This window comes from Cervus elaphus, chromosome 9 (genome assembly GCF_910594005.1).
Source record: "Cervus elaphus chromosome 9, mCerEla1.1, whole genome shotgun sequence".
Taxonomy (NCBI): Eukaryota; Metazoa; Chordata; class Mammalia; order Artiodactyla; family Cervidae; genus Cervus; species Cervus elaphus.
Genome location: NC_057823.1, coordinates 39,608,554 through 39,747,947, shown reverse-complemented (window position 1 = coordinate 39,747,947; position 139,394 = coordinate 39,608,554). Strand labels below are relative to the sequence as shown.

The 139,394-nt window shown below is 52.6% G+C and overlaps 6 protein-coding genes across 12 annotated transcripts; 3 read left to right on the top strand and 3 right to left on the bottom strand.

Annotated features, from left to right (window-relative positions):
• Positions 1–5,004: 5,004 nt before the first annotated feature.
• TSPAN17 (tetraspanin 17) lies at positions 5,005–15,507 on the bottom strand. 2 transcript variants are annotated; one of them, XM_043912342.1, is made up of 9 exons: positions 15,228–15,502; positions 11,964–12,014; positions 11,727–11,873; positions 10,556–10,726; positions 8,365–8,490; positions 7,750–7,797; positions 7,153–7,269; positions 7,003–7,064; positions 5,005–6,555 (listed from the first exon to the last, which is right to left on the bottom strand). In XM_043912342.1, the coding sequence occupies exons 1-9, from the start codon at positions 15,312–15,314 to the stop codon at positions 6,519–6,521; spliced, it is 846 nt and encodes a 281-aa protein (XP_043768277.1). In that variant the 5' UTR covers positions 15,315–15,502; the 3' UTR covers positions 5,005–6,518. The 2 variants fall into 2 exon arrangements, with proteins under 2 accessions (XP_043768277.1, XP_043768278.1); XM_043912343.1 differs by lacking the exon at positions 11,727–11,873 and having other exon boundaries at positions 15,228–15,507.
• A 1,498-nt stretch (positions 15,508–17,005) lies between these two features.
• On the bottom strand, positions 17,006–20,216 carry EIF4E1B (eukaryotic translation initiation factor 4E family member 1B). Its single transcript, XM_043914027.1, has 7 exons — positions 20,157–20,216; positions 19,943–20,079; positions 19,527–19,622; positions 18,850–18,913; positions 18,071–18,184; positions 17,786–17,925; positions 17,006–17,430 (listed from the first exon to the last, which is right to left on the bottom strand). Exons 1-7 carry the CDS (start codon positions 20,205–20,207, stop codon positions 17,316–17,318), a joined length of 717 nt encoding a protein of 238 aa, XP_043769962.1. The 5' UTR covers positions 20,208–20,216; the 3' UTR covers positions 17,006–17,315.
• Positions 20,217–31,828: 11,612 nt separating this feature from the next.
• Positions 31,829–40,911, top strand: SNCB (synuclein beta). The gene is made up of 6 exons (XM_043912341.1): positions 31,829–32,127; positions 32,761–32,890; positions 35,669–35,710; positions 35,925–36,043; positions 39,844–39,933; positions 40,264–40,911. The coding sequence occupies exons 2-6, from the start codon at positions 32,770–32,772 to the stop codon at positions 40,294–40,296; spliced, it is 405 nt and encodes a 134-aa protein (XP_043768276.1). The 5' UTR covers positions 31,829–32,127; positions 32,761–32,769; the 3' UTR covers positions 40,297–40,911.
• A 10,692-nt stretch (positions 40,912–51,603) lies between these two features.
• Positions 51,604–63,148, top strand: GPRIN1 (G protein regulated inducer of neurite outgrowth 1). Its single transcript, XM_043912340.1, has 2 exons — positions 51,604–52,167; positions 59,293–63,148. The coding sequence occupies exon 2, from the start codon at positions 59,459–59,461 to the stop codon at positions 62,225–62,227; it is 2,769 nt and encodes a 922-aa protein (XP_043768275.1). The 5' UTR covers positions 51,604–52,167; positions 59,293–59,458; the 3' UTR covers positions 62,228–63,148.
• Positions 63,149–63,177: 29 nt separating this feature from the next.
• On the bottom strand, positions 63,178–113,504 carry CDHR2 (cadherin related family member 2). The gene is made up of 32 exons (XM_043912339.1): positions 113,404–113,504; positions 100,807–100,873; positions 100,463–100,534; positions 88,906–89,045; positions 88,744–88,797; positions 87,350–87,439; positions 84,766–84,855; positions 84,240–84,365; positions 84,017–84,163; positions 83,871–83,946; positions 83,653–83,771; positions 83,292–83,525; positions 82,276–82,431; positions 82,032–82,193; positions 81,688–81,749; positions 81,180–81,423; positions 78,811–79,050; positions 77,034–77,103; positions 76,299–76,904; positions 75,087–75,158; positions 74,614–74,663; positions 72,987–73,138; positions 72,729–72,837; positions 72,550–72,638; positions 72,018–72,086; positions 71,839–71,916; positions 71,684–71,744; positions 71,472–71,596; positions 67,061–67,174; positions 66,900–66,980; positions 66,660–66,717; positions 63,178–63,432 (listed from the first exon to the last, which is right to left on the bottom strand). The coding sequence occupies exons 2-32, from the start codon at positions 100,856–100,858 to the stop codon at positions 63,316–63,318; spliced, it is 3,915 nt and encodes a 1,304-aa protein (XP_043768274.1). The 5' UTR covers positions 100,859–100,873; positions 113,404–113,504; the 3' UTR covers positions 63,178–63,315.
• Positions 113,505–121,278: 7,774 nt separating this feature from the next.
• On the top strand, positions 121,279–137,913 carry RNF44 (ring finger protein 44). Of its 6 annotated transcripts, none has more exons than XM_043912335.1 (11): positions 121,279–121,511; positions 132,286–132,437; positions 132,645–132,834; positions 133,267–133,434; positions 133,851–134,027; positions 134,135–134,290; positions 134,373–134,497; positions 134,785–134,872; positions 134,961–135,082; positions 135,236–135,335; positions 135,535–137,913. In XM_043912335.1, the coding sequence occupies exons 2-11, from the start codon at positions 132,331–132,333 to the stop codon at positions 135,595–135,597; spliced, it is 1,296 nt and encodes a 431-aa protein (XP_043768270.1). In that variant the 5' UTR covers positions 121,279–121,511; positions 132,286–132,330; the 3' UTR covers positions 135,598–137,913. The 6 variants fall into 6 exon arrangements, with proteins under 6 accessions (XP_043768270.1, XP_043768272.1, XP_043768271.1 ...); XM_043912337.1 differs by lacking the exon at positions 121,279–121,511 and adding an exon at positions 124,729–127,041; XM_043912336.1 differs by lacking the exon at positions 121,279–121,511 and adding an exon at positions 127,094–127,840.
• Positions 137,914–139,394: the final 1,481 nt, after the last annotated feature.

Here is a 139,394-nt window from a genome sequence, read left to right as displayed (position 1 = left end):
TGCCCTCCCTGTGTCTGTCCTACCGCCCAGGGGCCAGCTCACATGACCCTGGCAATGCTCCTTGACCACCTTTACCCTCACCGCTGACTGCAAAACCACTCCAGCCTCTTGGTTCCCAGCCCCTCTGGACCTCGCTCTGGGTAATTCTGACTCTACCAGAATCCGGGCTTCCCAGATGGCATTAGTGGGAAAGAACCCGCCAATGCAGGAGACATAAGAGAAGCAGGTTTGATCCCTGGGTGGGGAAGATCCCCTGGAGAAGGACATGGCAATCCCCCCTCCAGTGTCCTTGCCTGGAGAATCCCACGGACAGAGGAGCCTGGAAGGCTGCAGTCCATGGAGTCTCGAATAGTCGGACACGACTGAAACGGTTGAGTACACAGCATACCAGATTGTACTGATCTGTGTGAAAAGACACTCAACCTCTGTCACAAGAGTAACTCGAAGGAAAACCATGAGAGGAGATGGTTTTCTTCTATCAGATTGGTGAAGGTAGAAAAGGCGGATAAAGGCAGCGTGGGCTCTGGCTACTGCAGCGGGAGGGGCAGGTCCCACCTTAGTAACTGAGGGAGTGTGACCTCTTCAGAGGGTAATTGGACAAGAGCTATGTAAATTCCAAATGTACCTGCCCTTTGACCTAGTCTTTCACTTCCAAGCATTCATCCTCTGACACACAAGTGCCCAAAGATAAAAGTGCTCACTGCCCGGAAATGTCCTTCGTGTCTATCAGGAGGGGTTGTGAGAGTCACTCAGGCCACACCACACAATGGGCACCCCTGGTTTCCTGCCTGTGGAGGGAGATAAGCGGAGTGTCCATCTCCAATATTCAGGGGAGTCAATCAGTTAATATAAATAAAGTGCTTAGAGGAGCGTCCAGCACAGAGTAAGTATAAGTTCTTGCTATTATTATGGGTTTGCTGTTGTTGAAAAGATTGGGTGGATCTGTACATACTGCTATGTAATTATCTCCCAGAAATGCTGGTCAGTGAAAAATGCAGACAGAGGCTGCTGGCGGTGCAGGACACAGCTTAAGTTCTGCTTTGTTTCTAGAGGAAATCTGCTTTTGAATGCATAGACCATCTCCGGAGGAGTGGTCCTGGCTGACAGCGCTGCTCTCTGGGGAGGGGCAGGAGAGCAGGAGACAGGGACAAGAGGGAGATTTGCACAGAGCCTTCCACACAGTTTGCAGTTTCTAACCACATGCCTGCACCACCTATTCAAACAAATAAACCACCCATAAAGAATCACCCGGTGATTCACCTGTCTGTGTCTCTCACCAGACCATGAGCCCCCTGAGGGCAGAAACCGTGTTGGAGCCGCTGCAGAATTCCTGGCCTGGCCAACGTTGGCTGACGGGTGAGCCTGGCCAATGCTGGCTGGTGGGTGAGCTGGCTGCAGTTCCACATAGCCCATCTGCTGGGAACCACTCCCCCACCACCACCACAAGGCCTGATTCCCAGGAGACACCAACAGATTGGTGATGGGGCATGCTGGGGAGGATCCGGCCTCAGCAGGAGGCAGGGCTGAAGAGCTAATTCCCAGATCATTTTGGAAGCAGGATCCAAGTGGCCAGGTGTGTGGTCAGGCCTCCAGGAGCCTAAAGTAGCAGCCTCCATCAAGGACTGGGCTCTCTCTTGGGCCACAGAGCAGGCCCCTTTGTTTGCAGGAAGCTGATACTCCCATCTGTCTAGGTGGCTGCACAGGGGACCAGGAAGGCATTACCGTGGCAACAGTCTTCACAGCACCAAGGGGCTAGCTGTGTGGCTTTCACACCTCTGATGGGCCGAGTTCCAGGCCCCAGATCTGTGGTAATGCAGCCTGCCCGGTCAGTGCCTGGGCCAAGGGGCAGAAATGAGGCCCCTGGGCACAGGAAGGGACCTGCTGGGGCCACTTCTGTAATCAGACCTGCTTTAGGGCCACCCTCTGCTGCTGCCCTCATCCTCCTGTTTAGTGAATGGCAGCTACTCCAGCTGGAAACTCAGGAGAGACGGCCTGGCCGCCAGAGCCTCGAGGTGCAAAGCACCCCAGAGCAGGAAGAGCTTGACTGTCCACTATCCACTATCCGTGGACAGTCAAGGAAAGGGAGGGAGAGGTAAAACATGACTTATTCCTGCAGGGGACGTCCCTGCAGTTGAGAAAGGTAGCAGCTTTACATGCACAAAATGTGACTCTGTGTTCAAAACACATAACGGCGGGCGTGGGGGTGAGGGTAGTCCAGCAAGATGGGGACAGTATCCTGCCACTTACACACACTCACAACCATGCTGAACATTTTCTACAAATACATAACATGAGGACGAAATTTTTAAAATGCAAGTGATCCAGAAAGAGATCTAGAGTTCACAGCTTCAGTGTCACTGGAAGAGGAGGGGGGAACAAATGGGGCACTAAGACCTTAGTGTTATTCACATTTTAAGTTAATTGCTCAGTCACTCAGTCGTGTCCGACTCTTTGCGACCCCATGGACTGCAGCACGCCAGGCTTCCCTGTGCTTCACCATCTCCCGGAGTTTGCTCAAACTCATGTCCGTTGAGTCAGTGATGCCATCCAGCCATCTCATTCTCTGTTGTCCCCTTCTCCTCCTGCCTTCAATCTTTCCCAGCATCAGGGTCTTCTCTAATGAGTTTTAAGCAGAATGGGTTCCTAATTTACCTGTCCTATCAAAATGATTTAAAAGTAATATAAAAAGTCATTGCTCCAACTTCCTGTCTCATTGAGGCTCCCTCTGACCATCCCATTTATTGCCGAGTCCTGACCCCCCCACACTCTCAGAGCCCCTTGCTCACTCATATTTCCAACAACACTCACATCCTCTCCTGGGTGAGGGACTCACCACCAGGCTCATGCTCCGTGGTCTTCTCTCTTCCCAGGTAGGGTCTCCCTTCCTGGGCAGTCTCTCTTTGGGGTGGGGACACACCAGCCTGTGTACGTGGCCAATCCAGTCCACTGCCTGTTTTTACATAGCTCCAGAGCTATATATAAAAGAATGGTTTTATGTTTTTTAATTGTTGAAAATCAAAAGAGGCATAGTATTTTCTGACATATGAAAATTATATGAAATTCAAATTTCAGTGTCCAGAAAATGTTATTTGAACATGGCCATGCTCATTTGTTTGTCTTGGCAACAGCTGCTTTCTGCTCTAAAGGCAGAGTTGAGTGGTTGTACGACCTGAAAACCTAAAATATTTACCATTTGGCCCTTTGCAGACAAACACTGTTGATCCCAAGGTGCACCAACCACAGCGTCTGGCACACAGTAGGTGCTCAGTAAATCTGGCTGAATGAATAATGGAGGTGTATGTATTGGAGCATGTCACTTCGACGTCCTGGAGAAAGTGACCCTCTTCCCAGACGTGCCTAGCGGACATCACTGCCTGTGGAGACCGGAAGGTGGGCTAAGGTCTCCCTGAGCGACCACTGCACTGCGAGAGGCATCTGTGGAGAAGGAGGTGTCGCTGGCCCTAAGTCCTCGGAGAAGGAAGGACAGAGGGTGGCAAAGTCCGGATTTGGCACCTACAGGGTGGGCTGCCGGGTGTCTGGAATAGGGCTTGGCTTTGCTTAGCCACGCGGACCTCCCTCCAGTGACCCGCGGCAGACACGGCTGCCTGCGTGGGTTGCACTTTGGCGCCCTCTGGTGGCAGCCGGGGGTGTATCCGTCCAAAGCAAGCGCCGGCCGCCCTCTGGAAGGCCTGTTCCCTGACTGTTCCCATCTGACCCCTTGTCCAGATTCAAGGTCTCATTGTTCCGGGCTCGATTTGTCCGTTCCAGTACTCCCCCTTCCTCCACAGACGAGATAGCCTGATGTCACAGGACGTCCTCCTGCTGAGTTGCTGGGTGAGCTGCTGGCAGCCTCTCCTCTGGTTAAACCAGGCAGGCCAAGGGCTCCTGAGGGACTCCCAGGTTGCCCAACCCTGTCACCACATGTGTCCTGATAGACGGTGAGAGGGTGACCTGGGTCATGTCCCAGGGACCCATCTAGAGTGATGGAAAGTGGGGTGCTTATAAAGCTTCCTTGTGTTTTCTGCACACCAAGAGATGTCCCATCTGGGTAAGGGCTCCTTAGTACAAGGAAGAGAACTGTTCCAAGTTCTACTTTGGGGACAGGAAATTTGAGTCTCGCCAGCCTGAAATGCCACGTGGAGTGATCCTCACATGCTCATTACCACATACATGTTACACCACTAGCAACTGTTCCATCTGTCCGTGCCAAGAGACCATGGGCTCCAGGAGGGCAAGGGCAAGATGCTCCAGTGACCCCAGCCTCCAGCCTGAGTGGATGGATGTCCTGTAGCAGAACTGAGCTTTGGGGAACTCTGGGTCCCCAGCCAAGGTCACGCCCACTCCTTCTAGTCATTCCTATGCATCTCACTGGTCCTATTTCCAAATATATCCTGGTTCTACCACTTCCCCCTGACCTTCACCCACACTCACCTCTCCAGCACACCAAGCTCCCTTATGCCAAACCCACCAGCTTCAGGGCCCCTAGGGCAACTGTTCCCCTGGAGCTTCCCAGAGAGATGGGACCCCTTCCACCACCTCATCAGAAGGTCCCTTCTCCCAGGCACTCTAGCTACTCCTGTCTGACCATCACTCTTATTTTCTTCACAGCTTGCATTACTAACAAAAATGCATACTTATTTGTGTCTCCCCCACAAGAATGGAGCCCAAGGGCTAGGACTTCGCCCTTCTTTCTCCTCTGCATCCCCAGCACCTGCATGGAAGCTCAACTCAAGCTTGGGGAATGATACCTTTCTGCCCCTACGAGTGCAGGTATCACTCGTGTGCATCAGAAAGGCAGGACAGGTCTGGTGCAGACCTCCAGTGAGAGGGCTCAGAGCTGGGTGCCTCCTCCAGCTGTGTGCTGGGCAACTCCCCCCACCCAGCCCGAGTTCCTTCATCAGGAAAAGAAATCTCCACCTCACAAGGGGCGCTGTTGAGGTTTAAAGGGAAAATGAAAACTGAAAGCTTTTGAAATTAAAAAAAAGAAAAGCAAGACACGCACAATACTGTGAGTTGCATTTATTGCGGTACACTGGCACCTGTCAGGGACCCTGGACACTGTCCAGCTGGCATCTGGGAGCCATGATGCTGGGTGCATACCCGACACCCTGCCCTCCCAGCAGCAGCTCTCAGCATCCCTGGATGGCAGAGCAGCCAGGACTCCAGCGGATGACTGTCCCAGAGGGAGCTGCAGTGTCACAGGGGCCAAAGCTGTACACCTTTCGTTGGGCTTGCAGCATTTAAATTTTTTTCATTAGTTAACAACTTAAAAATAGGTCTATTTCACATAAAATCCTGAATTCCTGGCTTCTCTGGATTTCTGACATTAGACCTGCATTCCCACTTTATAGCAATTAGCCACAACTCAATGACAGTCACCAAGTTCAGGTGGGGATCTATGCTGTCAGTCCCCACCATACTCTGTTGTATCTCAAGGTACATCATCAACTCAATGGCCCAAATATTTCTCTGGTCACAAAGCAAAGTGTCTCTGTGTGGTCTTCAGGGACAGTACGAAAGTCAGTTGCACTACAAAGGCCTCACAAGTCAAAGGCCTACTTCATTCATTTATATGACCTACGTGACCTTAAGAGCATCTGAGTTGGAGATCTATGAACTACCCCAAATCCCTTTGATCCACAAAGAGCACCCCCTGGATGGATGGGTGCAGCACTTACTCTTCACACACCCCTTCGTGCAGCTAAGAGGCAGAGCTGAGAGCAACAGTCAGACTTCCCAAGTCTGAACTCTTCTCAAAGATCTCAAGTTCCATGAATCGGAAGCACTGGTAAGCAGGGTGGACACACCAGCCACTTGCCTGTACCAGAGGTTGCAGGGGAAGTCGCCAGACCCAAGCAAAGCTGTGCTGGAGCGCCCTCTGGTGGTCATGAGGCAGCTCTGCAGGCCACCATTTGATTCCAAGTGAGACCCAGCATCAACCACCATGGGCCCCAAAGCAGGCTCCCCACCAACCCTATGGGTGCCAAGTTTTTGACTTCCAATTATTTCCTTCCCCAAACCTTCCTGATCTCCATTCCACACCTCAGCCATTCTCCTGGGCACCCATCTCAGTCTCCAGGGGGGTTGGACCCCACCCAAGTTCTGTGGCCTCCATTTTTCACATCCCTGTGCCTGGCTCCAGGCTTGGCCCATGGCAGCCTCGAGGTGTTTTCAGGGGAAAACCCTACAGCAGAGGGGAGGTCAACCCCAGACTACAGGGTGAGCAGCACCGGCCAGGAGGGTCTCTCAGAGAACAGGAAGCACGCGGGGGATGATGATGTCCCAAGAGCTGCGGGGGCCGGATGGCCAATCTTCACGAGAGGCTTGGGATCTGGACTTTTACATGAAGTACACCACGTTTTAAAGGTTGGCTCAAATGTATATACTACCCAGACCAAGAAAATGCACTGGCGGAGTGGGTCTGGGCCAGGGCCCAAAGTGGAGAGCTCTGCCGAGGCCCTGCAGCTGACAGAACCTTCAGGACGCTGGGCGGAAGCCACTGGTTTTCAAGGATTTGTTTATTTGAGTAGTTTGTAGCCGTCATCATATTTGATCCTGAGAGGCAAGCAAGGGAGAGAAGATTCTTGGACCCATTTCAGAGTCTGAGACACTGAGGCTGAAGTGGGCTTCTGGAAGGGTCACTAGTGAAGAGAACTCTGAGATATGTGAGGCTGAGTCGCAGGCAACAGCAGTCCCCAAGCCCACCCCACCTGGCCTGCCCCCTCCTAGCTGAGCCCTTCCTAGTTCCCTGGAGAGCCAACCACCCAACAGCAGCCCAGACGGTGGCTCCTTGCGCACCCACCCTCCGTACACACAGCTCCAGGACAGGCAGCCGGGCAGAGCCATGCGGCTCTCCCTGCGTGCACAGTGCAGTGGCCCGCGAGCCCCATGTGGGGTTCAGCTCCAAGCAGAAACACCTCCTGCAGCCTTGCCCATTATGGGCAGAGTGGAGGGTCCCTGGGTTGGCCAGGCGAGTGGCCATGGCCAGCGTGGCAGCCTCACCAGTTGGCCTTCACTGCTTTGATGTCACTGACGAGGTTCTGGGCCAGGCAGATGCCAAAGATCTGGAAGACAGAGGGCAGGTGAGGGAGGGGCCGACAGGAGGGCAGACTGCCCGGGACAGAGTGAGGTTGTGCAGGGCCACGGTGGTACCTGGAGAAGGGCGATGCCCACGAAGACCCCTGCCACAACAATCAGGTTGTCCTGTAGCCACTTTTCAAACTGGCCCACGCAGCCTTTGGTGTGAATGAAGCCCTGCTGCTCCAGCTCCTGGGGACAAACGGGCACCAGGCTCGGCTCGGCCCACCCACTGCCACCAGGGGCCCCACCTCAGTCCAATGTGCCAAGCTCAGCCTGGCCCAGGGCCTTATACCTTAGCGCCTGCCACCTGGAGCCCCACCGAAGGGCCTTCTCCTCCTTGGGGGTCTCAGCACAGACAGCTTCTCCTCTGAGGCCTTCCCTGACTGCCCTGCCCCAACCACATTACCTCCCTCTTTTTCGTTTCTTCCTAGTACTTAGGTGAAATTGTCACACTGCTGTTCATATTTCCTTATCCCTGACTTCCTGTTTTCCTCCTCTACAGGAGCCCACTGCCTTGTTCCACAGTATCAAGACCTCTGTGCCTCCTGGGACTCGGCACTCCCCGCCCCCCCGCCCCCGGAATCCTTAAGGCCTTTTGGCACATATGAGGGCCCCCCTTCTTATCCTAGTTTCCCCAGTTGCCCCCAGCCCTGTCCCCACCCCTCTCACCAGTTTGAGCCGGACGTCGTAGCCACACTGAGTGTTGAGGACATCTTCCTGAGGAGAAACACGCCAGGGAGCGACTCGGTAGGTGCACGCATGAGGCCTCAGGGGAAGCGGATGGAACTGTGGATTCCGCCGCGGCCGCCGCTCCTTAAGGGAAGCTGGCTAGGACCCGAGTGCCTCTCCCCATCGCCAAGGCGCATGGCCGCAACGCCAGCTTGAACGGCTTCCTTTTTAGGAGCCCTGCCTGCCCGTGTGTTGTAAGAATGGGAAGAAACCTGGCCCTCAGTGTCCCTGTGCCCTGGGACTGGAGGGATGTCACTGCAAGAAGCTTCTGCTCTTAAAGAAAACCATGAAAGTTTCAGAACTTTTCACCACTGCCACCCCAGCATGGTGGGCCAAGAGAAGCAGCCCCCATCCAGCAGACCTCAACGCCACCCACTGACACAAACTCCCCAGCCCAGCAGGGCTACTACTACACATAAGAGGGCTTCCCCGACATCGGTGGCCCCCAGAGCAGGGCTGAGGCGAGGTGGGTGGTGGGCTCGTTCCAGACTGCGCCTGCGCGCTGAGGCCCCGCCCCTCCACACGGGGCCCCGCCCCTCGCCAAGGCGCACTCACCGCTGGGTCCCTGACGCAGCAGGAGAAGGGCACTCCGCAGCGCTCCCGACTGGGGTTCAAGTCAGTGCAGTTGAAGTAGATATTGAGGTTCCAGTCGTTGGGCCCTCGGGCTCCGCAGCAAGACCACTAGGGGGTGAGAAGGGAGCCCGGGTGAGCCAGGCCCGCCCCAGGAGCCCCATCCTGTTTGGGGACGGGCCCAGGCTGGCTGGCAGTGGCCTGGAAACAGCCAGTCAGGTGGGAACCTCCCCACTGACAGGTCAAGCCTGGGCCCAGGGCCATCAGAGCAGCTCGAGGCTCCTGACCAGGTTGATGGGGGCTGGGGGTAGTGGGAAGGGGCTCCTGAGCTTGTCCCCCTAGCCCAAGAGAGGCTGAGAAAAGGGAGTGGGCGAGGACGGTGGCCCAAGGACTGTGGCTTCCTCTAGGCCACCTTGAGGGTTGGGAGTTTCAATAAACCCTGCAGAGAGGCTGAAGGCCCCTATCTGTGCCTGGTCTTCCTACACTTGTCCCACAATTTTTACAAAAGACCTTATCTTTTCCTCTCTCCAGGGACAGGAGAGCAATCCTGCCACCCTCATGACCATCCCCCATCCCACTTCATAGATGCTGCTGTGGGCACCTGTATCCCCATGACCCCTATCCAAGACAATGGGCTGCTTCCTTAGGTGGGGCTGCAATGAAGCAAACAGCTCACAATCTAGTGGGGAGACAGGCAGCCTTAACTCACTGACACAGCACAGGCTGCCAAACAGCTGGCCCTCGAGGGACCAGCTCAGTGGCAGACACAGGTACGCCCTGTGGACTGAATAGGGAGGCAGAGCCATGCAGCTCTGCCTGCCTCCTCTCTGCTCAGCACCCCTGCTCCCGCTGGAGAACACTGGCTCCTCTCATCACATCCCTGCTCCTTCTCCTCCCCCAAGGCCAGCCCCTAGAGGCCTTCTCCTTCGCCATACTTCCCCATTTCAGCCTCTACCACAATTTATAATGCTACACACACATTTGTTTCTTTTGCTTGTTTATCATCTGTCTCTTCCCCCAAATCACCATCTGCACAAAGACAGGTCCTAGCTCTTTTTTCAGGGAAGGCAATGGCAACCCACTCCAGTACTCTTGCCTGGAAAATCCCATGGACGGAGGAGCCTGGTAGGCTATAGTCCATGGGGTCGCGAAGAGTCGGACACAACTGAGTGACTTCACTTTCACTTTTCACTTTCATGCATTGGAGAAGGAAATGGCAACCCACTCCAGTGCTCTTGCCCGGAGAATCCCAGGGATGGCGGAGCCTGGTAGGCTGCCGTCTGTGGGGTCACACAGAGTCGGACACGACTGAAGCGACTTAGCAGCAGTAGCAGCTCTTTTTCACCCCTGAATCCCCAGCACCTAGCTCAGGACCCAGCACATAGTTGGTCCATCACAATTCTGCATTAAATGAACAAATAAATCACATCCTAACCACCTGGCTCTTCATTTACTTCTGCCCTGGGTTGAGAGCTCCTCAAAACAGGCACCAGCTCTGGTTCACCTCTGGATCCCAGAGCAGTTCTTGGGGGAGATGGCATCAAAAGAGCATGGCTGTTTAAGTGGGTGCGACTATGAGTGTGTGTGACTAAGTGTGTGAGTGGGTGAGAACATGCAGGCGGAAGGTGTCTCAGAGTTCTTGAACTGTTCACTGACTGCTTCTTCTCAGGGGTTGGGTTTGCAAGCTTAAGGGCAGAGCTTCTGGGAGGTGGGGTGGGTCTCAAACCTGACTAAGAGGCCAAACAAATAATATAAATGAGAGAAGAGGGCCAACAGGTATACTAAAATAGAGTGGCAGGGATGGTGGCAGAGAGCCTCTCCACCAGCAAAGGGGCAGTGGCAATGTAGCCCTGGCCAATACTGTGGGCCCAGCTTAGTAGAAGAAGAAATCGATATTTTCATGCCACAATTCCTCCTTTAAGTGTGTCCTAAGCCTGTCCTAGGAGCTGCCAGTTTGCAGCCTCTGGCCTCTGCTCCGTGTCCATGCAGGGTTAGGCACATGGAGATCACCAAGGGCTGGCTTCCTTTCAGACAGGGGGACACCTGGCTCTCTTCCTTGGGGCTTGCCTGGTCTGGTAGGCAAGGGAACGGTCCCAGCACACAGGGAACTTGCTCCTTCATTCATCTGCCTGGCAGGTGCCTCCTGTATGTAGCTGGAGCTGGATGCCGGACTTACGTATTCCTGAGCAAAGTCAATGAGGTTCTGGAGGTCAATGTCGTCCCGATAGGCCTTGACATTGTTGTTGATGAAGAGGTTGAGCTGGTCTCGAATCCAGTCCTTGAAGACGAAGGCCAGGATCCCTGTTGCCAGCTCCAGGAAGAAGATGAGGCCAAGGATCACGGAGAACTGGCGGGGGGGGCAGACCGACAGTGGGGGTCAGAGATACAAGGCCTGGGGTTGCCACTGAGTGGGGTTTCAACCTCCCTCATCCTGACTCAAGGCAGCCCAGAGTCTCCACCTTCTACCATATTAGTATTGATTTATGATGGAAAGATAGTGCTGTTCTTACCTACTCTATTGTCTTTGAGAAGCCACCCACCACACACAACTCCAGTTTCTTTGGTTCCGGAGGAGCCACTTCCATATAGAGGACTAGGCATGCATCAAGAGCCCACCAATCAAAGCACTACCTCTCCTGGGGCCACAGGGATTGGTCCAGAGGTGGCCAATCAGGATTAAGGAGATGCAATTAAAGAACTTTGGCAGAAAGTTCTGGGAAAGGAGAGACTCACTCAGCCTCCAGCAGAGTTCCTGGGAAGGCGGCTTGAAGCCAGTACCCCACCGCCCCCTCACCCCACCCGATTCCTGGACATCTGGGTCTGGAGCCAACCCAGAGGCACAGAGCTGAGAAACAGAGAGGCTAGGCCAAGTGACACTGTGGTGGCCCCTGGATCCAGTGGCACTGGCAGCTAACGCATCCCTGGGGTTTCTTAATGGCTGTTTTCGCTTAGGGCCCAGGCCGCTAGGTTTCAGTCACTTAAAACAGCTGCTGCTGCTGCTTAGTCGCTTCAGTCGTGTTCGACTCTGTGACCCTTAGGGACTGTAGCCTTCCAGGCTCCTCTGTCCATGGGATTCTCCAGGCAAGAATACTGGAGTGGGTTGCCATGCCCTCCTCCAGGGGATCTTCCCTACCCAGGGATTGAACCCGGGGCTTCTTTATCGCTGAACCACCAGGGAAGCCCCACTTACAACAGAGGCTCCTATAAATGTATTAATAATACAAATCTGGTGACCACTGTTAAAATTACACAATAATAAAACTACCATTATTAAGCATGAACTATATGTAAGAAGTGGGTGGGAGGAGGTTGGGGTCCCCAGTGAATCTAGGTGGGAGGGCACTCACAAACTTGAGCAGGAAGGTGTTCTCCCGGAGGGCCCCAATGCAGCCGGCAAAGCCCAGCACGGACATGACGCCTCCAACCACCACAAACAGCCACACCGGGTCAAGGCCTCCCAGATCTGTCAGTGCTGAGATGTTGGAGAGAACGCCCTGTGCAGGGGGAGCAGAGGCAGGTGGGGGGGACTGGCCCTCCCACCATCTCAGCCCATAGCTGCCCTGCACCATATCCCACTGCCTTACCTTCTCACTCCAGGCCCAGAGACCGATGGCCAGGAACAGGGCCCCCAGCACCTGCCAGAACAGCAGCAAAGAGCTGAGGGCTGCGGCACCAGCATTCTTTCCCATCCCCAGCAGAGCCCCCTCCCCACTGGTGCTCAGGCTCTTCAGGAAGCCACGGGGAAGGGCTGTAAATGGGATCCAGGGTCTTTTCCATCTTTCTAAGACTGCATCTCAGTGTTTCTTCCCACAGGGCACAGCTTGGAACACTGAACCCTCCCCAGCCCTAAGAAGGGATCCCTTCTTGGAACTTCAGAATTGGAGCAGAGGAGGGCCAAACAGTCCCACCAAGCAGCAGTGACTGGTTCTTGAGCCTTTTCCCTCACCTCAGGCCTATGGTAGAGTTCCCGGCTCCTGGCATCCTCTCCCATATCCTCCCAAGTCTGGTCCTCCTGCTTCCCTGCAATTCGGTGACTGCCACCCTACTCCCATCCCACCCTTCCAACCTCCATCTGCCAGAGTACATCTTGGCAGCTCACAGCCAAAGACCCCTGAATGACCAGGAATCCCAGTGAAGAGCTAGATCAGCAGAGGGGCCCTGGGCTAGGCCTTCTAAACACCACCCACCATCCCACCTCATCTCTGTGCTAGGACGAGCCCTGGATATTCAGGGCAGCTGCCTGAACCCGAGCAGGACATCTAGTCTCAGAGGGTGAGTGCCCCTCCTGCCCAGGCCTGAGGCCATGACCCTCCCTCTTCAGACATCCATCTCCCACCTGCTTTCTCTACAGGCTCCCGCCCTGCCTCAGCGCAGAGCCTCAGTCAACCCCACCCCAGGCCAGCCACCTTTAGCACCCACCCCTTTCTGACCCCAGGCCCCTCTCACTGCTGCCCTCTTTTTGTAGAAATATTTTTCTTTCCCTCCCCCACCCTAGATCTGGGATGTGAAACCAAACCTTACTTCTCCTGCCTCATCCCATCTGACCCGCCCATGGCCTTTAGACAGGTGAATGATTACTACTTTCTCTTTTTCGAACCTCCCCATGGTTAATGCAATGCCATTCCTCCTCCCGCCCCTTCTCAGCCTCCCTCCTACGAGGCTCTGCTTCACTGGTGCCATGCACAAGGCCACCCCCTCCTCCACCAGGTTCCAACCTCAACCTCCCACCTACCCTTCTTCTTCTCAAACTCATCTTTCACCTCATCATGACACTGGCAATCTCCCAATCTCCACCCAAACCTCTCGCTGGCTCTAGAGCCTTTAGTCCATCTGCCTGCTGCAAAAGCCTCCGCGTCCCAGGCTCCATTTCATGCACTGAAAACACATCAGTGAAAAGGGCACATGAGCTCTCAGCCTTCATGGAGTTTACACTCCAGTGGGGGAAACCCACAGTGAGCAAACAAGGTAGTTTCAGATACCGACAGAGCCTTTAAAGAAAATCAAAAAAGGGTGATGTGATGGGAAGTGATGGGGGGGGGAGCATGTTTCAGTTAGGGAGCATGGTGACATTTTAGCTGAGGCCTGAATGATGAAAAGGGGCATTGAAGAGAAAAGAATTCCAGGCAGTATTGAATTCCAAGTGGAAGTACTGAATTCCAGGCAGAAGAACTGAATTTCAGGCGGAAGTACTGACAAAGGCCCAGAGGTAAGATCATGGATGGTGGTGCAAGGGCCAAACTGAAGACATCAAGTCAGACACCACAGGGTACTCTGGGCCAGTCCTGTCAATTCAGCCTGATAACTTCCCCTGAAACCTTCCTCAGCTTGTCCACCTGCCATCACCCCTCCTCTGCCCTAGCCCGCCTCCCTGGTCTCCTTGCCCATGGCAGTCAGGCAGATCTGCCTCTATACAGAAGCTAAAACAAATCCATCCCCACTGCCCTCAACGTGAAACTCAAACTCTGCCCCAGCCCTGGGGCCTTTCACACTTGGGAGTCCCATCCTGGGGAAGCCTGGAACAAGCCTGGGTCTCTCATGCCTCTCCCGCCCTGACATTTGGCAGGCCCCTCTGCTCAGCGCTCTGCCTCACCTCCACCTACTGCCCACTGAGCTGTCCCCTTGGCCTTGCACTTACTGGCTGTGTGACTCTGGGTTAAGTGACTTAACCTCTCTGTGCCTGTTCCTTCACCTATAAAATGCAGATTATAATTAAAGTAACTGTGAGAATACAGTAGGTTATAATCCATGTCATCTGCCTAACAGCCCTGAGAAGCAGGCTTCATCATCCCCCACTCCCTGTCAGGGAAGCTGAGGCCCAGAGAGAAGTGACTTGCCCACTGTCTCACAGCTAGGCCTGAGACAACCAGAGCCCCAGACTTTCCCACCAGACCAGCTCTCGCACATGGCCCACACTCTCGAGGCTGTGGCACTGCCGGGGCCAAAGGACACCCACACTGCCGGAGCAGCTTGTGGGCAGAGGGCAGTGCCACTGATTCCTGCTAAACAAAACTGAGTGGGCCTGACATTCTGACCCAAGGCGGCAGGAGTAGAGACTGAAGAGTCAGCAAGTAGCCTTGGAGAGATGGGATGGGGGAGGGAGAAGGGAAAGATGACTTGGCAGCCCCAGGGGTACGGATTCCGCCCTGGGAGGGGCACCAGCAGTTCCCTTCTCCAGATAGGGACAGCCTGGCCCTGACACCTCGATTTGCTCAGCTGTGGAATGTTGAATTCTGTTCCCCAAGGCCAGCTCTCCCGGCCTTTCATTAGGGAATATCCCCCTGTCCTCGGCCGAGAACTAGGGCGACTAGCCCTCCTTGCCTGCAAGCCTCTTAATTTGGGGATGGGAGTTTGACCTATTCCCGCCCCTCCCCCCGCCTCTTTGTAGGAGCTTAAGGCGAAGCGGTAGGCCCAGGTACTGGAGCGGTAAAAGGGTTGGAGAGGGAATCCAGCCCTTCGCGGAGGCTTTCCTCCCTACCGGCAAAACCAGAGGTGGGGCTCCGCAGACCCCTTACACCTCAGGGTAAGCGAGGGAGAGGGGGCGACCCGCACCAAGCAGGGCCGCGGGGTCTTCACCCAAACACCTCCCATTTCTCCGCTGAGCCCTGAAAAGACCCCGGAAGACTACCCCTCCCCATCCTACTACCGCAGTGGCTGGGACCCGCCCCCTGCAATCCAGACCTCTAATTCCCTCAGGTGCTCCAGAGGGTGGGCGTGGAGGTGGGAAGGGGAGGAAGAAGTTGGGGGACGGTCCCAAGGCCTTGTGGCAAAGACTGTCTCCCCCTAGTAGGGGACTGAGCCTCCTCCTTCCGCCACCCCAGCACAGGGCCCAGAACCCACCCCGCGCTCACCCAGAAGACGATGTTGAAGCCAAACAGGAAGTATTTCCCGCAGCAGCCGACCTCGGGTTCCTGGAAGTGCTGGTGTTTGCCGGGCATGGTGAGTGGCCGCACGCCGGCCCGGCAACCGGGCCCGGAGGCTGGGCCCAGCCCTCCGCGGGCAGCCCTGGGCTAGAGCCGCCCGGGGCCTAGCCCGGCGGCTGCGGCTTCATGGCCGCGGCCACACAGAGAGCCCGTCGGGCCCCGCCCGCCCCGCAGGGACCGCCCCCGGCGCCCGAACAGCCCCGGCTCGGTCCACTCAGAGCCCCTCCTCTATGCCTGATTCCGCCCCGCCCTAGGCTCCGCCCCTAGCTCCCCTCAGTCCCCTTTGGAGCCCCGCCTCTGGGTCTGGCTCCGCCCCCCCCCCCCGTTCCCCTCCGGGCCCCTCCCCCACACAGGCACACCACCCCAAGTCCAGGCCCCTCCCCACAGCCCGACTTAGCCTTAGCCCCCTCGGAGCCCCGCCTCTAGGCCTGACTCCGCCCCTTACGCTGGCTGCTGCAGCGTCCTTCAAGCCCACTTCAGATTATTGCTGAAAGCTCCGCAGGTCGCAGGCACGAAAGACCCCCAGTTCCCCCGACACCACAAGGATCAGTACCAGCGCCACCCCAATCCCCGGCCTTGCGGTCAGTGCCCATCCCTGAAGAGTAGTAACGACCGCGTTGGTGAGCGAACAGAAAAGAGTTATATGGATGGTGTTTTTTAGCACACGTGCAGGACGTTTTATTACAGGGGAGTCGAATCAGAAGTGCTTCTCACTCGGAAATTCAGTTCTGTCTCTACTGGTTCAAACTCAGACGTGATGACACCTGGGTCTTTTGAGGGCTGCGCCTAGTGCTCCCTGCCCCTTCAGTTTTTCCGGGGGGCATATATCGCAGCCCCCAGTTCAAACCCCTTTGGTGGCTGAAGCACTGCCCTGCACCGTCTAACCCCTCTTCCCCATACCAGCGTCTACCTTGATCAGGCTCCTTGCTACCTAAGGGGTCTCACATGAACCCTCTCAAGGCAGGACTGGAGCAGACCAAAGTGTAGGGGGCGAATTTTAGAGTCCTCTTTAAAAATAATTCCAATTTTGGGCTTCCCTGCTGGCTCAGTGATAAAGAGTCCTCCTGCCAATGCAGGAGACCCAGGTTCGAGCCCTGATCTGGGAAGATCCTGCATACCACGGAGCAACTAAGTTCGTGCACCACAGCTATTGAGCCTGTGCTCTAGAGCCCCAGAGCTGCAACCACTGAGGCTGGCGCGCCCTGGAGCCAATACTCCACAAGGAAGCCACCACAGTGAGAAGCCTGTGCCCCGCAACCAGAGAGTAGCCCCCACTCTCTACAACTAGAGAAAAACCCACGCAGCAACAAGGATCCAGCACAGCCAAAATAAATAAATACTTTAAAAAATTTTCAAAAATCCCAGTTTTATTTAAAGTATTTATTTATAAGAGGAACAGAAAGGGACTTAAGCTTCACCTTCCGGTTAATCCACCTTTGGCAGAGCCACAGTAAGGCCTGATCACCTCTCCTGGGCCAGGCCCTCATCAACCCCACCCCCTACTCTAGGGACCCACACACAGCTGACCGAGAGAAGGTGTGGGATAAAGCATAGGCTCCAAGGCTAACAAATCTGATGAGAGGCAACCCATAAAAGTTTTTAAAGCAGAGTGATCACTCAGAGCCCCCACTCCTGTCCCTGAGCTCCAGCTCTGTCAGTGGCCTTGAACCCCCCTCCCCCAAATAGAAGAGACTGGCCTTCAGAACACCTAACTTCTTTCCCCAAGGTGGGGGGCATGGAGTTAGTCCTGAATCCTAGGATTCTCTCCTGTTCTCTTCCTGCTTGCCGTCCCACCTCCTCTACCAATGACTCACCTCACCACACTACCCAACCCAGCCCCCCAGGGATAAAAAGCCCAGGGTTTTCTCCACCTTTCCACTGCCCTGGGCCCTCAAGTTGGCTACTCACCCCGAGGCCTGAGCCCCAGGATAGGGGAGAAACATGGCATCTGCCCTCAGCCCAGCCCAGCCCTCTTGAGAAATAAATACACACAGCAATGGGAGGCTCAGGGTCCTCTCACACCACAAATTTGTTCTTGGCTAAGGAGTTGCTCTTGGTGGCTGTGTCTGCATGGGCCTGGTACCCAATGATGGTCTTTGTGGAGAGGCCCAGGCGCTCTTTGTAGACACGCCTGGGAGGTAAGTGGGAGAGGAAAGCAGACAGGCAGTTAGCAGCAGGTCCTGCAGTTAACCTGGGACCATGGGTCCTATGCCCAGAGCCCCTACCCTGGTTCCAGCCACAGTAACTCCTGTTGTGTGCGTCTTACCCCTGTGGAAACCCGAAATGTGACTAATGCAAAAGAAAAGAGGTCTGCAAGAAACAGTTGGAAATCTAGACTCCACCCCCTTTGCACAAGTTGCGGAAGAAAGAAGGGAGAGACAGCATGGAGTATTCTGGAGGTCTCCCTTGCAGGCCAAGCCATTCCCCGTCCACCTTCTCCACTAGAGGAGGCCCAGCCCCCACTCTGTGCCAGAGATACCCCTCACCCAATGTGCAGCACGCCCTCCTGGTTCTCTGCCTCCCGTGTCCACACAGCAATCTTGTCCCCCTTGGCGCGGATGTTGATGACGGCCCCACACACTTCCCGGCTGTGCTCCCCAAAGCTCTCCCCAATGAGACACAGCAGCTGGACCCGAAAAGGAGGAGGATGAGGCCTCCTGGTGGGCACAGAGGCTGCCCCCGCCATCCTTGAGGCCACTGCCACCACACCAGCCCAGCCTCTTCCCTTGGGAACCCTGCCCACCCAGCCTCCCGCCCAACACCCCACTCACTGTCTCCAGCCACAGGTGGTCCAGCTCAGGGTGACGCTGCTGCCTGGTGAGGCTGACCAGCCAGCGGCCACCCCGCTTATTCCTGCTGTCTTCCCACATGGGCTTAATGCCATCCTGGGAGGCAGGTATGCGAATCAGCCACCTCCCTTTGTTCGAAGGGAAGTGAGTGCCTGGCCATCTCCCCAGGTCCTGCTCCAGCCCCTCCACAGACTAGATCTTCTGTCTTCACCCTTCAGTACAAGCAGGGCCAGCCCTGCAGACCCTCCTGTGAGCTCCCATGGGCCCTAAGCCTCAATATAGGTCACCTCACGTAGCCCTGCATAGATGTGTGTCTCCTTTGCTGAGCCAAGATCATTGAGACGAGAGTTCAGAGGGGGGTGATTAAAGGAAGCATCTGAGGCAACCCCAGTGTGGCCAGGGACAGACAGCCCAGGCTCGCTGGGCACAAGTCACTTAGGGAAATCTGCAAACATGGACGTCAGGGCCCCACTGCCCAGCCCCTCCAAGGACAAGCCTGGACATTGACGAGTGTCCTCAGGCACTCCTGATGCATTCCCAAGTTAAAGAGCCAGGCCAGAAACCTAGACCCCTTCATTGCTCCCCCTTGCCCCCCTTCCCTGTTCTTCAAGATGGGGCTCAGTTCTGACACTCTGCCCCAGCTTTACTTGGCTCCAAGGAAGGCTGTCCTTAGTACCCTACTGTCAAACCTCCTGTGAGGGAGGAAGCTTGGAAGAAATCAGCCCCACTGTGTCCCGGGGAGTGGGGGAAGCCGAGCTTACCTTGAACAGGGCGTAGTCACAACCGGAAGAGAGCTTACTGGCCAGCTGGATATTATTATATATCCTGGAGAGAGACCCCCCCACCCCAGGCTGAAAGTCCAAGCTTTTTAGGGCCTTGTTTCAACTGGGCTCAGATCCCTCAACTTCTTACCCCCCTGCTTTCCACCCACCTTCCAGCCTCCAAGCCTTAGCTCATACTGATGCCCCCTGCCAAAAAATTCCATCCACATCTACCCAGACCCTCAAATTCCCACCTTCTCACCCACCCCTAGGGTTTGTGAAGCACCTTGCAGACCCCCTCACAGGATCACCACAGACACTGAAACAGCTTGAAACTCACTCAGTAGCTGAGACAAGCTCAGAGGGGGAAGGAACTCGCCCAGGGTCACAAGGCACAGAGCAGCAGAGTCACGGTCCACTCCTCGCTTCTCCCACTTCCCAGGCTTTCTCCCTGAGTCCCAGCAAGGCTTGGGGGCAGGGGCTGTGACCCAGCCCAAACTCCCCGTCACTTCCCTGCAGAGCCCACCAAGCCCCAGCCCCCAGGAGATGCTGCAAGACCGCAGGAAGGGCTGGGAAGACAGCCGTAGGCAGCAGCTCCCTGGAGGCGTGGGGTCTGGGAAAGATCCCCAGCTAAGGCCCCCTGACCTCAGCCCCCTCCATGAGGGACAGACACTCACGCCCAGAAGTCCTCCACGGTGTTGAACTTGGTGACCCGATGCAGGTTGTTCTGCCAGGCTCGGCTGCGGTCGTTCTTGAAGAACCACAGAGCCCACCTGGGGGGTGGGGGAGGGGCAGGAGGAAGCAGGGTGCACCCACCTGCCCTCCCCACCCCACCCCACCTCCACAGCAGTAGGTTGGCCCGGAAGTCCTGCTCCTTCCTGAGCCAATAGGGAGGTAGGGTTTGTAGCACCGACCCCACAATAAGGTGATGGGGAGAGTGATCCTGAGAGGCTGGGGGACCAGTGAGGGTCTTTAACCCGGAATCTCAGCTGGATTGAGGCTGAAAGGGCCAGCAGGGCCCAAGTCTTAGGGAAGCTCTGGCCTTGCCCAGATGAGGAAGTGAGGTCAAAGCCAAGGGTAGGGCCTGCCCTACCTGCTGAGCAGCGGGTGGAAGTCCAGCCTGCCCTCCTCCGGGGTCTTCCTCAGAACCTCCTCTCCCATGCACGACCCCGCGGCTGCCGCCTCCTCCTCTTTCTCCTCCTTTTGGATTCCATCCTCAGCCTCTTCAGCCTGACCAAGGAGAGGAGTCAAGCTGGGCGGTGAGCCCCGGCCCTCACTGCCCAAGGGGGCAAGGTGAGTGGACTTACAGGGCGGGCGGCAGCCATTCTGCAGCCTGGGCTCCACGGGCACCCAACCATCCGAGAGGGCCTCCAGCCTCCCGGCCTTAAACCCACCATCGCCCCGCCCCACTCACCCAGGGCAGGCGACTGGGAGGAGCCAGCGTGGGGTGGGGGGTGGGGTTTTCCGAGGAGGCGGGGCCTATACTACTAGTTCCATCAGCAAGCATTTAGTGAGCACCTTCTGCATGCAGCCTGGGGTCTGGGAACACAGCTGTGACCAGGCAGACCTAGCCTCGGTTCACATGACACTGGCCATTTGGGGGCAAAGACAGGATGGCCGGGGTCAGTATTAGGGGTCTGCCCCTAGTGAAACCACATCCCACCAAGGGTAGACCCTGAATTTAAAGCGGATTGACCCAAACATGGCAGAAAGTGGAGGGGAGCAGGGCGGGGCCAGGTCAGAGACAATACACGCGTGGTGGTGTCTCCCTTTAGGCTCTGCTGTCATTTACCCCCTCAATTTTTGCCACCAATGTCATTTGACACAGGCATGTATCTAGTCTCTGGAAGCCTCTGTGGGTTTTCTTTTCTATGTGATTATTTAGAAACAAGAAGCTTGTGTATTAGAAATCCACATTTTGAAATTTTAGGTTTGGCAAGACTGGGGCCTCCTTCTCCCAATCTGTTGCAGTCAACACTGCCTTTTGGAAGAGCAAATGAGGATCCGCATGGCCCCTGTGTCCCACTGTACTCATGCTTCTTCCCTCCTGTCCACCTGAGCATTCTCCACCTGCCCAGGGCGCACCTGTCCACAGCCGGAGTCACGTCCTCCCTGCCCCCACCTCAGCCAAGTACCTGAACCTCATTGAGTCTTAGCCTTCCTCTCTGTAAAATTGGAATATTAATGAAACACAGCTCAGAAGCTTGCTGTATTAAGTGATATAAAACAAGTCCACAGAACAAGGCCTGCTCAGTGGTCAACAGCGGTCAGCTGAGGGCCTCCCCAGGGTGGAGGAGGGACTGGGGAAGTGAGGGAGGGAAAGCTGGATATCCTTTCCCCGCCTTCTGATCAACAGCCTTTTCTGCAGGGGTTGAAACCTCCCCAAGTTTCTTAAGGTTTCTCACACTCCCCTTGGCCCAGCTCTGTAAGAGACTAGTGTCTTCCCCTCTGCCACACACAGGAGAGCCATGGGTGACAGTTAATATCTGTTCAACCCGCATCTCTAAGCTCCAGGTGGTGCTGCCAGGCCTGTGGGGGGCTGGGTGCTGGGAGGCAGTGAGGAGCAGAAGATGAGTGGCCCCTGTGCTCTGGTCTATCAGGGGAGCAGACACCAGGTCATCTCACAAAGACCTGTGTCACAGCAAACGCAAGCCTCTGAAGGAAACGGATTCACAGGTGGGAGAAGACCAAGTCCATGACCTGAACTGGGGGCTCTAGAGCAGCCCTTCTCAAGAGCATGGATCAGAATCACCTGCAAGGCTTGCTAAATACTGACCGCTGCACTCTGCCTCTGAGGTGGCGCTAGTGGTAAAAAGCCCGCCTGCCAACGCAGGATATGTAAGAGATGTGAGTTCGATCCCTGGGTCAGGAAGATCTCCTGGAGGAGGGCATGGCAACTCACCCCAGCATTCTTACATGGAGAATCCCATGGACAGAGGAGCCTAATGGGCTACAGTCCATGGGGTCACAAAGAGTCAGACAGGACTGAAGTGACTTAGCACAAACAAATGAATACCTAGCTTGGGCTTGAGAACTGGCATTTCTAACAATGAGATGAGCTGATCAGGAACCTCATTTTGAGAACTACCAACTCAGAGGCAGTTCGCAGAAGAGGTGATGTTTGAGCGAGAGTTAATGAGCCAGGTGGAGAAGGGTATCTCTGGAAGTGGAAGCGGCATGTGCAGAGGCTCTAGGGCAAAGGGAACATGAGGTACTGGAGGGAGAGAATAAAGACCACTGCAGCTGACGCCTAAAGGGGAAAGGATGGTGAGTCTTGATGTTAGGAGAGAGGAGAGCCATTGGGTGCTTCAGGGGTTGGGGAGGTAATCAGATGGACTTTCTAGCAAGTTCTCTGGCTGCTGTGTAGGAAACAGACCCTGCTCGATTAAGAGTGAATGGAAGGAGATCTATCTGGATGCAAACATGGTTGTCCAGGTGATAAATGGGGCAGCTGGGAAGATGAGAGAATATGATGGATTTCAGAGATATTTAGAAGGAAGACTCAGTGGTGTTTGGTGGTGGATAGGCTCAGGAGGGCCTTCCCTGGTGGCTCAGATGGTAAAGAATCTGCCTGCAGTGCAGGAGATCCAGGTTTGACCCCTGGGTAGGGAAGATCCCCTGAAGGAGGGCATGGCAACCCACTCATTTTCTTGTCTGGAGAACTCCATGGATAGAGGAGCCTGGCAGGCTACAGTCCATGTGTCACAAAGAGTCAGACATGACTGAGCAACTAACACACACAAACACACAGGCTCTGGAGGTGGGCATGGAGTCCCGGCTTCCTGTTGTTGTATAATAGACCACCCCAAACCCAGTGACTTAAAACTACAATAATCACTTATTTTGCTCACAGATCTGCAATTTGGGTAGCACTTGATAGGGATGGCCCATCTCTACTCCAAAGCCCTGTCAATTGGAGTGGCTCACAGGCTGGGACTGGAGCTGTCTGCTCACTTACAGCGGGGCAGTCTTTGCCGGCTCTCAGATGGAACCTCAGCTGGGGTGTCAACTGGGTTAGCTCTTTGTGGCCTCTCCATGTGACCCCTTGGCTTCCTCATGGCACAATGGCTGGGTTCCCAGGATGAGTGTCCCAAGAGATGAGAGGCAGAAGCTGCCTGTTTCTTAAGGCACCAGCCTGAAACCTGGCGCAGCTTCACCACCGCTGTATTCTATCAGAGTCCCAGGGTCCATGTCCCAGGCACTGTTTTAGGCACTGAGGAACACGGATGTGAACAAAGTTTCTCTTTGCCCTGGAAGTTCCCAGGACTGAGCCCTTGGACCTCAGCTCTGCTCTGTCAACACTTGCCATTTCATGATCCCATTCAGTCATGAGCATTGGATGTCACATGTGCAGAACACCTGTGGCCTGGCATGAAATCCTGAAGAGTGCATCCAACTGCCTGCTCACAGCTCCACTTGGATATCTTACTTGCACCTGCCTCACACATATTGCATTCAAAGCTGAATTCCTGGCTTTCCCCTGTCCCCCGACCTGCCTCTCCCATAATCTTCCCCATCCTTCCACCTGCTCAGCCCAAAATCCTGGACTGGTCCTGACTCTTCTCTCTCTAACCCATCAGTACATTCCATATTCAGCTCTACCTACAAAATATCCAGGATCCAGCCACTTCTCTCCATCTCCATTGCCACACCCTAGCCCAAACGGACTGTCATCTTCCATGTACTATGGCAATGGTATGCATACTGGCTCCAGCTTCCACCGTGGCCCAAGAACAATCTACCGTCTACACAGTTCAGTTCAGTCACTCAGTTGTGTCCGACTCTGTGACATCATGGACTACAGCATGCCAGGCCTCCCTTTCCATCACCCGAGTTTACTCAAACTCATGTCCATTGAGTCAGTGATGCCATCCAGCCGTCTCATCCTCTGTCATCCCCTTCTCCTCCTGCCTTCAATCTTTCCCAGCATCAGGTTCTTTTCCAATGAGTCAGTTCTTTGCATCAGGTGGCCAAAGTATTGGAGTTTCAGTTTCAGCATCAGTCCTTCCAATGAATATTCAAGACTGATTTCCTTTAGGATTGACTGGTTGGATCTCTTTGCTGTCCAAGGGACTCTCAAGAGTCTTCTCCAACATTACAGTTCAAAAGGATCAATTCTTCAGCACTCAGCTTTATTTATAGTCCAACTGTCACATCCATACATGACTACTGGAAAAACCATAGCTTTGACTAGACGGACCTTTGTCAGCAATGTCTCTGCTTTTTAATATGCTGTCTAGGTTGGTCATAGCTTTTCTTCCAAGGAGCGAGCATCTTTTAATTTCATGGCTGCAGTCACCATCTGCAGTGATTTTGGAGCCCCCAAAATAAAGTCTCTCACTGTTTCATTGTTTTCCCATCTATTTGCCATGAAGTGATGGGACCAGATGCCATGATCTTGGTTTTCTGAATGTTGAATTTTGTCAGCTTCTTCACTCTCCTCTTTTACTTTCATCAAGAAGCTCTTTAGTTCTTCTTTGCTTTCTGCCATAAGGGTGGTGTCATCTGCATATCTGGGGTTATTGATATTTCTCCCAGCTTCCCTGAGAGTTCAGTTGGTAAAGAATCCACCTGCAATGCAGGAGACCCCAGTTCGAGTCCTGGGTTGGTAAGATCCGCTGGAGAAGGGATAGGTTACCCACTCCAGTATTCTGGCCTGGAGATGTCCATGGGGTTGCAAAGAGTCGTACATGACTGAGCGACTGTCTACACAGCGAACCTTAAAAAGGAAAGTGAGATCACATCACTCCTGTGCTCACAGTCCAAGGATCTGTAAGGCCTCACCAGCTCTCAGCACCTCCTCCTCATGACTCTCCACCCCTACAGCCACACTGGCTGCCTTGCAGGTCTTCAAACATGCCAGACCCACACCTGCCCTAGGACTTTACACTGGCTGCTTTCTCAGTTCCTACCTCAAGCCAGTCCTTCCCTGCCCACTGCATTTAACTGGTCAAGTGCTCAGCCCCCACTGCAGCACTCCCATGCTCTTTCTCTTCTTTGCTTTCTCTCCAAGCACTTCCACCTCCTGACACACCGTATATTTTACTTATTTATTTTACTCATCATCTGCCTTCTGGTGCTAGAACATAAGGTCCCCAGGGCCTCTTTTACTCACGACTCTGTTCTGCAGTTCCTAGGACAGGGCCTGGCTCATGACAAGTACTCAGAAGTCAGAGCAACAAGGGAGAACTAACATTAGACTGATTTTGACAAAAGTAACACAGTCTAAGGGATCTTATTTAGTCACTTAGTTCATTTGCTAATTATCTGCCTTCTCCTTCTTGAACGGTAAGCTCTAGAAGAGCAAGAACTTCATGCATCTTGTTTTCTGCTGAGTCTCCAGTACCTAGAACAGTACCTCACACACAGTAGACACTCAGGAAAGACCGGAAAGACTAGATGCCAGGGACCAGTTACTTTCCCTCTCTGGTTATTGGTTCTTTCATTTGTAAAGTGGGACTGTAAATGCCTGCTTTAAAGGACTGACTTCAGGACTTAGTGATATAATAGATATAGTGCCTGGCACACAGGTGTTCAATCAGTATTACCCACCTCCCCCGTCTGATCTTAGGCCCACACCCTGCCTTCCTGCCTTCCTCCTCATCCTGAGGCCTGGACAGCAGGAATGTTGGTATATGTCCAGTCACAGGGTAAGGCCCCACATGCAGAGTTATAAAGACACATCTGGATTTTTATAGAACCCAAGCAGAAACTAGGATCCTGGGACTCTCTTCAGAGAACCCCTGCTGCTCCAGTTGGGATTTTTCTCCCATCCCCTTCCCCACACTCTCCCAGGCTTCCCTCTCATCAGAAGCTTCTTAGTACATTCTTAAGAAGGGAAGAGAAAAGAGGAATAGAGGGGCCTATTTTCCAGGAGAGAGAACAAAAACAAAGAAAGGGTCCTGAGAACTCACAGGTTTAGGGTCTGGCCAGAAAGAGACTCAGGGGTCTGAACTCTGCCATCCTATGCCCTAAAGGAGGGCCAACGACGTGACGTGGGGGTAAAGAGTCCAGTGTGCTGGAAAGTGGTGACCCGGTAACCATGCCACCTTCTTCTGGAGACAGCTCCTATGCAGATAGAGAAGGAAAGATGTAGCAAATGTTAACAACTGGCGAACCTAGGTGAGGATATCTGGGTATTCATTGTGCTAATATTGTGACTTTTCTAAAGGTTTTGTTCATTGTATTATATTTGGGTTCCCTAGTGGCTCAGATGGTAAAGCATCTGCCTGCAGTGCAGGAGACCTGGGTTTGATCCCTGGTTCGGGAAGATCCCCTGGAGAAGGAAATGGCAACCCATTCCAGTATTCTTGCCTGGGAAACCCCATGGACAGAGGAGCCTGGCAGGCTACAGTCCATGGGGTCACAAAGAGTTGGACATGACTGAGCAACTTCACATTATGTTTGGAACTTTTCTCTAGGCTTGAGGTTTTTAAAAATTAAAAAAATTGGAGGTAAAAACCCTTTGCGGGGCAGAGGGGCTAGTGGCTCACTCAATAACTATTCTTCCCTTCTCATACCTTGATTCAAGGAAGTCATAAGCCCAGAGAGATCACCAAACTTTTCTAACGTCCCTGCAGTTAGGTGTAGCCAATGAGAGGTAGGCAGGAATTGTTGGCTTCCAGGAAAATTCCTTAAGAAAAAGACAGAAAGCTGGCAGTGTTCTTTTTACACTACTTCCCTTCCTTCTGCTTTCTGCATGGACATGATGGATGGAGCTGCAGCAGCCATCTTAGGCCATGAAGTGGCCTTGAAAGTGGAATCCAGGTACTAAGAATAATTGAATAGGAAGTTAGGATTCTGGGTCTCTGATGCTTGTGAAGTCATCACACCAACTATGGACTGCCTACTACATGACTTCTTTAAGTGAAAGAATAAATAGCTGCTTTGCTAAGCTTCTGATGAGCAGCCAAATGAACTTCCTACCTGATTCATAATTTAACACATTTTCTATTCCCTCTACACTCTGGACTTTTCCACCTGCTGGATCCCCTGCTGGGAAAGTTCACCACCCTATTGTAAGGTCCTTCTCATTTTTCAAAACCCAGCTTGAATGTCACTTTCTCCTGGAGGTTTTCCCTGGATGCTTCCTCTCTCCTGGACTCACGAAGCCTCCTGTGGTTGTTTAGTCACTTAGTCGCGTCTGACTCTTTGTGACCCCATGGACTGCAGCACACCAGGCTTCCCTGTCCTTTACTATCTCCTGGAGTTTGCTCAAACACATGTCCACTGAGTCGGTGATACCATCCAACCATCTCATGCTCAGCCATCCCCTTCTCCTCCTGCCTTCAGTCTTTCCCAGAATCAGGGTCTTTTCCAATGAGTCTTTTCCTGGTGCTGCTGTTAAACTCCTCCGCAACCCACTTGCTGCCCATCTGAGGATTCTTTATTACTTGTTGTTTTGGCTTCTCTTTAACATCTGTCCTCTTGTCCTCTAATCCCCTTGGTTTCCCTGCCACCGCACTCTCCAGCTTCTCCTCCTCTCTGTGCTGCTTCTTCTCAGCCTTTCCCTGGGCTCCTCTGCCCCTGGCCACTCAGGAAGTTTGCAGTGACTCAGCATTCTGTTCCGACCCTCCATTCTTTTCAGTCTCTGTTCCTCTGGGCAGTTGCATCCTCCCCATGACTCCAGCCACCACCTCTATGCAAAAAACTCCAAATCCAATGGTGTCCTGGGCTGGCTTGGATCAGCTTGTAAGAACAAAGTTTTAGGAATTTTGTGAGCCAGACATTAAAGTCATTATTAAAAATTAAATAAACTTATGGTTATATAAATATGTTTAAAACAAAGATAATAAGCACTTAAAACATAACTTCCTAATTGTTTTACTATTATCTATGCTTTTCAGGTTATTTTGTATCTATTTTACCTGAATGGTGGAAATGCTGTATAAGGGTGTGCTACCACATGTCTCTTCCCAACTCTCTGCTCAGAGACATCACAGTAACAGCTTGAAACAAACCACAGGGTAGAATTTACACCACAGGTATGGACAAACTCTACAAGGTGCTTCTCTGCTTGGAAAGCCATGTATGAAAGACTTCCCAGTATACCATGGCCCAAATGAATATCTGAAGCCAGCATGGAAGAGCTTCCTAAGTTCCAGGCTCAGATAACGCTTGGCTGCACACCTTGTCCAGCTCGTCTATCAGGCATAGCACATTCGGTGTGCCCTAAACAAGCTCACCCTCCAAAGCTGCCCCAGCCCCTCAATACCTATTTCCTTTTTTGCAGCAGCATCACTCACCCCATTGTCCAAGCCAGAAACCTGGGGATCTTCCTGGATTCATTCCACTTCCTCTTCCCAACATCCAATAAGTTACATCCAAAATGATGCTCAGGTCCCCCCTCCAGTCCTGTTCCAGACTCACTGAGGCTTCCCTCCTCTAGGCTTTATCATTCTTCCTGTGGATTCTGCCTCAGGTCCCTCATTGCTCTTGCTGCTTCCAGCAGTGTCCCCCTCCAACCCACCTCCATTTGGCCCCCATAAAATGCAGATCTCATTTAGGTTTCTCTTGGGCTTAAAATCCTTCAGTGACTTCCCAATTCTTACAATAGGAAGACGACACCCTTCGTATGGTCTTCTTTCTCTCTTCTTCCTCTCTCCTTCCTACTGCTTGGTCCTTCCTCATCTGACATTCAGGGAATCTTAGTCAAGAGTCACAAACATCACTTCTTGGCTTATTAACCAGATACGGAGTTTATTAACCAGTGGGCAGCTCAGAAACTTTCCTGGAAGACCAGAGTCCCCTTGGAGACCAAGCAGCCTGGAATGATGCCCAAATCACATCATCAAGCAGTCCCAGGAAGACTCCCCAGATGCTACAGCTGAGCACAGACAGTACAGCTTGCCCTGTTGGTGCTAGGTGCTCCCAGAAGCAGTGTCACAGCTGCCCCTGGTCCCTGGCAAGAACTGCCAACACCGCTTGTCTTTAACTAAGCAGACTCCCCTCCTTTGCTGCTGCTTCCTGGCACTAGGTTCAGGTTCCAGGTCTGGAGCCGGGATGTCTGGGGCTGAGGTCACGTGTCCTGGAAGCAAGGAAAGCTGGGAAAGCATTGTCAGCTCCTAGATGGGGAGGAGGCTCTACCTCATAAGGTGGGGAATCCCACAGACATAGGAGGGAGGCAGTTTCAATGCTGAGAGGCCAGCAATAACAACAGCTGTCCCCCATGCTAGCTTTTAAAATTACACAAGTAAAACACTCTTCAAGGTAAAATAGTCAAACAGCGCAAGAATGAAGGTGATGAAATGTACAAGCTTCTTTCCTTGAGTTCTCTCAGTCCCATTTGCCAGGGGCAACTATTGTAAACAGTGTTTTGGAAGTTCTTAGGGGTGTGTTCTTTGTATATCCAGATGTCTGTATTTATATTTAAGATGTCTGTATATAACTGTGTAACTGCAAATGCTTTCTTTGTGTCAAAATTGACCAGCTCCATAAGAAAAGGGAACCCTCCTATACTGTTAATGGGACTGTAAATTGATTAAGCCAATATAGAAAACAATATGGAGGACTCACAAAAAAGTAAAAATAGAGTTGCCATATGATCCTACAAACCCACTCCTAGGCATATATTGAGAGAAAACTATAATTCAAAATGATACATCCACCCTAATGTTCATAGCAGCATTATTTACAATAGCCAAGGCATGGAAACAATCTAAATGTCCAGTAACAGATGAATGGACAAAGATGTTGTGGTACATATATACAATGGAATATTACTCAGCCATAAAAAAACAAAGAAATAATGTTGTTTGCAGAGATATAGATGGACCAGGAGATTATCATACTAAGTGAAGTAAGTCAAAAAGAGATAGACAAATACTATATGATATCACTTAAAATATAACACAAATGAACTTATCTGTGAAAGTGAAAGTCACTCAGTCATGTCCGACTCTTTGCGACCCCATGGACTGTAGTCCATGGAATTCTCCAGGCCAGAATACCGGAGTGGGTAGCCTTTCCCTTCTCCAGGGATCTTCCCAACCCAGGGATCAAACCCATATCTCTTATATCTCCTGCATTGGCAGGTGGATTCTTTACCAGCTGAGCCACAAGGGAAGCCCAAGAATACTGGAGTGGGTAGCCTATCCCTTCTCCAGCGGATCTTCCCAACCCAGGAATCACACCAGGGTCTCCTGCATTTCAGGTGGATTCTTTACCAACTGAGCTATTAAAGAAGTCAATAAATAAAGTCACAGTCACAGAGAACAGATTTGTGGTTTCCAAGGGGGCAGGGAGTGAGGGAGGGATGGATTGGGAGTTTGGGATTAGCAGATGCAAACTATTATATATATTAAATGGATAAACAATAATGTCCTACTGTATAGAACAGGGAATTATATTCAATATCCTGTGATAAACCATAATGGAAAAGAATATAAAAAGAATATATATATATATGTATAACTGATCACTTTGCTCTGCAGTAGAAATTAACATATTGTAAATCAACTATATTTCAATAAAATAATTTTTAAAAAAATTAGCTCCACACGTTACAGTTTGGTACCTTGGCTTCTCTCGAGACCTCACACCATGTCTTATACTCCTATATCAATGCACATGGGTCTAACCCATCCTTTCTAATGACAACATTGCACTGGGTGGATGAACCATAATTAACTAGCCAGTCCTCTACAGATAGACATTTAGATTATTTTCAGTTTTTTGCTACAAAACTATGCTGCAGTGAAAATCTTTGCACACATGTCTTTGTGTGCTCATGAGAGTAGAGATCCAAAGGATGAATTCCTGGAAGAGGAACTAACTGTTGGCTCTAAAGGAGCATGCATTTATGCCTTTGGTAAACATTGCCAAATTGTCTTCCAAAAAGCATGTGCCAGTTTGCAGCTCTACCAGCAATCTGTGAACAATTTTTTCCAGGCCCTGCATAGTCTGGCTCCTGGCTGCCCTCTCACCTCATCATCTGACACTTACACACCTTACATTTTCAACTGCAGTGCCTTTGTGGATGCTATGTCCACAACCCAAAATGTCCTTCCTCCCTTGTCTGCCAGATGAAATTCCACAAGGCCCAGCTCAGATGTCACCTCCTCTGTACAGCCTTACCTGACTCTGTTGAGCTGTCAGAGACCCCTTCCTCTGGTATCCCACAGCTTCCTGGGCATAATTCTGTCATACACCAACTGAGGACCTATGTGTGACTGGCACTGTAGGGCCATTTTGACAATCCAGACCATAACCACAGAAAAAAGGATCAGGTGCACCTACTTCTCCTTCCCTGTTGTTTCTTCTGCTACATTGTGTTTTATCTGTTCCCAAGCACAGTCCTGCCTCCGGGCCTTTGCACATACAGTTCCCTCTCTGTGGATCTTGCCCTCAAGCATCTTGGCCTTGGTGCTTCTCTGGAATCTCTGTTCCCATTCACCTCCTCACAGAGGCCTTCCCTGACCGCCAGATCTCAAGCACCCCTACTCTGGTAACTCTTGTCCATCTCCATTTTAACATCTCCATGACTCTTATCACAAGCTGAAATAACCTTTGGTTTAAGCACTGATGTTTATTTTCTGTCCTGTGTCCCGTCTCTGCACACGCACAAATTCACCACTGCAAACTCCCCAAGAAGGAGGGGTCTAGTTTTCCTTTTGTGCGGTCTCCAGTCTCAAATCTGCCTGGTACCTAAGAGCTCAGTAAACGTTCGCTGAATGAACCATCCATATTTTACAGAAGAGGAAACTGACATTCAGAAAGGAGAGCTGAGTATCCCAAGGTCCCACAGCTAATAAAGACCTCCAAACCCATCTGAACACTAAAACCAACTGCAGTATTTCTCCCGTGCTCTCAGCACGCCGCATTGTGTCTCCCACCAGACTAGGTTCCTGGGGGACAGGACTTAAGTCCGATGACGCTCCGGGGTCCCCAGCGGCGTGTTCCGGGCCCGCCCCGTGAGGCTAGCGGGCTCCGCGGAGATGTCACCCTCCCCGCCTCCTGTCAGTCAGGCCGAGGGGGTGGCGCGGCCGCCAGGGGGGGGCGCTGAGCTCAGAGCTGCCGCAGCGCCCCAGCCGGAGCAGGAGCGCGCGAGACAGCAGGGCGCTAGGAGCGAGCGGCGGCTGGCGAAGCACTCCAGGCCCGGGCTCTACTTCACCTCGGCTCGGGGCTCGCGCCTCGTCTGCTGCAGACCAGCCTGAACGCCTGGCCACGGCCCGATCCGCCCGAGCCCACCCCGGCCCAGCCCAGCCGAGCCCGTGCGTCCGCCTGCCGCAGCCTCTGCCGCAGCCGCCACTCCATCCCCAACCCGGGCCCCGCATCTAGGTGAGGCGGCCGCGCTCCGGGCGCCCCGGGCTGAGGAAAAGGGGGAAGGTCTGGGAATGGAGTGGAGAGGGGACGGGGTGGGATGGGGAAGGGGCTGGAGAACGTAAACAGGACGCCGGGGGTGCTGTCCGTGTGCGATCCGGGGTATGGATCTCTCTTACTTGGTGTCTGCAACTGCCTGGATGGCCGTGTGGACGTGCGCCCGCGCCCGTGTGCCCCGTGGTATGTCCGCGTGTCCGTGCGCGTCAGAATGTCTGAGGGTCCTGTGTGTGCACGTGAGCGTGTCCAAGGAGTATGTTTGTTTGCATGGCCGTGTGTCTGTCGCGTGTGTGCAGGCAGGCCCCCGGGCTTCGCGCCGTGCCCAGCACTCCGCTTCCGCGGGGCTGCAGGTTGCAGGGCCCCGGATAACCGAGGCGGGGGGCCCCTCCTGCGTCCACGGGTTTCAAGGACGCTAGGACTCGCCGCGGCCCTGTGGCCTGGCGCTGGGGAAGGGAGTAAGGTGGGAGGAGGTTCCGGGCCCGAAGGGCGCCTTCGGTCTCAGGGGGAGGGGATGGGACACCTGCGGTCTCTGCACAAGGGCTGGGGTGAGGATGCGGGCGAGCGCGCCGGTGCCCGTGTGTTCGTCCTCCCCAGGCCGCCAGGATGGACGTGTTCATGAAGGGCCTGTCCATGGCCAAGGAGGGCGTCGTGGCCGCCGCGGAGAAAACCAAGCAGGGGGTCACCGAGGCCGCGGAGAAGACCAAGGAGGGTGTCCTCTACGTCGGTGGGCGAGGGGCGGGGCTTCCGGGGCTTCGAGGTTTGGGTGTCCTCCGAGGGGACAGAGCCGAGGTCCTTAGAGCGAGGAAGTGGGGGGTCTGGGCCGGAGAATATGAGTCAGCAGATGGGCCCGGGTTAGCAGGGGTCACTGAGGACATAGCCAGCTGATGGAAACCTGGGTCAGTGATGACACCGACGGTAGGGGGGAATGGAGAAAGGGTTGATGAGGGTGGAGTTCAGCTGAAAGTCCAGAGAAGCAAGGCAGGAGTCAAAGGAGATAGCCTTCTTCAGCTGCTTCTTCCCATTATTAATAGTTACCTGGTGTTGAACCCTTACTGTCTGCCAAGTACAGTGTGAAATACATCTGCAACATCTATTACCTCATTTAATGCTCCCTGCCCATCCACAGACCAGGGAAACCCCGGCTTCCCAGAGCTTTAATTCTCTTGCTCAAGGTCACAGCTGACAAGACCTGAAGCTGAAGTTTGAGCCAAGTTTTATGGATTCCAAAGTGCCCCCCTCCCCTTACCACTCTCCTTCCTGGATTGTTGGGGCTCCCTCCCAGCACTGCTCTCCACCTCTGAATCTCTCCTCCCAGTGGTTCCACCATTGGCACCTCTCCTCGGGGTCTACCGTCCTTGCAACTGCCAGCTGTCATCAGGAGAAAGGCCAAGTGGTTAAAATATCTAACCCTAAGTGGGGGAAAAGAAAAAGAGGGAGCCTTCAGGGTCATTTGCATAAAGGGAGGCAAGAAACTCTGCATTCAGTCTGCCGATTCAGGGCTTACTTTTGTGTGATAGACTTATCTTCTATGCATGCTGCAGAGGGTTGGCTAACCTGCCCAGGGCTGTGGCAGATTTGGAATGGTGGTAATTTGAAAAATACTTATTGATCACCTACTCTGTGCTGGTAGGTGCCAGCTCTGCTGATGGTGAGGTCAAGTATTCTAGTGTCGGGCTTTGACATCCAGTGGCTGGGGCGGGGAGCCACTTTGGTAATCAAAGAGGGTAGCATTTGAGCTGAGCCCAGAGAATAAGGAGGGTTAGGGAGGGAGGAGCAGAAAAGACAGGTGCAAAGAGCCCTGGGATGAGGTGAAAGATACTGGGTTTGAGAGCAGAGGGCAGGAAGCAAGGGTAAGAAGTGAGATCAGAAACAGCCAGTTCATGAGGGGCCCTAGCAGGCAAAGCATTAGTATGACTGCCATGGCAGACTGTGAGCCAGGGACCGACATGATCTGGCTTCAGTATAGAGAAGTCCCCTAGCACTCTGGGGACAGAACAAATTACAGGGAGGCCCGCTGGGAGGTAACATAGCCATGAGATGAGGGTGGTTAGAGCTAGGGCAGAGGTGATGGAGACTGGGAGAAGGCTTGAGCCCACACCTTCTGGACCCTAGCTCTGGCCTCCTCCTCCCTCAGCCCTTTCACTCCTGTGGACCCCTGACATCCCTGACACTGTCTCCCTGCTAACAGACTCAACAACCACCTCCTTTCCCCCTAGGTTAGTACCTCCTGCTCCTTCCCCTGAGCAAGAACTCCTGATGGTCCCCGGCTCCTACTCGTCAAAGCTTCAGCTCCCTATAGCCTAGCATTTAACCTGCCTCGTGGTTCCATCCTAGTCTCCATCACTCTGAGCACACAGACCATGTCAACATGCTCCATGCAGACCCTAAAATCACACCTCTCTAGGCCTCGCCTACATGGTTCCCTGTCCCTAGAACACCCTCCTCAGTCCCGTTTCTGTGTATCCACTGCTCCCCATTTGTCAAGACCTGGGAAAAGCCCCCTCCCCCATCCTGCACCCCCAGGAGGCCCAAACTTCCTCTCCCCACTACTTTGAAGTCCAGGGCACCAACTTTCCTCTTCTCTGTCCCTCATCTAACAGTGAGCCATCAGCCTGGGCCTTGAATCAGAGAAGGTGCCAACAAGAGTTTGTGCGAGGAATAAATAGAAGTGCTTGCACAACCCCCCTTCCCCATCCACCGGTCTCTGGATGTGGCTGGCCTTAGCCCTGAGAAGCCCATCCACCTGCACCCTCCTCCTGCCAGCCTCAGCTGGCCCACACTCCTGTTTCTGACTCTATTAGCTATTGTCTGGGTTGCGAGATCCTCAGGATTAGAGACATCCCACTCTCCCAAGTGTTCCCACCCCCAACTCAGGACAGGCTCTCTTGCCTTTCCCAGTTGCTACCCTCCTGGGAAGACCCAGCCAATGCCGTGGCTGTCAGTCATAATCTTCACGTCATCCTTAGACCCATCCTACATCTAAGACACTCCCTACTTTGGCCAGAAGAAGAGATTTGCACCCTATTGAAAGAGAGTCTTAAGAAATGGAGCAGGGGATGTGGGGATGTGGGGATGTGAGTGTACTGGGGCAGGATGTGGGCAGTTGTGCACCAGGGGCACCTTTCCAAAGACAGAATCTTTTCGCCCCACCCCCAGGTCCACCCCCACCCCGACCTGCTCCCATCCAGGGCAGAGGATTAAATGAACCGGCAGGCAGAGTGCTTTCCCAGTGCTGGATCATGGGCAACATCCAGAGGAGGGTGGGCCAGGGCACGGGGGGTCAGGGGAGGGGGTCGGCAGGGCGGGGACAGACAATGGGGAGAACTGGATGTCCAGATGACGCAGGCATGGAAGGGGGCACCTGTGGGATCTGGGGGCCCAAGAAGGCAGGGAAAGACCAGGATGCCCATGCTGCCTGGGTCCCTCTGCCCGCTCTCTAACCACTGTGCTTGCTGGCGGCTGTTCCCTTGGCCCTTAAGTGTGCTCCGTTTTGTCTCTACAGGAAGCAAAACCCGAGAGGGGGTGGTACAAGGAGTGGCCTCAGGTACTAGCCCAACCCTGCCCAGCCTTGTTCCCTCACCCTGGCCCGGGGTCTGGCTGACATCCAGAGAGTGGGGGGAGAGAGCAGTGGAAGAGGGTACCCCCAAAGCTTTCTGGGGGGTGTAGTACTCTGTGGGAAGTCAGCCCCTGGGACACTACAGAGGAGGAAGGCATCTATGTCTGCTTGACCTTTGCCCCCAACCATCTCCCTGACGCAGTGGCTGAGAAAACCAAGGAGCAGGCATCACACCTGGGAGGAGCCGTGTTCTCTGGGGCTGGGAACATTGCAGCAGCCACAGGTCTGGTGAAGAAGGAAGAGTTCCCTGCTGATCTGAAGGTGCGTTATCCTTCCAACACACACACACACACACACACACACCAGGTACCCCCATAAATCTGCCACCAGGCTCCCTGCTCCCCCAGCCAGCCTGGGGCACAAGCCACCTTGCCTAACATTCTGCAGGGCCCAGCTAGACACAGTTCGGCATGAGTCTGCATGTAGCTGTGTGCGGGCATGGCGCTCCCCGTGACTGTGACCCAGATCTGGATTGGATACGTGTATCCTGCTCGTGAGTGTGATCTGGGCTGCTTTTGGCCTCATCCACATATGTCGCTGATTGTTCGCTCATGTCTTTTCAATCAACAAGTATTCTGCCAGGGAGGGATTGTTCTAGGGGTTACCACAGTGAATAAGTGGTAACTATTCACTGACTCTGACTCTGTAGTGGGAGAAGATACAGTAAACAGCTAACCAGTACACAAGATGATTTCAGACAGGAATATGTGCTATGAAGAAAACAAGAGCAACGGGATAGAGAGTCAAGGGGTGAGGGGGCTACTTTAGTTGGGAGGGCTTCTTTGAAAAGGTGACATTAGAACTGACACCCAAGTGATGAGGCACACCATGTGGGAAGTCTATTTCAGGTAGGAGGAACAGCACATGCAAAGGCCCCGAGGCAGACATGAGCAGAAGTGGGCCATGGGGAGGGGTGAACTGTGTCTCACACATTTGTGCAGACATGTTACCCCAGGCAAGTGGTGGCAGCAACCCATGTGTGCACGAAGTCAGATACCTTCCTTACGACATGCTTCAGGGTCAGAGCTGTGAGCTCTGGAGCCCCACAGAGCTGGATCTGAGTCTCAGCTCCATTGCTTCTTGACTGTCTGGCCCTGGGCAGGTCCCATCAAGTCTCTGAGCCTGATTCTTTGCCTCTAAGACAGGAGATGAACACAAGAGGACTTTTGTGTAGATTAGAGACAATGTAGCTTAGAGGTGTTCAAAAACCTAAGTGTGCATCAGATCACCAGGAGGCCAGGTTGAAATACAGACTGTTGGTCCTATTCCTAGAATTTCTGATTCAGTAGGTCTGAGGTAGGGCTAGAATGTGCATTTCTAAAAGGTATCTGGGTGATGTTGATGCTGCAGGTCCAGGGATCACACCTTGAGAACCACTGACGTAAAGAGCCTGGATGGCATATAGTGAATGCTCAGTAAGAGATGATGGCCCCGCGATCACATGATCAGCCTGTGTGTGCCCCCAGGGGCTTGTGTCATAGGTGTGCTAGGACGTTGCACTCTGTGGATCTATACACCATCTGCACAGACATGCCTCCTGTGCGGTGCCCCATGTTTTCCATGTACAAATGCCGAATCTGCCTCCATGGGGGCGGGGCCTCCTTCCATGTGATCTCGGCATGAGCGGATCCATCCACTGGGCTGGGGGAGGAGACCACACAGCACCCTCCACTCTAGACATTCTGCTCAGTTGGTTCCTCCCCTCAGCTCAGAAGTTCTGGTTCAAGTCCTGTCTCTGCATTTTACCAGCTGTGTGACTTCCCATTTCTTATCCTTGTTTCCAGTGATCACTCCCATTCATTGATCTCTTGTGTGGGCAGGTGCTGTTCTAAAGATTGTACATGGAGTCACTCGATGAATCTTCACAATGTCCCTATAAAAAAGGCATCACAATTAGCACATCTTAGAGGTAAAAGAACTGAGACTCAGAGAGGTGAAGTGACTTACTCAAGATCCCAAATCCAGCCTGCCCCCATGAGAAGGTAGTTGGGAGGTGCTAAGCTCAGGTTCATGTCATTGTAGTCCCTTGATGCCAACATGGAACCAGGCCCAGTACTGAGAGCTAGGGTGCAGAGAAGGCAGAGCTGTCAGCTTGAGGCTTGGTGAGGGGGCCTTTGCACACAACCGTTTTTCTCAGGCTGCCTTCCTCTTACCATCACTTGTTGACATTTCAAACCTCTTCTCTCAAGAGAACTCAAGATCATAGACTTACAATCCAAAGCCAGGCCTTTGGGGCCACTGGGCCCGTGGAGAACTCATGCAAGCTAAGCGTGTGAGTTTCTGTCTCTACCTCTCAGCCTGCCAACATATAGATAGTATCGTGGAAGCCTCCCCATACGCCTACAAAGCAAAGATACCATCCCACTTCCCATCCGAGGCAGCTGAGATTAGAGGTGAAACAACTTACCTGATGCCAAAAGGTAGTGAATAGCAAGGCTGGAGTGGTTTTTAAGTGAACTTCTTACTGAAGTACATTATGCAGAAAACATTCATGCAGAAAACACGCAGATCCATGGAATTTTCACAAACTCAACTCTCCCCAGGTAACCAAGCACCCAGATCAAAACACAAAACACAAGACATAGCTCGTTAGAAGCCCCCTTTACACTCCCTCCCACCCCTACTCCCAGGGCTAAGACTAGGGTGAGGAAAGGGAAGTGCCTGGGGCACAAAATTTAAGGGGGCGCTTATTCCAGGGTCTCATTTACATCCCAGGCACCTGACTCTCCTCACCTTTGTCCTGTCCCCCTCCACAGTTAATTGCTTCTATCACCACAGATTATCTGAGTGTCTTTCAGCTTCATGTAAACGTTATCCTAAAGCACATGTTCTTTTGTACCCAGGTTCTTTCACTCATCAGTAAGAAGGGGAGTCAACCACGCCTTGGTGTGCACTGGGTTTCCCCATCCTAGACGTGCAGTACCCTCTGTGTGATAGGACCACAGTGCACACATCCATTCTCCTGCTGTTGGATATTTGTTTCCAAACAATGTGCAGAGCTGGGATTCTTCGCATTCTGTTTCTTTCCTGGGTTCTGGTCATAGCTGGGTGACTTTGGGCAAGCTAACAGTTCCCCACTTCCCGGGCTGTGATGGACTCCCTTGTAACTAGGGGAAGTGAGCTCAGCCAGGAGTGTAAACTCATGTGGTCACAGGGCCCACCTAGACAGGTAATGTGAAGGAGTTGAAGCTGCCTGGATGGAGCTGGAGTAACTAGAGCGCCGACGTGCCAGCCCTCATGGGTCCCAAGATTCTTACCTCTGCCCAGTAGGGAGGGACAGTGGTTACATGTGCAAGTGGGGGACATGGTGGGTCCCCTTGCCTACAGAGCATGAACCTCAGGTTACTGTGTGCGCCCATGTGTGCAGTCAGCTCAGTCTCGTGTTTGTGCACACATATGTGCTCGCTCACAGGGGACTGGCCATGTGTCTGGCAGCCCCCTATTTGCATGTATGCTGGCCTGCACAGGTCTGGGCAGCAGATGCTGTGGGGAGGGGAGAGTCTTAGCTCACACATCCAAGCAACACCATGAGCTGTTGCTTCCAGCTTATCTTAAAATAGCAACAGCTGAAGAAACCAGGCCACACAGGGCCCTGGGGGAGGGATGGGTGGAAAGTGGCAGGGGAATGGCTCAGAGCCTCTGCTCAGCTCTGTCCCTGAGCCTCCATCTCCCTCCAGCCCAGAGGAGCCTCCAGGGTTATCTCAGGGTCCTCGTAAGCACCCCCACCTACAGAGCTGACACAAAGAGGGACAAATGGATGATTACGTGTGCTATCTCCCCATCCCACCCAGTCCCATCAAGGGAAGCACAGGAGGCTGTCAGCTGCTGGGAGAGGGGTATGTGTACCCACAATCCCTGGACACCCCCAGCTTCAAGCCTTGATTGGAGGGATTTCACTGCTCCATCCCTTTTCCAAGGCACTCCAAATAAACAATTAAAAATTCTGGTTGCACTGCCAACAAAGCCCAGCCTTCCCCCGATCAGCCAACATCTTCTCAGGGTAGGAATCTGGGGGGCATGCCCAGCTGGCCTCACAGGCCCTGTCTCTTCTCTTCGTGCAGCCAGAGGAAGTGGCCCAGGAAGCTGCTGAGGAGCCACTGATCGAGCCCCTGATGGAGCCTGAAGGGGAGAGTTATGAGGAACAGCCCCAGGTGAGGGATGGGGCTTTGGGCATCCCCAGCTGGGGTGGGAGGTTCTGGCAGGATAAGTTTGGGCCATTGAGTTTTCAGGCTCCCAGACCCCAGACCCCAGAGATGGCAGCAGGGAGGGAGGACAGATGGAGCCTGTCGCTGGGTCTCAGGCACTCCTGCCCAGGAACATCCCAGCCGTCCCCAAATTCTAGGTCTCTCCCCTGCCCAGAGGGAGGGGCGTTCGGCATTCCTCTTGGTGGGCAAAGGGTCTCGGGGCGCGGCCTGGCCACTTGGTCTCCAACCCCTTCCTCTTTTGCTCTTCTCCACTCTACCCCCATCCCTCTGATGCAGGAGGAGTATCAGGAGTATGAGCCAGAGGCGTAAGGGCCCAGGACGGCCCCCCACCAGCAGCACAATCCCTTCCCGGTCCCCTGCCCCGCCCCCCAGAGCCAGGGCTGTCCTTCTACCCCTTCCCCTCAAAACACGAGATCTTCCTTCGCTCCGAGGCGCCCCCTCGGAGCCCGTGTTTGAGTCTATCTGTCTGTCCTTCCCGCCCGCGTCCAACCCTGGGGCGTGGACAGGGCTGGGGCTGCGGCCAAGGCTGGGAGCCTCGCAGCACGTATGTTGCCCCTTCCGCGCCCCATCCCGTATGGTGTCTGCGCGGTTGTAGCATGTTCTATGTGTTTTTAAACGAACAGGAAAGCGACGGCTCCCCTCCACCCCCCGATAGAGGCTCTCTGAAGGGCCTCCGGGCACCCCCGCCAAAGTCCTCCAGAGCACTCCCACATCGACCCCAAGAACCTTTTTTTTTCTTTTAAACCAAAACCAGGAGCCAGGCTGTGCCATGACCCCTCCCCCAGCCGACCAGGTCCGAGCGCGGGCGTCGTGTGTCGTGATTGTAGCATGGAGGTCCCCCACCCTCGTGTGAGCGTGTTCCGGGAGGGCGGGTCCGGCCGCCCCCCTCCCCGCGTGTCCATGAATAAAGCCAATCTGTCTGTAGCAGGCGCCGCACGGGCAGGGCAGGGCAGGACTGGGCTGGGCGCTGGATGGGGGCGGCCGACAGACTTCCAGGTTACAGCCTGCCTCACTCCACTCTTTGGGGCCCGGCACACTCTGCCCATGTGTAAGACTGACCACCTCGGGCCTCAGCTCCTACCCTCCCCCATGAACGACCTGGATGGACGCGGTACCACCCCCCCACCCCTCGCCCCCAGGCTGGGACATGCTGCTGGCAGGGAGGCGGCCTCTGGCGCCACCCACTGGACTATAAAGCACCTACTGGGCGTGCTGGGCGGAAGGAAGCCCAGTGCAGCCGAGGCGCAGGGCCCACAGGTTCACACCTCAAGTCACAGGCAGCGCAGGAGCATCGATGGCTACGCGCGCGCGGACTTGTGTGCACTTATGCTGGTCCTTGCGCTCCAACCCGAGTGTACGCACCGGACAGGCGCGCACCTGCACTGACGCGCGCAGCACGCTGGCCGACAAGTGCAGAACCGGGCGCGTACTCAGAGTTGCACGCGCACCGCGAAGCTCTGGGAAAACAGCAGCGTGATCACTGGAAGAAGCTGCTGACCCTAAACTTCCCCCCACCCCCAAGAACACTGACATGCACATACCCCTGCGCATACCGGCCCGCTGCAGAAAAACTCATCCCGGGGGAAAGGAAATGGACAGTTGTCCCCCCCCCAAAAAGGCAGAGTTCGGGCAACCAGTGCTCCACCCTTCCCAGAAAAAAAGCCTCGGAAAGTTTGCGACCTCGGCTGAGGGGAGCTAGGGTCTGCAGAAATCTGGAAAGCTGGCCCGGAACCTTGAGCAGATCGGTGTCTGCATTGCTGCTGCTGCTAAGTCGCTTCAGTGGTGTCCGACTCTGTGCGACCCCATAGACGGCTGCCCACCAGGCTCCTCTGTCCCTGGGATTCTCCAGGCAAGAATACTGGAGTGGGTTGCCATTTCCTTCTCTAGGTATCTGCACTAGAGGGCCCCCAACACCGCTTCAGTGCTGGGAAGTAGGGGCGGAGAAGCCGCGGTGCTGCACAGAGGCCCCGCCCCCATCAGGGCGAAGGCACTGCTCTGATTGGTATAGAACACACCGCGCCCGCGTCGAGGCCCCGCCCCAGCCAGGGGTAGGCCCCGCCCCCGCCGATGCGGCGCTCTTGCTCTCTTTCGCCGCAGCAGTAGCTTAACCTGGCTCAGACCCAGACCACCACCCCTGCCCAAGCGGAAGCCCGGCACCGCCTTGCCACGATAGCCCCTAAACCTCGCCTGATCAAGACACCATCCTTTCCCTGCCAAGTTCGACCTCATTTCCGACTCAAACCTTGCTTCGCCCTTGCAGACCTAGGGGCTAGAAGAAGCTTGCTCTATTTATTCAACCCCCAAGTTTTTAGCGCCCGCTCCTTCCCTGAATTGTTGGGGGCGGTAGGGTGCAGAAGGCCTTGAACGCTGGGGGTCACCAGGGTCACTTGAGTCACTTTGGCCTGCAGTGAAGGAGCCTTTACTTCCAGAAGTACGAGGCTGCTGGCAGACGTGTGTGTAGGGAGAACAAACGGGGGTGGGACGTGGGGGGGTGGGGCCGTGGGGGGTCTCTAATTCCCTGACTCAACATGCGGGTACTAGGATGTCCAGATCATCTTTGTCTGAATTAAGACATTATTTGCAACCCATAGTCTGCAGGGACTGCAGACTCGTGGTCCTTAGGTTGAATTTGGCCTGTAGAGATGTTTAATTTGCTAGCACAAGGTTTAAATATTTCTCATTTGATTCCAGTTGGCGACAGTCCCTTTCCCTCCCTGTTGTGTTCCTCCCATCCACTTCACTCATTTTCATGAACTGCTTCGCCTCTGAGGAATTTGAGTTTGTCACCTCCTCGCCAGCTACCAGCACCTGATCCCCATTTTTAGATGCCAAAACCAGGTTCACCATCTGCTTGTGAAGAGCTTTATTCCTCCTTCCTGGGTGCCAAGCCACGCACCTGGTTTACTGAGCTCGATTTTCTGCTCAGAGACCAATGTTCTCATCTGCAGGGGTCACTTTAAATGCATTCCAGGCACAAGCTCAGAAGTGTCAGCAGAAGATGCCAGCCCCGTGTCAGACCCAAGTCCTGACTGTGAGTGCTTGTGTGGGAACACACAGCTAGCTCCTGGGTGCCTCCCTCATGACAGGGACAGAGCCATTTCCCCAGTGCCCAGCATTTCCCAGGCATCCAGCCCTTGCCTCCATTCATTTCGCTTGAAACCATCCTCAAGGATTCCTTGTTATTTGCCCTAATTTACAGTTGAGAGAATGGAGGCTAGAGAGGCAAAGTTACCCGCCCTAGGTCACATCGCTGGGAAGTGGCAAAAGCCACATTCAGCCCCAAGCTTGACTCCGAAGCCCTGTTTCTTTGGAATTTTCCAAAAAGGACTTGCTCTGAGGGGAGACAAACAAAAACCACCACCAACAGGAAAATGTGAAGCAGCAGAGTGGAGATAACAGATGCTTGTGCAGTTTCAGGGAGGCTGCAAGTGAGTGTGTGTGTGGTGGGGTTGAGCCGTGTATGAACACTTACATATAGATGCAGGTATATTTCTGCTCACATGTGAAAAAGGAGGTTGTCCACGTGTTGGGTGCCTTTAGTCATTCAACAGCGTGTGATACTCACCTGCTCTGGTCCTAGAAGTAAGGGGCTACAGGGAACAGCCCTGGGGTCACTGCCCCAGAAGAACTCATGTCCATGGATCAGTGAATACACGGATAGAGACAATTTGGGGTTTTATGAACAACATAAAGCAGAGCCATGTGATAGACTGTGACACAGTAAGGGTAGTGACCAACATTCAATTGGGTGGATCAGCTCAGGTGTCTGAGAGGCTAAAACCTGAATGAAAAGGAGGTGCCTGGGAAATCTGGGGAGGGCGAGCATTGCAGCACAGGAAGAGCCCACCTGTGTTTGCATGGACATGGGGTGTGAGGTCAGCGAGAATGAGCTCAGCCAGGCCTTCGAGATCCGCGAGTCCGGCCCCACCCTGCCTGACCCACACCTTCCAGTCCTTTGCCGGCTCCTCTCCTTCACCTGGACATCTGCCAGGCACTCTGCCTGTTGAAATCCTTCCTGCCGCTGAGCTTCCCCTATTCCTCCAGCCATAATTGACTTCTCCTTGTCACCCCCATCTGGCTCAGCTATGCACACGAAGACCCCCTCCTCACCTGTGTCAGCACTCTGCAGACCACTGCCAGCTGGCTAACCTGAGACTACCGTCTCCCCTGATGAAGGGACAGCGGCTGTTTCCCTGTGCCCCACCCTTCACCCATTTCCCTCCCCATCTCCCCGCCCCCACCTCTAGTAATACAGCTCCACTGCTTTCTCTGGAACTTTATTTTTGTTTTCTCCCTTCCCTATTTATAGCTCTCTCCCCTCCGAACCATCCCTGCATCCATCCTGTTGCCTAGAAACAGGCTCTGGGCTGAGGGTGGGGGAAGGCCAGGCTGAGACCAGGCTGGGGGAAGGAAGAGCTGTCACCCACTCCCCCTCTCAGCACCGCCCACAGGTTCCCAGAAGCCCACCCACCCCTCTGCCCAGCACTCACAGACATTTTTAAAAGATAAAACAAAATGTGAAAAACATCAGCCTTTGTGAAGTCCTTCATGGCTTCTAAAGGGCATGATGCACATGACTGCATGCATGCCTCCCAACACCCTACTGCACTGGAGGCCCAGACCCATCCTTTCAGATGAGCAAACTAAGGCTTTGGAAAGCAAAGGTCCTATAGGTCAAGTCTTCTCAGCAGAAACTCTATGGCTCTGCACTTGTCATTGTTCAGTTGCTCAGTCGTGTCTGACTCTTTGCGACCCCATGAACTGCAGCACACCAGGCTTCCCTGTCCTTCACTATCTTCCGGAGTTTGCTCAAACTCGTGTTCATTGAGTTGGTGATGAACCTGTTAAGCTTAGGATATTGGCCTGAAACATGGAAAAGAAGATTTTAAAGCATAAATGATTCCATAATCTATTAATTGCAGAAGGGTAAAGAGAATAATCTTGTCATGATCCTTACACACCAAGCCACCATGCATGCCCCTCCATACACTCCACATACCCCCTATCTTGCCACACCCCTATGCTACTTCTGATGCCCCAGCCATGGCCCCACCATGGCCTGCAATGCCCCAGATGCTCATGCCCCCTCGCCACACCCAGCTGCAGCTCAACTCCAGCCTTAATGCTTACTTTTCACAGGTTGGACCAAGAAGCCTAAAGTTTGGTTCCTGGCTCTGTCATTTTACCCACTGTGTGACCTTAGAGAGTTCACTTAACCTCTCTGAGCTTCAGTCTCCTTAGCTCAAAACTAAGGATACTAATTTCCACTCCTAAGGATGCTATTAGTCCACTCTAGAACTAATAAGAGAATTAAATGCACTACTGATGAGAAAGTGCTTTGAAAACTGTAGAGTACTGTAACACATGAGTAATCCATTAGAATAGTAAATATTGTTATCGTTGTTATTAAAGCCAAAAAGTGGGACAAGGGAGCCAAAGTGGGTCCTGGAATCAGAGAGGGAGACCCATGCTCATGTCCAGGCAAATGGGTTCTCTCTCTGGGAGAATGAGAGGTATGGGCGGGGACTGCCTGAGCGCCTGCAGACCACTGAGGCGTAGAAGTGGGCACAGAGGCCTTCTTGTGCCTGACTCCTCCTTCTCAAGTGCCCATGCTTCCTATCTTCCACCCAAGGCCCATCTCTGCCTTCAAAATAGGCTCTCTGGGCAGAGTGGGGGAGAGGGCTGCCAAGGAGCAGCTGGGCCATGATTCAGCCTGAGTCACCCAGCCTAATCCCGGGGCCGCCCCCAGTGGGGCCGGGGCCTACAGCTGCTAGGGGGAGGGGGCCTTTGTGGGCAGCAAGCTGTGCTCATAGGTGTCTGGGCCAGGGGCGCTCATGAATATCAGGGCAGTGCTGTAAGGGGTTGGGAGTGATGCACATGAGGAGGTCAGAGAGAGGAAGAGGAAGATGACCTCATGCACATCAGTTCCCTGCACTAACTAAGGAGGCAGGGTTTGTGTGTGTGTGTACACCTGTGTACACGTGCGTGTTGCATGTCTATCTGACTGAATTAAGACAGTCTCATAGCGTGGGCAGGATTTTGGCTCCTAACTTTGTCACTTTCTAACTTTGTAACCCTGGAAAGTTACCTAACTTCTCTGAACTTCTGTTTCCTCAGCTATGAGATGAGAATTGCAATGATATCAATCTCAGATGGTTTTTCTTAAGGCTTAAGTATAAGGAGATGATGACTGTAAAACACTTAGGCAGTCAGTAAATTGTACGCCACCACCATCATCACCTGGAGGATTCTGGGTTAACTCCCCTGCATATATGAGGACCGATACATATGTGAATGTTTGTACCCAGTGTTGTGTCCATACAAGCCTGGAGGAGGGTGGCTAGGTGAGTGTTCCTTGAAGGAGCAGGTGCATGTCTGTTGAGTGTGCATCTCTGAAGCAAAGAGAAGAACTTTCTAGGAAGTTGGGTTTATATAGTATTGCCTGCTGTGTGATCCTGTCCCCCTCCCCCACCTCTCTCCTCTTCCATCTCTCTCTGTTTCCATCTCCCCCCCACCCCCACCACACACACACTTCCCTAGAGGCTGTGATTTGCTAAAATTTGGTCTACATCAGGACCAGTGTCCAGAAGGGGGTGAGGAACCGTGGGTGCTATTGTATTAGAAATCTCAGACCTTCTCAAAAGCCTTTGAAAGTGAAGTCGGTCAGTCGTGTCCGACTCTTTGCAATCCCATGGACGGTAGCCTAACAGGCTCCTCTGTCCATGGGATTTTCCAGGCAAGAATACTGGAGTGGGTTGCCATTTCCTTCTCCAAAAGCCTTTAGCCTCTAGCAAAACTGAAATGGGGGCAGATCCCAAGGGTGGTGTGCCTGGGTGTGGAAGCAGGACTGTGCGTGATGGAGTGGATACAAACATGATCTGAACATGGGAGGTGCTTGTGTATGTGCGTGTGTGTGTGCACAGGGGTGGTATCAGGGGGGTGGCTGCTGCCCATGCTCTGGTACAGTCTGCTTGTCTCCATGGCGCCTGTTGCCACACACGCTTGCTTTTCAGAAAGTCACTGGGATTGTTTATTCCACCCCCGGCCTGGGCGCCAGCCAAAGAACTGCAGGCACTTGTTTATCTTCTGGTGTGCACGAGTGTGTGTGGCTTCCCAGAGGCAGACCAACCCAAGATTCACATACACACACACTCACCTGGGTGTGGGTGACCATGTTGGTTGTCACAGGATGAACCTGAACCCCAAGACAAGCCACAATCCGGGCCCAGGCAGACTCTCCACGTGGGGACAGAGACGACCCTCAGTAGCTCCAGGCAGACACACCACCTATTTAGCAACCCCTAAAGCTCCAGGGACGTGGGAGACTGGTTGCCCTGGCTATGATCCTCTGCTCTGCCTCCATCCATGGAACTAATCACCACACACTGATTGGCCAGGACGGGGTCACTGCCCACCCCTAAAGATGGCAGTGGGGCCCATCCCACTCCACTGCATGGACTGCAGTGAGGAGGTGGGTCCCCAAGGGAAACAGAGGTGCTGTGGTCAATAAGGGTACAGAGTGCTGGGCTTGCCATACCCTGGCATCCACCAGGAGTGTTACACTATGCTTGGTGCTTGAGGAACTCTTCCTGCCTTCATCCTCCTCAGAGCTCTGAGAAGCAAGAATTACACATGATGAAGCTGAGGCCTAGAGAGCTCTCAGTCAAGGCCACACAGCTAGTAACTGGCAAAGTCAGGATCCAAATCTACACTGCTTACGTCTATGTCCTTTTTGACCTTTCACTCTACCTTGGCAAGTGTTTTGTTCTGTTGTCTGGAAATTTTCATTTTTAAACATGTATTTATCAACAAGTCCTCATGGAACAAGAGTTGTTGGAGAGTGGCAAAGGGCACAGATGGAAAGAGGCCCTGACTGTGCCCATGTAGCAGACATGGCCGGAGCTCTGTCCACATCTCCTCTGGTGATTTTACTATCTCTGTGCCCACCAGTCAGACTCCCAACAGCCAGGTGATTGTTCAGTCACTAAATTGTGTCTGACTCTTTGCAACCCCATGGACTTCAGCTTGCTAGGCTTCCCTGACCTTCACTATCTCCCAGCAGTTGCTCAAATTTATGTGCACTGAATTGTTGATGCTATCTAACCATCTCATCCTCTGTTGCCCCCTTCTTTTGCCTTCTGATGCTTTCCCAGCATCAGACTCTTTTCCAGTAAGCTGGTTCTTTGCATCAGGTGGCCAAAGTATTGGAGCTTCAGCTTCTGCATTAGTCCTTCCAATGAATATTCAGGATTGAGTTCCTTTAGGATTGACTGGTTTGATCTCCTTGCAGTCCAAGGGACTCTGAAGAGTCTTCCCCAGTACCACAATTCGAAAGCATCAATTCTTTGGCATTCAGCCTTCTTTATGGTCCAACTCTCACATCCATACATGACTACTGGAAAAATAATAGCTTTGACTATATGGACCTTTGTCAGCAAAGTTATGTCTCTGTTTTTTAATACACTATCTAGTTTTTTCATAGCTTTCCTTCAAAGAAGCAAGCATCTTTTAATTTCATGGCTGTAGTCACTTTCCTCAGTGATTTTGTAACCCAAGAAAATAAAATCTGCCACTGTTTCCATTGTTTCCCCATCTATTTGCCATAAAGTGATGGGGCCAGATATCATGATCATAGTTTTTTGAATGTTGAGTTTTAAGCCAGCTTTTTCACTCTCCTTTTTCACCCTCCTCAAGAGCCTCTTTAGTTCCTCTTCACTTTCTGCCATTAGAATGGCATCTGAGATTATTGATATTTCTCCTGGCAATCTTGATTCCAGCTTGTGATTCATCCAGCCCAGCAGTTCACATGATGTACTCTGCATATAAGTTAAATAAGCAGGGTGACAATATACAATCTTGATGTACTCCTTTCCCAATTTGAAACCAGTCCATTGTTCTATGTCTGGTTCTAACAGTTGCTTCTTGACCTGCATACAGGTTTCTCAGGAGGCAGGTAAGGTGGTCTGGTATTCCCATCTCTTTAAGAATTTTCCACAGTTTATTGTGATCCACACAGTAAAAGGCTCTAGTGTTTAAAAAAAAAAAAAAAGGCTCTAGAGTAATCAACAAAGCAGAAGTAGATGTTTTTCTGCCTCTTTGTCAAAGAACTGTATCAGTCTGTGGAAACCACTTTGTCTACCTGCACTGTGGGCTAGAAGTGCCTGGGAATTAACACACAGCCCATGGGCCGGCTCTACCCCAATGTCTGCCAGATACTGGGATATAAATACACAAGCTCCCTTGCTCTTTACCAGAGGAATTCTAGATGTGCATTTACCCCATTTCTCAAGACTTCCTGCAGGATTAAGCCTCAATCACCCACCGTGGTAGCTGGCTTGATAACCACCTCTCATTGGATGCCTTCTCTGCCTGGGTCACCTTCCCACTCACCTGCTGGTGTCCCTGCACTTGCCAAATAAACCACATTTCCTCAAGCTTCATTTCAGGGTCTGTGAGCCGCCCCAGGGTGCTGGATCCCATCCTATCCTTCCACACTGAGCATCTGGACCCAGCCATTATGATCTCCTTTCTTGGCATCTCCCCTTCCCTCTTTACTGCTCCCCCCCCCCCCCCCCGCCCCATCAGGACTTAAATACCTCCAGTGCCCTGGAGAGACTATCAAATCTCCTTTCTTGCTCTAAGCCCAAACTTTGGAGAGTCATCTACTTGTCCTCTTCCACTTTCTTGGTTCCATTAATTCATCAGTACCTGCCCCACCTCCCCAGTCTGGCTTCCACCCCCACCACTCCACTGACTGTGCTTTCATCAAATTTCCATTTTCTTTTTTTCAAGTCCAGAGGATATCTCTCAGGCTGTATCTTGTCTTCCTGATGCAGTTGACCCTGACATCCTTCTAGAATGTTCTCTCCCCTTGGCTTCTGAGACATCACACTCTCCTGGGTTTTTTCTGGGTTTTCTCATACTACTCTCTCTCATTCTTTGCAGCCTCCTTTCCCCTTAATGTTGGTGTTCCTCGGAGTGGGCCTAGGGTAACTTGTCTCACCCTATTTGGTCTATACTTTCCCCTGGTGTCCCACCACACCTCTCATGACTTCCAACACCAGTTCCCTGCCCTGTCTCCAGCCTTGGCTACTTCAGAGCTCAGTTTTGGACTCAGATGTCTCAGTGGAGCTGTTTCACAAGCCCCTTCTTTCCCCAGGGTTCATCAGATTCTCCATCCATTTGGCTCCCCAAGGCAAGCCCTCAGAGAGGCAGTAGAATCCTCTCACACTCGCATTCACCACATGACCAAGACCTGTTGACTTTACCCCTAAATAATTATCAAATCTGGCCCCTACTCTCCATTCCAGTGGTTCAGGCATCATTACCTCTCACCTGCTACGGCCTCCTCACTCATGCCCTGATCCTGCTCTCATCCACTCTCGCCCTGTCCCCTCCCCACCCCGGGGGGGTGGGGTGGGAGTGCTTTTTAGATCACAGCCACGTTCCTGCCTCTGCTTATGTCTTGTGAACCTACCCAAAGCTTGGTGTCTTCGTGTGTATCATGAGGCCAACGATGTATACCTTGAAGGGCTGCAGGGAAAATAAAATGAAACGATGAGTGTAGAATAGAGTTTGTAAACTGTGAAGCGAAATGCTTTTGGGGGAAATCAGCAATTTTCAGGGCTAAAGACGCTGGTTCCTTGATGCGCTCCTTGGTGCTGTCCGTGGTACTGAAAGTTGGTTGGGCACTCTCAATTTTCTGCCTCCCTGGGATGCTGGCTGAAGACGTCAGTCCGATAGGTTTCTGTTTTGTTTTGTATGTGTGTCATCCAGATTTTTTAAAAATTTTTTTCTTTTAACGATCACAGTGACTTGTGGCTCACCACGTAAGTCAGAGGAATAGAAAGTAAAGGTGAAGCCTGAAGTTTCAGGAGTTAGCTTCATTACTAACAAAGGAGTGACCTAGCACTAGTATCTGTTTTCTTATCTGATAAACGGGATATAATACATTCACATGAACTTGCTTATAAGTGACTGGAAATGGAAATTAGATGAAATCTGAAAACAAGGTAACGTTACTGGTTACTTCAACTGCAGGCTTTACCATAAAAACACTGCCCCTAAATAAGCATATTAACGTTAGTTGCTACCACTTTTAGTAGGTGGTTTTACAGTACACATGGAGGATTTTATCACCTTTTGGCAATTAAAGACTTATTTTTCCCCTTCTGGGAAATCAAAGGGGAGGGGACTATTTCTCTGCTGAGAAACGTCGAGGCGAGGTGGGCAGCAAGTCCTCCTGTCCTTGGCAATTCAAATTCAGCTAAAAGCCTCTGAACACCTACTTCAGGCTCCTTCATCCTTCCAAGACTACTCACTGTAAGGTGATTCATGTTAGTCCCATCTTACAGATGGAGAAATTGAGACTCTGAAAGGTGAAATGATTTGCTGGAGGGTGGAGGAAAACCCGGCTTGCACAGACTAGGTGGGCGGGCACCCTGGCTAGGGAGGACGGTAGCGGGGAAATCGAAGGCTCTCTCCCTCCTCCCGCAACTACGCAGGTCCCTCCACTCCGGGGAGCGTGGGTGGCGGCGAGACAAAGGGGACGGGGGCGGGGCGAGGTGGGGGTGTGGGAGAAGGCCGGAAGTGCGGCCAGGGCGGAGGCGGGAAATTCCGCGCAGGGGCAGCTCGGCCATGGCGCAGACCAGGGTCTCTATTCAGAGGCCGAGTATCCTTGGACAAGTGGCCTCCCCTCTCTGGGCCCCAGTTTTTTCCTCGGTGAAACAAGCAGAGGGCGTTCGCGGGGCTGGATTGAGTGAGATCTGAGTGACAGCGTGCCCCGCCCTCAGCAGGCGCGCAGCAAATAGGCAGCCTCTCCGCCCCCTCGGTCTCCAGTCTGTGAAACGCTAACCGGGTCGAGGAGGGCGGGGAACCTAGGAGCCTAGCGGTCGCAGTGAGGGGCTGCGGAAGAGGGGCGCCCCTCCCTCCTTTGGGCCCCTGCTTCCCTGCCGGTACCGCCCCCTCCCGGGTTCTGAGGCCGCCAGTCAGCTAGCGCGCATGCCCGGGGCGGGGCGCGGGGTGGGAGCGCGGAGCTGGCGCGGGGGGACGGCAGCGCCGAGTCCGCGGGTCCGCCCGCCAGCCCGGCCGGAGGCAGCCGAGGCAGCTCGGGCAGCGGCGGTGGCGGTGGCGGGAGCCAGAGCGCAGCGCGCCGAGGAGACGGAACGGCGACAGAGCCCGGTAAGCGTCGCTCCTGCATCTGCTGCTCGCTCCAAACGGGCGGTGTCGACCCCCTTCTGCCGCTCGCGGCAGCCCCAGAGCCGCTGTCCAGGGTCCTCGAACCGCCTCGGTGGCGGGGTTTGGGCACAGCGCGCGGCGTGTGTCTGGCGTGCGCCTGGGTGAAGGTACGCGCGCTACTGGGGCGGCGGGTGTCCATTTCCAGGTTCCTCTCTGGGGCGGGGCGGGGCGGGGGCGGGTCCGCAGTCCTGGCCGAGCACCCGAGGGGCCCTGCGGGCTAGCCCGCCCTGTGTGTAAGACCCCGGCCCCGCGCCTGGCCTCGCCTCTGACGGCTGCTTTGTTTGGCACCGTGGTGAGGGAGGGGGCGCTTCCCGCCACCGCGGGGAAGGGGTCCGCCCGCGTTGATTCATTTTCCCCATGGAGCGAGCTCTGCGATCGAGTGGCTCTATTGGCACCATCAAGCACACTCGCTGTCGCACGCCCGGTGTGGCACACACTCTGGGGGTCCACCACATATACTGTCACACGCTCACCACTCGAGGCCACAGGTCTACACACACTATGGTCCTTGATCATTCCATCAGACTCATACACATGGCCACCTGTGCACCCACCCAGTACATCTTTGCGTACACACCCAGGCATTGCTACGCACTCACATCAGCCATCGCCTATCATAGCACACACTCAACTCAGCAATAGTCCCCATCACAACGCACTCGCAGCCACCCTGCTCTGGCCTGCTTGTGCCTGTTCACACCTGCACATCATGGTGTCCCTCACGTTGCCCCAGACCCTGGAGTAGGTGTGTCACACACTCCATCACACACTTTTAACTTGCTCTCCACCCCTCAACTCCTGCATGTCCACTCTTGCCCTCCTGTGAGTGGATGGACAGCTGCCCTGAAGGCTGTTTCTGGAAGACTGGATATCACCCTTTGCTAGACTCCTTCTCCCATCCAGCCCCAGGCAGGACGCTTTACTGCTCTGAGGGTTGTAGAAGACAAGGGGATGAGAGGGTGAGGTACGGCACACCTAGACTGTCACACATACACACACACACACCTGCTGAAGTACCACAAGCCTTTGTCAATCTTATCACCATGGGAAAAGGTGACTGCAGGTTCCTGGCAGTCCTGGCTCCAATTCTGGAAGAAATCCTAAAGGGGAAATAACAGGCTGGCCAGGTCTCAGCCTGAGTGAGCATTCACAGGGGCCTCTCTGCCTAGGAGCAGGGCACAACAACGCTTGTGCACATACCAGCCAGCTCTCTCATGAATGAGGCTCTGAGGCCAGGTGGCCATGAATGTGTATACCCACAGGGTCCAAATGGCCACCAGGAGACACAAATACATAGGGCATTCTGCACATACCGACTGCACATGTGCACACTGACTTCTTGAGCAAAACGCAGGAGCCAGACTCTGGCTCCCCAGGCTGGCCTAAGCTGGCGCAGATGTCGACAAGCCATCTACGTGCTCCGCTGCACGCTGGGTGAGCCAGCCCACACAACTGGGGGTCATTTCAACCTTTTACCTCCATCGGGAGGCAGAAGTGTGCAGGATCGTCTGCCCAAAGGGTGTGCCCACAAGTGGGTTCACACAGAAGACATTCTTGCTTCCTCTCCTAGACACCTCCTTGTGCTGTTGCCTGTTAGATCCAGGGGACTGGGAGGACCCTTGGCATGACCCTGAAGAGCATAAAGGGGTTTTAAGAGCCATGCATCAGTGTCCAAGATCTTGGCTGATATGAGTAGGAAGAACCAGGGTTTGGATTCAGACAAAATAGGCTTTGAATCAGAGCCCCACCCTCTCCCAGCTGTGTGCCCTTGGTCAAGTCTTTTCTGCCTCTGACCTCAGCATCCTCATCTGTGAAATGGGATGATAATGCCCCCCTCATGAGACTGTTGTGGAGTCCAGATGCAAAAACAAGCCTGAGAATGCTGGACCCAGGGCTGAGCACACAGTGGGAGAATGATAGAGCTGGGTCCAGTGGGGAATGGGAGGCAAGAATATGAGACCCCAGGTGTGGGTTGCCTTTTGGAGAAGTGACTTGAGAATACCAAGGCTTTCTTGAGAGCTGGGTAAAGCCTAGCACAACTGCAAGCCATAGAGCCTCTAGGAATGGTATCCTAGTAGATTGTAAACCCAGGCCTCAGCCAGTTCTACTAGTATAACTACATCCTCTCCCCATTTGTAGCTTCCCAGGTGATGCTAGTAGTAAAGAACCCACTTGCTAATGCAGGAGACGTAAGAAACATGGGTTCAATTCCTGGGTCAGGAAGATCCCCTGGAGAAGGGCATGGCAACCCACTCGAGCATTCTTGCCTGGAGAATACCACTGACAGAGGAGCCTGGCAGTCTACAGTCCATAGGATTGCAAAGAGTTGGACATGACTGAAGTGACTTAGCATGCATGCATCTCCCCCATTTGAAAGATTGGGAAACTGAGGTTCAGAGTGTGGAAAAACTCACCCAGAGTCATGTAACAAGTCAATGACTAGGCTGGGGCTTGACCCCACATCTTTCTAACTATGTGGTCAGGCTCTTTGTCCCAACTTGGACCTTATCCCACATCAGAGAATTGGGGGCTGAGAACTAAGAAGGTAGCCTCTTATGGAACTTTCAGAAAGGGCATGTTGCCAGCTTGGCCATGCCTGCCTCTTCGAACCTCAGTTTCCTTCTCTGGAAAATAAGACCAGAGCATCTGCCCAGAAGGTGTACAGGATTTGCACATAATAAGTTTTGTAAGAACTCCATGTGTGCAAGGTCACCTCCCACCTTCTTGGCATCTAGATCAAGAATCAGAACTCAGGTAGCTACAGACCAGGTGGATAACACCCATAAGGGGCTGCTATAAGAAAAGTGGTGGTGCAAATCAGTGATCAGTGGCAGCAGGCAGTCAACTTCAGTGCCCAGGACACCACTGGGAGGGGTAGAGATGGTGGCTAATTGGATCCATCTAAGGATGCTCACTGCTGCTATGAAGGAAGCACACTCAGACTGCCAAATCTTAGTTTTCCAAGAGGAGCTGGAAATCTGATTTTCACATGAACTCTTCTAATTTTTAAATGTTGATCAGTAACTTTAAAAAAAATTTTTAAGCACTCCAAGTTAATCAGGCATGTCCAAGGGCGAGGTTTTGCCAGTTTGTGCCTGTGTTGCTGGCCCTCCCTCCCCTGCCCCCTCCTGGGAGCACAGCTGGGCTCTGACAGCCTGAGTAGATAAAAACAGGCCTCGCATGTACACAGCCCAGCCCTAAAGTAGCAGGGACGTGCACACCCTTCATCTTCTTTAATTCTCCCTGCAGCCCTGGGGGAGCAGGGAGTAGGTTTGTTAGGGTCCCCAGTGAGGAGGAGGGACTTGCCTAAGGTCATAGAGCTGATTAAAAAATCAGGAAGCTGGTAAGTTGGGGAGCTGTCCTGACTTCTGGCCCATGCCTCACCTGGAGGAGGGAGCCTGATGGAGGGGCTGGTGTGAGAGGACCCTGGAGCTGGGCTACCAGGGGTGAAAAGAAGGTTGGTGAGAACTCACAGCACACCTCCTATAGCCCTTGGCAACTCCTTCCAGTTCCAGCCCAAGCTCCCTATTTTGTTGTGGTGTTTAGTCACTAAGTCATTTTCGACTCTTTTGGGACCCCATAGACTATAGCCCACCAGGCTCCTCTGACAATGGGATTTCCCAGGCAAGAATTCTGGAGTGGGTTGCCATTTCCTTCTCCAGGGGATCTTCCCTGGGATTAAACCCAGGGATCAAACCACTTCTCCTGCGTTGGCAGGCAGATTCTTTACCACTGAGCCACCCGGGAAGCCCCAAGCTCCCCATACAGCTGTTTTTATGCTGATGAAAACCAGATCCAAAGAATTGCAGCTGACCTCTCCTGTGTTTCAAACCTGTCTCCCAGAAGCCTCCTGGATATCTCCCCTATAAGGCCCACAGACACCCCAGTTAAATTTCCCAAAACCCAGTCCCCCACCATCCTCTGCAAGACTGCTTCTCCTCCCATCCCCCCATTTTGGTGAAATCCTCACCCCCAAGTCCCATAAGCCCAAAGCTTGGGGGACCCAGTGGTGAACAATAGCAGCTGAATCCCCATCCAGGCACCTGAGGGCTAGGTGGGGATCCAGAGGTGTAAAGGGCTATAGGCAGAATGACAAGAGTCTGGTTAGGAGTAGAACAAGAGGCCACGGGAACCCGGAGGAAGATGGTAGGCAAAGAAGGGTCATTGGAGGAGGCGTTTAAACTGAGAACTGATGGTTTACTAAAAGCCAAGCAGGAAAGTTGTAGAGGCCAAGATGAGAGAGAATGTGAACCCCTGGTTGAACCCAAAGCAGTTTTGTGTGTGTGTGTGTGTGTACACATGCTGTGGGGCATACAGTGCATAATGAAAGATAAAGCCCACCAACTGAGTAAATACACAGGGGCTTAGAAGCATATTAAAGAGTTGGACGTGACCCTAAAGATTTTAAAGAAGTCATTAAAAGTTTCTTTTTCCCTGTTTTTTTTTTTAAATAATACATGCACACATAATCAAAATTCAAGCATTGCAAAGCAGCATTAATAAAACAGTTTCTTCTACCTCCAGATATCTCTGGTCTCGCTTCCCAAAGGCAATCACTGCTAAAAGTTTCATGGGTTTCCTTCCAGAAATTTTCTCTTTATAAATAAACCTACAGATGTGTACCTGTCCTTTCCCTTGCCTACACTCATAGGAACCCACTCACCATGCTGTCCCCTGGTTTTTTTCCTTAACTTACCTTGAGCATCTTTCCTCATCACTCTACCCATTCTGACAGCTGTGGAGGGTGGAGGGTTTCCCATATGTTTGTCCCACATTTTACAAACCCACTTCCTGGTTTCCTTCTCATTACCAGCTATGTTCTCATGCACCATTAGTCTGATATTGATAAATGTCCTTCCAAAAAGATTGCAGCCAATTTATTTCCCCTAAAAGAGCAAGGAGGGCTTTGAGCCAAGAGTGGCATGGTGGGACCAACGTCATAGAAAGGGCATTCAGTCATTTATTTAACAAACATGTATTGGAAACCGCTTGCTTACCATGTGCCAGTCATTGTGCTCAACCCTGAGACTACATCAGTTAACATGGCAAAGTCCCCACACTCCTGGAGCGGACATTCTCATGGGAGAGACACATCATGAGCAATAAACAAGCATATGCAATTTGAGGATGAAGACAGGTAGCAGAAAGAAAAACGGAGCAAGGCAAGGGGGAAGGAGAGCATCAGCCAGTGTTGGGAAGGAGGCTGCTTTATCCTGGATGTGTCAGGGAAAGCTTCAGGGAGATGCAGATGTTGGGAGCGAAAGCATTTCAGGCAGAGAGGAGACAGCCAGTGCAAAGGCCCCACGGTAGTGGGTTCAGGGACCAACAGGGCAGACGGGTCGCTGAAGTGGGGTAATCAGGGGAGAGCCATAGGAGACAAGACCAAGAGCTGTGACAGGGCCAGAAAATACAGGAACTTATGGGCTATGGTGAGGAGTTTCCCTGGTGACACAGATGGTAAAGAATCTGCCTGTAAATTGGGAGATCCAGATTCGATCCCTGGGTCGGGAAGATCCCCTGGAGAAGGGAATGGCTACCCACTCCCGTATTCTTGCCTGGAGAATTCCATGGACAGAAGAGCCTGGCAGGCTACAGTCTGTGGGGTCGCAGAGTTGGACACAGCTGAGTGACTAACACTTTTACATTGCATGAAATGGAGAGACACTATATGGTTCTGGGCAAAGGAGGTCTGCCTTGAATTTTACTAAGATCCCTCTGGCTGCTGTGTTGAGAATAAACAAATAGGGTGAAGGATAAAGCAAGGATAATTCCAGTCAGAGATGGTGTGGGTTTGGCTCAGGATAGTTGCCAAATTCTGGATTTCTTTTGAAGGTAGATCCATTATGTTTTGCTCGGATGTTGGGCTGGAGGGTTTGAGAAGAGGTCGAGGGATCTTGGCCTGAGCACTATAACGTGACTTTGGTGATGTGGGGAGGAAGAGGTCTGGGGGAATCAGAGCGCTGCTTGCCTTGGCTGCTGAGTTGCATGCTGATCCAGCCACCTGCCAGATCCTTTCCCTGGGTGTACCCCAGGTACCACACACTCAGTTTGTCCAAAATGCAACTCTCCCATTCCCCATATGTCTTGCCCAGCACCCCCCAACCCCAGCCAGAATCCTGCAGACCACCCCCACGATCACCTCTTACATCCAGTTGGTTCCTGTCAGTTTCCCTTGGACCTCTCAAAGCTGCCAACTCTTCATCCCCACCACCTTCGCTGTACTGTCTCTTATCTAGGCCATCACAGAGAAAGGGCTGCGTAAACGAATGAAAAGCAGGATGCATGAGAGGTTGAATAAATGATTGGCCAACCCCTCCTCTCCAGCCTCCACACCACCCCTAAGCAATCTTTGAAAACACACATTTCAGACTATGCTCTTTCCTCAACCGTAAACCATTCCCATCTCCCCAGGGCCTACACAGATATAAACTGGTGATCCACAGACATACTTTGGCCCACATACCATATTTTTTAAATCTTGAATTAATTGGGATATTTTACATTAAACTTCTATATTTCCCACTTCTGACTGATACTACCAGGATGCATTTCTCCAGGACAGTACTTGGCTAACGGAGTATGGTCCGCTCTTTAGACAGGGCATGTGCTCTCCAGTTTGCCTTAGTCCTGAACACTCCCTACTGTTTAGGACCCAGTCTGCTTCCTTCAATTAGATTACCTACCTGGCCCCTATGGCATCAGAATTTGTGACCCATGGCCTAAAGAAAAACAGCATAACTTCTAGATAGCATGTTGCATGGGGGCGGGGGGGGGGGGCTGAAAAGGGAGGGGTAAAAAGTTAGATTGTGGCCAAGTTGTGAAGGGCCTTGAATGCCCTTTTAGGAAGCCTGGCCTTTATCCAGAGGGCCAGTGGGAGCAGTGAAACAGGGAAATGGTATGGTTGGGTTCATTTATTAGCCCAGACCCTATGGACAGGAGGGGATCAGACAAAGTTAGAGAATGTGAAGAAGGCCCGGCTGTTAGGAACAGTGAGAGGGAAGGTGCCTGGATAGAGGCTTCTCCCACCGGGTCTCCTCTGAGCCTGAGTCTGCTCTTTCTGTGTTTCAGAACCAGACAGACGCCTGGGGCCCAAGCATGGTCTTGAGGGCAATTGGGCAGTGCTGAAGACCCAGCCTGGCTCCAGCTGCTTCGAAAGGACTCCAGCCCCCCAGGACCCCAGCCCACAGCCTTCTGCTGCCCACAGGATGGGAGCCTGGGGGCTGGGAGCCAGGCCATGAGGGACTGCTGCCCCTCCCAGCAAAAGGCCATCCCCACACACCCAAGGCACAGCCCTGCCCAAAGCCCAAGCATGGCCTCCAGACACAGCAGCCCCAGCGGGGCTGGGGAAGGGGCATCCTGCTCTGCGGACCCTGGCAGGAGTCTGGCCTACCCCTCCAAGACCCGCATCCCTTCCCAGGAGGTAGCCGCCAAGGAGACATTAGGGACACAAGGAGCCTTGATCTCAGGAACACCAGAAACCACCTTCTCTGGGAGGCCAGAGCCTGTGTCCTCGGTGAAAACTGATCCTTCACCCTCAGAGAACAGAAACCCAATGTTCTTAGAGAATATGGATTCCAAGTCTTCAAAACAGCTAGATTCCATTTCCATAGGAAAGGAAGATGCTGGGTCCTTGAGGATGGCAGATCCTATGTTTACAGGAAAGACAGAGCCTGCAATCATAGGGGAAGTGGATTCTGTGGCTTCTGGAAGTAAGGATCCCGTGACCCTAGGAAAAGAGGATCCTGGATCTTTGGGAAAGGTAGATCCTCAGTGCTCCAGCGAGATGGATACAGTGTCCCTAAGGAAGGAGGAGCCTGGATCCTTGGGCAAAGTGGATCCTGTGTTCCCAAGAAAGGAGGAGCCCAGGTATTCAGGAAAAGACCTTCGAGTGTCCTCAGAAGAGGTGGGGTCTGCATTTACAGAAAAGACAGATCTTGTAGCCTTGGGAAAGAGAGATCTCGAGTTCTCAGCAAACGCGGATCCTGTGTCCTTGGAAACGCTGACTCCAGGGTCACCAGGCAAAATCATGCCTGGAACAGTGGCTCTGGGGCCATCAGGAAGGGCAGATCCTACTCACTTGGGGATGACAGATCCTGCATCTATGGTAAATGCAGAAATCATGTCCTCCACAAAAGAGGACCCTCAGTTCCTAGGAAAGATGGACCCTGCCTCCTCAGAAAAGCAAGGCTCCATGTCTGTGGGAATGACAAAAACCATGTCTGCTGGACAGGTGGAGCCCACGTCTTTGAAAAATATGGACCCCGTGTCTGCAGGCGAAGTGGGTTCGGTTTCTTTGGCAAAAGTGGATCCTGTGTCCTCAGGAAAGCCAGAGCCCTTGTCTCCCATGCAGGCAGAACTGATGTCAGTGGGAAAGACAGAAACCACATCCTCAAGAAAGGAGGACCCAGTGTCCTCCAGAAAGGGGGATCCCATTTCTGTGGGAAATACAAAAACATCACCTCCTGGAAAAGTGAATCCTGAATCATCAGGAGAGATTGACTCTGCGTCCTCTGGTCCCGTGGGTCCTCCTTCCTCTGAAAAAGCTGAGGCAGTGACTAGGGGGAAAGCAGACCCATTGTCCTTGGAAAAGTCAGGTCCCCTGGCCCCTGGAAAGGTGGGTCCCCCAGCCTTGGGGAAGGCTGATCCCCCCATCTCGGGGAAAGTGAACCCTGTGAGCAAGGGAAAGCCGGAAGCTGTCCTCCCCGGAGACATGGACTCCGAGTCCGCAGGAAGGGTAGCCCCCACGAGCCAAGGAAAAACAGTCTGGGCATCCTCGGGAAAGGCAGAAGCTGTCCCAGAGGGAACGGTGGATGCTCTGCCCCTCGAGAAGGGCAATCCTATGAACTCCACGAAGGTGGATCCCAGGGCCTCCGGGAAAGCAGAATCCAAGTCCGAGGGCAAAGCGGAAACCACACCCTGTGGGCAGGAGGGCACCGCCTCACCAGGGAAAGCAGAGGCTAAATCTTCGCCGACCGAGAAGCCACTGGCCCCGGAGAAGCCGGATCCTGGACCCTCAGAATCAGCAGGCTCTATTGCCTCTGGGAAGGTGGCGCCTGTAGCCCTGGACAAGACTGACTCTGTGCCTCCGAGAAAGGGGGAGCTCCCATCCTCGGGGAAGGGGGACAGCCTGACTCTGGAGAAGGCCTCCAGGCAGGCAGATGGCAAACCCTGTGACTCCGCTCCTTCTCCCGCAGACGGCGGGGGCCGCGTGGAGCCAGCGTCACTGCCCAGCTCCGAGGCCTCCAGCCTCGTCCGGAAGGACCCGGCGGCTGCCAAGGCCGAGAGGAGCCCCGGCCTGGAGGCGGTCGCGCCGCCGCCGCCCGGGCCGCGGACTCGCGACAACTTCACCAAGGCGCCGTCGTGGGAGGCGAACGCCCCGCCGCCACGCGAGGACGCGGGCACGCAGGCGGGCTCGCAGGCCTGCGTGTCGGTGGCCGTGAGCCCCATGTCTCCGCAGGACGGCGCGGGCGGCCCGGCCTTCAGCTTCCAGGGGGCGCCGCGCGCGCCCAGCCCCGCGCCCGGACCGCCCTCTCGCCGGGACGCGGGCCTGCAGGTGTCGCTGGGCGCCGCCGAGACGCGCTCCGTGGCCACCGGGCCCATGACACCGCAGGCCGCCGCGCCGCCCGCCTTCCCCGAAGTGCGGGTGCGGCCGGGCTCCGCGCTGGCGGCCGCCTCGGCGCCCCCCGAGTTGGTCGAGCCGGTGCGCGACGTGAGCTGGGACGAAAAGGGCATGACGTGGGAGGTGTACGGCGCCGCCATGGAGGTGGAGGTGCTGGGCATGGCCATCCAGAAGCATCTGGAGCGACAGATCGAGGAGCACGGTCGCCAGGGGGCGCCCGCGCCGCCACCTCCCGCTGCGCGCCCGGGCCCGGGCCGCGCGGGCTCCGTCCGCACCGCGCCTCCGGAGGGAGCCGCCAAGCGCCCGCCGGGCCTCTTCCGCGCGCTACTGCAGAGTGTGCGGCGCCCGCGATGCTGCTCGCGAGCCGGGCCCACGGCCGAGTGATCGGCTCCCCTTTTGTACGCCCGGGTTTCCAACCTTCTCAGGCTCCCTTCTCGATCCCAGGCCCCTAGAAGGGATCCCCTCGACGCGCGACAGGCCTCCAAGGGGCGGGCAGCATCTAGGGTCTTCTCATCCTGTCTTTCCAGCCCCCTTCCCCTCCTGAACACACCAATGAATACCCTCTACCCAGCTCCTTCGTGGTCAGGAGCCCACGAACCCAGCCCCGACACCCCACCGTCCCCTCATAGCCCTCAGCGCTACCCTCTCCCGGCCACACTGGGCGACCTCTGGGGACCTGCTCAGAGTCCCTCTGGGGACCTAGCCTTGAGAGCTAGGGCAGGCTCCTGAGATGTCCAGACAGGTGCGCTATGGTCTCCAGAGGCAGCCAGGTCCCCAGAACGGGAGAAACTGTGTACAAAAGCCCCAAGTATGTGAGGATTGGCATGTGAGACCCCCGATGTGCAAGCCCAGGGTGTATGCGAGTGCGTGTCCACGCGGCGGGCTGGCCCCATGGCCTGGGCATCTCTTGCATGCTGGTAGTTGTCCCCAGTTCCTGTCTCCCCCTCACCTGGCCCTATCCCCACCCTCACTGGACACCGCTCCACAATTCCCAGACAGGCCAAAGGCAGCTGCAGGAGTGCCCTGTGGGTGCAGCTGCAAGAGTCACAGAAACGCCGGAGGGTCATGGTCAGAGGCCCACAGCCTGGTGACAGCTGGCCTTGGGTGCTGGGGACACGACGGAGAGCTCACTCTACAACCACCGTAGTCCCTAAAAGACCACCCTCTCCGGTCCCTCGTCCCCCAGTGCCGTGAGCCCCACAAGCCCCTTGTGACCACTCAGTACCCCTGTCCCCCAACCCTCCAGCCACGGTTTTTGGCTACAAACTGTCACAATACATTGGTAATAAAATACTCCCCCAACCCTTGTCAGCTGTGATTGGCTACAAGCAGACGGGGGTGGAGCAGCTTATCTTATTATGATCAGGGAAGGGTAGGTGTAATTTGGGCGTAACAAAGCCCCTTTGGGGGTGGATCAGAAGAGTGGGGGCCCTGTGGAGCTCTGTGGCCAGAGTCTGGTGGCTACGCCCCCATCACAGGTCTGTGGTGTCCAGGCCAAGGTTGGTGAAGACCAGCCCCTCCTTCCTCCCGAAGTGGTCACTGTCCCAGGGCTCTGGATCTGGCCCCATGGGACCGTGCAGAGGCTCCTTCTGTGGAAAGAGGGAGGGGAGGGGTCAGGCCAGGGCCAAGATGGAGTGATTTCCCCAGTCCTTAGGAGAATGAATGGGCCTTCAAGCTCACGACCAGATGGTTCCTTGGCTGGGGTCTCAGTTCCTGACTCTGTCCCAGAGGCAGCCATGACTGCTAGTGGTGCAGACGGGTTCAGGTGATGGGGCGGGCCTCAGGGGTCTACTCCAGCCTTTGTCTTGCCCACGGACGTGGCGGCATTTTGGTCTCCTGCCAGGTCCTGAGTAATGTCAGGCCCTGTGTCCTGTACCAGAGAGCCAGTCCAGCCACAGTCCTTGCCACCTGTACCTCATGGCATGCACGGTGGGTGCTGGGCACAGCCACCCACGTCCTGAGGTACTCACAGGACTCCCTGAGGGAGGGATCATGTCCCCCAGTTTACAGATGAGGAAACTGAGGCTTGGAAGGCTCTCTGGCCCAGAAGGGGCAGAGCAACGTTTGGACCACTGGTCTTGCTGACTCTAAAGGCCTGTCCATGGCTCCACGCTGCCCCTGGCTGAATTTGGCAGGTCCTTCTGCCATCCCAGAGGGATACATCACACCCAGGTCCTGCCTGCCGGCCATCACAGCATACACTCACTGGTCTCCTGCCCTCCCTCTTCCCCCTCACCATGTGACATGTCACACTCACACCTTCACAAGAATCCCTCTTGTGGACCAGCCAGGCCCCCAGGCTCAGTTACCCCACCATGAAGACACCCATGGGAGCAAAGCCCCAACCGCTGCCACCACCTCCACCCTCACTAAGGGCTTTTTCCAGACTGGGGTTGTTCTGGTCCCTGGTAAACAGTGGAATATCTGAGGGGGTCCCAGGAGGAACTAAACAGTCTGCCATGCTCCCCAGAGCCCTCCACACAGACCCCCATTGGGAACAGTTGGCACAGTGCAGCCCAGGAAGCAGCCTGGCCTGGGAGGTAGGAGACCTGGGTTCTGGGCTGCCCTGGCCTCCCAAGCTTTTTGATCTTGGGCAGTTCAGCACCCCTCCCTGGCCTCGTTGGCTTGAAAAACTCAGACTGGATGAGCCCTCAGGTTTTTCAGACCTTCCACACAAACATTTATGGAAGGCTTAGGTGAGTCGGCCCCAAGGGGTCTCTGGAAAAAGGCCCCACCTGCATTCCGCACTTGGAGACCTCAAGGCCCACCTTCCACTGCAGGATCACGGAAACAACCCCAGCCCCTGCCTTCGCAGGATTGGCTCTTTACCGGCCTGAAGACGCTCAGAGCTCTGGCCCTCCTCCCTCTCCAGACTCTCTGGGAGTTCCCTGGCCCTCCCCAACCCACAGGTCCAGCCCCACTGCTGGGGTCTCTGACTCTACTCCCCTCCCCACTCCATTCTCCTCCACTAGGGTCAACCTTAGCCTCTGTTAGGAACCACCTGCCCAGTCGCCGGCTCCAGCCCACAAGACTGTTTCCCTCCACCTAAGTTGGAGTTTTTGCTCCAAACCATCTCGAACCCAGAGATGAGCCATCCATCCAGAGGCCTCCAGCACTGCCTGGCAGCCTGAACCCCCATCCACCACCTTCATCCTTGGGGGCCCATTTGGAAGCCTTCAAGTGACAGCCAGGTCCTTGGGCAGCATTCTGATATTTTAACACCTGTAAGAGGCTTTGGTTGACCAAATCTTTTCAAGTAAGGGATCCTTAAGGGAAAATAAGGCCTGAAGCATGAGGCTTCCCTGGTGGTCCAGTGATTAAGAAGAGAAGAAGAGAAGTCACTCAGTCGTGTCCGACTCTTTGCGACCCCATGGACTGTGGCTCACCAGGCTCCTCAGTCCATGGAATTTTCCAGGCATGAATACTGGAGTGGGTTGCCATTTCCTTCTCCAGGGGATCTTCCCGACCCAGGGATCGAACCCGGGTCTCCCTCATTGTAGGCAGACGCTTTACCATCCAAGCTACCAGGGAAGCCCAGTCTGCCTGCCAATGCAGGGAAATCAGGTTTGATCTCTGCTCCAGGAACATCCCATGTGTCTCGAGGCAACTAAGCCCCCGCGCCACGATTACTGAGCCGGCACTCTGGATCCCGCAAACTGCAGCTATGGAGTCTGTGTGCTGCAACTACTGAAGCCTGCTTGCCCTAGAGCCTGTGCTTTACAACAAGAGAAGCTACAACAATGATAAGCCCATGCACCACAACTAGAGAAAGCCCTCACACAGCAATAAAGACCCAGCACAGCCTGGATTCTTTACCAGCTATCAGGGAAGCCCCAGCACAGCCAATAACAAATAAATAAATTTTTTTTTTTTTTTTTAAATAAATATTTTTTAAAAGTGAAAGTCCTGAAGCATGAAGGGTGGCTGTGGATCCCCAGGAGGGCAGGGCTAGGCTGAGGGTAAGACCCAAAGTAGGATGGATAAGGTGAATGGCGGGTGGATACCCATCCCTACACACACACACACACACACACACACAAAACCATAGACTATCAAATGTCAGTGGGCCTTAGAGCTTCTACTCCAGTAGTGGTTTTCAAAGTGGGAAGGAGAGGATAGCTGCTCCTGGTTCTGGCGCCGCATCACCCACCCAGCCCTCTAATCTACTTTCCCAGTTGCCTGGTTCTCATTCACCTGCACATTAGAATCCCAGGAGCTTTAGCAGCACCTTGCTTCCCAGGCCCACCGTAGCTGATCAGAGTCTCTGGGCTGTGACCTGATATACTCACATCTAAAGAGCTCCCCATGTCAGCAGCCCAGGCTATGCAAATGCTTGATCTAACCGAACCAACTAGCGTACTGAACAAACAACAGCGCTGCTATTCACTCGAGCCTACCTTTGCTCTTCAGTTGGATTATGTTCATCTCCGGATCTCCTCTTCCCACCCCACCAGCTTTTATATAAAGGATATAAAGGGAAGGAACCAGATTTCTGAACACTTGCTTTGTGCCAGATGGTTTCTATACCCACTCTTATTTCATCCTCACAACAGTTTTGAATAGTTGGTGTTCTGATCCCCATTTATAGATGAGAAAACTGAGAACCAGAGGGAAGATGTCACCCACCCAGGGTCACAGTGAATGAGTAGAGGAATAAGGATTGGGTCCCCTTCCAAAGCCGTGGGATTTCCCAGGGCTGAGTGCAGCGACACACCCATGTCAGCAGCAGGTCCCTCGAGCTCTGTCCTGATCCCCACCTCTTCAGAGAAGAGCCCTAAGTCAGAAGCCCCAGGTACCAACTCATCCCCCATCTTGCCTTGATTTCCTGCCTGCTGTTTTCCAGGTCCACAGAATTGTCATCCAGGGAGTTGACGCTGTAGGGGAGATGATGGAGCTCAGATGATTGGCAGGCCCAATCCAGCCTGTCTCTGGCCAACAACTTCCACTACCACCGTTACCACCGTATCCATCACCACACCAATCACTGTCACTATCACCCTTTCCAACACCATGACTACTACCACCAACCAGCCTGGCTGTCAGGGGCACTACTCACCTGATGTGGTCCAAGTCGCTGGAGGAAGATTGGGACTCAAAGCCCAGGTCCTTGGCGGGGAGGTTCAGCATGGGATTAGCCCTGGAGAGAAGGCCCAGTCCAGTAACCATGGGCTTAACCACCCCATGGGGCCTCTTACCCACCCTTTGATCCCCACTTACCTCTCAGTGTTGTACACGTTAGTTCCAGGGATGGCAGAGCCTGGGGGCATCACCCCCACCGCTGTCTTCCGGGCCTCCTTGGCAGCTTTCATGGCCCGAAGCTTCCGCTGGTAGCTATGGGGAACCCGGAAGGGGAGGTCACTACTTTCCCTGTTCACCTACTGTGTGCCCAGTACAGGCCCTGAGAGTGTGATTTCACCACAACCTGGCTGGTGGAGTGTTAGCGCCATCTTACAGAGGGTAAGAACCACAGAAGGGAAATCACTGCTGAAGACCACACAGCTGATCAGTGGCAAAGCCTAGAATCACACCCAGATATGGCTACTGCCTCCATATGTATTAGAAAGGGTGAAAGAAGCAACATTTACTAAATGCATAGCATGAGCCAGTGCCCCTGTCCCCAAGTCAGGCCACTGCCAACCCACTGCCACCCTCAGGCACGGGCAGCAGCAATCCTAGGAGGGGTATGTTGGCATAAGTCCTTCTGCAGTTTGCTTTTAGCCTTGCCTTAGAGTTCCCTTGTGGCTCAGATGGTAAAGCGTCTGCCTACAATGCGGGAGACCCAGGTTCAATCCCTGGGTTGGGAAGATCTCCTGGAGAAGGAAATGGTAACCCACTCCAGTATTCTTGCCTGGAAAATCCCATGGATGGAGAAGCCTGGTGGGCTACAGGCCATGGGGTTGCAAAGAGTCAAACACAACTGAGTGACTTCACTTTCACTTTAGAGCCTGTAGACTCCAGGACTGGGCCACCTCAGGCCAAACAACTAACAGGAAGGGAGCACCCCAGCCATCAGCAGAAAATTGGATTAAGGATTTACTGAGCATGGCCCTGCCCAACAGAGGAGACCCAATTTTTCCCACAGCCAGTCCCTCCCATCAGAAAGTTTGCACAAGCCTCTTACCTTCTTCCATCAGAGGGCAGACAGAAAAAGCAAGAACTATAGTCCCACAGCCTCCAGAATGAAAACCATAATCACAGAAAGCTAACCAAAATGATCACATGGATCACAGCCTCGTGTAACTCAGTGAAACTATGAGCCATGCTCTGCAGAGCCACCCAAGATGGATGGGTCATGGTGGAAAGTTCTAACAAAACATGGCTCACTGGAGAAGAGAATGGCAAACCACCCCAGTATTCTTGCCTTGAGAACCCATGAATAGTATGAAAAGACAAAAAGATATGAATAACACTGGAAGATGAGCCCCACCAGATTGGTAGGTGTCCAGAAAGCTACCAGGGAAAAGTGAAGAAATAGCTCCAGAAAGAATGAAGAGGCTGGGCCAGAGCACAACTGGCACTCAGCTGTGGATGTGTCTGGTGGTGAAAGTAAACTCCAATGCTGTAAAGAACAATATTGCATAGGAACCTGGAATGTTAGGTCCATGACCATGGATGTGGTCAAGCAGATGGCAAGAGTGAACATCAACATTTTAGGAATCAGTGAACTAAAATGGATAGGAATGGTCATATATAAGGGCAAGAATCCCTTAGAAGAAATGCAATAGCCCTCATAGTCAACAAAAGAGTTCAAAATGCAGTACTTGCATGAAATCTAAAAAAAAAAAAAAAAAAAAAAAAAACAGAATGATCTCAGTTTGTTTCCAAAGCAAACTATTCAACATCACAGTAATCCAAGTCTATACCACAACCACTAATGCCGCAGAAGCTGAAGTTGACCAGTTCACTAAAGACCTACAAGACCTTCTAGAACTAACAAAAAGGGGTGTCCCTTTCATCATAGGGGACTAGAATGCAAAAGTATGAAGTCAAGAGATACCTGGAGAAACAAGCAAGTTCAGCCTTGGAATACAAAATGAAGCAGGGCAAAGGCTAACAAAGTTTTGCCAAGAGAACACACCGGTCATAGCAAACACCCTTTTCCAACAACCCAAGAGTCATCCAAGAGATGATTCTACACATGGACATCACCAGATGGTCAATACCAAAATCAGATTGATTATGTTCTTTGCAACGAAAGATGGAGAAGCTCTCTACAGTCAGCAAAAACAAGACCTGGAGCTGTGGCTCAGATCATAGGCTCCTTATTGCAAAATTCAGGCTTAACTTGAAGAAAGTAGGGGAAACCACTAGACCGTTCAGATATGACCTAAATCAAGTCACTTATGATGATACAGTGGAGGTGATGAGCAGATTCAGGGGATTAGATCTGGTAGACAGAGTGCCTGAAGAACTATGGATGGAGATTTGTAACACTGTACAGGAAGAAGTGACCAAAACCATCCCCAAGAAAAAGAAATGCAAGAAGGCAAAGTTATTGACAGGAGGCCTAACAAATAGCTGAGAAAAAAATAGAAGCAAAAGGCAAAGGAGAAAAGGAAGGATATACCCATCTGAATGCAGAGTTCCAGAGAATAGCAAGGAGAGATAAGAAAGTCTTCCTAAGTGAACAACACAAAGAAATAGAGGAAAACAGTAGAATGGGAAAGATTAGAGATCTCTTCAAGAAAATTAGAGATACCAAGGGAACATTCCATGCAAAGATGGGCAAAATAAAGGACAGAAATGTCAAGGACCTAAAAGAAACAGAAGAGTTTAAGAAGAGGTGGCAAGAATACACAGAACTCTACAAAATGGTCTCAATGACCTGGATAAGCACGATGATGAGATCACTCACCTAGAGCCAGACATCCTGGAGTGTGATGTCAATTGGGCCTTAGGAAGCATTACTATGAACAAAGCTAATGGAGGTGATGGAATTCCAGCTGAGATATTTCAAATCCTAAAAGATGATGCTGTTCAAGTACTGCACTCAATATGTTAGCAAATTTGGAAAACTCAGCCACAAGTGGCCACAATACTGGAAAAGGTCAGTTTTCATTCCAATCCCAAAGCAAGGCAATAGCAAAGAATGTTCAAACTACTGTACAATTGTGCTCATTTCACATGCTAGCAGGGTTAATGCTCAAAATCCTTCAAACTAGGCTTCAAAAGCATATGAACCAAGAACTTCCAAATGTACAAGCTGGTTTTAGAAAAGGCAGAGGAGCCAGATACCAAATTGCCATAATCCATTGGATCATAGAGAAAGCAAGGAAATTCCAGAAAAACATCTACTTCTGCCCCATTGACTAGGTTAAAGCCTTTGACTATGGATCACAACAAACTGCAGAAAATTCTTAAAGAGATGGGAATACCAGACCACCTTACCTGCCTCCTAAGAAACCTATATGCAGGTCAAGAAACAACAGTTAGAACAGTTAGAACAATGGACTGGTTCAAAATTGGGAAAGGAGTACATCAAGACTGTATATTGTCACTATGCTTATTTAACTTATATGCAGAGTACATCACGTGAAATGCCAGGCTGGATGATTCACAAGCTGGAGTCAAGATTGCTGGGAGAAATATCAACAACTTCAGATATGCAGATGATACCACTCTAATGGCAGAAAGCGAAGAGGAACTAAAGAGCCTCTTGATGAAGGTAAAAAGAGGAGAGTGAAAGAAAGCTGGCTTAAAACTCAGTGTTCAAAGAATGAAGATCAAGGCATCCAGTCCCATCACTTCATGGCAAATAGATGGGGAAAAAGTGGAAAGAGTGACAGATTTTATTTTCCTGGGTTCCCAAATCACTGTGGACAGTGACTACAGCCATTAAATTAAAAGATGCTTGCTCCTTGGAAGAAAAGCTATGACCAATCTAGACAGCATATTAAAAAGCAGAGACATCACTTTACTGACAAAAGTCTGTGTAGTCAAAGCTATGGTTTTTCCAGTAGTTATGTATGGATGTGAGAGTTGGACCATAAAGAAGGCTGAGCACCAAATAATTGATGCTTTTGAACTGTGATTCTGGGGAAGACTCTTGGGAGTCTTGGAATCCAAGAAGATCAAATCAGTCAATCCGAAGAAAAATCAACCCTGAATACTCTGGAAGGACTGATTGTTGGAGCTCCAATACTTTGGCCACCCGATGCAAAGAACTGACTCATTGGAAAAGACCCTGATGCTGGGAAAGATTGAAGGCAGGAGGAGGAGGCAACAGAGGATGAGATGGTTGGATGGCATCACCGACTCAATGGACATGAGTTTGAACAAACTCTGGGAGATAGTGAAGGACAAGGAAGCCTGGGGTGCTGCAGTCCATGGGGTCGCAGAGAGTCAGACAGGACTGAGTGACTAAACAACAACATATGCCAGATATCTGCTGGTATGAGATGCACATGGATCCCTGAAATGCTTTGGGGAATCTAGCATCAAGCCTATTCTGCAAATGAGGAAACTGAGGCTTGGGGAGGGGAGATGACCTACCCAAGGGATCATAAGGAGTCACTGTGGATTGAATACAGATGTACCTGACACCTAAGCCCCAGGTCTTTCTACCCCTAGATATCTTGGGTGGTGAGGGAGGGGAGGTTGGAGACACAGAGGGTGATGGGAGCAGCACCTCTTCTGGGTACACATGATGATCGTGCTAAAGATCACGATGACCAGCAGCAAAGCCACTCCCAGTCCTATGGTGACGTTGCGGAGCGTGTCCGGAGACTCCGATTCTAGGCTGTCCTGGGAGCCCTAGAGAAGGAGTGTGATGGGAGGAGGCTGTGGGGTCAGTCTCCCGCCTCCCTGCTCCCCCATTACCTCTGTCCCTCCAACACTCACCAGTACCACCAGCCCCAGCTGCAGCAGCTGCGTCAGGGAGTCCTGGTCATTCCGGATCATCCTGGCCACAAAGCTCCGCTCAGGCCCAAGGGACATTGGCATCCCCCAGGCCTCTTGCTTACCCTCCAGCCCACCCCAAGGGCAACCCCACTCACACACTCAGCTGGTCAAGGGTCAAGGCCGACCCATTTGAGAAGACAAAATAGGCATCGAGGTAGGAACGTCCTCGGGCCCTGGAATGGGGCAGAGGTGAAGCTTGCAGCCTGGGACCACCCGGCCACGCCCCTGCTGCTGATCCTCTCTTCCTTGCCCCAGCCACCGAGTGGGCACTCACCGAACCAGGGAGTCTATGTCCTGAATGTCCACAACGTAGACAGTAGTCCTGGTTGCCTGAGCAAGAGCCCTGCAAAGGGGGCAGATGTCACGGAGGGCTGGGGTAGGGACCTTAGCCCAGGCCTGTGGCCAGGGCTCTGCCAGTGAAATTAGGGATTGTGTGAGGGGCACCTCCTCTGGACAGCTCCACTGGTTAAGCAAGTAGCACTCTTGCACAAATTAGACAAGGAAGCCCCTTCCTTTGGGGCCGGGTTTATAGTTTAGCAAGCAGAGTGCCCTTGTGCAGTGCACTGCCTTTGCAACTGGATGTGGCAGGCCTACTTAGGCCTGTCTCTGCCCAGCCAACCATAGGCTTCTGGGGGCATGCAGAAGGGAAGTGCAGGTACAGGTATAGGGTCAAAGACAAGGACCAGATCAAATGTGGGTCATGGACAGCGTTGAGAGATATTCCATTCAGATTTCTGTCAGGGACTAGGCTCCCAAGCCCTGTTCTTCCCCAAAGGCCACCCACCCCCCTGGCTCCCCAGACCTACGCCTTAATCTCGTCCGTTTTGGCGCCCACCTCCTCCTTGCTCAGTGAGAACTGCAGCCTCACGCGGTAACTCTGGTCCACAGTGAAGAGCTATGGGAGGGGGGCATGGAGAAGATGAGACACAAGGGACCCTGGGGCTGGCAGAGGGCACTGGGAACCGGGTCAGAACCGAACACTCACTTTTAGGGTGATTCTGGCTTCCTGGGCAAGACCCTCAGAAGGCTTGTCTTGGGCTTTGACCGTCACTTGGTAGGTGCCTTGGAGAGTGGAGTCAAGGCTGGTGACCAGCCTATGGAAGGTAGGAGGGCATCACTCAGTTCTGAAACCCAAGCTGGAGTCCTCTCGGAACCCCCTCGGACCCCTCCTAGGATGGGGAACTCCCTGCACGGAGGCCCCACTTGGCTCCCCCACCACTGTCCAGGAGCTGCCCGCAGTTACTCAATGTTGCCAGTGAACACGCTGGCCTCCGAGGAAGTGGAGATCCGGAAGAAGCCCTGGAAAGGGATCACGGCCCCGTCCTTAGCGATGAAGTCCACTTGGAAGATGGAGAACAGGATGGCCCCGTTGTTCCCTGAGTCGTCATCTCTGGCCTGGGAGCAAGACAGAGTGAACAAACTCTGGGGGCTGGGCCAGGCCAGGCCCCCCTCCAGCCCCAGCAGGAATCTGAAGCTAGGGTCGCCTGGGAGCCTGGCCCCGCTGTGACCTCTATTGGCTTTCCCCAGGCCACTGACCAAATGCTTTAAACAAACAGGGTTTGAACATGTCCCTGCTTCAACACAACAGGTCACTGCCCAGGTCCCTCCCAGGTGGAAGGCCCCCCCCTCTCACTGCCAACACGCACAAGCCTAGGGGCACCCAGTTGTCCTCAGCACCTACTGTGTACCAAGCACCTTCCCCCAGAGCCCTCCTTTCAGCGCTCACTAACAGGAGTATGAATTCCCCCAGCGGACCATGAAATGAGGCATTTTTATTCACTCTAGTGCCTTTCGGAGAAGAATACGACCAACACACAGAGCTGTGAGGCCGCTGATGTCACTGTTCAAAGCCATGGCCACACTCCTGACGTTGGAATGAACGTCTTCAGCCAGGGCTGAAGATTGGAAAATTGACCATTCGAGCCTAGAAAGAACCTAGAGAGGGAGAATTGCATGCATGCGTGTATGCTAAGTGGCTTCAGCTGTGTCCAACTCTCTGTGACCCCAAGGACCGTAGCCCGCCAGGCTCCTCTGTCCATGGAATTCTCCAGTGGGTTGCCATTTCCTCCTCCAGGGGATCTTCCCAACCCAGGGATCAAACCCACATCTTTATGTCTCCTGCATTGGCAGGTGGGTTCTTTACCACTAGCGCCACCTGGGAAGCCCCAGAAAGGGAGAATTACTATTCCGCTTTTATAGGAGGACACTGGGGTTCTGAGAGAGACCCGTCCTCCCCAGGGCACATTCGGCTGTAAGTGGGGAGGGCCAGACCCATCCATCTCCACACCCATGCCCTTTCCATAACTCAAGGAGGGCCACCCACATATAAAACGCCTGAACCCTAAGGAGTTACTGCCAAGGGCTGACATTTTCTTGTCTGGATGGGAAAATGAGCTCCAAAAAGGCATAGCAGCTCCCCAGCTCAGTTAAAAGGCCTGGCCAGGCCCAGGCCCCAGGACTGTGGGGGAGGCCTCAGCCCCCACCCACTGCGGGCACAGCCACCACCCTCTAATAAACACATCCACTGCCATAAAAACTGAAAACATTTTTGCAGCTTGCTCTGGAAATTATTTAATATGAGGAACTTGTTTAATTTACAGTTATTGTGATTTCTCTGTAATAGTCCAGAATTCTGAAGAAAAGCACTTCAAGTGGTTTTTAGGGTCATGAATTTTTTATGAATACCACATTTAACAATTAATGGAGTTTAATGATATCAATTAAGCAGGTGGTTCATTTCCATTCTGGAGAGTTAATACATTTTCTTTCCAGTGTTAAAACATTTGGAGGATGGCTGAAAGACCTAAAGGCCTAGGCCCCGTGTCTGCTGGGGCTAATGTGACTGACAAAGGCTGGAGCCAAGGACTTACCTGGACAGACGCCACCTGCTGGTTGGGCATTACGAGTTCTGGGATGATCACTGCAAGTGTAGACAGGAAGAGGTCAGTGGCATCAGGGCCAGTGCCCGCTTGGCCAAGTGCTGACCATAGCCCAGCTCGGGGCTCATCCCTCCAAACCTGCCCTTAAGCTCTCTACTGCCAGATCCCCATTACATCTACCTCTGAGCCACTAGTTAGCAGGTCCTCCACCTCCCATTGTGCAGATGGGGAAACTGAGGCCCAGAGAAGGAAGGCTGGGCCCAGGGTCACATGTGAGTTGGGACAGAGATAGAGTGAAACCTCAGGTCTCTCCTCCTGTTGAATCCCTGAGAAAGAGGCAGGGCTGGAGGGCTTCCTCCCTTTCCAGGGGCACACCTGGGGTCTGAGCAGTATCTGTGGGAGTTGCCCAAAGGTAGCTCTGGCAGAGTACAGTGTGGGTGGGGAGGGAGGGGCTTGCAGCTTACCGAACGTCTTATCCTCAGGCAGAAAGTAAGGGGCGTTGTCATTCACATCCTCGATGGTGATGGGGAGGCTTCCTAGAGGGAAAAAATTGGCTGGCTTTGGTCTCTAAGCAAAGACTTGACCCACAAAGCCTGGTCCTCAGGCTTGTTCCCAGCAGCCTCCCTCCCATGCATCACCCACGCCCAGTCCCCTCTGCTACTAACTCAGTCTCCTCTGGCCTTTGTAGGAGGGAGCATCCTCCCCAGACCTCACAGAGGATAAGCAAACTTGTCCAAAGTCACACAGTGAGACCACTGGGCCAGGACTGAGCCCAGCCCAGGTGTGTCCCACCTGGCCACAACATTATTCTGACCTTGGTTAGCTGTGTAAGCTAGATTATTGAACTGCCCACTCTATACCTCAGTTTCCTCATCTATAAAATTGGCTAGGGATCACCTACCACATGGACTGTGTGGGAGTAAAATAGTGAAATGCTTGCAAGGTGCCTAGCATAGGCTGGGCTGTAGTAAGGATTCAATATATGCTGGCTGTTAATGTGACTGTTATCACTACTTGGTGTCAGAGGTGGGATCTGAGCACACGCCTGGCTCTGAAGTGTCTCTTTACACTGCCTCTCAGCATCACAGCATTAAGTGCTAAAGTCCCTTGGACAACAAGGAAATCAAACCAGTCGATCTTAAAGGAAGTCAACCCTGAGTACTCATTGGAAGGACTGATGCTGAAGCTGAAGCTCCAGTATTTTGTTCATCTGATGCAAACAGCCAACTCATTAGAAAAGACCCTGATGCTGGGAAAGATTGAAGGCAGGAGGAGAAGAGGGAGTCAGAGGATGAGACGGCTGGATGGCATCACCAATGCAATGGACATGAACTTGGGCAAATTTCGGGAGATGGTTAGGGACAGGGAGGCCTGGCGTGCTGCTGCCCATGGAGTCAGAAAGACTAAGACACGACTGGGCAACTGAACAACAGCATGCCAAGCACTGCACTCGATGCCTTCCATACATATTCTCATTTACTCTTCACAGCCAACCTACTACCCAACTCCACTTGACCGATGGGGCAACTAGAGCTCAGGGCAGTGTCGTGACTTTCCCAGGGGCACAGCTGGTAGGGGCTGGTGCCAGGATTTGAACCCAGACCTTACAAATTCCAGTTCTTTCCCACAGCCCCTGTGTTATAGCCTGCTGCACCCCGCAGGCCAGGCTGCCTCACCATTGTCACTGTAGGCCTGGAAGCGGGGGTCTGTTGTGACGTCATAGGCTCGCACGACCAGTGTGACCAAGTCACAGGTTTCATAGTCGATGGCCTCGCTCTGGTTGATGAACACCGAGCCGTTGGCCAGCACAGAGAACCAGCCGTGGCACAGGCTGCCCACGTCAACTCCAGCCTTGGTGCAGATGACATTCACAAGCTGTACCTCCACCTGGGACATGGTGTCCGTGTCCTGGGCCACCACGTTGACCAATATGCCATGCTGTGAGCCATTCTCGGCCACCCGGACGCCCTGGAGCGAGGCTGAGTCCAGGGTGGGTGGCACATCATTCACATCCTCCACAGTCACAAGGACTTCTGCTGTGGCCTCACGCCCCTGGGCATCCGTGTTCTCGGCACTCACGATCAGACTGAAGGAGGCCTGTGTCTCGTAGTCCAGGCTCACATCCGAGGGCAACGAGAGGCGGCCCACTGCCTGCCCAGACCCCAGCACCGAGCCTCGCACCATGAAATTGTTGGCGCCGCTCCCTGACAGGCTGAAGCTGATGCGGTTGTTGGCTTCCGTCTGGTCTGCATCCCAGGCCTCCACCACGCCCACCTGCACTCCTGTGGACGAGGGGCAGAGTGCAGAGGGACCCCCAGCCCGGCCACCACCGGGGGCATCCTCTGTCCTCACCCTCCTTGGGCCCTCAGGCCTGCCCTTGACTTACCCAGGGAGTCCCAGGGAGGACTTACCTGGGTCTCTCTCCCTCACCGAGAAGGAATATCTGGACTGGTTGAAGATGGGCAGATTATCATTGATGTCCTGCAGACAGAGGCAGTTCTGAGCCCAGGGAACTCAGGCTCCCAGGTTGGGCCTCCTCAGACACAGCCTGAGAAGCCAATATTTCCCCTGATCTGCGGTCCATTCTCTCTGTCCATCTCCTCAGACAGTGCTGCCCACTTCAGAGATGATGAAACAGATTTCAAGAGGACAGAACTAGCCCAGACCCCACCCCCCGGGGCTCCGAGGTCCATGGCGGGCCCTCTGAAGTTGGGTGCACACCTTGTTCCCCTGTCCACCACTCACAGCTCTCTTAGACCCTGCTCTCCAGAAGGATGGCTCTACATCCCCACCTGCGTCCCTGCCTGGCCCAGCTTGACTCCCCATCTCTCAGATTTACTGTTTTGGTCCCAATACCACCATGTTCCCACAAATACCCAAGTTTTTCCTGGTCCCCTCTTTTCTCCTGTCCCTCCTACCCTAAGTTGACTCCACAACACTCGCTGTGAGCTCATGTGGGGAGGTGCTGGGGGCATATGATAGGGCTTGACCTGGTCCTGCCCTCGGATGCCCACTGCGTTCTGTTCTCATCTTCCCTTTCCGGTGACCTCTCTGGTCACCCACACAGAGTGCTGTCCCTGTCACAGCATCAGGCCAACTCCGCCTGCACCTCCTCCCCTGACGCTGGTGCATGCTGAGTGCTCTTGGCTCTCCCGGTCCTTCCCCAGGGCGGCCCGTGGACTTTTGCTTTCGGCATTTTCTAAATAACGGTAGGACGGACATCTTTGAAAACCAGAGCCCTCTCCTTCTTAACCAGATGGAATTTCTGATGGAGATTTCCCAGAGATGGCGTCACTGCCCCATGCCCACGGCCAGCTGCATTCTCAAGGTCGTCCTCACAGGAGGAGCTACGAGCACTGCTCTGAGTCCAGCCCAACTCTACTTCTTCCTCGTGTGTGACTCTGACCTCTCTGGGCCTCAGTGTCTTCGTCTGCAGAATGGGGGCGTCATCCCTACTCACAGGGCTCATGGGTGTGAAAGAACCCTGATGGCTCAAGAAACGCTGTTTTGCTTTTTTTTCATTCTTTGTGGCCTATTCTCCCCCGCCCCCAAAGACAGCTGGTAAGTCCTCACCTGGCGTCTGTTTCTCAGTTTTCCCTGCTGTCTCATTCTGATCCTTGTAGGAAAGAGTCACATCCCAACCCAGTGGGAAACAGGGCTACTGTGTACAGTGGCACAGGCTGTGCACTGCATAACCCAAGGGGGTGCCAACCACATCATGGACATAAGGTGCTTGTGACCGGGCAGCAGCCTTAGAACCAGACAGACTGGATTCAAAGCCCCATTCTGTGACCCAGGCAAGCAACTGAACCTCTGTGTGCCTTAGTTTTTTGATCAATATGATGGAGCTAACCCCCCCTGCCTCGCAGCGCCCAGTGTGCCCCTAGTGTTTTCTCCAGGCCAGGCATTCTTTGCAACACTTTCCATTGATTAACTCATATTATTTTCACCCCCATTTTACAGATGAGGAACTTGAGGACACAGGGAGGCTGACTGATTGCCTAAGGTTACACAACCAATGAGCCAGGACTCTAACCCATCAGCTTGGCTCCAGAATTCTTTTAGCCACCATACTGCAAGGGCAGAAATGTGATTTGAGTGGGAAGGAGGGAGAACGGGCCACCTTCTGGGGAGCCTCCCAATACGGGGTTCATCCCAAACCCCATCCCCGGCTGAGCCGGGCCTTACCTCCACAGTGATGGTGACACCAACAGTGGTCCAGAGGGCAGGTTCGCCAGAGTCAGACACGTTCACGGTCAGCACGATGCGGCCCCCCAGAGCAGGGTCGATGGCCTCTCGGTCCAAGGGCCCCAGGTTTCTGAGGATGCCTTTGTCAGGGTCCAGCGAGAAGTTTTGGCTGTAGGGGCTGGGCAGGAGGCTGAAGTGCAGCAGGCTGTTGTTGGTGTCTGGCTGGTCGTCGTCGTGAGCCTGGGCAGGTGAGCAGGGTTGGGATGCCTGCCATCAGATGCTTGCCCACCCACAGGCCTCCCCCTCCTAAAATCAGAGGGCGGCTCCCCAGTTCCCAGCCCCTGTCTCCCAGCTAAGAAGACAGGACCAACAAGAGCTTGCAAGAGCTTCTAAGGTCTTTAAACACTGAGATCATTCCTTCAGCCCACACAGGTTTACCTACCGCGTGCCTGGCCCTGTTCTAGGTACTGGGACTAGAGTGTGATCGAGACAGTTCCTGTATGGAGCTGACATTCTAGCGAGGTGAGAGGGGTGGGGGCAACATACTACAGGCAGTCAAAAGTAAAAATAAACCAAGAGAAATGAGTGTAGGGGAATTCCCTGGTGGCCTGGTGGTTACGATTCTGGACGTTGCCTCCTGAAGCCCAGATTCAGTCTCTGGCTGGGGGGTGGGACTGAGATCCCACAAGCCACGTGATGCAGCCAAAAAAAGTAAGTGTGAAGTCCACCAAGATTCTGATTCATCATGACTACTTCAGTGCTTTATTTTTTTTTAAGTAGCTGAAATTCTTCACCCAATCTGTGTGTGTGTGTACTCCTGTCCTGCCAGGGTCCTGAGCACACGCTTGGTTGCCTTTAGGGTGAAGGCGCAGAGAGCACAAGAGGCTCTTCCCTGCCACCAGGGCTTTGCGCGCACACGAATGCCCTCTACACCTTGTCTGCTTGACTCCAGGTCAGGTTGGTCCCTCCGCTGGGCTTCCACCACCCCTGTGCCACCTTCCATACAGCACAAGTGACACCCTTGCGTGATGGTCTGCCACCCCCCCTGGAAGCAGGAATTATGGTGAATTCATCTCGGAGGACTCAGGGCTCAGCAAAGGGCCTGTTGCATGTAAGTGCTCAGTAAATGTGGCTTTGAATCCAGAGCCGGGCTAGTCTGACTTGGACCCAATTCTTTCATCTCCTCCCTGCATACTGCCACCTTCAGCTCTTTTTATTTCAGATCTGTCGGGATCTTGCTCAGGAAATGAAAAACTGGTTGTTCATCCCTCAGCACTCTGCACTCAGGCCGGCTGATTCACCAAGCACTTCTCAGGGCTGAAACCAGGCACCGTGGTTCCAGCAGCAGATCTGAGATGCTCTTGCCCCAGAGAGCTCTCAGACCAGGGTGAGAAGCATTGAGGTGCATGAGAAAGACCCAGGTTTCAGCACTGCCACTGACCGGCTGTACAACCACAGAAAAGTCACTTAACCTCTTTAAGCCTGTTTTCTCCTTCCGTGAAATGGGGACCATTAGAGCAGCTGCTTCACAAGGTCATCAAGAGATCAGGAAACCACAAGCCCCAGAAAGATGGGAGGGCCCCGTGGCCATATGATTGTCATTCTGAAGACTATGTTTCCTGCTTCTCACAAGACCTGCTTGTAGATGATTCATTGTAGGAGATTCTCCCCCACATTCCTCTGGAGCCAACAGTTGGTTCTTATCTCCTAGTCTCTGAGAACCTGGCCACTGGCCTCATTTCCATTTTTGCTCTGGCCATTAAAAGAAGCTCAGAACTGAGTTTTCAGCCCTCTCCTAGCAATTGTATGGCTTCGGGTTTAACCCTACCTTTGTGCTTACACCGCCTGGTAGCTCAGATGGTAAAGAATCTCCCTGTGATGCCAGGAGACCTGGGTTCAATCCCTGGGTCAGGAAGATCCCATGGAGAAGGGAATGGCAACCCACTCCAGTATTCTTTCCTGGAGAATTCCATGGATAGAGGAGCCTAGCAGGCTACAGTCCATGGGGTCGCATAGAGTTGGACACGATTTGTGTTTATTTTCTCTTTTTCTTCATTTCTTTTATTAGACTTTTAAATCTAAGCCACCCAAATCCTTTTTGGAGTGAGGCCGGGACCTGCATTTTAAAGAGCAGTGTGGTTTTTGAGGGCTCGCTCTGTGCTAGGCAGCACTTTATATCCTTATGAATAAGTTATATGATTGACCTCATTTTCCAAAGAAGAAATGGAGGCCCAGAGAGACTGAATGACTTTCTCAGGCCCACACAGCAGATCCCAGATTCCAGCACAGGGCCAGCATGACCACAGAGCCAGGCTTGGTGCCCTGGGCCTGTTCCCTCCACACCCCACCAGTTTCAGGCCAGCTCGCACCTGGATGGTCACAGAGACATTTCCCTCCTCCTCCTGGACAAAGATGTTGTAGGAGCCGCTGACCACAGGACTGTTATCATTGATGTCCAGCACGTGGATCTGTAGCGTGGTCGAGGACGACAGGTCCCCGCCGTCCGTGGCCTGCAGCGTGAGGTAGTACACGGCCTGCTTCTCCCGGTCCAGCAGCTCGCTGTTTCTCACCATCACCGTCCCCGAGTTTGGATCCACGGCAAAGATGTCCGCCCTGCGGCCAGATGGAGCGAAAAGATACAGGATGCCCACTTCCATTTGAATTTCAGATAAACAATGAAAAGTATTTTAGGACGTCCGGTAGAATATTTGCAACCTACTTATACAACAAGAAAAAGAAATGAATAATTTGTTTATCTGAAATTGAAATGTAACTGGGTACCCTATATTTTATCTGGCTGCTCTAGCCCCTCTGTGAGGCAGAGAGGCGGACCTGGGTCCCCCTTACCACCTGCCCCCCTCCCATCAGAGACGTTACCCGTTCCCTGGAAGCAGGCTGTAGGTGATGCGGCCCCCCTCGCCTGTGTCGGGATCAGAGGCCTGTGAGGCAGAGAGACAGGTCATGGGACACTGAGCAGAAGCCACGCCCTCACTGCCGACCGTGCAATTGATGAGGACAGGGCAGCCCTGCTTCCTGAGCCGAAGGGAGAAGCCCCTGACACACTCAGACTGACACGCTCACCCTCACACACTCACATGTACGTGCACGCTTGCTGGGATCCGATGACCCCAGATGATGCAGAGACTCTGGCAGGGACAGCCCCAGGCCTGCCCATCTCCACGTCTCTCCCAGCCCAGTCCACCCCGTCCCCTCTCACTCACCTGGATGCTGTCGGTGACCACAGAGCCGACAGCACTGTGCTCAAAGACGCTGAGGTTGTACGTGCTGTGGGGGAACGTGGGCCTGTGGTCATTGGTGTCTCGAAGGTGGATGGTCACCGAGGCGACAGAGGCGTTCCCGCTGACAGAGTCAGTGGCTGTGACCTAAGGACAGGGGAAGAGGCAGCGGCATGGGGGTGGGAGCACCCCGTGGCCGGCTCCCCCTGGCGCCGCTGAGCACCCTCACCTGCACCAGCATCACTGACTGCCTCTCGTAGTCCACCAGCGACGGGTCCCTCACCAGCACCTGCACATCCACTGAGCCCGCTGCCCGCTGCGGGGAGACGCTGAAGGCGTCGACATCCGGGCCCCCCAAGGTCAGCAGGAAGGTGCCGTTGTTGCCCTGTAGAGGTGGGCTGTAAGTAGGGACCCCACTCCTGCGTCTTCCTCCCAATCCCTGGCCACAGGCCCCGGGAGGGTGGACTGGTCACTAGTCCCTGTAGACGTGAGCTCATCAGAAGAACACATCCCTGAGGCACTGTGGGCCCCAGCCTGGGCTGCAGAGCCTGGACACACACCACTTGCTCCCTCTGAGTCTTCCATACCAGCCACCCTCCACCACTCACTCCAACACCAAACACCATCGGTGCCCAACATCGGCCCATTACCCACACGCCCCTTCCACTCCATACCCTCTCCACTTAATGCCAACCGCAAACCACACACCACCCAACCACCACCACCACCCAAATCATCCTCCACTCAGCATTTTGTATCAACTCATGGTTGTTGTAGTCATTCAGCATTCAGTACTACCCAAATCATCCACCACTCAATCCCAACCTCTCCCAAGAATACCTTCCAATTTGACACCCATTTAGAAGCGTCTGTGCTCAACACTTCCCACATCCCCCAATATCCAGTACTAGCTACCCGCAACTTCACCATCTACCCATCACTACCCTCTGCTCAACAGCACCAAAAGTGACATTCCACTCAACGGTACCCAGCATCCTGCCTTTCTATTCCCCACCACTGAGCTCCGCCCTGAACACAAGACCTCCCACCAGCTCAGCATCACTCAGCAGTTCCAAATGTCTCTCAAACTCTGATTGTCACCACCACTCATGGTCAGCATCACTGTTGCCCACCGCAACACTGCATACTATGGTCCATGCTCCGCTGGTCACTCGCCACCTCCCCTCCCCAGCAATCCCCCGTCATCACTTCCGCCCACCCTGCCTATGGTCTGGGTGCACCTGCCTTGTCTGGGTCGTAGACCACCATGGTGAGGTCCTCAATGGGGATGCGCGTGGAGGCGTGCTCATCCACGTAGCCAGTGAAGTTGACTTGAGTCTTGTTGGGAGTGAAGGCGCAGGCTTGGAGGCTGCAGTTGTAAAACTCAGGGACATGGTCATTGACGTCTGTCACTCTCAGCGTGACCCATATGCTCGCCTTGGCCTCCTGCCCATGGATGTTGGGGTGCGTCTCGGTGGCCTGAGAGCAGAGTTGAAGCCGGAAGGCAGAGGTCAGAGAACCAGCATCCCGAAAGAGCTGAGATCAAAGGTCAAAGTGGGCGTGCAGAGAGTGGGGGTGCAGAGGGGGCTCTGGCCCCCTCACTCACCGTGACCTGCACTTGCACTTCCTCATCCTCCTCCAGCAGCTGCTCTCTGTCCAGGGGACTGTTGACCGTGATCACCCCATCTTGCTTGCCAATGTCAAACCAGCCAGGCCTTGTGGAATCTGGGAAGAGGCAGCAGGAGCGGCTCCTTCCGGTGGCTCTGACAGAGCCCCCGCCCCTTCCTTTGCCCCAGCCCCAGCCTGGGGACACCCCGTTCTCACTGGAGATGCTGTAGATCACAGGGTCATTGATGCCTCTGTCGCCATCCATGGCCTCCACCCTCAGCACCGAGGTTCCCTGCGGGGAGGCACGGTCAGTAGCCAGACCCCTTCCCTACCTCTCGGCTCCCCCCAGGTGCCCAGCATACCTGGGGTGTATCCTCAGCCACAGAGGCTGAGTAAAACTCCCTAACAAACTGGGGGTCCAGGTCTGGCTTGTCGATTACAGAGATGGACACAAAGACAGATGAGGAGCACCGGATGACCTCTTGATTGTTGTACTGGCCGCCCGAGTCCTGCCGGGAGACGGGTCTCCATGAATCTGGGTCTCGGGTCCCCATGCCCCCAGCCCCCACCAGCGCCCCCACTCACACAGGCCTTCAGCTCCAGCTGATAGAAGGAGCTCTTGCTGTTGTAGTTGAGGCTGCCATTGAGGATGATGGAACCATTGGGTAGGATCCTGAAGAGGTACTCACTGCCCTCCGTGGTAGGAATGACCTGAGGCACAGCACAGTCAGGCCAGGCTGCCCCAGGATGGCTCTGCCCCCAGGACCTGCTCTCAGAGGCCTGGGGTCAAATCCTGGCTCTGCTCTTGACCTCACCAGGTCACATAACTTCTCTGATTCTCAGTTTCTGCCTCTGGGAAATGGGCGAGATACAGCCTCAGCACTCCAGGTGAGAGCGGGGGAAGAAGGGTTCGGTCTGCAGCAGGTACCCTTCTTAGGCGACTGGGCCAAATGGGGCCAGAGGGAGCCAGAGGACGGTGTGGGGACCAGGGCTGGGCCACAGCAGAGCTCCTGGTCTGCAAGGGCCCTGCAGGTTGTGTGGGAGATGCTGCCCCCTGGTGGCCACGAGGAGTGGCAGCGCCCACACTTGCATGTGGACCGTACACACTCACCTTTTCTATGTAGTATACCACGGTGCCCGCCGAGCCTGTGTCTTTGTCCGTGGCCAGCACAGATAAGACCACGGAGCCCACCGGCAGGGTCTGTAACAAAGAAAGTGAAAGTGAAGTCTCTCAGTCGTGTCTGACTCTGCGACCCAGTAGACTGTAGCCTACCAGTCTCCTCCTTCCATGGGATTCTCCAGGAAAGAATACTGGAGTGGGTTGCCATTTCCTTCTCCAGGGGATCTTCCCGACCCAGGGATTGAACCCAGGTCTCCCGCATTGCAGGCAGACGCTTTAACCTCTGAGCAACCAGGGAAGCCCCTCTGTAACAAAAGGTTTCATCAACTCTGAGTTCCAATCCATTTTCTTCATGCCCAAGCACATGCCCCCACCTGGAGTTCCAGGGCCCACAGCCCTACCACGGGGATAGTGACAGGCCTTCCAGAACCTGAAGCCCAGTGTTCCACAGATGGCCCCCTTTCCTTCCCCTGGGCTGGGCCTCTGGGGGCATCTGAACATCGGCAGGAAGCTGAGTTCCCCCTTCTCTCCCCGATGCAGCCCCCTTGCCACATGAACTAGCTTCTGATTTGCTGAGCCCCTCAGGGCCAGTATAAATGATCATTCCAGAACTCAGGTTTTGCCACTCCCCTGCTTAAACTTCCCTGTGGGTTCTCTGTAACCTCCAGCCCAGGTTGCAGACAGTACTCTGCAGAGCTGAAAGTTTCTTTCAGATGCCTTTGCCCCAGGACCTGTCCACACACTCACTAATTCCACAAGGTGGCCAGAGAGATCTCTGAAAATCCTGAACCAGACCACATCACTCTCATGCTCAAAATCCACCCAGTGGTTTCCCCATTCCACTCAGAATGTAGTCCAGACTGCCTCCATGGCCCTCTGGGGTCAGGCCCACCTCTCTGACCTCACCTGTTCCTCACACTCCACCCTCCATCCACAGCAGCTTTCTAGCTATGCCTACAACACTCCAGGCTGATTCACACCTCAGAGCAGTTGCTATTCCCTGCCTGGAAAATCCTTTTCCTGGAGCAGCCCAAGCAGGCTCCTTGACATTTAGTTCTGCTCAGATGTCATCCACCCAGAGAAGACTTTCCTGACTGGTTCAACCTAAAAGCAGCCCCTTATGTTCTTCGTTGAGCACAACACCTCTGAAATAATCCTGTCTGTTTAATGTTTTGATCATTAGTGTCTGTGATCTTCACTACAGTGTGAGCTACTGAGGGTGGCAACCAAGTCTATCATCTCCGGATATCTTCAGCACCGAGGACAGTGCCAGACACATAGTAGGCATTCAATGAGAGCCTGTTGAAGGTCTGTCTGGACCTCACCAGCCTCTTGTCTGGCCTGGGGGGTAGGGCATACCTCTCAGGTCTTTGAATCCACATAATAATGAAGATTCAGGAGTGGTGTGTTTCCTGCTTGCAGACCACTGGAGAATCTCCTCCCTGCCCATGCAGTTCAAGTCAGGCTGTCACCCTTGCTAAAGGGGAAGGCCCATGATGCAGACTTTGACAACTGGAGCATTCCACACCCTTCAATTGATGGACATGTATGCATGGTAGGTTGCTTCAGTCATGTCCAACTCTTTATGACCCCATGGACTGTAGCCCAACAGGCTCCTCTGTCCACAGGATTTTCCAGGCAAGAATTCTAGAGTGGGTTGCCATTTCCTTCTCCAGGGGATCTTCCCAACCCAGAGATCAAATCTGTGTCTCATATCTCCTGCATTGCAGGTGGATTCTGTACCACTAGAGCCACCTGTTAAGTCCAGTAAACAATGGCGGTACATGCACGTGACCCAACATGGGTCAATGGGAGTCAGCCTGGGGTGTTGGTTGGGGCCACTGAGAAAGAGACAGTCTGAGTTGCATTTCAAAGCTAGTGGGATGTGAGCCTGGAGCTGCTGGGGGGCACTTTCATCATCACCATGAGGGTGGACCTCTCCCCCAACCCAAGGATGAAGGCAACAAGAGGCACAGAGGTGCAAGGTGGAGAGAAATCTCTTCTTGATGACATGGCTTGAGTGCCTGGATCCAGCCATGTTTGAAGCCAGATATCCCATTCAAGGGACTTCCCTGGTGGCTCAGACGGTGAAGTATCTGCCTACAAGGTGGGAGACCTGAATTCGATCCCTGGGTCGGGAAGATCCTCTGGAGAAGGAAATGGCAACCCACTCCAGTACTCCTACCTGGAAAAGCCCATGGACGGAGGAGCCTGGTAGTCTACAATCCATGGGGTCGCAGAGAGTCGGACATGACTGAGTGACTAAACTTTCACTTTCTAACTTTCATACCATTCAAATGTTTAGATACATAAGAAAATCAATTTCTTCCTCTCCACCTGGGATGATCATAACTTAAAGAACTCCAATCCAGTGTGATGGACTGAAAAATGTTGCTGCAACTATTGTACATGGGGTTACACGCAACCCTCTGAATTTGGTTCTTGCGGCTGCCCTTTCTAGGAGGCACTCTTCCCAATCCTGGAGACCTGCTGACTGTCGCTGGTCCTTCCCACTCCGAGCAGATTTGTGGGATGCCTGCATTCTACACACCCACCCTGGTAAGGCAGATGTTACCTCGCTGACGTTGGCGGAGAAGCTTATGCTCTGGAAAACGGGCACATTGTCATTTCTGTCCTCTACGATCACCTGCATTTCTTTCTGTACCTGCATGTGAGAAAGCCCAGGTGAGCCCGGAAAACGTGGGAGTTTGAGAAAACAAAGTCAGGAGTGTCCGGACAGGAATGCAAGCTGGCAGAGTGTCTCAGGAGAACAATCAGGCAGTGTCTGGGGTGACTCTTTATTTGATACCATTTCAAATGCCAGAAAAGTTGCAAGTAGAGAACAAAGAACTCCTGATACTCTTCATGCAGATTTACCCCTTATTTAGTTTCCCTCTCTCTCCACATGTTTGCTGAACCACTGGAGAGTACATTAGGTCATTGAAGAAAACTAAAACATAGCGGTCTTATTGCAAGAATGTTCCTTTTAGCTTTGTTAGCCACAGAATAAAGCTGTGAACAACCTAAGTGTTGAGGAGACCAGCTAAGCACCATGGTACGTCCCTACACTGGGCTATAGACATGCAGGAAATGGGAGACTTGTGTGCAGACTCAGAAAGGCTCCAAAGCTGATTGTTGAGTGGACAAGTTGGTTTAAGACCGTACAGGCAGTAGGATTCCATTTGGGTTTAAGAAAATACACCAAAAACTACAATCTTTCTTCTATGGATGCATATATGTATGCCACTGCTTAACAAGGGATAAACAACACAGTGATGGTGGATACTTTAGTTGGGAGTGGGTTGGGAAGAGCAACCCAAGAGGGCTTGAGCTTTGTCTGAACTTTTAAAAATGCTTACAGAGAGAAAGTATTTATGAACATCCAAGTCATCTTTTAATGCGTAGGTTTTAAGGAATAGGTCATAAAGAGAAAACCCCCAACTTTCACAGACACAAGCTGTAACTTGTGCACACAGCTTATGTGTATAGCTTACATGTAACTGTATAAGCGTGTTATTGAGAAACATGAACACTGAGAACCCCATTAGTCAAAGGAGTTGAAAATGATGATCTCAGTGGAGAGAAGGTAGGGAGTTATTTGGTATCTGTTTTCTTATTAATATACATATTAATATGAATTAATAATGCAATTCATTATAACAGTAGATATACAAATATACAAACAGCATATCTACAAACAGTAGATATACAAAATAGATATACCATATATATATATATAAACATATGCATATAATTAAAACAAATTAATAGTAAATACTAAAATCTTGGTAATACTGTATGATGAAAAATGGACAAGTTTAATTTTGATAAAAATAAACATTCAATATGTTTTTTGTTAACTGAGGCTCGCTCTGCTTCTCTGAGGTCGGGACACCACTAGCCGCCGCCCCTCGGTCCCCTGTTCTCCGAGCCCGGGACCATCACCCTTCGCTTCCCCTGCTGACTCACTCGGTTGTCATGACTGTCGCTCACAAAGATGTTGATGGTGAACCAGTCGAGTGTCTGCAGGGGGCAGAGAGACAGAGACCAAGGTGAGCCTTGTTCGGGGGTCCACCAGGGCCCTCCCCACTCCCCACCGCTCACAAGGCCTTCCCAAGTTGCTTTCTTTACCTCATAGTCCAGAAGGCTGGCCAGCTTCACTTCCCCAGTATTTGAGGTGACACTGAAGAAGTAGGCATAGGAGCCACTAATCCCGTATTTCAGCTCGTCATTTTCTTGGTCCCGAGCTACCAGCCAGAAGGCCTCGGCACCTGGAGACGAGACAAGGAATGCCCAGGGTCCACAGCCACCTAGTTCAATGCTGGCCTGTCCAAGCTGCCCACAAGGCCCACAGGTACATTTAACTTCTTTTAAAATTAGGAGGGCCAAGACATCAGTGGATGTCTATCAGTGGATGAATGGATAAAGAATATGGTGGTATATATGTGTGTGTGTGTGTGTGTGTATTTTGTACATTTTGTACAAAATGGAATATTTTCAGCCATAAAATAAAAGAATGAAATCTTGACATTTGCAACAACGTGGATGAACCTAGAGGGCATTCAGCTAAGAGAAATAAGTCAGAGGAAGACAAATATTGTTTGGTGATCTCACTCACACGCGGGATCTGAAAACAGAAATCCAAGTTCACTGAGTCAGAGAACAGATCGTGCTTCCCAGACGTGGGTGAGGAGACTGATCAATGGATGAAGAGGGTCACAAGGTACAAATTTTCATATAAAATAAATAAATCCTGGGGATATAATGTACAGCATGGTGACTATAATTAATAATATTGTATTGGGTATTCAAAAGTTGCTGAGAGAGTAGGTCTTAAAAGTTCTCACAGCAAGGGAAAAATATTCTGTAACTGTGTGTGGTAACAGATATTAGCTAGACTTACTGGGGTAATTATTTTGAAATATATACAAATATATCAGTATGTTGTATACCTGAAGCTAATATCATGTTTTATGTCAATTATATCTTATTCTTTTTTAATTACAAAGAGGCCCGCAAAGGCAGAAGTGCTAGAATGGTGACTGATGGTAGGGTCAGCCCGCAGCCCGAGTGTCCCAGAGAACCAGCCTGCTCCCTCTTGCCAACGATGGCCCTTCGGGGACAGTCTGGGCAACACACCTGGAGCCTGCTCTTCTTTGATCAGTCTTGCCTCTTCCAGAAACTCCTTGGACAGCTCGGTCTCTCCCCACCCAGGCCCCCTCCTCCAGGAAGATCATCGGGCTAGAAAAATGTTGGTGTCTACGTTGTGTTTCCTCTGCCGTGAGACACGCTGTCAACTTAATACATGCTGGGATGAGGCTGGGCAGTCATTCTGTGTTAAGCGACTATCTCAAACATAAGATACATCCTGACTCAGAAATGTCAAGGTGTAAACTGATGTGGCTCTTATACCCAAAGAAATATGGGAGGTGAGTGGGTGTGTATAAATCTTTCTCTGTACACGTGTCCATGGTCACAGAAAGATGGATCAGGGAGAAAATGCTTTTTTTAAAAGTCTGTCTGAAAAAAGTCAAACGTAACAAATAATAAGAGCTACAGAAGTAAAAGACATATATTAGGTCTCTGTCACTAAACTCAAATTTTATATTTAAAATACAATGCATTTTAAAAAGGCTGGGAAAAAAAAGTCTGCCTGACAAAACTAAACTATTAAACAGTGTTAGTGTCAGGAAAACAGGTCTTATGCAGGATGGAGAGTGACCAGAAGGAGAGAGGGGGGTTGAGGCGTAGGTGTTCCTGGCGGTTGAAGTGAAAGTGGCTCAGTCATGTCCGACTCTTTGCAACCCCATGGACAGTAGCCCATCAGGTCCCTCTGTCCATGGAGATTCTCCAGGCAAGAATACTGGGGGTGGTTTGCTGTTCCCTTCTCCAGGGAATCTTCCCAACACAGGGATCGAACCTAGGTCTCCCGCATTGCAGGCAGATTCTTTACAATCCTAGATACCAGAGAGTTACATGTGGGAATTCAGTGTAATTCCTGGTACATTTACATATACTATACTTCAAAATAAAAGGTCAAAATAACATTTTTTTAAAACCTAACTGAAAATGCTTTCTCATCCCTAGAGAGGTATGGAATTCATCTCAGAAAGGAAAAAATTGCCCTTTGGTTTAAGAAAGCCCAGAGAGGGGCCCCAGGGTTATAGGAGAAAAGACCCTTGGACTTCCCTGGTGCTACAGGGGATAAGAATCTGCCTGCCAATGCAGGGGACACGGGTTTGATCCTCGGTCCGGGATGAGTCCACACTCCATGGAGCAACTAAGCTTGTAAGCCACAACTATTGAGCCAGCCTGCTGCAACTACTGCAGCCTGTGTGCCCAGAGCCTGAAGCCTGAACACCACAATGAAGAGTAGCCCCCTCTTGCCACAACTAGAGAAAGCCTGCATGCAGCTACAAAGACCCAGCATAACCAAAATATATAAATAAGTAAATTATATATTTAAAAAAGACCCTCCTTTGGTCTGGCTGAGATCATACTTGATTTTAAAGGGTTACCCAAGAGAATGCAGATCATGAGGGCATTTGGATTACATGTATTTGTGACATTTGTTTGGAAGGGTGTGTGTATGTGTGTATGTTTATCTATGACTAAACAGCTATGAAAACATATGTAAAATATCATTAACACATATATACTGCTTCTCTGCTGCATTCATAGATATCAAATAGTTTAACCTCAGCCCAGTCCTCCAGGGAGGATTATGCCATCTTGGGATGTAATAAGACTATCACCTCCCTCATCTTGGGCTCTAAATCTTTATTAATATAATTCTTATGCTGTCCTGACAACCACATGCAAATGGATATAGCCTTTGTGGCTGCAAAGCCCATCGCCCACCCTTTCTTCATGTACCCAGACCTGGGCTTCTGGATCCCAAGGCAGACTCTGGATTTCAGCTTCCTTGATGCCATCTCTTGTGTCAAGACTAAATTGTTCCCCAGTATTTCCAACCCCCTTTTCTCTCAGACTAATAGGATCCCAGATTTTGAGCTGGGCACATGGGTAACTAAAATAACAAAGCCCTCATTTCTCCAGTTGCCTCTCAGCTAGGGCATGAAGCTAAGTTCTGGCCAATGAGATGTGAGCAGAAGTAATGTGTATGAAATCTGGAGCCCTGTCTTTAGGAGAAAGAAGTGAGCCTTCCTGGCCCTTTCCTCCCCCAAGTTCTCACTGGAATAGGGTGTGACACTAGCCTTCTGGGACCCTGTGGGTGAAGTCCATGCCACAGGGCAGGCAGAAGCTAGAAATGGAGGGAGGGTCCCTGACACCCAAAGCAGAGAGCAGGAACCAGCTTAGCTGAACAGACCCTCCAACAGCCCTGAACTCACTGCTCTAGGAGACTATGCAAGAGAATAGTAAACCTTGACCTTGTTTATACTTCTGTTATTTGGGGTCTGTTATGTGCAGCTAGGGCTTCACTGGTGGCTCAGACAGTAAAGAATCTGCCTGCAGTGCAGGAGACCTGGGTTTAATCCCTGGATTGGGAGGGTCCCCTGGAGAAGGGAATGGCCACCCACTCCAGTATTCTTGCCTGGAGAATTCCATGGGCAGAGGAGCCTGGGGGCTGCAGTCCGTGGGTCACAAAGAGTCATACACGACTGAGCAATTAACACTTTCTGCGCAGCTCACCCTATATCCCAGTGAATACAGCCATCTATCATTTCAGCTTCTTCAACCCCCATCCTGCCTGCTGGGAATTTGGCATCCAGTCCCTGTGGCTTCATCCAAAACAATGGTTTGTGAATATCATTCACTCCTGTGCACTGCCAAGATCTTTACTACCAACCATGTCTCATTATTTATGACCCACCTTTTAATTGACTTACTATTTTATGTAAATACATTTACTTTAGAAGCGAACTTTAGATTGTTACTGAAGGAGTCTTTTGGGCCTAGAAAAGAGAACAACAGTCTCAAAGGCCCCTTGCTGAATCATCTAACTTCGGAGAAAACAAAGCATAACTTTAGTTCCATCCTGATGCTCCAGGCCAGCTGCATCTATCTGGGACTTATCACCCCCTGTCCGGAAACCTACCACCCCCTACACCCGCCCAGAAGACTTATCACCCCCTGCCCAACTACAAGTGTCATCTCAACAAAAGAATACTCAAAATATCCCACTTGATTGACGTTTCCCTTATCGCTTCCACAAACCTCCCTATAAGTATGAAGCCTCCCTGATCCCTTTCGGCGCTCAGCCTGGTCATTAGGCCGACTGTCGCCCCTCCTTGCCTGAATAAAGGTAACCTACTTCTGTTGAGGTCGTCTTTCCTTTTCTGCCTCGCCGGAACCATGCCTTACATTTTTGGTGCCGAAACCCGGGAGGGGGCGAGGCACTCGTCTCACTCTCTCTCACTGTCCCTCCCTCTCACTGTTTTCCCCTTTTCCCCGGAGTCTGGGAGCGCAAACATCCTCCGAGCTCACTTCTCTGCCAGGGCTCTTAAGTTCCCCTCGGGGACGCCTAGTGCCTTCGTGAGCGGTGCAAGTCTTGTGCTAAGACTTTATTGATGATTTGCGTACCCCCAGGCCTCGGCTTTACCCCCTTTTCTCTCTCTCTCTGACGACCTCCAGAATAGGGACCTCTTGCCATTCGACCGCTCTACATGCAACACTCCACTCCAGCCGGCCCCTAGATTAAGGTAAGATCCGATCCGGACGGAGTTCTAGAGGCGCCCTAGAATTCAGTCCTCTCCGGGTCCCAGGGACCCCCGGCCCAGGGCCACTCTGTGGGCAACGGTGGGGGACGCTCCACCTCAACACAGAGCTCTCTTCTCATAACTCCTATTGCGACTGCGGGTGACGACTCGAGTTCCCAATAGGAGCCTCTGCTTGCCTTTCAATTATGGGGTCTGGCCACTCTGTCCCAAAAGATTCCCCTCTGGCCTGTGTTCTCAAAAATCTCAAACCACTCTCACTCACTGAACTCAAAGCTAACCGCTTAAAGCAACTCTATACACAGATTTGGCCTCAATATCAATTAGGCAATCAAGACCGCTGGCCTGAGGTCGGCACATTTGACTTTAACATTCTCCAGAATCTCACTGACTTCCTTAAACGGAATGGCAAGTGGTCGGAGATCCCCTATGCCCAAGCCTTTTGGGCTCTTCGGAGCCTATGCCGGGCCTGCTCCACTCACGAAGTCCTTCTATGCACCTTGCCTCCCAAGCAAAAGAGCTCTTCTTCCTCAATTAACCGCAGACCGCAACTTTCTGCACCCCCAGAGTTTGACCCCGCGGACGAGCCCCCTCCCTACCCGCCACCCCGCCGCCCCTCTCCTTCCCCTTCATCCAACTCACCTACTGGCACTGAAACCTCTCCTGACTCCCCCTCCCCCCTTCCTTCCCCCCCTGCCACACGGTCACGTACCCAGCACATGTTTCCCCTAAGAGAGGTCGCAAGACCAGAGGGCCCCACCCGAGTCCATGTGCCGTTTTCATTGTCAGATATGAGCCAGATAGAAAAAAAGTTAAGATCATTTTCTGAAAATCCTACCAGATACAGAAAAAAATTCCTGAGGCTCTCCCAGGCCTATAACCTCACATGGAGTGACGTATATTATATCCTAAATGCCACTCTCACCCCAGATGAAAAAGACCGTATCTGGCAAGTGGCAAAAGCCCATGCTGATCATTTACATAACCAAGACCGGAACAGCCCAGTTGCTGATGAGGCGGTGCCTCAGTTAGATCCCCACTGGACTTACCAGCCCGGTGACCCAGGTATCAGGAGACTCAATCATATGATCACCTGCATTCTAGAAGGAATGCAGAAAAATACTCATATCCATGTCAATTATGATAGAGTCAGGAAAGTCACCCAAGGGGCAGACAAAAATCCAGCCTTATTCTTGGCACGCCTCACAGAGGCAGTCCAAAAGCATACCAACCTAGATATCACTACCCCTGCTGGGTTACTGTACCTTCATATTCAGTTCATCAGCCAATCTGCCCCTGACATCAGACGCAAGCTTCGCCAACTAGAAAAGGGCCCTGAGACCCCCCAGAGAGACCTTCTAGAAGTAGCCTTCAAGGTGTTCAATAATAGAGAGGAGGAGGCTAAGAGAGAAAAAGAACGTGAGAGAAAAGCTAAATATGCCCTTTTGGCAGCAGCAATTAAAGAAAGAAATCAGCCTGGCCCAAGTCATCCCAGAACGGGTCTTAAGACTCCCCCTGGACCCTGCTTCCGATGCAACCAGTCAGGACACTGGGCAAAGGCATGCCCAAACCCGCGGCCCCCGACAAAAGCATGCCCAACCTGTGGCCAATGGGGACACTGGAAGATGGACTGTCCCCGGGAGTGCCCTGGCACCCCTGGGGAGGTCCCCACCTCCCAGACCTGGAGAGTGGAATGTCCACAGGGACGCCCTGGCGCATCTGAGGAGATCCCCACTTCTCCCCGGAACCCCAGCCCAACTCTACAAGAATTGTTCCAATGATGGGGCCCGGGTTCCAGCCCCCCGGCCCGTGTCTTGAACACAAGCTCGGAACTTAGGGTAGACGGGGTAGTGGCCGGAAAAAAGACTTCTTTTATAATAGACACTGGAGCCACTTTCTCTCTCTTAACTTCCTACTCTGGCCCAACTCAAGACTCAAAAATCACAATCAAGGGGGTCTCTGGAGTTCCCCTAAGGCCAAAAATCAGCCCTCCATTACTCTGTCAATTTGGAAAATCAACCCTTATACACTCATTCCTTATAATGCCTCAGTGCCCAATGGCACTTCTAGGGAGAGATGTGTTATCCAAATTGGGGGTCTTTATTACCATACCCCGCCTCGATACAGTCTCTATATTCTGCATGCAAATGGCACCTGGACAGTCCCTATCCCGCACCCCTGACCTTCCCTTAGATCTACCTGCCTTAGACCCCCAAGTCTGGGACACTGATCACCCCTCAATAGCCAAACATCATCCCCCAGTCCACATTATCCTAAAAGACCCCTCGACTATAATCACCCAACAACAGTATTCTCTCACCCCAGAGGCCCACAAGGGACTTAAGCCTATCATAGACCGTCTTCTTCAAGCCTCTATCCTAATTCCTACCCATTCACCACACAACACCCCTATTCTGGCAGTAAAAAAGAGACCAAACTCTTAGAGACTGGTCCAGGACCTGAGAAAAATCAATGAGGCTATTATGCCAACATTCCCAGTAGTCCCTAATCCTTACACCCTTCTGTCTACCATACCCCCGACTGCAACCCACTTCACAGTATTAGATCTCAAAGACGCTTTTTTCACCATCCCCCTCCACCCCCTCTCCCAACCTCTTTTTGCCTTCACCTGGCAAGACCCCGAGACTCACGTTTCCCAACAGCTAACATGGACAGTTTTCCCCCAGGGGTTTAGAGACAGTCCTCACTTTTTTGGACAGGCTTTACAAAAGGACCTACAGACTCTCAACCTAGCCCCGAGTCATCTCCTCCAATACGTAGATGACCTCCTCCTTTGTAGCTCAACCCAAAAACTCTGCCTCCAACATACTGCCAAACTCCTTGGGGCCCTAGGATCCTGGGGTTATCGGGTATCCCAATCTAAGGCCCAAATAGTCCAGACAAAAGTCACCTACCTGGGACTTTCCATATCCCATCAACAAAGAACTATTCCCCCAGATAGAATCCAGGCCTTAATTAACTGTCCACTTCCAAAAACAAAAAGAGAACTCCTGTCTATCCTCGGCCTCCTAAATTTTTTCCGTATCTGGATCCCCAACTTCTCCCTCATTGCAAAGCCGCTCTATGAGGCAACTAAAGGATGTCTAGATGAGCCCCTCTTTAATCGTTCCTCGCTGGCCAATCCTCTTCACCAACTCACCCAGAGCCTCCTCCGAGTGCCAACTCTCCACCTGCCAGATCACACCAGACCATTCTTTCTCTTTGCACTTTCCAACCAAGGACAGGCCCTGGGGCTTCTATGTCAGCGGGCTAGAGACACCTGGGCTCCCATAGCCTATCTATCAAAACAGCTAGACATGGTGACCAAGGCGTGGCCTCCCTGCATACAGGCCATGGCTGCATCGCAGCCCTCGTACCCGAAGCAAATAAACTCTCTAGACATGCCCCTTTAACAGTCTGTTCTCCACACACCTTCCGAGACTTGCTGTCACATCGGGCTTTCCTCTCCCTTCCCCCTTCCAGGGTACAGGTCCTACATGCCTTTCTCCTCGACCCTCAGCTCTCATTCTCCCCCCGCTCTCCCCTTAACCCCGCCAGCTTATTACCCATGTCCTCTACAACAGACTCCCTCTTACATAGCTGCAGCCTAACAGTAGATCTTACCCAAAACCCCTTCCAACATGTAACAGATCAGCCCATCCTAGACTCAGACACCCCACACTGGTTCGTTGATGGCAGCTCTCAAAAATCCCCGCCGTTTGCAGCAGGATATGCCATCATCCAGGGAGACCTTCGTCACAATCATAAAACACAGACAATTGAAGCTTCACCGCTGCCACCTCACACCACCTCCCAACAGGCAGAACTGATAGCTCTCACCAGAGCTTTAACTCTGGCTAAAAATCTAAGAGTTAACATACACACAGACTCCAAATATGCCTATAACATACTTCACTCAAACATCCTAATATGGAGAGAAAGAGGTTTCCTAACCCAAAAGGGATCCCCTATTATTAATTCAGACCTGATTCACAAACTTCTAGAGGCAGCACTCTTAACAAACAAAGCCGCTGTCCTCCACTGTAGGGGACATCAAAAGAGAAGTCTCATATCAGCCTACAACAATGCTGCAGACCAGAAGGCAAAGGAGATAGCACTGTCCCATCCTTCCCTCCAGTCCCCTGTCATCTTAGCTCTGACTCCACCCGACCCTCCCACCACCAGAAAAATCCTCTCTTATCTACACTCACTTTTTCATCCCTCATCCAAGACACTCCAGCAGTTCCTCCGTAACCACTTCCCCATATCCAATACTGACCAACAATATTTAGATAACCTTACCCACTCCTGTCAAACATGTCAACGTACTAACCCCAATTCCAACCTTAAACCGACATCCTTTCCAACCCATCAAATGCGAGGCAGCCTCCCAGCACAAGACTGGCAGATAGACTTTACTCATATGCCCCCGGTCCGGAGAGTCAGATACCTACTAGTCCTTGTAGACACCTTTTCGGGATGGGTAAAAGCATTTCCCACTACAAACAAAAGAGCCCACACAGTGGCCCAAATTCTCCTCACAGAAATTATCCCCAGGTTTGGGCTGCCTTCATCCCTACAGTCTGATAATGGCCCAAAATTTACATCCAAGGTCACCTAACAACTTGTCCAATTCTTACAGATACCCTGGAAATTTCACATTCCATACTGTCCCCAGTCCTCAGGAAAGGTAGAAAGGATGAATAGAATAATCAAAGAAACCCTTACCAAATTAACCCTCGAGGTACATCTGGATTGGACTAAACTTTTACCAATTGTTCTCCTCAGAATACGGGCTTTGCCCAGAAAGCCCCTCGGGCTGAGCCCCTTGGAGGTGATGTATGGAAGGCCCATGCTCCCTCCTGGACTCCCCCCGGACCTCCTCCCATACCAAGCTTCCTACACTCCCCTCTGCTGGCGCAACTCCGCAATGCCCTCTGGAGAGACGTCAACCACAATCTGCCTGCCCCTGACCCCCAAGCCTCCCTGCCCCCTTTACAAATTGGGGACATGGTCTATCTGTCTGATAGTCCCCAGGGTGACCTAACCCCAAAGTGGCAGGGACCATTCCAAGTCATCCTCCTTACCCCAACTGCAGCCGAGAAGGTCACCTCCTGGGTACACCTCTCTCTTCTAAAACGGGTCACCTCCAATCCTGCGCTACCCTCCTTAAATGACACCTATCAAGCCTCCCTCACAGGACCCACCTCCTTAAAATTCACCCGGCGACAACCCCTGTCAACCATCGGAGAGGACACTGAATGACCTAGACTCTCTTCAACCTACAACTGTTCCTGACCCAACTACTACAAGACCTCTGGATCAGCGCCCCGACAGGAACCTCCTTCAAAGACCTGACTACACTGGTGTCTCAACTGTGGCTCCAGGGAACCTTCTATAACCTGACTCCAGACAAAATTGATTTCTTTACTCTCATTCTCTACATCATTCTACATCCTAATGAGCACTGTTCCTCCTCAGATTCAAATAACCATCAACTTGGGGCCTTCTGCCCCTCGCCCTGACTGGCCTCTCCCTGTCTCTCTAACCATAACTGCACTCCTAATCTTAATCCTTGCTATAGGCCTAGTAACTGTCTCCCCTCAGGATGTTCTCACCGCAGAAAAGGGAGGGACCTGCCTTTTCCTAGGAGAAGACTGCTCCTATTTTGTTAATGAAACGGGCATAGTCCAGGGCTGAGTCAAAGAACTTAGAGACAGAATTGAACGCCGCAGGAAAGAGTTACAAAACCTTTACATTCCCCAAAACCTGTTCCAACAGATACTCCCTTGGTTGCTCCCTTTCCTGGGACCATTGGTACTTATCATTCTATTCCTCTTATTTGGACCCTGTCTCTTTAATCTCTTTCAAAGGTTTCTCCAAGAACGGATTCGGGCCATCTCTCAAAATCAGGTCAAGACCATTCTTCTTCTCGAGAGCCTCACCTCAAGCTCAGAAAAAAGAGACTGTGGGCCCTAGGACGATCCTCCATTCCAGACCCAAAACCATCGCCCCTATCCAGCAGGAAGTAGCCAGAGAGATACGGCGCCCTTTTTCCCTTTTTTTTATGATTTCAGGGTCTGGAATGAAGGAGTCTTTTGGGCCTAGAAAAGAGAACAACAGTCTCAAAGGCCCCTTGCTGAATCATCTAACTTCGGAGAAAACAAAGCATAACTTTAGTTCCATCCTGATGCTCCAGGCCAGCTGCATCTATCTGGGACTTATCACCCCCTGTCCGGAAACCTACCACCCCCTACACCCGCCCAGAAGACTTATCACCCCCTGCCCAACTACAAGTGTCATCTCAACAAAAGAATACTCAAAATATCCCACTTGATTGACGTTTCCCTTATCGCTTCCACAAACCTCCCTATAAGTATGAAGCCTCCCTGATCCCTTTCGGCGCTCAGCCTGGTCATTAGGCCGACTGTCGCCCCTCCTTGCCTGAATAAAGGTAACCTACTTCTGTTGAGGTCGTCTTTCCTTTTCTGCCTCGCCGGAACCATGCCTTACAGTTACTGTACATGGAAAACCTGTCTCACTCGCCACAGATGGAAGGTAACTCTACAAAGACAACAAAAGCAAAGCAAAGGTGTCGACTTCTGGTGAGATGTGTCCGTGAAAGGCTCTGAGCCTCCAGTCTGCTGTCTGTTTAAGCAAAAAAAAAAAAAAAAAAAAAATAGCAAGGGATGGAGGGAGATGAGCAAGTGAGAGAGAGAGAAGAAAAATAATGGTACCAAATGGATACTTTCTCCCTGGGAAAATCAGAAAGCCTGAAAGAGATGGGAAACAGGAGAGGTGTTCTCTTGGAGTGGGTCTTAATTATTTGATGCTGTGTGAGGGTCTTTGACCAAAAAGCTGAAAAGAAGAAACTTCTGGTACAAACTCCCTTCGGGCCATCTTTGCCCCATGAGGAGCTGTGGAGCAGCAGGGGCGGGGAGCAAGCCCACAGGGGACCCCCGGGCCCTCTTCGGGGTGAGGGTTGAAACGATCTGGGCACAGGTACTCACCCAGTGGCAGGTCTTCGGGCAGGCTCACTGCCGACATGTTGGACGCGAATATTGGGGCCGTATTGGCTGCCACTGCGGGGACACAGGGTGCGGGAACATCTGGACACCTCTGGAAAGACTGAACCCCATCTCCCGCCATGGCAGCCCACACCAGTCCCGTTGGCCAGCCTTCAGCCCAGCTCACCAGTCTGGGGCTGGGTTCCTCCCCAGGCCTCCCCAGGGCAGCCAAGCATAGAGCTGGGCCGTAGGAGCTAGGTTTTTGCTGATGGAGCAGCAGCCCGCCCTACAGAGGGTTCTGCTGAGGGCCCCCAGGTTAGCGCTGATGGGAGAGGGGAGGTACCTACCAGACACCCCAAGGGCAGGAAGCAAGAGGCAGGACAGCCACGGCCACCCCATCGTGTCTGGAGGGACCTGCGGGAAGAGACGTCAGGAAAGGGGCCCCTGGACCCAGGCCTCCCTCCTCTGGTGGAACTTTGTCTGTGGGCCCAGCCCTGGCCCACTCACCGCCATCACTCAGGGCTCTCCCCCAGGCCCCTATCAAATTCTGCCCGTTTGCCAGATGTGCCTGGGGAGGGGAAGGGGGCCGTGGCATGAGAGGAGGGCAGGGCGGCTGGGCCTGGTCTAGAGCTTCAGCCTGAGCTGACCCAGAGGTCACTGCCCACCGTGGAGCAGGCAGGGCCCCAGGTGTACTGAATGCATAATCTCATTCCTACAACGACAAAGTGACTACTGAAGAACCAAGTCTGAGAGAGTAGGGGGCTTGCCTGAGGCCACAGAGTCAACGTCAAGACCACGCTCTGAACACAGGTCTCTTGGACTCCAGAATCCATCCCCTCAACCACTACGCTGCCCTGCCTAATTGAAGTGTCCGAGCTAATAGAGCCCTTCAAAATCAGGGGCCTAGAGAGGGATGGTGACTTGTCCAGGACCATCCAGAGACTCTGTGGGTGGGCAGGGTCCTTTGTCCTACTTGCTGACACAATCAATTGCTGCCTTGGCATCCTTTCTCAAAGTGTGCTCCATGGAACCCCAGCCCTGGAAGAAGCCCCATAGCAGACGGGTTCCCTGGTCAAGTCAGTATGGGAAGGACTCTGGTCCTCTTGCTGACTGGGAGCTGGGCAGGGACCATTGGAAGACTCTGCCTGGCCCAGTCTTCTTGGTCGCCTTACGTTGCAAGCTGTCCTTCATCCAGGAAGAGGGGGACTTGGATTCACTATCATCAGGAGATGCCTGAAGCACCAAGGTTCTTTCACCCCAAAAGATGATGGATTCCAAAGCCAAGGGAAAGCAAGATAGTTCCACAGATGTTTCTTGCTCTCTGTCAAGAAAGTGTGCTGCATGTCTGCATCTGTGTCATTGTTCCATAAAACAGGACATTGTACTGTATAGCCTTTTACACCTTTTGAATTGTGTGCTAAGTGAATGAGTGAACTTTTCCAAAGATAAATCGAAGCTGTAAAGTGCACAAAACTATGGCTGATTCATGCTGATGTTTGGTAGAAACCAATGCAATACTGTAAAGCAATTATCCTTCAATTAAAAATAAGTGCATGCGTGTGTGCTAAGTCAATTCAGTCAATTCAGTCCTGTCTGACTCTTTGTGACCCCGTGGACTGTGGCCCACCAGTCTCCTCTGTCCATGGGGATTCTCCAGACAAAAATACTGGAGTGGTTTGCCGTGCCCTCTTCCAGGGGATATTCCCAACCCAGGGGTCAAACCCACATCTCTTGCATCTCCTGCATTGTCAGGAGGGTTCTTTACAATTAGGGCCACCTGGGAAGCCCTAAAAATAAATAAATAAATAAAAGTAAAAGTACACAAAAGAACACAGTCATTGTCAGGCACCCTAACTGGGTCTCAGGCAGCTTCCTGTCTTGCCCCAGTGTGGCTGAGGCCAGTGGCCTGCCATTTTTCCAGAGGAGCCTGGCCCCAAAGCTCTGGGAGAACCACGAGGGAGGGACCCCAACCCACAGTGGACTCCCTATGACAGGCCCTCCGTGAGGGGCAGGATGGCTTCCAGAGCTGAACCTTGACCAGAAACCAGAAAGCCTCTCCCTCCCACCACCCAACCCTCCTTCTGAGTTCCCACCTCAGGGACACTCACGTCCCCATCACCTTGATGCCCCCTCGCCTGAATGCCCTGCATTCAATCCAATTTCTGCATCTCTTACATTTATTCTCCATCCTACATCAGGCTTCTTCTCTCCCCGGCTCAGCCCTCCTCAAGGGCTCCTTCCCTTCCTTCTCTTTAATCCAGTCCTCTCAACCAAAATTATCCCTCCTCACTTCCTTTAATCACCTCCCTCCCCTGCTCCAAACCTTACAATGGCTCCTTTTGCCAAACTGCACAAAAAGGCTTCACAGGGACCATCCGCACCCTGACTGCCACCACTGCCCCCCACCGCCCCCCGCCGCCCCCCCGCCGCCCCTGGCTTCCTCTCTAACCACACCCTGCCTCCCTCCCTCACACCTCTCCCTACAAAGACCACCCCACTTTCCCTCACTCTGCATATAAAGAGTCCTCTTTCTGGAATGCCCTTCCTCTCCTTACTGCCTGGTCCTCCCTGGTGAGCAGTTCCAAGGTTATGTTCCCTCCCGACACTCCTGCAATGTTCCAGGGAGGAGCTGAATTCCTGTGCCAGCCCAGAGACCTCATGAGGTGCTGCTCAGATCCCAGCCTGAACCCTGTGGCTCTCAGGGCCCATTATCTTTTTGCAGATCAGCCTCTCCCTTTCAGACCAGGAGAGATGTGAAGGCAAGGTCCAGGTCTGATTCATCTCTCTGATCCCAGGACCGAGCCGGGGATGAGCCCACAGCAAGCTCATGGGGCACTTCTGGATTGAATGAATGAGTGTGCCAGTGAATCACTGTAACCCCAGCGGCCTGACGTGGAACACACCTGAGAGAGGGGCCAGGTGTGAGAGGTAAGCCTATAGGCTAGAGAGCTTGGGTGCAAGTTCAGTGTAATCTTGGGCAAGTGAGTTAACCTTTCTGGGCCTCAGCTCCCCCATCTGTAAACTGGGAATAATAATAGCACCTACAGTACAGGGTCTGTGGGAGGCTTCCACTGTGCCTGGCTCAAAGTAAGTGAATCAAAAACATCAGCAATTTTTTTTTTATTATTATCATGGAGGAATAAAGGCACACCCCATATTCTGCCCTGGCCAGCCTTGGTCACTTCATAAGCCCCTCTCGGTCAATAGCCCTGAGACGGCCAGAGGGACCCTGGCTCCAATCTGGCTACTATCTTCTGGGCTTGGCTTGCTGAAACCTGCCATAAAGTTCCAGCCTGAGCCTTCCCCCTTTAACTCAGAGTTATGTTTGCCCCCACTTTGCCCAGACCTGCTGAGGCATCGACAGGGTTGGTAATTTTACATATCTGCTAACAGGACTTACTGAATGGTCCAGTGGTAAAGAATCCACCTGTCAATGAAGGGGACACTGGTTCAATCCCTGGTCTTGGAAGATCCCACATGTTGCACAGCAACTGAGTCCATGTGTCAGAACTACTGAGCCTGTGCTTTAGAGCCCAAGTTCCGCAACAAGAGAAGCTACCACAATGAGAAGCCAGGGCACTGCAACAAAGATTAGCCCCCACTCACCACAACTAAAGAAAGCCCACGCAGCAACGAAGACCCAATGCAGCTGAAAATGTGTATATATATGGAATAAAGAAGTTGTATATTCCATATATACATATATGGAATATTATTCAGCCATAAAAAATAATGAAAATTTGCCATTTGCAATAACATGGATGAACTTGGAGGGTATTGTACTAAGTGAGGTTTCAGACAGAGAAAGACAAACACTATATGATATAGAATTTATATAGCATTTTAAAAATAAAACAAACTAGTGAATATAACAAAAAAGAAACAGATACAGGGACCAAACTAGTGTTTGCCAGTGGGGACAGGTAAGGGGAGGGGCAAGAAAAGGGTAGGAGATTAAGTACAAACTATTAGGTAGAAAATAAATAAACTAATAGGATATATTGTACAACACAGGGAATATAGCAAATATTTTGCAATAGTTAGAAATGGAACATTGCCTTTAAAGATTATGAATCACTATGTTGTATACATGAAACGTATAATATTATACATCAACTATATCTCAATAAAAAAGTAAAAATCCTACATGGTTTATGATTAAGACATCTGGGCAGGTTCACTGACTTTTCAATAAGAATATTGATTCTATTGTGCCAGTTTCCAGACCCAGGTCTCATGATCTTGGGAGTTTCCCCTTCCTGCCTCTTGGAACATTCACTCTTGGGACTCAGCAGCCATGCTGTACGGGATCCCAAGGAGCTCTGTGAAAAGGTTCATGTGGAGAGGAACCAAAGCGCCTGGCCCACAGGCCCTTCAAGCTCCCGCTGAAGGGCAAAGCCCACCTACATAAGCAAGCCATGTGTGGGAACCACCCTGAAATGGTCCCTCCTCCTCCACGAGCCATCCCTGCTGAGCCCTGTCCAAATGGCAGATTGCTCAGCATAATAAATGACTGTTGTTGCTATTTGCCAGTGAGCCTTGGTGTGGTTTGTTTTGCAGGAGTAGATAATGGGAACACATCGGGTGGAGTCTCTGAGGAGGTGAAGAGTCAGCAGAGATCCGAGGGGTGAGAAGAGATGCTGTGTGAGGAGTGGTGGAGGGAGGCTCCTCCTAAACAGGGACAGTTCAACACCATCCTTCCTCTTGAAACCCCATTAAAATTATGGTAAAGAGTTTAGAATTGGAATGAATTGATGAGAGACTATCAAGCTAATGATAGTTTGATAGATTGATGAGAGATTATCAAGCTAATGATGGTTCAAACCAGAGTAAGGATGGGGGTAAGCAGCACCCACAGGCAGTAAAGTGAAAGTCGCTCAGTCGTGCCTGACTCTTTTCAGCGCTATGGCCTGGAGCCCGCCAGGCTCCTCTGTCCATGGGATTCTCCAGGCAAGAATACTGGAGTGGGGTGCCATTTCCTTCTCCAGGGGATCTTCCCAGCCCAGGGATTGAACCCAGTTCTCCTGCATTACAGGTGGAGTCTTTCCCGTCTGTGCCACCAGGGAAACCCAGGAAACAAGCTCAAAACCACAACAAGCCTGCAGGATGGAAGGTTAGGACGCTCAGAAAGCAGAGGTGTGGAGTGGCCTGAAGGCAGAAAACTGGTTGCATGAGAAGCAATTCAGATTCTGAATATTACTTCCTCATCCCCACCCTAGAGCACAGGGAGGCTGCTTCCTGGGGAGTTTGAATCAGACAGATCTGGATTCAGGGACCCTTGGCCTGGTGGAGATGGGGGCACCAGAGCAAGACAGGGCGTTAAGTGAAAGAGCACACACTCAATTGTGACTCCCTCAGCTCCTTTCCCCCAATCAGTCCCAAGAGCACTGACCAATATGACCTCTCCCCCAACAACCAGAAATAAAAGATTAGAGAACGCTGACCCACCTAAGAGAAAACCCCTACAGATTCTGAAATGTGGGGCCTCTGTTGGATCCTTCTACACCCAGGAAGCAAGTCCTACCCACAGGTCCCCTGTCAACTTTGTGGAGTCTCCTTCTTAGTTAGAGCCAGGGTGCTGTACTGAAAACTGCCATGTTTTCAGGAATTTTGCAAACTGATCGGGATTATGTCCACAGCTTGAAATCAGCAGGGATGGAAGTATTTACACCATGGAAACAAGCAAACACATCAAATCACGGAAACCCACTGAAAAACCCAGACACTGAAAAACCCAAACCAAATCAAACAAAAATACGAAAATAAAGCATCCTGAAATGTGAAGTCAATTGGGCCTTAGGAAGCATCACTATGAACAAAGTCAGTGGAGGTGATGGAATTCCAGTTGAGCTACTTCAAATTCTAAAAGATGATGCTGGTAAAATGCTACACTCAATACGCCAGCAAATCTGGAAAACTCAGCAATGACCACAGGCCTGGACAAGGTCAGTTTTCATTCCAATCCCAAAGAAAGGCAATGCCAAAGAATGTTCAAGCTACTGCACAGTTGCACTCATCTCACACGCTATCAAAGTAATGCTCAACATTCTCCAAGTGAGGCTCCAACAGTATGTGAACTGAGAACTTTCAGATGTACAAGTTGGATTTAGAAAAGGCAGAGAAACCAGAGATCAAATTGCCAATATCCGTTGGATCATCAAAAAGGCAAGAGAGTTGCAGAAAAACATCTACATCTGCTTTCTTGACTACACCAACGCCTTTGACTGTGGGGATCACAACAAACTGTGGAAAATTCTTAAAGAGATGGGAATACCAGACCACCTGACCTGCCTTCTGAGAAATCTGTATGCAGGTCAAGAAGCAACAGTTAGAACCGGACATGGAACGACAGACTGGTTCCAAATTGGGAAAGGAGTACATCAGGGCTGTATGTTGTCACCCTGCTTATTTAACTAAAATGCAGAGTACTTCATGCGAAATGCTGGGCTGGATGAAGAACAAGCTAGAATCAAGATTTCCAGGAGAAATATCAACAACCTCAGATAGGCAGATGACACCACCCTTATGGCAGAAAGTGAAGAAGAACTAAACAGCCTCTTGATGAAAGTGAAAGAGGAGAGTGAAAAAGTTGACTTAAAACTCAACATTCAAACAACAAGATCATGACATCCAGTCCCACCACTTCATGGCAAATAGATGGGGAAACAGTGGAAACAGTGGCTGACTTTATTTTCTTGGGCTCCTAAATCACTGCAGATGGTGACTGCAGCCATGAAATTAAAAGACACTTACTCCTTGTAAGAAAATCTATGACCAACCTAGACAGCATATTAAAAAGCAGAGACATTACTTTCCCAACAAAAGTCCATCTAGTCAAAGCTATGGGTTTTCCAGTAGTCATGTATGGATATGAAAGTTGGATTATAAAGAAAACTGAGCACCGAAGGATTGATGCTTTTGAACTGTGGTGTTGGAGAAGACTCTTGAGAATCCCTTAGAATGCAAGGAAATCAAACCAGTCAATCCTAAAGGAAATCAATCCTGAATATTCATTGGCATGAAGGATTGATGCTGAAGTTGAAGCTCTAATACTTTGACCACCTGATGTGAAGAACTGACTCATTAGAAAAGACCCTGATGCTGAGAAAGATTGAAGGCAGGAGAAGAAGGGGATGACAGAGGATGAGATGGTTAGATGTCATCACCGACTCGACAGACATGAGTTTGAGTAAGCTCCAGGAGTTGGTGATGGACAGGGAAGCCTGGCATGCTGCAATCCATGGGATGACAAAGAGTCAGACATGACTGAGCAACTGAACTGAAAGCAACTCAGAGGCTGGTTTTTGTTGTAGTATTATTTGGAATGTTTATGATAAATATTCATGTTACTTTGATAGGGAGATCACTGTTACAGGGTTCTTCCAGGTTGTATGAACGATACAAGAGATGGCCCCAGATCAGGTGAGGATGAGGTATATCCCAGGAATTGAAAGAGGGACTGTGAGGGTGGAGCCCAGGGACAGAGTGGAGAGGGTGGGAGATGGGGTTGAAGAAGGAGACAGTGGCCAGACCATGCTGGGCCCTGTAAGACATGCTTTGTTAAGATAAACAGACACTTGTTTCAGGGAAGCAGGGGAGTGACGGGACTCATTTACTTCTCTTAAAGATGTTTCAGCTTCTGTGCCAGTGGACTGAAATGGTGTCCCAGGGGTGGAGAGGAAAAGTGAGAGTAGAGATATATTTTGGAGACTGGATGTTAGGAAGTCACATAATTTAATCTACTTTGGCAGACAGAAAAACTGGGGCTCAGACTGATCCACTGAGCATCTCACAGCCAGAAGTGAGTGGGATTCAAACAGAGTTCTCCAAGCTCAAGGCCCCCGTCTCTTTTATGCACAGAGGGAAGGATGCAGTCCTCACCTTCCCCCAAGATCCCAGCACGAGAGGAAAACCCCTGTTCAGCTATGGACTCAAAATCTTTAAAACATTTGCCCTCTTACACCCAGTAATCTAACTAACCTAAAATAAAGAAACTTTTTGCAGAAAAGTTGTTCCTCACAAGCGATGATTTCTAACCTTGGAAAATGGAAGTAACCTAAACATGAAACTCAAGCAAATACTAACAAAAATGTGGCCAAGCCCTTGGCAGAATGTTTGGCAGCCATTGGACATCACGGTGATGAACAGCAAACGTTGCCACCAAAGGAACACCTACAATGTGCCAGACCCTGGGCTGGGTGCTATTTAATGCTCACAAGAACATTTCAGGGTAGAAACCATTACACCCACTTTACAGATGGGGAAAGAAAAGCCCAGAGGAGTGAAGAGCCTTGGTTGTGCTTGCAGAACTGAGAAGCTACACAGCTGTGCTGAGCAGTTCACTGAGCGTCCCTGAGCTTGCTTCTTCATCTGCAGAATGGGAACGATACCTCCAATAAGTGATAATTTGGGTGGGGGCAGGCTAATGGCAGTAGAACATGCCAGCTTAGTGCCTGGCATAAGTAGGTGTTTGGCAAGTGCAAATCCTTCCTTTGGCATCTTGTGGGGCCACCTTCACCTTCTGACTGCTACTCCCCATGCAGTCACCACAGAAACTGCTCCTGTCTCTCCCTGGGCCCACCACCCTGCCCAAGCCCTGAGATTGAGTGTAGAGGTCAAGAATAGGGCGGGGCTGTTCTTGTGGATGACGCCAAGGACTATATTTCTGGGTCATTATCTGCAATGGAACTCTAGCCAGTGCCCCCGGGAAGCTGCTGTGAAAACCCCTGGCTGGCCAAGGTCCCCAAATATGATAGCTGGGGGCAACCCAAGTGCAGGACAGCAGGGTCACGCTCAGCCAGATTGGGAAATGCCGATGGACCTGGTTTCTTGGGAGGAGTTAATAAGCCCTCAGTCCTCAGACTCTTGTGTGCTGAGCCACAGTCATCAGTGAGACAAACATTATTCCATGTGAGGTGCTGCCATGATGGAGTTGGGACTCAGTTCCAGGTGGCGCTAGTGGTAACAGTGAGTAACAGTAACCTGTAACAGTGAGTAACTCGCCTGCCAGTGAGTAACAGACGTCCCATCCCTGGGTCAGGAAGATCCCCTGGAGGAAGGCATGGCAACCCACCCCAGTATTCTTGCCTGGAGGATCCCATGGACAGAGGAGCCTCGCGGGCTACAGTACCTAGGGTCACATAGAGTCAGACATGACTGAAATGACTGAGATTGCGCATGCACGCACATAGTGAGGAACAGGTGACCTGGGAGCCGGTTGGGGACAGGGATGGCAGAGGGGACAGAGTGGTGATGGTGGTAGGGGTGAGGTGGGGATGGATTCAACAGTGACCCTTGTGGTGATGCGGGGGTGGGCGGGATGCACTTGGAGGTGGTGGGCTGACAGAGGAGATGAAGACAGATTAGGGTTTTGGTGATGCTGACAGGTTCCCGGCATCTATCTTGTGAGCAAAATTCAGGGCACTTAATCCTGTCTGGGTGAAGCTAGCCCCGGCACCCCCTTGGGGGTATGATCTTGGACTTAACCCCCTCACCTCTTTTTCTCTCTCCATTGCCCTCCTTTAGAGGTGCACCCAGAGCCACAAGACCATTTGCCAGTAAGTGTGTACCTCACCCAAATTGAAGTGCAATTAGAAGATAAGAGACTCCTGCCCTGGGCTCCAGTCCCGAAGGGAAGGGAGCTGGCAGGGATGGCCAATGTGACTAGAACTTTGCACCCATTACCACTGAGTTCTTAGCATACCGCGGTCCTAGACAGGAAGGGATGTGACTCAGTAACAGGATCAGAACCCAGAGCAGGACCTGTGTTTTCTCCTCTGTTACGCTTCTGGTTTTCTCTTCCCCTTCCGCCTCGCCCTCCCCACAGGCCTGTGCAAAGCCCTGGGGTCCAGGCAGAGGTAGAACAGCCTTAATCAGGGGCTTCACTCTGCAGGCCTCCACCCCCACGTCCCCTTCCCACACCCAGCTCTACTCATCTTTCATCAAAACTTCTTCTGACACATCCCCATGGGCCCTGAAGAAGCCTGTGACCCATCCTCAGAGCAGTGTGACCTGTTAACGTTTTGGGTAAGGCACAAAGTCTTTCCCCTGAGTTGAACCCGCCTTGTTCCCTGGGAGGGAAGAGAGGGCTGTCAAACCCTTTAGGCCTGAGTCCCAGGGAAGTTCCGGCTCCTGCTCAACACGCCACTCCACCCCTCTGCCTCCCGGGTCCAGTGCTCCTTCTCCCCGCCTTGCCGGGCCCTGGGTTTCACGCAGTCTTGCCTCCTCCTAGTCATGGGAGGCACATGCTCACTATAGAAACACGCTCATCTGATCCTCATGAGGCCAAAGTTCTAACAGTCTGGATTCAGTCACCTGAGAAAAATGCACAGAGCCCGTGTGAGCTGGGAAGACACAGGCTGAACCTGCCCCAACAGGGAGCCTTCCTGCGTCACTGGCACGGCCACTCCCGCGCTCAAGCCCCGCCATGGCTCCCGCTGGCTGCGGAACCCACTTCCTGTCTCTCCCCCAGGCGCCAGGCGAGCAAGCAAGGGCCTCACAGGAGCTGGCGCCGTTCTTCCGCCTCCAGACATTTGCATATACCCTCCCCTCCTCCCAGAACACCTTCCCCAGTCTTCTGCATATGTGCAAATTCTGTCTATCCTCCAAGGCCGGGTTAGGTGTGGAGCCAAGATCAGGCGTTGGGGCCCCTGCACTGGCCCCTGAACTTCTGGTAGGCCATCAGGAGTAAGAGACAAAACAGGCACAGATGAACAAGAAGTGAGTGGAGAAAAACAGATAACCAACGAGGACCACTGTACAGCACAGGGAACTATACTCATATATTCTGTAAAAGCTATAAAGGAAAAGAATATGAAAAAGATTATATACATGCGTGTATGCATGCATGCTCAGTCATGTCTGACTCTGCAACCCTATGGACTATAGCCTGCCAGGCTCCTCTGTCCAGAGGCTTCTTCAGGCCAGAATACTGGAGCGGGTTGCCATTTCCTTCTCCAAGGGATCTTCCAGACCCAGGGATCAAACCCCGCGTCTCCTGCAGCTCCTATATTTGGCAGGCGAGTTCTTTACCATTCAGCCACCAGGGAAGCCCCATATGAAGATATATGTGTATATATAACTGAATCACTTTGTATATATAGCTGAATCACCTGAAACTAATACAACATTGCAAATACTATACTTCAATTAAAAAAAAAAAAAAGAAGTGAAAGGAGTCGCCCACGGGTCTGACTGGGGAGGGGACCCGACAGAGTCCAGGCCAGTCCCTTCCCCAGGTCTCAGCTGTGCGTGGCAGCCCCAGGCGGAGGCCTGAGAGGGAAGGCGGCTCAGCCTTCTTCAGGGCCCAGTCGCTGTATGGCTGAGCCCAGGGCTCTGCTTTGCTCCTCTCTGCCTCTCAGTTTGCCTTCTGAAAAATGGGACTAGGTATATTCTAGAAATTACAGCTTCTCTTCCCCCAACCCCTCTCCCAACATCCCTCTACGCCTCCCCTTTCCTTACCCTCAAAAGGTGCTTGAGAAGGGTTCACAGAGGACGCGGAATTAGAGTGACTCTGGCCTCCACCCCCCGAGACGGGCAGGCCCTTGGGAGTCCTGTTGGGTTGGGAGAGGTGTACCCACCCCCGCGGCAAACAGCTCTCAACAGCCCACCGCTCCAGGACATTTTAGAATTTGGAGGCACTGGGGATGGGGGTCCCAGGACTGCCTGGGGCCTCCAGGAGGGCCAGAGAGGGAGGTGGCCCTCCTCACCCACAGGCGTGTCCCCGCAGGCTGGCTCTACCCCCAGCCGTACCACCACCTCCGACTGACCGCAGACGCCCACTTTCGCTTTCCCGCCTTCTCGTTCACTTCTCATAGGTGTTTCCCATCTGGAAGGAATCCACAGGGCCCAGAGAGGAAACCAAGGCCCAGAGAAGCTCAGAGAGGGATGCCCCAGAGGTTAGGCCCAGACTGGTTCCCAAACCAGAATTCCCTGGCAAGCCTTGGTCTGGGGTCTACTTGATGCCACCAGGGCCCTCCTGCCCCAGCTCCAGGCTGCTTCCCTGGCAAACACACATGGAATCAGATGGCCCTGAGTTTTGATCGCCACAGTTCACGGGCCCCAGGCATGCCCTCATCCTCCTGCCTCAGTCTCCTTCCTGAGAAACAGGGTTTGGACAAGAACCAGAGCCCACACAGGATCACAGCCTGTCTCCACCATTTGGATTTCCGTGTTTTCCAGGCCCCAACGCAGCAGTTCCTGAAGAGGCCCCGGCCCGGCCCAGCTCTCAGCTGAGTCTCTACCTGGTTCCCCAGGACAGAGATGTGTCAGGGCCTTGGGATGTGCCAGAGCTTGAGGGGAGGGTGCGTGCGGTGAGTAACGGCTGGATACTTCCTAGTCCAGCTGAGGATTTCGTTACTGACCACAGGCCAAGCTCCTTGGGGCTCTCCAGGGTCTTTCCTGCACTATAACCACCCCCATTCTACAGATGAGGAAACTAAGGCCCTAAAGAGTCACAGAGCCCACTCAGTCAGGATGGAGCTGCAGCCTGAACCCAGGCAGTTGGAGTTGGAGCCCAGTCCTTCCTCGAGCGCTGGTGCTGCCTGCCTCAGCCACCCTGTCTTCAACCCCTCAAGCTTCCCTTGAAAGGGGCCTGAGGCAGATGAACTCACTTCTCTAGGGGACCTGCCTTCCTCCTATCCTGAGAAGAAACATCTTGGATCCAAATCGCCTAAGGCCTTGGAAGGAAAGGGGGCCATCAGGGCCTTGGGAATAGGTGTTACTAGCTCCTTGCTGCAGAAGACACCGACGCCCCGTGGCCAGGCTGGGACTCAATCCAGGTCCACCCACCTGGGCCCCAGCGCTCGCTTCCTCCACCCAGCGCCCCCACCCAGCTGAGCGGGAGACCCCCCAAAGCTCACCATGGCCCCAGCGACCCCCCTCGGTCCATACCCCTGGCCAGGAGACCCCGCACCCCTGCTGCAGAGAAGCTGTGCCATCCCTACCTGCGCCCCCAGGAGGGGCCCCGGAGGCAGAGGATGTGCGCTGTGGCCAGCTGGGCACCGTCTGGGGCCTGCGCTGGCACAGTTAGCAGACTTTGGCACCATCTCCGCCTCCCCTGAGAAATCATTAACCCTGAGAGAGACCACACCTCCAGGGATGGGAAGGACTACTCAGGAGGCCCGGACCACAGCTGAAGAGGGGGGGTACAAGGGCAGGACTGAGGCGAGGACCCCCTGCTCCCAGGCCCAGAGGCCTAGGCCACGGGAGCCAGTGCCCAGCAGAGCCGAGCCCACGGGAGGTAGGAACTGGGCCCCAGCCCTGGGGCAGCTGTGTGTGGAGGAGGGTGACATCTGGGCTCGCCATCTCCTCCCTGCTACAAGGTCCCTCAGTGGCAGAGGACCTGTGAGGGAGGTGAGAAAGGCAATAGGTTCTGGGAGGGAAGTAGTAAAACAGTGTGATAATCAAACATGAGGTCTTCAGAGAGCAGTGAAGGCAATCATGATGGGTGCCCTCCTTTGAGGGCTCCAGAGGGTATCCACACTCCCCCAGGGTTCATCCATCCCCCATCCCCAGCTGACTTTAAATATTTTCCCAGCACCTGTGGTCTCCCAACAGAGGCAGGACCCTGACTCCTCCTCCAGCCTCTCAGGCCCAACCATTCCTGTGTTGACCCCGGAGAAAGGGGATCCTGAGTCCTTGGGGATGGGAAGCCTCGGGAAGTGACTTTCACCCCCTGAGCCGTGCTGCCTGTGTCTGGACCATGGGGTGCTGGGTCCTCCTACCCTAGGGGCGGGTGAGGGCCGCCAGGAGACACTCAGGCCAGGAGGGGCATTTAGTGAGGCCTGGAACAACCAAAAGAGACCATGAGGTGCAAATACACTCTTAGTTCCAGGAAAGTCCTGGGGGCAGAAGGTCGTGCCTCCTGAGAGGAGCTAGAATCAGATTTATTGAGCACCCACAGTATGCTTTATCACCAACTCAGTGGACATGAATTTGAGCAAACTCTGGGAGATGGGGACAGGGGAGGCTGGCGTGCTGCAGAAAAGGATCATGGGGCTCAGAAAGGGGAAGTGACCAGAAGCCAGGAACTGGCTCTGACGACAGCACCACGGCCTGCCTTCGATGAGGGAAGAGTTCTCCCGCCTGCCTCAGCCCTCCCCACGTCTCCTCGCCCAGCAGGGCCTCCTCCACACTTCCTGACCACCCCCTGTTCTGGCCACTCAGCAGCCCTCCCGGCTTCCCTGGTGACAAGATCCAGTTTTCCTCTGTGGAATCTCCTCCCCCAACCCCTCTTACCCCCATGGAGGGCATATGATGAGGCCTGGCACAGCACCTCTCTGGCCAGAGCTTCTGGTTTGGGTTTGGGCATGTGACCAAAATCGGGTCAGATAGAACTGATGAGACTTAAAAGACTTTTGTTGGAACTGTTAATAAGAACGTCATTCCTCCCCACTGGGATGTCCAAGCTCTGAGAAAGTGACTTCCAACAGCTGTCTGTCTCACTACCATGAGGGGAAAGGCTACTGAGAAATAATTCAAGACTGAGTTAAAGCAGAACTGAAAAATGGAGACACATGAATTCCTCATGACTTATGTGGGCCCCTGGATATAGCCATGCCTGAAGCCATCACCACAAGACTCTTCAGTTACTGAATCAATACATTCCTTTTTCTGCTATGTCTGGTTGAATTATCTGTCCTGATTATAGTGCCCTTGAGGCAGGAAGTTCCTCATCCCTACACCACCCTACCCAGATGCTAAGGAAGGGGTACAGACAGAGTTAAGGGTAAGAGAGAGAAGAGTCTGAACTTGGTTTGGCCAACTCCCTGTTAAGCCTCCTGGAGTTCCCACTTCTCCCCATAGCATGATATTGGACATCTGCGTTCATAATTTGGAGAGAACAGTATTACTTACTTCACAGGATTCTTGTGAGGATAAAACCAGATCACTGAAATACTGTTCCTGGCATGGGGCCCAGAACACAGCATGGACCCCACCCACCAGTTGTCTGAGCTCCCAGGGCATTGAATTCATAGCTTGCTCAGCACACATGCCACTGTCTGGTCATCATCCTGGGTGGCCTTCTCCTCGTGGGCAGGAGTCACACTTGACTTACACTCAATAGATATATGTATCAGGCAGCTATGATATGACAGACACTTTAACAGAATGTTTGTTCCCCAAACCGCCATTTTAAAACAAATTATCAAAATACATATGCTGTGTGCACACCCATGTTCATAGCAGCACTATTCACCATAACTAAACAAAACATGGAAACAATCCAAGTGTCCGTTGACAGATGGGTTTGTTGTTCAGTCGCTCAGTCGTGTCCGATTCCTTGTGACTCCACGGACTGCAGCACACCAGGCTTCCCTGTCCTTCACCATCTCCTGGAGCTTGCTCAAACTCATGTCCATTGAGTCGATGATGCCATCCAACTATCTCATCTTCTGTTGTCCCCTTCTCCTCCTGCCTTCAATCTTTCCCAGTATCAGGGTCTCTTCCAATGAGTCATCTCTTCGCATCAGGTGGCCAAAGTACAGGATGGGTAAGCAAAATGTGGTCTATACATACAATGGACTATTAGCCTTAAAACGGGAGAGAATTTCGACACATTATGATATAAATGGACCTTGTTATGCTAAGTGAAATGAGCCAGTCACATAAAGACACAAACTGATTCTACTTATCGGAGCTATTTAGAATAGTCAAAATCGCAGACAGAAAGGAGGATGGTACTTACCAGGGTCCAGAGAGGGAGGAATGGCAAGTAATTGTTTAGTGGGTATAGAGTTTCAGTTTTGTAAGGTGGAATGAGTTCTGGAGATGAATAGCAGTGGCACACAGCAATATGAGTGTACTTAATACAACTGTATATTTGAAAATGGTTAAGATAGTAAATTTAATATTATTTTACCATAATTTTTTAAAATTGGAAAAATATGTGCCACAACAAGCTTAAAAAGTGAAGAAACCCGGATGAAGGAAAAACCAATGAAAAAAATGAGGACAATTTAGCCCCTACAGAGTCCATAAAACATTTAAATATGTGCCTTGACGTTCCAGATAATTGTCAGAGGTGGGCCATGAATTGGGTTCTGAGCCTCCAAGCAGGCAAGGCAAAGAGGGAAACATGATCTGGGCTCCATTAAGTCCAACATCCATCCAACGTACACACATACATACAGAGAGAGAAAGCTCACTAGGATCTGGGAGTTGTGGTGCAATTCCTAATACCTAATAGGTTTTACCTCTTGTGTGTCTCTAAGAAAAGGATGCTACAGGATGTTGGATGGTACTTGAGATGACTGTTATAATATAGTTGCTAAGAAACCAGGTTCAGGATCAGGGGCCGAGTTTAATTGTAATGAGGCAAATTACAGAATCTCCTGAATCCTCAGTTTCCTCATCTGTAAATTATGGGTAATGTATGAAGCCTACCTCAGAAGGATGGTAAGGCGGTAAGGATAAAAATGAAGTCATGCACTGAGAGTCCCAGGTACAACAGCCAATGCAGAGAGAAGGCTCACAGAACATTAGTTCTGTAATAGTGTGGTGAGATCACTAGGGGCATAATTGGTAGGAGGAGAGATGGGCACCTCTGCCCAAGGCTCCAGGCCCACCCCAGACCAAAGGAGGTGGCCTGGTCTCTCTGCCTAGGACCAGGTAGGGCAAACCCCAGCCCCAGCCCCTGCCCTTGCTCCCTGCTCTGACCCCTGGGGCCAACAGCTCTGAGTCACTGCCCTGGCCCCTACAGGGTGTGTCCTGGCCTTCCCAGACCTTTGGTCAGTGTCTGGATGAGCTGGGTGTGGCCAGATGGTGCCTTTTCCATCTCAAGGGCACCTGTCTGCCTGCCACCAGGTGATCTGAGAAGCTCACTGGGCTCTGGGCTGTAATTGACCCAGGTCTGCGTCAGTTTCGGGAAGTGGCAAGTGGCCAGGCACAAAATAGGCCTAAGGGGTCAGAATATGAACTCAGATGACCTAGGTCCTAATCATCTCCCCACTGCTTACTAGCTGGGGGCCTTGGGCAAGAGAGTTCATCTCCCAAACTTCAATGTCCTCATCTGTAAAATGGGCACAACTGCAGAAGCCAACCCTTAGGTTTGTTTTAAAAAATAAGCAGGAAATGCGCTAAAGCACTGGGGCTTCCCGGGTGGTGCTAGTGGTAAAGAAACTGCCTAAGCCATGCAGGAGACACAAGAGACATGGGTTTGACCCCTGGGTTGGGAAGATCCCCTGGAGGAGGGCATGGCAACCCACTCCAGTATTCTTGGCTGGAGAATCCCATGGACTGAGGATCCTGGCCGGCTACAGCCCATGGGGTCACAAAGAGTCAGGTGTGACTGAGGCAAGTTAGCACACACACATGCACTAAAACCCGAGCCCAGGGCAGTGATAGAGAGGAGGTAGCAATCTGGACACACACCAGGGTTTCTTCATAGCCACTGTCAAGCTTTTTTTTTTTTTTTTTCCCTAATTGTTATTTATTTCTGGCTGCCCTGGGTCTTCGCTGTGGCGCACAGGCTTTCTTTTGTCTGGGCAAGCAGAGGCTGCTGTTAGTTGTGCTCTACGGCTCGTGGAATCTTCCCAAACCAGGGATCAAACCCGTGTCCCCTGCATTGCCAGGTGGATTCTTAACCACTGGACCACCAGGGAAGTCTCAAAGTTCTGATCAGAAAAACTTCTCGTTGCTTGTCTCTTCTGGCAATCTACTCTGTGCACTCACTATGTGCTCAGAAATTGATCAAGTTGAAATCAAGCCCTGACTTGTCCTGTGGTGTCTGGCAAGTGATTCCTCTCTGAGCTACAACTTCATCTGAAACATGGAGTGCCCCGCTCGCTCCCCCACCTCAACAGCGTATGGCTTCAGAGGTGACCTGGAGAGCCTGGGCCGAGTGTGTCTCTTTGCTGTGTGTGTGTCCAACCCCTCCTCAACCTTCCAGCTGCACACACCTTTGCAGAATACAAGTTTCCTTCATCACTCTGTCTTACATCTGAGGAACCAGCCCAAGGTATTAATATATAAACAGCCGCTTGGTGTCAGATTGATGACTCTCATCCTAGAAAGAACCTGAGGACCCATGAGACCAACGCCTCACCACCCCCAGACCTCTGAGCCCCTTCCCAGAGCACACATTCTCTCTAAAGGACCCCTTCCACAGGGCTGTTCTGCCACAGTTTGCACAGCCCCAGTGATGGGGAGCTCACCTCTTCCCCTGACCTTCACTCCGTGGGCCCAACTGTATTTGTTTTTATGGAGTTGAGAGTTGCCTGACCACTTCCACTGGGCTTGATCTCAGGGAGTAACAGGCCCCACTTCCCCTCTCTGCTCTGCAACAACATCCCTAGAGCCTTCCCTCAGGTTCTTCTCAACACTCCTCACCACCACCATCCCGGAAAGGGGTCACAGCCAGGAAGACCTATGTTCCCATTCCAGCTCTTCTCAGCCTCAGTTTCCACATCAGGAAAATAGGGGGAAGTAAAATAACACATGGCTGTCTCTGAGACGGAACAGGCCTCTGAGCCCTCCAGGAATGCGACCCGGTGTCACATGGCCCTCCTGGGGTCCCCTGCCTCTTCTGTGTCCCTTCAATGGACAGGGACTGATTGCTCACCTTGTCCAGGCACTGTGCTTGGCGGAGGACACTGGCCGTGGAGGGGACAAGCATCCCTGCCCCCACGGAGGGAGGCTCTGTGACAGCAGAGTAGGTCAGGCCACAAGGAAGGAAAGGGAAGCCCTGGCAGAGGGAACGGTGTGTCCAAAGCCTCACTAAGGAAAGAACCTGGCTCCTGGGAGAATTGAAAGATCAAGGTGGCTGGAAGTCAGGGATCATTTCTTCAAAGGATTGGGTTTCAAAAACCATTGTACATTCATACAATGAGTTACTAGCCATCAAATTAGAAAAGAAAGTAAAACAAAATAAATGAATAACAAAACCCTGCCTGTGTTCATTGCAGTATTATTCACAACAGCCAATACTTGAAAACAACCTAGGTATCCAGTGATGGATGAATGAATAAACTGTGGTATATACATATATACATATACACACCAATGGAATATTCCTCAGCCATAAAAAATAAAGAAATCTTGCCATTTGTAACTACATGGACAGACCTGAGGGGCACCATGTTAAGTGACACATGCTAAACAGGGACACATGCTAAGTGAAATAAGTCAGTTAGAGAAAGGCAAGTACTGCATGATCTCATTGATATATAGAACTTTTTTTTAAAGTCAAATACATAGAAACAGATTGTAGAATGGAGGTTGCCAGGAGCTGGGGGGTGGGGGAAACCAGGAAGTGTTGGTCAAAAGAAACAAACTTTGAGTTACATAAAATGAGTAAGTTCTGGGGATCTAATGTATAGCAAGGTGACTATAGTCAATAATACTGTATCTACCTTATACCTGAAAGTTCCTATTGAGAGTAGTGCAAAGCAAAACAACAACAAAACAACAAAATGCTAACTATGTAGGTGAAGGAAGTGTTAACTAACCTTATTTAGGGAAACGTTCTGCAGTATATACATGTATTGGATAATACTGTACACCTTAAACTTACAAAACGCTATATGTCAACATCAATTAGATCTCAATAAAACTGGGGGCAAAAAAGAACAGACTAGTGATACCTACCGCAGGTTGGATCTCAAAAAACATGATGCAGAACGAAAGACGACAGCATTTACACAGTTATTCCATGATATGAAGTTCTAAAGACAAAAAACAAATCTATCGTGTCAGGAACCAGATCCATAGTTATGACAGCAGGAAACTGACTTGGAGGGGGTAAGAGGGAACTTTCCAAAGTGATGAAAATGTTCTAGATCTTGATTAGATTTTAGTTATACAGAGGTATACATTTATGAAGAATGTACACATAAGATTTATTTTACTGTATAGCTACAAAGTATATCCTAAATTAGGCTTTAATGTAGTTCGTATTTAAAAAGAAAAAAACAAAACATATGTTTGCTAAAGGATGAACCAGAGTGAGGTAGAAAGCAGGTTCTGGATGCCAGGCCTGGACAGAAATCCTGAGTCTGTCACTTCCTAGCAAAAATCCCTCAGCTAGCTATACTTCAGCTTTCGAATCTATAAAACAGGGACACTAATAATATTCCCTCACTGGGTAGAACTCAACAAATGCAAGCTTTAAAAAGTAAGTCGACCTCGAGGCAGCGGGCCCTCCCTCGGCAGAGGTGCCAAGTCCTGGGCTGAGGAAAGAGGGCAGCCTCTGAGAGTGAGGTCTGCAGGGACTACAGCTCCCAGCACGACCCTGATGGAGCGGGGCGCGATGGGAGTTGTAGTCCTAGCCGGCTAATTACACCTTAGGATGCAGTGGGCGGGGATGCCCTCTGGATCCCAGGCCTGAGCAGGTATTCCCACTTTGGTTCAGGATGGCTCTAGCAATGGACTGAAGCATTCTTTTGTCACTAGAGTCTCCCTACATCCCGAAGGAGGTATCATCATTCCCATTTCACAGAAGAGGAAACTGAAGCTCAGAGAATGACCCACAGAGAGGAACCAAGATCTGCTGATCTCAGTCTTTTCTCTTTGTATGTAGATCCTTGTTACCTTCTCCCGCGCGCGCGCGCGCGCACACACACACACACACACACACACACTCCGAAGCTGAGGGATGGGAACAAACTGTCCGTGAAGCAAAGGTTCTTTGAACGGCCACGGGCTCGTATTATCTTTCCTATTTAGTCATTCATCCAAGGTCACACCGGTAGCAAAGGGGGCACCTGGGGTGCCAGACCCTGTAAGCCTCGCCCTTGCGCGCCCTTTGCGGCCGTACACTGAGGGGGCGTGGCCGAGACACGCTCCGCCTCCTTCCACCCTCCACTCCCGCGCGCTTGGTGCAGTCCAGGTACTTCCATACGTGCGCGGGAGCGAGGGTGAAGCTACGTAGCTGCTGTAGACCCCGCGCGCGCGCGCGCCCGGGTGAAGAGGTCTGTGGACCGTTCCACTGCGTCGGGCCAAAGGGGGGACCGCGGCAGGCGGCGCTCGGGCCGCAGCGGGACCAGGACCCCGGGCTGCAGCGGGAGCAACGCGCCGGCCGCCGGGTGGGGTTAGAGCCCCGCCGCGGCCCCAGGTAACGCACGGCCTGGACCCTGCGCCGTGCGACCCAGGCGCAGGGTCAACGAGGATGGAGCGATAGGGGGCGGCAGTGGGCTAGCAGTGTAGCGCAGGGACCTCCAGCAAGGCCAGAGTCCGCCGGGCTGCGTCCGCTGGGCGGGAGCTTGCTGTCCTGGGACTCTGGGCCAGAGCTGCTCTGCCCGCTGTCTGGTGTTCCAGTACGGGGAAGCCCTGGGAACTACTCGTCCCAGAGTGCCCTGCGCTCCACGCATGCTCCGATCGCAACCCCTGGCGAGTCCCGGCTAGAGCTGGAGCCCAGGAGTCCAGGACAGACTGCAGTGCTTTGGCCTCCTTAGCGCTGTCCCAAACACTACCAGCGCTCCTTGTCCCAGCTGCTGGGGATCCAGCGCGACCCAAACCTTGCCCTGGGGCTGCCTCGGGTCGGAAGAACAGACCACTGCACGCCAGCGGCGTGGGTACTGCTTTGAGGGTAAAGGCAGGCGCGGGGGCTCCAGCGGATCTGTGTCTTGCCCAAGGTCACACACTCTGTTGCCTGAGGGCTATGAAGCCCGAGTCGAGATGGGCCCAGGGCAAGAAAGACGATGTGGGTGTAGGAAGCTGGCCTTGGTTGGAGGGCAAAGGGGGGATTCAGCTGGACTCATCTCCCGGGAATTGCCAGGCTCCCACAATCTTGCAGCGCCCGATTTTCATCTCTGGATGCTGTGGTGACCCGTACCTGCTCCTTCGTTTACCAGACCCTATGTGTTCCACGGATGACAGCTATAACAGGGAGGGAGTCAGGAAGCGGATCCCCTCCCAGTGCCCTACCCACAAAGCTCACACATTCAAGCACATGGTATCTTCCAGGACCGTGGAAGATGTGCACACAGTGGAAGCCACTGTTGACTCACAGTCACCCCTATTTTCACCGGACAAACTGTGAGCCTCATAGAGGTGGCAGCTTTCTCATAGTCTAGGTGGGCTGGCTTCTGAGGCACTGCACTTAACCATCAGTGTCTGCCTGCCCTCTCTGTAGCCTGTAGGAGATGAACAGCAGTGCTGCATACACAGAGTGCTGAGGAAATGGCATCTGTCACTAGTGCTGTCATCATCCTGGTTTTACAGAAGTGAGACTGAGGAAGAGAGAGGCCACATCACTGACCAAGACTCAGAGCTGGGGCCAGAGTGCTGCAGCCTCGAACCCAGACCTGGGAACACCTTTATAGACACGCCACCCTCCCCCATATGCATAAATGGGCTCTGCTTTTTAGGGCAACCAAAGCTTAGGGCTCAGGTGTGTTCAAGCCTGCCCTAAGCAGCAAGGACTTGGCAGAGTGGGGCCTGTCAACCCCTACCCTGGAATGTGAGGCTCAAAGCTGATGCTCTGGGGTAGCTGGGAGGTCTGTGTCCTGAGCGGGCTTTACCAGGCTGTGCTGTGTGTTCCTGAACCGTCCCTCAATCTCTGTGTTCTGCCAGCTTCACTTGGGAAGGCTGCTGGGCCCTGCATCTGGAGGAGGGCTTGAGGGGTTTTAGAAAAAAGGAGTGGAGTACTTTCTGACCCCTGATGGAGGGAAGGAGGCAGCCAGCTGTCCAGGCTCTTAGGTAGGCAGGTAGAATAGGGGAGGCCCCAGCAGGAACCATCTCCTGCAGAGTCCTGGGGTGGAAGCCGGAATGTAGGTAGCATCCAGTATTTTGCATTCAAGGGACCAGGGTTCAAATCCCTCTCTGCCATTCTTCCAGTCTGTGATCTGGAGAGGCTCTTGTGCTTTTGATTATTGGACACTTGGAGACCCTGTGTTGGCATTTGCATTGTGTGAACCAAACTTAATGTTAGCTTAAAATGTGACCCCATGTTTGCCCCTTGATGACTATGTAATGGTGGGTGAGTCATGTCCTCTTTTGCCCAAGCTTCCTCATCTGTAAAGTGGAGCACACACTGATACCTAGGTCATTGGGAGGACCAATGAGATGATCAGGGTAGGATTTACCCAGATCATGCGGGAGACTCCAGAACTCCAGTTTCTCCACAGAACTTCATGGGAGGTGCTTGGCCAAGCGTGAGCCACCCCCACCAATCATTTCTGGAGCTCCCTGGGCCACACTTTGGGAACTGGGTCAAGGGGAGTCATTTCCTGAGCCATTTTCTTCATCTGTAAGATGAAAGTAACAGAACCTGCCTTCAGAGGGGTGGGGCGGGGTGGGGTGATGAGGGTGAGGCACACAGTAGGTATATAGGCCATGGGCCCACCCTGGGGTTCCAAAGCAGAGGACTCATAAATGAGAGGAAAGTCCAGATTCCTGACTTCCCTGGGAAATAGGGTAAAACTGAGCCTCCTTCCCGCTTGCTCCAGAGTGATTTTGCATGTGCCCAGGAAAGTTTTTCAGGTCAGAGGGAGACGTGTTATTGGCCTCTGGTCCTGGGGGCGGGAACCTTGAGGGCTGTAGGGATTTGCTGAGGGCATCCCAGGGACATAAACCAGAGGGTCACGTGTGAAACAAGGCAGGAGGAAGATTTCCTGGCCCTGAAGCATCAGGGGCAAGGAAGAGCAACCCAGAGCTCCTTCCTTGGGCATCCACCATCCAGTTTGAGCCAGGCCCTGCTAGGGGTAGAAGGAGCAGCCCCATGAGATGCTTTCTGCTGTCCTGATGCAGTGTGATAACAGGCGTGCTGCATATTGTCGAAACCAGGAGACAGGTCAGGAGAGGCTCCGAGCAGGCAGCCTTTCAGCTGAGCCCCTAAGGTTGAGCAGAGTTTGGCCAGAGGTGAGCAGGGGATGTTGAGGACACTTTAGGCAGAGACAATGGCACAGTCAGACCGCTGGTGTCTTCAAAGGAGTAAGTGGATTATGGAGTAGTAATTGGAGTCACTTCCTATGTGGGGTGGTGTCCAACTCTTGCGACCCCATGGACTGGAGCCTGCCAGGCTCCTCTGTCCATGGGATTCTCCAGGCAAGAATACTGGAGTGGGTTGCCATTTCCTTCTCCAGGGCATCTTCCCGGCCCAGGTATCGAACCCAGTCTCCTGCATTGCAGGCAGATTCTTTATCAACTGAGCTATGAGGGAAGCCCAGAGTATTAGTCATTCAGTTGTGTCCAACTCTTTGCGACCCCATGGATTGTAGTCCGCCTCTGTCCATGGAATTCTGCAGACAAGAGTACTGGAGTGGGTAGCCATCCCCTTCTCCAGGGGATCTTCCCAATCCAGTGATGAACCTGGTTCTCCTGCATTGCAGGCAGATTCTTTACCATCTGAGCCTGGTAAGGATTTCCACGCTGTGGCCTCAGGCAAGTCGCTTCCCTTCCTTGAGCCTCAGATCCTCACCTGTAAAAAGAGATTACCTCTGTGGTGTCTCAGTGAAGGCTGAATGTCACTGCACTTAAAAATACTGAATCCTCTCAGGCAAGGAGGAGATTACTGCGTGAGACATGAAGTGGTCATGACAGGGCTGTGTGCAATTCAAATGGCATGAATTGAAGGTCAGGGTGCATCTAGGCCTGAATTCAAAGATAGGGAAGTTCAGCACAAGCTGGAGACTTCACAGCTTCCTGTAAGAGGTGAGATGGGAGCCAAGCTTCAAGCATTGCATTCAAGGAATGCATTGGTAGAAAGGAAGCGAGAGGCAGGGAAGGCCAGAGGGAGCACAGCCATGGCTGTGGGAGAGATGCTGGGGAGAAGTGAGCCTGAAGAGTTTGGTCGGGGAAGCTTGTCTTGTTAAGCACAGCCCTGAAAGGTAGGCATTAGGGAGCCATTGCAAGTTCTACCCCTACACAGGCAAGCAGGGGTTGGTCTGTGTAAGCACTTTGAGTGTAGGAAGGATTTTCTGATTGCTTTTACAGAGTGAGAAAAATAAAAGATTGGAAGGGATTTAGGGGAAGGGAGAGTTGCTGTTAAGGAGATGGTTAGAGAAAGGCATCCCCATTTATTCTCATGCACCCATAGTTTAATTGTGATGGAGAGAGTTCGGCATTCCAGGTAACATTTGTAGCATGCCTCCTGAATTTGATCTCTTGTCCCTACAGGTCTGCACCTAGACACCATTTTCAGTTTTTGTGTTATTGGCTGCACATCCACAGTATGGTGTCAGATTGTTGTTGCGCTAAACATTACTTGGATAGGCATGTCTGTTCTCCAAACTTCCTTCTGGGTTGTTTCTATTGGATGCCTCTAAAGGAACACAAGTTTTAATGACTGGAAATCCTTAAGACATACTGTTTTGCAGTAATTTTCTCTAGAATTTTCGGTAGGTTATACGGCATTAGGTTTTTTTGGGTTTTTTTTAAACGGCAAACATACAAAAGCATATTGAATAAAAAGTTTGTCCTTCTGGCCCAGTGCTCTCCCTTCAGTTCTCCAAGAGGGCAGTTATTAATGTCTCCTGTATATCCTTCCAAAAATATTCTATTGTGATACGGAATATATTTTAAAAAAACATTGATACTGTTACACTCAGTTCAGTATGTTTCAGTTTTGAAATCTGGGATTATGAAATATACCAAAGAAGCATAGAAAATCACACACAGGCACACGCCCAGCAGCCCCACTACACGGGCTCAGCAGATGTTTTAACATTTGTGCTGGTATCTCGTGTAGGGCTGATTCGGAAGTAGCCCTGTGTCAGTGCAGCTCCATCTAGAGGAGTGTAGTTATGGATTCTGTGCGTACTTTATATTCAGCCTGTTCCCAGCTCTTGAATATTTTAAATATTACTGATTTTTCTCTCCTTCCCCACACCCCCCGTCGATATGGAGGTAATACCTCATTTTGTATAATGTACCCAGGCAGACATGGAGGCAGAGGGGAACGAAGCTCGGCTTTGTCTTGGATTCAAGCGTCACCTCAGCAGTGTGACCTGGGGTGAATGACGCCCCTCTTGATGTTCTTTACCCCTTTGTAAAATGGGCAGGTTGTAGTAATCTGTCTCATAGGAATATTGTAGGAAACGAAAGACTTCGTTGGGTTTAGTTGCACTGTCCACCTAGGCAAGCAGCTCTCCCACGCCTCTCCTAGAGCAATTAGAGCGCAGGTGGCCTGGAGAATTCCATGGACCGAGGAGACTAATGGGCTACAGTGAAGCGGCTTGCAAAGAATCGGACAGGACTGAGGGATTAACACTTCCTTTTCACGCCTCCTACTCTATCTTCAAACTGTTCCCCGCCCCTTTCCCTGGCCACGCTAGGGGCGGGGCGGTTAAATGTGTTTGTGACGTCAGCGCGCTCCGGGCCAATCCCCCTTCCCGCCAAGCGTTAGCTTATTTGCATGGATTGCCCTTTATTGGTTCGTTGAGCAAGCCAGGCCCACCCAACTATTTAAAGTCACCGCGCAGTATAAACAAGGAGATGCGGGGCGGCCAGGCCATGATGTCATCGCGGCGCAGTAGCTCTCGGAGCTGACGTCATCTCCGGGGAGGTTGCCGGTCCAGGGCTGTTAGAGCCTTCCTAACCACTGAGGCTGGCTTAAGGGGCCGCTCTTGCCCCGTCGAAGGTCTGGTTCATTGCACTTCAGTGTCCCAGGCGCCGCCCCGTCCCGAGGAGGGGACCATGACACAGTAAGTCCGGGCTGCAGCTCCCCCAGCGGGACCCGTTTCTCGGGCAGGGAAACCACCTCAGAAGCATGAGTGATTCGCGAGTTTGCATAGCAAGTTAGAGTTGCAGCCAATTTGTCTTACCCACCTAGAGGGTCTTCCATCTTTAGGTCAGGCCATGTGGCCCCGCCCCTTGCTTGTGATGGCTGCGGTCACTTTAAGTGAGGAGGTGGGGACGAGAAGGAGTTTTTTTTTAAAAAAAAAAATCTGCCTTCAAGATGGCGACCCACTAATCACGTGCCGAGCCCCGGCGGGTGATTGGCTCTTAGCACCCCCGAGGGGAGGAGCTCTTGGCAAGGGGCGGGGCCCTTGCGGGCAGCTGCCGGCTACTGTTTGCCGGAACCTCCCGGCGCGTCCCCGCGAGTCCCCCTCCCGCCCGGCGCGCGACCCCGCCGCTTCGAATGTTGTGAATCAAATGTGGGGTTTGTTACATTCCGCTGCCGCCGCGGACAGTTCTTAAAGGGCCAGCCGCAGGCAGCTGCGCAAACCCGGCCGCGTCCTGCACTGCCTCCTGCTTCCCAAGGGCCTGGGCTGGCCACGCGTGGGCCTCGCGAGGCAGACGTTCGGCGGACGGACAACAAAGAGAGAGGGCCCCGGAAGGATCCGGACAGCCCCCGGACTAAGGGGTGGGAAAGGGAGCACATTGTTCCGCAGGGCGGGGGCTCTTAAAGGGTCCAGGCAGCATACTCCCACCCCCACCTCCGCCCCCTGCCCAGCTTGGCCGTTCTAGATCGGGAACAAAGGAGTCACCGTGAGGCCGAAGGTGAGTCGGGGACTGAGCCCCCAACTCCCGATTTCTGCATCCCTAGAACTCCTGCCCCCCTTCCCCTGGGACTGGGTATTGTGATCTAGCTGGCTCTGCAGGAGTTAATCACGGGCAGTTCGGAGTGGGGACGGCGAGGCCTCTAGAATCCGGGACCCCTCCCCACCCCCAGCGCCCCCCAGGCCAGGCCGAGTCTCCTTCTCCAGAGGCTGAGCGCTGCGGTCGGAGAGGAAGGAGCCGCCCCCTCCCCCTGCCGCCGCCACTTCCTTTGTTGTTGCTTTTGTCTCACGCCGAGCACATGGTCCGGGATCCTCGGTTCTTAAAGTCACAGCGCTCTGGCCCCGACGCCGCAGTCTGGCCTCTCGTCCCCGATGTTCCTCTGAGCACAGCACAAAGGAGTGAGAAGGGGGTGAGGGAGGCCCCGCTCTGGGCGAGTATCCGTACCACGGCCCCCTCCCCCACGCCTGTCCCCTTTCCCAGGGAGGGTTGGTTGAGGAAGCTCCCCGAACCCCGCTACCTGCGTCTGGCCCACATTGAGAATGGGCTTGCCCTTTAGGGACACTGGTTACCTCCGCGTATAATGTGACCACCTGGTTTCTTGCGTCTTGCTTATTGTGGCTTTATTTGGGAGCTCTGGGAAGGAGAGATTTCCACCCCCATTTTACAGTTTTGCCAACTGAGTCTCAGAAGGGAAGATTTCCTTGACCAAGGTCACCCAGGGAGTCTGGGCTGGCGCACGGCTCTTACTTAACTCAGAGCCTGGTGGTCCTGCCCTCAGCTGCCACGAGACACACAGTTGGGTAGCTCTGCTTGTCCTCCAAGCAGTGCGGGGCCCAGCCTGCCTCTTTTGGGGGGCTGGTGGGAGGGAGTAGGGAGGGATGCTTCTCAGCCTGCCTCAGTCTGCTCCTCTCCTCAGGGCCTCACTTGGCTTATCTGCAAAACAGCCCCTGTCCTGCAAACAGCCGCCAGGCCCAAATTATATGTTAGGGTCTCCCTCGACCAGGATGGGGATAGCTGCTTGGGGCACTGAAAGTGCGTGGGGGAGGAGCGGGATGCAAGATGCAGTCCCTGCTTCTGGGCAAGATTGGATTTAGGGATGGGACCCTCAGGACTCTTTTTCAGAGACCTCATTAAGAGCCCAGCCCAAAGGACGCGTGGTAAAAGACAGCAGTTAGGTGGTGGCTTTGCTGTTTGACCTTGAGCAAGTTGCTAGCTCCAACTTTGGGCCTCACTTACTTCTCACCACGATAGGGCTCATCAGGGTGCCTGAAAGAGAAAGCTCTCCTGATCTCCTTCAGGGCCCGCAGTAGAGATTTGGCATTAGGTAATTCTTGAGGGTACTGATGATAATGCAAGTCAGGGTTAAAGAAGCCTGGGCCTAGATGACCAGCCAGGACTAATTCTGACCCGCTTTGGCTTTATAGTCTGGAGTGAGTTATTTCCTTTCTTTGGGTCCCAGTTTCCTCAACTGTAAAGTGGGTGAGTTCCTCCTGGGCCATCTCTGTTCCCAGTCAAGAACCAGCTGGGGTATTCCCTGCGGGATCCTGTCTGACTTTTTGATAGTGTAAAGCTCAGCTGATACCTGAGCTTTGCAGATCACTGCAGTGGACTCTGGGGAGTCCTTACCAGTCCCCTGGGAGGTGATTATTGGCCTGTTCCCATTTTACAGATGAATAAGCTGTGGCTCAGAGAGAGGAAGCAAAGTGCCCGATCCTCAACCAAGACTGCCAGGTCAGGGCATCACGTGTTAATAAAATGCAAGGGTTGACACTGCCACTTTTGGCACCATTGGCCACAGCTCAAGGGCTTCTGTCTGGTGGCTGGATTTCCCAGCTCCTCACCACTTCCCTTTCCTGCACTGTGGGCGTTTTTGAAGAGGCTGGCCAGAGCAGAATCCCATGGGCCTGGGCCTCTGTAGTTCTTCACCCCGAGCCTTGACATTGCCCAGCCTTCAACAAGATAGCCTAGCATAAGAGGAGCAGTTGAGGCCACTGCTGTGTCCCTGGGCACTCAACTGTAGCTGACTGGCCTTGGGTCTCACTTCTCTCAGTGAGATCTCATCCTCAGTGTTCCTACTTCTGAGGGTTGCTGTGAGGACTTAACTGGGATGGCACATGGAAAGTATTGTAGTTCTTGTTAATAACTCCCCATCAGCAGGACTGAGGTCTCTCAGAATCTCCGAGGTCAGTTAGAACAGAGGTTCTTAAGCACTGCCTGTGCTATAGAAACTGCTGGGGAATTTGGTGGAATTCCAGGCACTTTTGTTCCCCAACCTTCCTAAGATTCTGATCCCAAAAGTGTAGGGTGGGTCAGGAGTTTGTCGTTTCAGCTATTTGGGGGTTTCCTCTGAGTCTTTCTTGGCCTATGTTTGCTCAGCTGGATCATCAGCAGGAATCGAGGCTGTGTGCGTGTGTGTGTACACATGTGTGTTAGGATGTGCACTTGGCCCACACCAGGGGTTATAACCCCAGTGACCTGTGGTGGACGGGCGGGGAATGGGTCTGGGGTGGCCTGGAGAGAAAGCTCATGCTCAGAGTGAGGGAGTCAAGCAGGAATGAGGGACCAGATTTTCTGCTTCACCACACACACACAGACACACATACTCACACTCACTCACTCTGAAAGGCCAGATTTTTATGTAATCTCCCAATTTTTAATCATTGGCACTAACTTCACTGCTACCAGACTGATTACATAGACCTTAGGCCTAGGTTATCAGCTCTCCTGGGTGCATTTACCACATCTGCCCTGTGCTGGATACAATCCACTGGGCCTTGTCCACCCTTCTGCCAATTGCTGGCTGGGAGGAGTGTGAATTCCAGCTCTTCCGTGGCCTTGGGCCCTATGCTGTCTTAGCAGGTAGAGAAAACTCCTCCCTTTCAGGCTCATTGTGAAAGTTAGGGCCCATACACATAAAGCCCAGCTCAGAGGAGAGGAGCAAGGAGTTGAGGGGACAGTGCACACATTCCTAACTGTGTGAACAGAGAGGCAGCACTTGACGCTGTGTGTGGAGGAAGCATAGGAGTCTCATTCTATGGAGGCGGGGTTCCAGTGGTAGGAACAGCCAAGGGCTGGTCATGCTAGACGTGCCCTTTTGCTTTGCAGGGCCTGACAGATTCCAGAGCTTTCCCTGCCAGGACCTCATTCCAACCTCTGGAGTTAATACCCCTGCCCCCCCGAAACTTGCCCCTCCTGGACCCCAGCTCCTGCCCCACCTTGTTCCCACTCAGCTTCCTCCCTTAGGTTTAGGTTCTTGCTTCCTCTTTTTTTTCTCAGCAAACCCTACCTCCGACTTGCGGGCTGTGTTGGGTCAGGTTTATACCACCCCCTCCAACCCCCTCCTCCTGCCCCAGAGGGCCTGGCTTCTTGCCAGACCCACCAGTCCATCAGAGGTTGACTGCGTTTATTGCTTCATTGCATCATGCCAAAATTCTTGACCTGGACCCTTTCGCATTGGGCAGCAGGGTACAGCAAGAGGCTTGTAGTCAGCCCGCCTCCCCGCTTTGACACTTCCTGTGGCACCTTGAGCAAGTCCTTTCTTGTCTCTGAGCCTCAGTTTTCTCTTCTGCAGCATGGAGCTAACAGTTCCTTCTTTTAAGAGTAGGTGAAGTCTCACTTGGGTGGGCACTGTGGTAACAGATTATGGAAAGGAAGTATACCGTCGATCCTCTCTATCCATAGGTTCACACCCATAGATGTAACCAACTGTAGATTGAAAATATTGGGGAAAAAATCCATCAAGTTGCAAAAAGCAAAAGTTGAATTTGCCCTTTAGGTAGCATTTACATCATATTTACCTAGCATTTACATTGTATTAGGTGTCATAAGTAATCTAGAAATGATGGAAAGTCCAGGGGAGGATGTGTATAGGTTATATGCAAATATTACACCATTTCACATAAGGGATTTAAGCATTCAGATTTCGGTATCATGGGAGTCCTAGAACATGTACCCTATGGATACTGAGGGATGACTCCTGACTTGTCTTGGACTGAGAACCCCCAAGGGCAGGAACCAAGTCAGAATCTCTCATATATAAGTAGTGGGAGGAATGCAGTCCTTCTTGAGCCAAGCAGATAGAAGGGAGGAAGCTGGAGTCCCCTCAGAAACCCTACTACCTGTAGGTCATATTTGTAGATCCTTGCACCACGACAGGGTTCCCTGAAGACCCACCTGGAGGGAGCCTTACACCAGAGCCATCTGGCCTGGAAGCATGTGAGCCAGCCTTCTGGACTCCCTGCAGGCCAAGCCTCTCTCTGGTCTGTCCACCCTGAACCCCAGTGCCAGAGTGCAGTGCTTCCAGGGGAGCACAGGGGCGTGGCAGGCGGGCATGAGTGGGCTTCTGGAACCAGGGTGCAGAAGTTTGATGCTCCCTCCCTGACCCCTCGTGGAGCAAGGGACTGGACTTCTCTGTGCCTTAGTCCCTTTGTCGGTTTGCCTCCTAGGGTCGTGTGCCCTGGCCCAGCCCCTCCAGCCCTCTGCCACCCCTGATGCAACCATGGGCTCTGGCAGTGACTAGGTGGGCACCCTCTGCCCCTGGGGGTCAACGGCGATTCCCTGCAGGACCCAGCAGCAGCCCGGGCCAGTTCTGGGGAAGGTAGGAGGGAACCTCCCAGTCCTATGGATCCTGGAGCCACTGGCGTGGGGGCTGTCAGCCTGGGCTGGACACAGGGGCCGGGGGCGGTGGGCCCAGGGCCCTGAGCTGTCTTCCTTCCCCAGTGGGTAGTGGACCTTTGGCTTCTTCCGTGCTCTGTGAATGAGCGGCCCTCGTCAGTGCTACTGGGGCCTCCTCTCTGTGGTGCAGCCCCAGCCGCGAGGGCCCCCTGGCCAGCCCGCCTGCCCAGGATGAGCGCTTCCCCTCCCAGCAGCTGCCGCCCCGACCAGCACACCTCCCTGTAGAGGAGCGCCGAGCCTCGGCTCCTGCCGGCGGGAGCCCCCGAATGCTGCACCCAGCCTCCCAGCAGAGCCCGTTCATGGTTGATCTCCACGAGCAGGTAGGCAGAACCCCCGTTCATGGTTGATCTCCACGAGCAGGTAGGCAGAACCCCCCACCCTCGCACTCCGCCTTGCCGCCCTGGCCTCTGGCAAGTCGGTCCAAGGAACAGAGGAGCAATACCCTGACTTCATCTTGCTGAACTCATTGCTCTGTTTGGGGAGGCATCTTTAGCCCTGGTGTACAGGTTGGTACATTGAAGCCCAGAGAAGGGAAGGACCTTCCCTGGGGCCACATGGTGGATGAGTGATAGAGCTAGAGAGCCCCTCCTGGGTTCCCAGAGGACTCTCTGGGGCTTGGGGCAGGAGGTAGCAGCCAGGTCTACAGTGGGTAGGCCCCAGCTAGAGAAGGGAAGAGAGCTGGCCCGGCGGGACTTTCTCACCTCGGGGGCAGCCGAGTGGCCTCCCCACAGTTCTGGGTCTCTCTCCTGCAGGTGCACCAGGGACCTGTCCCTCTGTCCTACACAGTCACCACGGTGACCACCCAAGGCTTCCCCTTGCCTACAGGCCAGCACATCCCTGGCTGCAGCACTCAGCAGCTCCCAGCATGCTCCGTGATGTTCAGCGGGCAGCACTACCCGCTCTGCTGCCTCCCGCCCCCGGTGAGTGAGCGCCCGCCCAGGCCTCCTGGCCCACCTCTAGCCGAAGGCCTCGGGCTTGGGCCCGTAGCAGAACTGAGCTGCACTTGACGGCCCTCACCCAGGCTGTCAGAGTTCTCTCGGCTCCAGGTCACAGCCTTGTCCAGAAAAGCGTTCGTGTATTCATGTCCAGTGGAGGGGCGTTGCAGAACTCAGGGATGGCCCTGCATCCCAGGGCCTGCTGTGTGGTTTGGAGTTGTCACTGTGGGCCTTCAGAGCAAGATGTCCTGCCTGGGAGGCCTAGTCCAGGACTAGATGGTCCAGAGGACTTCTCGTCGGGTGGAATGGGCCCTGGCCCTGGCCCTGGCCCTGATCCCACAAACCTAAGACCCAACCCAGAGCCCAGAAGAACGTTCTCCAGCCTCTGCCCCCTTTCTCAGCAGCTGATCCAGGCGTGCACCATGCAGCAGCTCCCGGTGCCCTACCAGGCCTACCCCCACCTCATCTCCAGTGACCACTACATCCTGCACCCCCCGCCGCCGGCCCCGCACCCCCAGCCCGCTCACATGGCGCCTCTTGGGCAGTTTGTGTCCCTGCAGACACAGCACCCACGCATGGTGAGTCCTGGCGACGGGTCCGATGCTACGGATGGTGGGCGGGGCAGGGGCCAGGGGACACCCCTCTTCACTGACTGCCAACGCCCCCCCCCCCCCACTTCTCCCAGCCCCTGCAGCGCCTCGACAATGACGTGGATCTCCGGGGGGATCAGCACCCCCTGGGGAGCTTCACCTACTCCACCTCGGCCCCCGGCCCTCCCCTGTCCGTGCCCATGCACTACCTGCCCCACGACACCCTGCACCAGGAGCTGTCCTTCGGTGTGGTGAGTGCCGCCCCTGCTCTGGCTCGAGGGTGACCGGGGAGACAGGCCCGTGGCTGACCTGCCCCTGGCCCCTCTCTCGCAGCCATATTCCCACGTGATGCCTCGGAGACTGAGCACCCAGAGATACCGCCTGCAACAGCCGCTCCCCCCGCCGCCCCCGCCACCTCCCCCACCACCGTACTACCCCAGCTTCCTGCCCTACTTCCTGTGAGTACCTGTGCAGCTGCTCCAGAGCTGTGGGGCCGTTCTCCTGGGGCCTTTAGTGGTTAGACCCAAACAGGGTCCCACGGAGGTCCCGGGGCTGCTTGAGAGCCCCAGCATCCCCACTAGACCAGACCTGCACACTCAGGCTCCCCAATGGGGTCCCTGGTGTGAACAGTGCAGAGTTCTGGGCTTGGTTTCATGGCGGGAATCAGGGGACCCCCCCCCCAATGCTCAGTGCTCTCTATGCCTACTGCCCTTGACCCTGGGCCCACGTGCTTGTCTCTCACTAGCTCGATGCTGCCGATGTCACCAACAGCAATGGGGCCCACCATCAGCCTGGATCTTGATGTGGATGACGTGGAGATGGAGAACTATGAGGTCCCATGGAGCCCGGTCCTGGGAAGTGGGGGCCTGGGGGACCTCCAGCCCTGGCCGCCGCTGACTCTCCCCTCCTGCCCGCGTCCAGGCTCTCCTGAATCTGGCCGAGCGGCTGGGAGATGCCAAACCCCGTGGCCTCACCAAAGCGGACATCGAGCAGCTTCCATCATACCGCTTTCACCCGGACAGTCACCAGTCGGAGCAGACGCTGTGAGTGCCCTGGCCGCCCCTTACACCCCCCGCTGCCCCCAGCTTCTCTGTGAGCACAGATGGGGTTCTGATTTCCGGGGGAGGGGCTTTGTGCCCTGCCCTGAGTCTGCCCTTGCCACCAGGGTGGGGGTGATGCTCTGTAACTCCTCCCAGGTGTGTCGTCTGCTTCAGTGATTTCGAGGCGCGGCAGCTGCTCCGGGTCCTCCCCTGCAACCATGAGTTCCACACCAAGTGTGTCGACAAGTGGTTGAAGGTAAGGTTCCCATGCTGGCCCCCAGGTGTGGGGAGGGAGGAGGGGGACTGGAGGGCTTCTCTCTGCATCCTCTTTGGCATCCAGAAGTTTTTGGTTCCACGCAGGGAGCCAGGTCCCCATCAGGCAGCAGAAGAGCCTCAGATGGGATGGGGGTTGGGCAGGAGTGGTGGAGTCTTGACATGAGGCTGCTTCCCCCCAGGCCAACCGGACGTGTCCCATTTGCCGGGCCGACGCTTCCGAGGTGCCCAGGGAGGCTGAGTGAGGCCCCACAGCCGCCCCGGAGAACCCTGCCCAAAGCTCTGGAAACTCGGGGGGGTGCCCAGGGAGGGCGTGGTCCCGGCCTGCCCTGCCGTTCCTGCCTGCCTCTCCAGAGCTGCTGTCAGGGTCAGCCCGAGAGAAGCCCCTGCAATAAGCCCCTGCATTTGCCAAGCTCCAAAGACTCCTTCCCCATCTGCCCACCCGTCTGCCCACCAGGGAGCAGCCTGAGCGTCCGTAACTCAGTCTCTCTCCTGTTTGCCCTCGGGTCTGTCTCCTTTTCCTGCCAGCACTGGGAGCCAGGGTCCATTCCCTTAGTGTGGCCGGTGGAGATTGTTGGCCCCAAGATGGGCAAAGGGGGAGCTGTCCGGGTCGCCTGGTCTCTTGCCCTGAAGTGGCATGCCCTCTGTGCAGGTGGCACAGACAGGCGTGGACAGATGGTGGCAGGAAGCCAAGTGGGTCCTTCCACCCTGACCCTCGGCTGACTCAGGCAGCCAGGCTGCTGTGAGGGTGGGGCTGGCTCCCTAGAGGGCCCTCAGCCCAGGCACAACATTCCGGCCACGAGCCCAGGCTGGGGAGCATCAGAGCCAGCCTCCCAAGCAGGCGGGAGGCAGGCTCTGGGCTGCGGCAGATGGGCCCTCTGAGAGGGCCTGGGCCAGCCGGGGAGAGCGACCTCCTGTGTTGCGGGTGGCTGCCCTCCCTGGCAGTGACGGTGCCCAGACCCGTGCCCCATCTCCCCTTTCTGTCGTTTTGCATGAACGTGAGGAGCAGCAGTTTTTGTTGATCATTTGGCCCCAAATCGCGTGTAGGATCTGAGGGTGTGGATTTTTAAACAATCTCTTTTCTTTTGGTTTAATGGGGGGGTATGGGGACCAACCAGGACCAAGTGCCCAGGGAGCAGGGAATGGTCCGCGCTGTACCGCCTGGTCTACATGCATGTGCGCGGCTGGGGCTGGGCCGGGTGGCTGGCGGTCGTGGGTGGGGTTGGGGGGGTCTGTGCTCAGCTGATAACTGCCATGCACTGTACTGCACACGTCCCCAGAGCCTACCGGGACTGTACGCTTTTCAGGGCATTTCTCCCTCTCTAGCCAGGACCTGTCTCCCACCTGCCTGGGCGTGTCTCCTCCAAGGAAGTCTGGGAGGACCTGGGTCCAGGGAGGGTGTGGACCCACCTCCAGGGGCCGCCTCCCAGCTTGAGCCCTGCCCTCCAAGGTCTGGAGGAGCCCCCATAGGGTCTGGCTGAGTTCCCCACCCTCGCCCTCGTGGCCCCATTCCTTCTCTTCCTCACCCCCAGCTGGGGTTGCTGCCCTGAACGAACCGCGTGTGGGGCCGGCACATCCTAGCAGGCAGCCCCTGGCGCCTGCTGCCTCAGGGATGCTCCAACCACCCTCGTTCTCCAGCAGCGGCCCTGGCTTCCCGCCACCCCCCAGCCTGCCATGGGGCCCCATCAGCCTGGCCCCACCCCGTGGAGAACCCAAAGTCTTACTGTATATAACTCCAGGTGACATTTCTATATTTATAGCAGTGTTGAAAACCCCACGTTTTACACAGAGAACCACCCTCTCCAACCCCCCTCCCTTCCCCACCCCCAAAAAAGGTTTTCAAAACCCTTTCCAGTTCCTGGGGCAGGCGGAAACAGGCTCACGGATTGTGTGTCGGCTGCAGCAGTGATTCCAGCGAGCAGCTATTGGGGGGGAAACAACATTAAAAAAAAATCACTTAAAAAAAAAGATTTATAAGACAATTATTTAGGATGTTTGTGATTTGCCGACCTTGCTATAGATGCCATGTTACCAATGATTTCCTGTGGTGGGGGCTTGTCATTGTTTACTGTTTTATTTACCAACTTCTGGCCTAGGCATGACAGTGGGCTCCATCCCCCAGCCCTGGCTGGGCCCAGCACCTGTGTTCTGTGTTAGAAAGGTCTTTTATATATATATATAAAATTACATATATATATATAAACATGTAATTTGGGGGGGCCCTGTTCCTTGCACATTTTACAGTTACCTCATTTTTCCCATGTATGTATTTGAGAAAATGCTAATATATATAGAAAAAAAAAATGGTTCTTAAAGCTTAAATGTGTGGTTTTTTCCATTCCATTGGATTCACATTGGTTTGTAGCATTTAACATAACTAGTATGTTGTATTATATATGTGTATACCGATTGAAATTTTTAACAGATTTGTACTTTTTTTAAAATGAAAGTTGCTAGTTCTGCTTGACCAAGTAGTGCAATCATTATTTTTTTTAATATTGTTGCTGATTTCAGAGGGATATTCACTAATAAATGTATGATGTATATCAAGTATTGCCCAAGCTGCTCTTGGCTGCCTGTGTTCTTACTGTTTTAATGGGAAGTAGGGCTGGGGGCATCAGTCTGAGAGTGGGTAGGGGCCGGGGATGAGAGGGGCAGAAAAGGTTGTTATTTGCTTTGGAACCTTAGGGGAAATGATCTCTTGATGGAGAGGGGTCTGCGGATCCAGTTCAGTGATAACTTACTCTGAGCCAATCTGCTTCACAGGCAAAGTAGGTAGAATTCTGTTGGCAACTGACAAGATTCCATCTCACCGGTTTGAGGAAGAGGGCACTTACTAGTCTTGTCATTTACATTCTGGAAGTAGGTTTTGCTTCAGCCTGACTAGATCCGGCTCAGTCTCCTCGTAAGGAACCAAGGTCTCACTTCATGTTACAACTTTGTTCTGCATGGTGCTTCCTGGTAGCTCTAGCTTAGTTTCGTTCAGTTGCATCCGACTCTTTGCGACCCCATGGACTGCAGCACACCAGACTTCCCTGTCCATCACCAACTCCCGGAGCTTACTCAAACTCATGTCCATCGAGTCAGTGATGCTGTCCAACCATCTCATCCTCTCGTCCCCTTCTCCTCCTGCCTTCAACCTTTCGCAGCATCAGGGTCTTTTCAGATGTGTGAGTTCTTCCCATCAGGTGGCCAAAGTATTGGCGTTTCAGCTTCAGCATCAGTCCTTGCAATGAATATTGAGGACTGATTTCCTTTAGGATTGGCTGGTTTGATCTTGCAGTCCAAGGGACTCTGAAAAGTTTTCTCCAGACTCTGAAGAGTTTGCTGTAGCTCAGTGCCTCCTAATTTAGCATCATCTCCATGCAAAAACTTTTTTTTTTCTTATTCTCTCTAATTAGAATTATTAATAATTCTAATAATTTCTGGTCTGGAGTCATGTTAGACCGGCAGGTTGTACATGCACTCCTGGACCCTGTGCTACCATTAAGGAGCTAGAACAGCATGACTGGCCCAGCCGCGTTACACACATCCCCACCCATGGGTCCCACCGAACCTACAAAAATTAAGCTGCTCATCCTCAAGCTTATTGGGGATGAAGGGCCTGAGAGCCCCCAAAGGGGCCAGACTGGTGAGGTGGAACGTTCCTCCTCTCCATGACGGTGTGTGGTGTTGCAGGGCTGCCTGCTGACTTGTTAGTATGTCAGAGCAACATGGTTGGGAGCAGGAGCGGCCAGCTGGGGACAGGAGACCTGCTGCGTCTGTGATGTCACCATCTGTGACCTTGGTCAGGGCGCTTGTCTTTCAGCCTTTCAATAGTTTGCAAATTAGGGGACAGACTCAGTTGAGTGGTTCCTAAGTGTTTCAGAGAAAGTCCTATGAAACATAATAGGGTTTGTGCAAAAAATTGCCATGTGATAAGTTTGGGAAATTCCATGTTGAGAATCAGCTTATATCACAGGGCTTCTCTGCGCCTTGGCTATGCCGTTGTAAATCTATAGCAGTGGACACACTCTGGGCAGCATTTCCTGTGTTGGGCTTC

Bases quoted from the DNA above. Each gene is read 5' to 3' on its own strand.
- RNF44 (XM_043912333.1), top strand. From the start codon at position 128,139: ATGGTCCGGGATCCTCGGTTCTTAAAGTCACAGCGCTCTGGCCCCGAC. The intron at 132,438-132,644 runs GTAGGAGGGAAC...TCTGTGGTGCAG, and splicing joins CCGGGCCAGTTCTGGGGAAG to CCCCAGCCGCGAGGGCCCCC. The intron at 135,083-135,235 runs GTGAGTGCCCTG...AACTCCTCCCAG, and splicing joins CACCAGTCGGAGCAGACGCT to GTGTGTCGTCTGCTTCAGTG.
- SNCB (XM_043912341.1), top strand. From the start codon at position 32,770: ATGGACGTGTTCATGAAGGGCCTGTCCATGGCCAAGGAGGGCGTCGTG. The intron at 35,711-35,924 runs GTACTAGCCCAA...TCCCTGACGCAG, and splicing joins GGTACAAGGAGTGGCCTCAG to TGGCTGAGAAAACCAAGGAG. The intron at 39,934-40,263 runs GTGAGGGATGGG...CCTCTGATGCAG, and splicing joins GTTATGAGGAACAGCCCCAG to GAGGAGTATCAGGAGTATGA.
- EIF4E1B (XM_043914027.1), bottom strand. From the start codon at position 20,207: ATGGTTGGGTGCCCGTGGAGCCCAGGCTGCAGAATGGCTGCCGCCCGC. The intron at 20,080-20,156 runs GTAAGTCCACTC...CTCCTTGGTCAG, and splicing joins GAATGGCTGCCGCCCGCCCT to GCTGAAGAGGCTGAGGATGG. The intron at 18,185-18,849 runs GTAAGCTCGGCT...CCTGCCTCCCAG, and splicing joins GTGACTACGCCCTGTTCAAG to GATGGCATTAAGCCCATGTG.
- TSPAN17 (XM_043912342.1), bottom strand. From the start codon at position 15,314: ATGCCCGGCAAACACCAGCACTTCCAGGAACCCGAGGTCGGCTGCTGC. The intron at 7,270-7,749 runs GTGAGAGGGGTG...GTTTGTCCCCAG, and splicing joins ACGACGTCCGGCTCAAACTG to GAGCTGGAGCAGCAGGGCTT. The intron at 7,065-7,152 runs GTACCACCGTGG...TCTGTCTTCCAG, and splicing joins TGGGCATCGCCCTTCTCCAG to ATCTTTGGCATCTGCCTGGC.
- GPRIN1 (XM_043912340.1), top strand. From the start codon at position 59,459: ATGAGGGACTGCTGCCCCTCCCAGCAAAAGGCCATCCCCACACACCCA.
- CDHR2 (XM_043912339.1), bottom strand. From the start codon at position 100,858: ATGGGGTGGCCGTGGCTGTCCTGCCTCTTGCTTCCTGCCCTTGGGGTG. The intron at 82,194-82,275 runs GTGAGGGTGCTC...CCCTGTCCTTAG, and splicing joins AGTCAGTGATGCTGGTGCAG to GTCACAGCCACTGACTCTGT. The intron at 72,639-72,728 runs GTGAGTGTTCGG...CCCCTCCCATAG, and splicing joins AAGCCAGAATCACCCTAAAA to CTCTTCACTGTGGACCAGAG.